The 144,179-nt window shown below is 35.3% G+C and overlaps 5 protein-coding genes across 6 annotated transcripts; 2 read left to right on the top strand and 3 right to left on the bottom strand.

Annotated features, from left to right (window-relative positions):
- Positions 1-44,388: 44,388 nt before the first annotated feature.
- LOC126821805 (beta-1,3-galactosyltransferase 1) lies at positions 44,389-68,164 on the bottom strand. Its single transcript, XM_050550305.2, has 3 exons — positions 68,070-68,164; positions 50,855-50,977; positions 44,389-50,406 (listed from the first exon to the last, which is right to left on the bottom strand). The coding sequence occupies exons 2-3, from the start codon at positions 50,884-50,886 to the stop codon at positions 49,407-49,409; spliced, it is 1,032 nt and encodes a 343-aa protein (XP_050406262.2). The 5' UTR covers positions 50,887-50,977; positions 68,070-68,164; the 3' UTR covers positions 44,389-49,406.
- Positions 58,774-60,518, bottom strand: LOC130012904 (uncharacterized; the record flags this gene model as incomplete). Its single annotated transcript, XM_056101019.1, has 1 exon — positions 58,774-60,518. A coding segment is annotated over one exon (1,614 nt), but the record flags the coding sequence as incomplete, so codon positions are not given.
- LOC126821807 (fas apoptotic inhibitory molecule 1) lies at positions 67,355-106,987 on the top strand. 2 transcript variants are annotated; one of them, XM_050550308.2, is made up of 5 exons: positions 67,355-67,406; positions 95,111-95,230; positions 96,891-97,113; positions 101,251-101,300; positions 103,743-106,987. In XM_050550308.2, exons 2-5 carry the CDS (start codon positions 95,120-95,122, stop codon positions 103,890-103,892), a joined length of 534 nt encoding a protein of 177 aa, XP_050406265.1. In that variant the 5' UTR covers positions 67,355-67,406; positions 95,111-95,119; the 3' UTR covers positions 103,893-106,987. The 2 variants fall into 2 exon arrangements, with proteins under 2 accessions (XP_050406265.1, XP_050406264.1); XM_050550307.2 differs by lacking the exon at positions 67,355-67,406 and adding an exon at positions 86,845-86,900.
- LOC130013001 (uncharacterized) lies at positions 91,243-94,376 on the top strand. The gene has a single exon (XM_056101325.1). It carries the CDS (start codon positions 91,243-91,245, stop codon positions 93,754-93,756), a length of 2,514 nt encoding a protein of 837 aa, XP_055957300.1. The 3' UTR covers positions 93,757-94,376.
- A 2,637-nt stretch (positions 106,988-109,624) lies between the features above and the next one.
- On the bottom strand, positions 109,625-142,812 carry LOC126821803 (protein enabled homolog). The gene is made up of 11 exons (XM_050550301.2): positions 142,661-142,812; positions 142,249-142,348; positions 123,185-123,350; positions 121,593-121,758; positions 119,952-120,054; positions 119,558-119,610; positions 118,796-119,064; positions 117,908-118,063; positions 116,230-116,327; positions 115,737-115,873; positions 109,625-115,130 (listed from the first exon to the last, which is right to left on the bottom strand). The coding sequence occupies exons 2-11, from the start codon at positions 142,251-142,253 to the stop codon at positions 115,102-115,104; spliced, it is 1,182 nt and encodes a 393-aa protein (XP_050406258.1). The 5' UTR covers positions 142,254-142,348; positions 142,661-142,812; the 3' UTR covers positions 109,625-115,101.
- Between the last annotated feature and the right edge of the window lie 1,367 nt (positions 142,813-144,179).

Raw genomic sequence — 144,179 nt, 5'->3', positions numbered from 1 at the left:
GCACTAATATTGTAAATCTGCTAGAAGTGATTCCGATCTACTGGCCTTTAATTCAAGGTGTTATTTTTTTTTTAAAAAAATATTTTAATTATAAATGTTTAATTAATAATTTTGTTAATGATACATGCATATTATTTTATAGGGCATATTATTATATCCATTATAGTTCATATATAGTTGTAACCATGAACATTATTAAGATAAACAAGTGGTGATTCGATTGACTATAAAGAAAACGTATCTTTCCGTGTGTCATATCATAAATTTATATTTTTCATAAACTGACGATTATTTGTAAATATTTACTAGGTTTGTTTTAATCATATTTTTCGACTAAACAATAACGCCAAGGTCTCTTGTTGTAAAGGGAAGTCACGGTGACTCAGTGGGTGAGACGTTGGCTCGTGTTCGATCCCTGCGTTTGCCGAGAAAGTTCATCGGATTTTCCGGCGTGGTTCCTCCTTGTCAGTGGTGCAGGACAGAGGGCCTGGCAATGGACAACGTAAAGTCGTTCGGATGGGAAGAAAAACCGAGGTCCCGTGTACATTGGTGCGCACATTATAGATTCCTTGGCAGTTGGAATTCGATATAACAGTAGGCCGTAGCAAAATTTCCCTCATAGCACACTGCATGGCGTATATTCTTTTCTGCAGGAGCAGAACAGTAGGACGTTAAACCCCATTTCATTTCATTTCTTGTTGTAATGTCGCTTTAATACCTCAGTAATATACTACACGTATAACATAGCTATCAACCCAACCGTCTATCTGTCCTTTTTCTTAGATAAGTATTTGAAATTTAAATTAATTTGTTCCAGAAATATTAATTTAAATTTTAAATAAAAAAAACTCAATTTAAATTCCATTACATTAAATAAGTATGAAAATTGACTAAATTCTATTTGAATTTTGTATTAGCACCCGAAAATTGAAGATGGTGATAGGTTTATCAATGCGTAATGGAATTATCCTAGTATACTCAAAGTTTGTTTGGGTATTTTTTATTTTCAATATCATATTCTAAATTTACACTACATTTCTTAATACATTTAAAAGAAAATGTTTACACTGACGATATGACTCAGTGTTTCTTAAATTTGCGCCAAATTTTCACATGTTTTATATATGTTTATTTTGTTAATTTGATAGTATTAGAGTTTAAACAGGTTTTTAACTTCAGATTTTTTTAATCATGTAATATTAGTTGGATATTAAATATGTATACTGAGCATACATGACTTTATCATATAAGATGCCTGTATTTATTTCAATAGATAAACGCATAGTGTGAAATTCTATAGCGTATTTCAGATAAAGAGCGACGGCAATAGAGTTATTCATGAGACTTCCTCGAACACGTATCCATAACAAAATGTTCATGTTTCCTGTGGGTCCCTTTGAGCTATATAATGCTGTTAGAATGAGTTAAACAAATTGGCCAAATTGGCATGGTGTATGCCCGGGGTCAGTGGTTTCTATATTGAACATTTTTCATGTCCGCAACGACCAGTTAAATGGTTTAAATACAAACCCAGCAGCAATATTGTAATTTGACCAATTGACGTGTAAAAGCGGAAATCAGATCAACATGAGCATAATCTTAACAGTAATACTTACTATAATTGAATAATCAAATGACCTTACAGTGACTTTGTAACATTAGGTCTCTCTATGGAGCGCAAAATAAGACCTTAAATCGTTATTAATCTTCAAGCGCTATATCCCGTTTTTGGTTTATTTTTACTTTATCATTCTGGAATGTGCCTTTCGTTGTTTGGGTTACAGTAAGGAATTTTTAATGTTAGTGTTATTATTCATGCAGTTAGGATTCAAACAGTTTACAGATCGCCAGATGGGAATAGGTGTAAATTACGAGCTAGTTTTTAATTGAGAAGTTGTCAGTTGAGAGTTTAACTTTCATTTTGAAATAGAAAACGAAATAAGGCGAAATATACTTGGCGAAAGACCAAACTGCATGTATATAAGGAAATTTATAAATCAGACAAACAATATTTTCTGAGACAATTCAAAATTCTGACTCCGAACAGAAAGATTTATTAAAAATAGTTAACTCCTTATTGGACAGTAATTGTGATCCTATTTGTTTCTTTCTTGATAGTGATACTGTTCTGGTTGACTCATTCTCATCATTCTTTCACGAGAATCACAAAAGAACTCAGTGAAAGAAACAATTCTATTGACTTTAATCCCAATGCGTTTATGATAATCTTGAAAATTCTATTGCGTTTCAAATTTTTTTCATGCTCCTGAGCCCCAAACCTGTAATATGATTCAAGCTTCCATGTAATCTCAAAGCAGTATATCAATAACTGAATATATTAAGGTATAAAAATAAAAGCATCCATGTCTAATCTATTCATCTTTAGCCCCTTCTTAAACCATATTTCATTTTGGGATTTAGAATTAAATATAAATAAGTTGTATTACCATTCAAATATTTTAAAGTACGACACCTTGAATCCAAGTCGCGAGATTGTCTAGTTGGTATTTTGATTTTGTTTTCTTATATTATATAATAATCAGTCTGAGTACATATTTAGCTTGTATTAAGACGTAAGAAATTTGATGTTTTAGCGAAAATGCAAATAACGCATCCGGTCTTTAAAGTGTAAGAGTGATACATTGAATCTGGATTTCTGTAGTAGAAGGTATCTTCGGGCTACCATCAGTGACAAGCCAAGTAGTTTAAATAGAAAGGTACAACATAATTCTGCTGTGAGAAACCCTCAAATGTGAAGAATACTTTTGCTCGGGTACTATGCCTGTCGAAATTATAGCTAAACGCAGCTGATAGTTTTCGAAACAAAAACAAAAATCAGAATGGGATTACCTTATTAATAAATCTTTTCTTAGATATGAAAGAAAAATACCAACCCTATTTGAGAATAGAAAGTCTACTACTAAAAGCCATTTTAAAGTCCCAACATGTCAGAACCAACTTTAACCTATATATAGCTTAAATATTAAAGAGCAATTATATTTTTTAAAGAAACAGTTTGGTTCCCAAATTTATTTGAATCGTTAATGTCCTTTTAAAGTTTACATTGGGTTTTCTTCAGTGCAATTTTTATATATCTGATAATGTAATAATCTTTTTTATTACAAACCAGTCCATTCTCCGTGAAGATTTTCGTATTCTCGAATGTGCTGAATTACATACCAAAAGTCTTCTCAGTTTGAGAAACGTGGGAACGATTTAGTTTGCTGTGTCTTTAAATAAATAAAAATGAAAATGATGAAATATATTATCAATCATGTTATTCAAGTGGTATTTTTGTGACCTGTAAACGTACTCCTACCAATTTTCTTTTTCATGCACCTTTCAGTTCAGGTTCATCAACATTTTAATTATTTTCCTCTGATGACCATTTTCTCTGTGTCATAATATTGAAAAAACTCGATCTTGTGTTTGAAATAAAAGACACGATATAGCTGCATGATCGAATGTAAAGTCTGGAGATTAAACTTTCATTCAGGAAAATAATGGTTCCGTTGCCTCCATGGCAGATCTATGAATTCCCTGTAAATTGCCTTGAAATCATCCTGAGATGTGACATTCAAATGTCAGTGGGGGAAAAGGCAGAATAATAAAAAGTGCCACATGTTCAAATTGTTATTAGCAGTGGTTCATTATTACTTCACTGGTTTTCATTTAAAACGGTTTCCAGAAACCAGTGTGTGTCTTCCATTCTACCCTCTGGGTTATCCTTAAGGTCCTAGATAAAATTAATAAAATACTCTGATATATTTTAATGATTGATAGTTGACAATCTCTCAAACTTTAGAGTGTATACTGATGTATAATTAGTTCATTAAGCGGCAAATTTGGAAACAGTTACGATCAGCCGTGACAGTATTGTAGATAGAGCAATAGTCCAATGTCAAGATTTCACAAGAAACCGGGACTATTATGAGTTTAAAAAAAAGAAAATATTGATGTATATGAAAAAAATGGATCAAAGGACCAAAGAGGCAGTAAAGCAGCGAAGATCTTTTCATCTTGGTAAAAAAAAGTTCTTTTCTCGATTACCTAGTACCTAGTATTTTCACTCGGCATTAGCGGTGTTATCATGATATCCATGTAAAGTGTACCATGTCTCGGTTTGAATTATTTTGACTTTGTACTCGCTTAAATGTCAACCTCGAGAGATTTTCTAACCAATATTTTGCGATCGTATTTTCCTATTACCGCATAAATAAAACCTATACTCCATTGTCTATAATTCAATAGTATAATTCTCACTTTAAAGGGAGATTTCAAAAAAGAAAATAAAAAAAATTAAAAAAATTGTAGCTAATATGCTTAGGAATTTCTCTAACAGCCATCCGATTTGTAATGTAAGCTACCACGTAATTTATCAAATAAATCTGACAATCGCTTTATAATGTATAATGTTCGATATTCTGTGATCATAAGATTGATGACGGCGTATTATGACAAATAACCATTTTTGTAACAAGGAAATTTATTTATGGTTGACTGTTTGTTTTTAAATAAATTTTCATTTTTATAGAATTACCCCTTTGCAATGGAGATGATAGGTGTAGAAAGGCTATTTTAAAGTGAATGGAGATTTAGGTTATTATATTCTAACTGACGCTCAGGGTAGGCATTTATTTCTTTCTAAATAAAAAAACAGAGAACACTCTGAATCATTCCAATACTTTCAATCTTAAACATGTTCCTTTGTTTATTATTTGTTATTCGGAAGTTTATTTATTTTAGGAAGATGAAGGGATAATCGCGGTAGCTCAAGTAAGGACTAGGATAATGCAGACGGACATACGCCATAAAGTGTGCTATGAGGGAAATTTTGCTCGGGCAGCAGCGCTACTGCTTACTCTTATATCGAATTCCAGCTGTCAAGAGATATTTTACGTGCACGCCAATGGGTACACGGGACCTCGGATTTTCGTCCCATCCGAATGACTAGACAACTGTCCTTGCCAGGCCCTCCGTCCTGCACCACTGACAAATGGAAATCCCGCCGAAAAATCCCGATGAACTTTTTCGGCCAACACCAGGATCGAACCCGCGACCTCCAGGCTAGCGAGCCAGCGTCTTACTCACTTAGCCACCGTGAGTAGGGCGTTGGCTGTTTAACCAGGAGGTCACGAAGTCGATCCCGGTGTACGCAGAGAAAGTTTCTTGGGATTTTGCGGGTTGGCTTTTCCTTGTCAGTTGTGCAAGACAGAAGGCATGGTAATGAACATCGTTTGGTCGTTCGGGTGGCACGAGGTCCCGTGTACATGTTGTCGTGCACGTAAAAGATCCCCGGCAGTTGGAATTGGAAACCGGCGCTGTCTGGGCAAAAGGTTCCTTATAGCACAATGCATGGCGTATGCCTTGAAGCAAAATAATAAGACGTTAAACCCCATTTCATTTCATCTTTCATTTAAAATAAAATACTAAATAAAAAACCCAGAGTGTTATACTATAATATGGGTTAGATATAGTTTCTAACTTTCTAATGTTTCTGTTAATGTCTAGTAAATTAACCATCTCTATGTACAAACATTAAATCAAACCTATATAACATCAGGCAGTGACTGATTTACTGGTACATCATGGTTGTGTACCGGGAACAATTCTCATTAATCAGATTAACACCAATATACGTTGCTGGGATGAAATCATTTTTGGTCAATACTAAGCTAAGCGAGGAAAAGTTTCTTTGACAATATTGGAAGTAATATTTTATTAGAATTTGGCAACCACTAACCTAATTGATGCGGAAAATAGTTCATAGCACTTAATTATGGTCGGTCAAATACTGTTAAGGTGACATTAATGAGCTGTGTACAAATTAATCATTAATTTAATATTCAAATCCATCACGTTACCCATTACACTGTAAAGAATACAAGATGGCGGACTGGTTTATTGCTGACATTGTTTTCCAACAAAAATCAGAAATACGCCCGTGTTTTTAACATATTAACGTCTAATTGATTTGGTTTTTAATTATAATTGTAGATATTTAATTTCAAAAGCCATAATTTGTTTTTAATTATAATTGTAGGCATTCACTTTCAAATGCCTTAATTTGTTTTAAAAATGAAGATATCGCAATTGTGAAGAACGGTATAATTAGCTGTTACAGCATTCGCAGGATTTTACAAACAGCCAAGTGCAATAAGTAAATTCATATAGGTTTCTCTATCCCATGAATATAGATATACATGTACACTGTACACTTACCTGCACTCACTGTGGTCATATGCAAAGAGACCCAGTTTGTGGTTTGGAAGTTGGATCCAACGTTTACAGAACTGATCTCGGAAAGATGCATTTTTTTATTGGGTGCTGACGAAAATTTGAAGTGAAAATCAGAGTGACTGTTTATAATTTATATATGTTTACCTCTTTTATAAAACTTAAATGCTTCAAAAAATAGTAGGCCCTCGCGGGCAACTTGAAGTAGGATTGTTATATCAACGCCGTCTAGACAGCAATAACCTTCCAGTCATTTGGATTTCAACTCGGACCTATGATTTATATCCCAGCTTTTGTCAATACAACTGATCATGGCGGTACACTGCTATGCTTACAACGTTAAGTATCATTTTCACTGATCGGATTTTTTGAAATGTCCATATTTTGTTATCTAATGATAATATTTCACGTGCTTCTGTATCATAAGGTCTATCATTGAGTCAACTGGCGTGGTTTCGAATCCCCTGTTGTACGTGACAACGAGTAGGGTCGCCTGTCCCACCTCGTGAGTTTTCTCCGGGTCCTGCGGTTTCCTCCCACTGCTAAAGACCCCTACGTGCAAGCGAATTATAGAAATGAAATTGAACCATATGTTAGCCCCGAAATGACCTAGTTTGTGTCGAGTGGACGTTAAACCCCATTTCTCTCTCTCTCTCTCTCTCTCTCTCTCTCTCTCTCTCTCTCAGAAATGTATTTTAGTCCTACTTACAAGTCGTAAAAGTTACTCAAGTTGGGTTTCTGAAACGTCTCTGCAGATGTCATTGTAGAAATTATTATATAAAACATGGCCATATAAAGTTAAGGAAAAGTTTGCTTAAATGACAGTTAATTATTAATAATGGTAAATGAGATAATGGTAGGGGAGAAATTCACAGATTATATCTTTAAACATAAAACATTTCAACTATGAAATGTGATATAAGATGTTCTTGGAAGAGTACGACTACCCTGTGTGAAACGTGTGTATGTCGTAGCCATGCAGGCTACGTCATATAGATATACGGGAGTCTTACGGTCGACAGCGATTATATTTGATGGAGCTGGTCTTGTCTTTTGAAAACATTATGAAGAAAGTGATGTCTAATTCAAGACAGACAAATATGTATTTAGAGATTGTTAACAACCCCCCCCCCCCCCCCCCCAAAAAAAAATAAAACCAAAAAACATTTTACTTCATTATAAGTAACGACATTAGAGTTTGTACATTTATTTTAAAGTTTATTAGTTCAATGATTTCGTCAGAGTAATGAAGATACATTATGACCATCTTACAAGAAAGTCGAAATTAAAATGAAACTAAACGAGAAACGACAGCGAGCGTTATAAATAAAAATAAATCATTTGTTCATTTAGCGATAACACAAATGTCTATAATTTAACGTTTTCTTTCTATGGGTGACAAAGATAAATGTGACGAAATTAACCTATTGATTATATATTGTATATTGAAAATAAATGATACAAGATTCCAACACAAGGGCAATCAGTCACATGTCAGTCGATCAATAAAAGTAATGTTAAAGAGCAGGCCTGCAGCCAAAATTTCTAGCTTGCTTAGAAACACAATTCCGCTACGTTGTCCTCCATAATAAACAAACTATACATTTTTGGAAAGCTTATAACACTAGGAACACAAATCTAGAGAGTTCCAAGCAAAAAGTCTGCACTAACTCGATTTAAGGCTAGATAAAAATTGTAATAATTGTCAAGTAAATGCTATATTTATACTAATAATTGTGAAGTTGACATAAAATTAAATATTGGCGATAACACCCGATGCCTTCATCCTATGAAAAGAATATGCCATTGGTTAAATTTTGATTTAAAGCAAAATGCAGAAAACATAATGGACAGGAAAACATACGGAAATTCTGAAATCCATTTATAGTAAAGGGAGTTATCTCCCCTTATGGAAAATATCAATAATTATTTGATAACAGTAACAGGATTTAACTACAGATAAGGGCCTATATAAGTTCAACCTTTTTTTTTCAAATAGGATTTGAGGCTAACGGTCTAACAAATATTTAACCTGAAACATACAGATATTTAGATTTCTCACTAAAATAGATATAACCAAAATTAAATAATACTGTAATGGGGGTGACAATATCGTAATAAAGAGAAAAAATATCAAATGGAGTTTAATGTCTTACTGTTCTGTACCAACCCGTATAATGAAGATGGGCGTACGTCATACATTTTCATCAGTGTGCAAGGGAGCCGAGGTAACTCAGTAAAGGGCTGGCTCACTTACCGGGCGGCCCACGGTTTGATCCCAGTCCGGCGTGGTTTCCCCTTGTCCGTGGCTCACAAATCAGGAGGTCCGGGGTTTGATCCCTGTGTTGACGTAGACAGTTCCCCAAACTTTCCCCTTGTCAGTGGTGCAGGAAGCGGGGGGGGGGGGCTGTGATGGGCAGCGTCTAGTTGACGTGCACGTAAAAGAACTTTAGATTTGAAATAAAGAGTAGACCGTAACGTTGCTCTTTGAACCAAATCCCCCAATAGCATAATGTATGGCGTACATCTTCATCATGACGGTTGATTTTTTTTCTCTTCATTACAATTGCCACTCCCTTACAGTATTATTTAGGTTTTGCCATATATCTATTTTAGAGAAAAAATTACATGTAGATGCTTTGTTTCAATTCAAATATTTGTTAGGAATTTAGCCCCAATTCTAATTTGAACTAAAAGTTTACATATATATATTAGTAGAAATACTGTTTTGGGAGAGTTTATATGCGACCGTATCTCATGGAAATATAATGGTATATTTGTGTAATTAATTCAAAATAAACAACCATCACATCTTTGTGGAAAATTCATTTTAGTTAATGATTGATTCGGCCTAATGTTTGTAATTCGGCCTAAAATGTCTAAACTAGAGGCTTACAGCTAGCTGTAGTAAAAATAACGTAGGGTCTAATTGAAAGGGTATGTAGGTGTGGGTTTATGTTTTAGAGGAAAAAATCACGTGGTTTCAATGCGATTTACAAAACTACGGACATAGTCTGGTCTCAATTACTTCATAGACATATTGCTCAACCAATGTCAAGCATATCTCCTTGCTCATTAGACTAGGCGCTCCACCCATATTTTCTGGGTAAACACCGGCTCACCAACCAATGCAGTCCCCTGTGACCCCATTAACGATATAAATATTGGGCTTGTGTGCTTTTACCAATTGCAGACATTTGACAGAAAGGGAGTTAACTCTCTATTACCGTTAATGGATTTTCAAAATTCTGTATGTTCCCTTGTCCATTATGTTTTCTGCATTTTCGTTTAAATCAAAATTTAACCAATAGCATATTCTTTGGATAGGATGAAGACATCGGGTGTTTTCGCCAATAATTAATTTTATGTCAACTTCACAATTATTAGTATAAATATAGCATTTACTTGACAATTATTACAATTTTCATCTGGCCCTAAATCGAGTTAATGCAGACTTTTTGCTTGGAACTCTCTTGATTTGTGTTCCTTGTGTTATAAGCTTTCCAAAAATGTATAGTTTGTTTACTAGGGGGACCATGTAGCGGAATTGTGTTTCTAAGCAAGCTAGAAATTTTGGCTGCAGGCCTGCACCGGTGTTGTACACGATTCAGGTACATACTTTTTCTAGAGCCTGTAGTACTATGGTCTTTGCGACCATATTGTATCTTTAATTATTGGATTGACACATTGTATAGAAGTCATATCTCACGCACTCAAATTAAATTGAGTGATAGGTTTGTATAGGTTTATATATAAAACAGAGACAACTTGGTGAAAACACTGGTTATGTCCTTTCCATTGTCAAAATATCCATCAAATACTATCTTGTTAATTACATGTGTTTAGTAGACCAAATAAGGTAATGTTTTCCTCCCGGTCTTTGTGGTATGGGGGATGTTTATTCCATATTTGGGAAGGAAATTAACAAGAAGGCCAGTCTATGACGTAGAGGAATTAGAGGGCTATAAAAGAGGGTGTTGAGTGAAATTCGTTAGAGCTCACTCAGTATGGCAATTTCCTCATATAGTGATATTGTTGGATTTTACCAACAGAATTCTGCATTTAGCTATTCGGTTGTGCTTGACTTTCATTTAATGGATGATATTCTTCTCAAGAAGAAGGGGGTCATTTCAATTTTTCCCCAAAAGGGGAGAGGCGGCGACTTTTCTAAGAGGGGGAGGGGGATGAATGCCGAACACTTGGACTTTTAAAAAAATAATTGGACAGATTTTTTTTAATTAAATTCAGTAAGAAATTAATCAGACAAAATTAAAACGGGATAATACCAAGATTAAATCTATGAGTTAAACAATATCCTACTTAACCTAAATATGGTATTAACCAAAACCAGACGTAAACCAGACTAAATCCTACTAATACGGATGCCTTGTGGTAATTGGGTCATTAAGAATGTGTCACTTATGTGTCAGTCTTTTCAATGCCGACTAGTTGGTCATACAAATAAAACTCTAAAATCTGATTGAAAAACATAATCTAATCTTCAATCTTGTAGACTATGTCACTAAATGTAGGTTACAGATAAGTACATTACATGTAAGTCCTTTCTTAATACTTAGATTAATATGTCATTCACTGAAAACTCCTCTGGTACTCGACAGAGTATCGCGATTGGTACCTGATTTCTTGATCCACAGTAATTGATAGTCATCAACAACAAGATTTATTATCTCGATCGATCCCGTGCTTGTATTAAACAGGTTTATTCGTGTAGGGATTTATTCCTGGTCAAGTTAAGTTGGGGAAATTACTAAAGACATGGTCGGACTATACTTGTCTCTGGCAATAGACGACCATCTTGATTTCAACAACCAGTGACAGTCTCTGGCTGATTGCAAATCTCTGGGTACTGTCTTAAAACAGCCATAAACTAACAAATGTCTTTTAACCAGCGGTTGCCAGGGAAGATACGCCCATATTTTGCAAGAGATGGATAGAGAACAAGCTAAAAACAAAAGCAATTTTTCATACAATCAGGGGCCATAATCCAGAAAGTTATGGTCTGAAATACACCAATATAGAAAGGGACCAAGATCTTTGGGTTATAAAGATATATTTAAAGTTTCATTCACATCGGGTAAAATTGTGACCTCTGGAGGGTCCACAATCATTTTGTCCAGCAGTTTTGGTCCGAGGGGCGGCCATTTTGTCCGTCAGTTTTGGTCCGATTTTCACAAAATTCGAACTCAACCGACATTACGGTGTAACGGTGATATGTTTGAACAGTTTTTTTTTAAATCCGATAATGACTGTGACCTCTTAGAGCAATCACAAGCTAAAACGCGATTTTTCGTACAATCAGGGACCTTAATTCAGGAAGTTACAACGATACGATATGCGCGAAAACCGAAAGGAACTAAGAGCTGTGGGTTATAAATATGCATATCAAGTTTCATCAAAATCAGATCAAAATTATTACCTCTATAGAGTGTCCGCAATTCAAAAACGTGATTTTTCGTACAATCAGGGGCCACAATCAATGAAGTTATGGTCCGATACATGACCATATCGACAGGAACGGAGATCTTTGGTAGATAGACCCATATATCAAGTTTCGTAAAAATCGGATAACAATTGTGCCCTGTAGAGTGTCCACAAATAAATTGTGGACGGACGGACGGACGTCCGGACTAACAGGGGTGACTACATAATACGTCCACATGAAAATGTGGGCGTATAAAAATAATTTGGTGAAAAGTTCAGTTTGTTACTGTAGTTTCCTTCTTTTTAGTGGTGAAATACCAAAAATAATGCATGACGTTTAACTTTCTACTTTTCTGCACCAACTGGGATAATGAAGGCGGTCATTCGCCATACAGTGTATCCTTTACCCAGATTACAATTGAATTCCGAAAGTCAAAGGTTCTTTTACGTGTTCGCCAAGGTGTACATGGGTCCTTCGTTTTTCGTCCCATCCAAACGTATAGACACTGTTCCTTTTCCTTGCCAGACCATCACTGACAAAAGGAGACCACGGACCTATTGGTTAGTGAGCCAACGCCTCATTCACTGAGCCATCGTTGCTCACTAGATATCAAACAATTAACTGGATGATTCTAATTCAGAGAAGCTTAAATTCATAGAAGTTACCCCAAAGGGACACTATATCAGAATACAGGCAAACTATACGATTTACTGATGTATAATAAATAAATATACAAGTTCATTATGAAATGTAAAATTTTATAAATTGATACGGAGGATTAACTTTATGAAAAATAATTTGAAATAAGATTTACAAAAAATATAATCCATGTTTTTCATTTCTATAAATGGGCGTTAAAATAAAATATTATCCTAATAGGAATGTCTTTTGCTTGACTAAAAAGAAAAGAATGGCTTTGTTTATTTTGGCCTGATACCTTTTAAAGTTATTATTTAATATCCATTAAACGACCATATATATATATATATATATATATATATATATATATATATATATATATATATATATATATATATATATCAATTATACAATGGATGCAGAATATCATGTAAAAATGGTCAAAATAAGTTATTTTGGTTTCTTTTATAGAATTCTAAATTATAAACAATTCAACGTCCACAATTTTCAGAAAATAAGAACATTGAAAACAGAGCAATGGTATGTCAATTCCATGTTGCAAATTGGTAGATCATCCCTGAATCAGCCCACTTAGAATTTCTGTCAAGTGGTTATAACACCATATCATTATGCATATCATAATTATGTTTGGTGTGTTTTTATTGGTGTTCAATGAAAAATTCATGGTATGGCGATATTGATGATGTGATGCGAAACTAAAACAAACAAACTTCAACTAACCCTTGTTCATCATCTTCAGGACATTAAACGAGTTTCTAATGTAATATATCCCTTGGGAAAAAAAACACAATTTCACATTTTGAAACCTTGCTAAACTGCCAGGGGCTATGTGGGAATCGGAAGACGTTTTACGCTGCGGTTGTCATCCATTACTTGGTAAATAGCCGGATTTTATGGAAACGTTTGGGAATCATTGCAGGCCTACAGCCATTCCTGCACAATTTCTATCTAATTTAAATTATAGGTTATGTTTGAGATAATCTTTTATTCTGTATAAAAGACGAGAGCTTGAAAGATTAAAGATGAACGTCATATAGTTGACAGGCATCACACGCCACTTAAAGATACCATATTGAACATCTCTTATATCATGAAATACTGTCAATCTCTAATTGTTTGGAATATATCAAATGGTATTAAAACTCTATATCATATTATGGCGATCCATAAAGATAGGTTATACTCATAACTTAACAGACAGCTCTTTATAGAATGACAAGTTCCTTATCCCTGGGGATTTCTCGGAGAAGGTTATTAGTACTCAGGACTACATTTCGTAATGAAAACCCTTTTTTTACATATAAATGAACTGCCTTAAAGGAACAGCCTAATCAGACGGGTTAATTCTGTGTGACAGACTTCAGAAACCATTTCCCGGCTAACAAAATTTAGTTTTCCGCGCATTTTCAAAACATTAGTATTTCGTTATTTAACGTTCGTTGAGAATCTATTTTCAGACGTAAGCCAGGAAAGTTTTCTTGCTGTTAGCCAACGTTATTTAGAAACGTTGCAGGATACGTTAACTGAATATTACCGTTAAAGATACTTTCCCACACATGTATTTATCGGGTGGTTATTTCCAATAACAGTATGGCAATTTTGGTCTATATGGAAAGTTGAAACATCCAGTCTTACTAGAAAATTACTGGTTCCCTGAAGACTAGGTAATATCCAGTTTAATCCTTTAGTCGTGTTTCTGGCTGCAACCTGTGACAGCACAAGCGCAAAATATTGTATATTCTTAGTCATCCCTAGTGCTGCTACTAGCGCAAGTACTATATGAGCTGTCACTCTTGCGTCCACATCTGATGACCCACATGTCAGACCCCGGAGCAAGTTCGCCGGTTGTAATGTTCTCAATTTGGTATCCTTCTCCCAGCAATACTGTTCCAGATCATGTTCCGGTGGATTACGATCTTCCAATGAACGCCACACAATAGCTTGGTGATGAGTTCTTTTTACGTTCTCTGCAAATCAATCATAAAAAAAACTTTGTATACAATTTCCAGGTTCAGCCCTGAGAACACCCCCGCCCCCCTAGTTGCTCTGAGCTAGTTACTGACTGACCGCCAAAATATGAAATAATTATAATTTCATCGCGTATAATACAACATTTTACAGTAATAAGTATTTATCATTTTAACAATAAGCTGATCTCATATCTTCTGATTTCATATCTACTTGTTAATATTATGTTCACGTATTGATGCCAGTTGGCACCGTCTTATTATTATGTTTAATAAATGACTAGTAGCATCCTGACACGAATTGCTGGTGTTACATCAGAATAAATAATCATGAAGGTCAGTTTCAGCCTGACCTCCAGTGTCTGCAGTGACTTTTAACACAATATAATTTGTAGAGAGGCGAATTTCAGTCAGATCTAAATAATTAATACCCTCACAATTAATTAATTCAGTCCGTTATTAAATGTCTAATGCGACATGCTAATCCGCACAGTTTTACTTATTTCGGCATTCCCCTTTTATTGTACCTAACTGTGTTTTATATTATTCTATAAGTCCTGTACAAGAGCATATTTAGTTCGAGGCGTATTTGAGAGTCATCTTGGATTTCACGATGGCGTTATGCACTTTATTTCTAGTTGTTGGTTTAAATGGATTGCTTGACCCCAAAAACTTAGGTAATGACACCAACAGTGTCCACTTTTAGCAAGGGTGTTATATGGAATGGTAGCTATCTTGGAAGCCATCTATGAATTTCACCGTTCCTTCCCAAGATTCCGATTGGCCACCCAGGGTTTTTTTGTTACTCTCAGAGGGGTCCTCCACATTATTCAGGAGTCAACTTGAGGGAAACGCATCACATCCCTCGGCTGATTGGTTAATGTAGCCCATGGGCGCCTGTCTCCAACATTCTTTGTTTTACACTTTTCATCTACCTTTTAAATAGTGACTAATGACGACGGATTATTTGTTTGTATAGATGATAGACTGAAAGATTAAAGCCATAGAAAACACGTCATCATATAAACCATAACGAATCAGTTTTTTGATTAGATGTGGATACGGCTTAATCCGGAATATAATTCATCTATTGTTAGCTACATGAACTCCTCAAACGAAAACTTGTAGGCCTCGTGAACACCTCAAATGAAATAAATAATGTGTTAGCTATATGATCTGTTTTTACTATGACAAAGAGAGAAGATGATCCGCCCTCTCTTCCCACGACAGCGATTTTATGAATATGTTTTAAGGTGGCTTTTAGATTTACAAGGACTTTTTGATTTTTGAATGTTTACCGATTTTCAATTCTTTTTAAGTGTAAGTAATTCAATTAAATCAACATGTCCATAATATCATATCTATTGTATTGGACGTTAAATCTGTAATAAACAACAACATCGAAGTTATAAATAAATATTATTTTATAGATCACAGAAAGGATGCAGGATTTAATAGAAAAAGTCCAGTCCTCGACTACTCCAATGTCTCAAATATATCAAGAGGAAATGAAGAGTAAACGGAACGTCGAATGGACATGTCAAATTTTCACAGTAAGAAGAGTACCCTGTATAGGGCCAGAAATAAGTTATTTCCCAAACTACCAAAACAACGACCTGATATTGTTGTACCCGACATGTACCAACGAACAGATAGCAGAGAACATTTTTTTTAATTAATCGATGATGGTGGTGATGATAAAATATCAGGATTTACCATTAAGAATGTTTAGATTATGTTGGCCACTTTATGCGTGTTAAAAGTTGAAATTTTGTTGTTATGTGTTAAAATGAATTAAAAATAATAAATGCCCCCCCCCCCCCAAATTACCAGTCTAATTAGTTTTATCCTCCAGCTAGGTCCTATTGTTCTTGGTCACGCAACCCCTAAACGCCGATCAAAATTATCCCCTAAAATCTGGCGAGTCGGCGATCTGGGAATGAACCAAAATATTATACGGCCCTATTATACATTAGTGTTTTAAACTTTCGGATCACAATAGAATTCATCAGTTGACAATACGTATTAATTAGTACTAACATTATACTAAATTCCCGTTCGGTCTTATATATCAGAACAGACGTAAAATATGTCTGGTATCAACCTAATGACACCATCTCTACTTTACCATGTAATAGCCTTAGATTTTGTTTATTATTTGTCACATTTTATGAGACAATCAGGCTGTCGCTTTTATACGTAAGCTGGGGCTATTTGTTCCCGTCTATATAGCATATTTTTTATTATGTCTACGGCGCTTGAGGACGACTGGTACATATTAAATCTGCTGGTCTGAACAAAATCGTGGAAATCAGTACAAAGTTTGCTTGTCTCAAATTATGCTTTAGTTTTTGCCTTATATTTCATAAATAATATTTCTATATTCTAGAATATATAAGGGCTTGAGGATATTACCTGGGGTGGTTGAGGGGATGTTATCTGAGGTGGCTGAGAATGTTATCAGGGGTGGTTGAGAATGTTATCAGATTGTTACCTCCAGTGGTTGAGGGTGTTACCTGAGACGGTTGAGGATGTTACCTGGGGAGGTTGGGGAATAATACCTGAGGTGGTTGAGGATGCTACCTGGGGTGGTTGAGGATGTTACCTGGGGTGGTTTAGGATGTTACCTAAGGTAGTTGAGGGTGTTACCTGGGGTAGCTGGTGTTACGTGTTAACCACTGATAACCATTAACACGAAGATACAGAGAGATTTAACACCAGTTGCTATAAACCTGCCTGATATTGGAGCACGCTTAATAAAGTACAGCAATCTTTAGAAAACATCGAGATTCTACATATTATGCATATCGGGTTTCTCCGTGGATATTCTTTTTGAAAAGATAAACTGTAGAAAACGTTTATCAGTTTATTTAAAGGAAATCTTGATTATATTTCTAAGTTTTGTTAAAGTGAGTAGATAATAAATGTTCAAAATCAATCGGATAACTATTTTCCATCTTAAGATTTATTTTAGAAATCTTGATAGAATTTAACGCCATGAATGTAGGCGGGGACGTACAATTTCAGTACTTGTAAAATTTCAGAAACAAAAACATTAAGTACACAATACTGGTGGAGATAATATCATGTCTTAATTACAGTCACACAAACTTCAAATAATTCAACTTTTGACTTTTGTAGTCTATAGCCCATAAGAATTCTATTTCCATTACATTCGTCAGTTCAAAAAAGTCATAAAAAAACATCTCTTTGGTGCCATCCATCCTCTATTTTTTTCTCTTATCTTTGGGCTTTACATCATTTGGTCAGGAAAGAGAAACCATACTCTGTCTAGTGCACGAGTAATTACAACTTCCAGCCCACATCAGTAGTATAAATGTCTTCAGAATCCAATTGACGGTCCAGGCTTAAGACAGGGGAAATGATTATCGACATCTTTTTATTATTATCCAAGCAGTTTCACTCAATTTATTCACATCCATGTGGTTTAAACGTCGATATTTTCCGTTCTGTCTGCTAAAAGCGTCATTCACTTGTCTTCATTGATCTACGATTTACATTGATTTTGTGGTTAAATGTCAATACTTGATGGCGGCCAAGACAAAATATCTTTGGACTCATTGAAACAATTCGGAAGTCGCTATGAATATGTTCTGCAGGGGTATTTGAGTCAATATTTTCAAAGAAGTGAATTACTTGTTTGGACATAATTTGTTTCAGATAGTAGGAATTTGTTAATGAATGAGGTGCAATTTTCTGTGTGTATAGCCTAGTTAACCCCTGAAATGGTTTTTAAAACGATAACGTGAATAGGGACAGTCCTCTGAGCGTAAACTTATTTATAAAATAACCTATTTAGAAAATATATCTATTGATTACAGTCTTTAGATAAGTCTGAGTAGTCTCAATCATTGGCCGTCTTCATTAGCTCAGTTTAGTACAGAAAAGTAGGACGTTAAACCAAAATTCCATTTCATTTATCAATCACTGACTTTCACTTAAAAGCTCAATGCCAACTATAAAGGTGGTAAAAGCTATCTTGATTGACTGTCCTTACCAAGAACGTTATTTTGTGCTGCATTCAGTAACGATTGTCAAGTATATTTTGTCACACACATAGGCGTAGCCCCCCCCCCCCCTCTTAGATTGGGTTAACCATCCTCAATTTTAGGGCAATGTATTTCCATTTTTCGGTCACAAACATCAGAGAGAATTAAGTTGTTTTTGTTTAACATATTGTAAATTTAATAATGTTGTGTAACAGTGGCATTAATTAAAAACAACCATCACAGATTTGTGGAAAATTTGTTTTAGTTCTGAATATTCGGGTGACAAAAATTTTTTTAGGGCAAGCAGCCTCAGCCCCCCCCCCCCCCCACAAACTGAGATTGACCCCTATGCCTATGGACACACATACCCATAGGACTAATCCATACAATTTAAAGTAATCTAATCATATTCGCGACTCAGCTTAGTTGAATTTTGCACATAATACATTTATTATTGTGAATAAAATGGCTGCCTATATTTGTAAAATCTAACCAACTTTTATTGTAGAAATAAACGTGACAATGTTATGCTACAGGATAAGGTTTATTTGTCATTCAGAGCCTTGTGACGATTCTACAATAGAAAATGTATGGTGGTAATTGCGAACGACTTCCAACAATTTTATACAGGTTAGAGTACTTTGAATTATTTGTCTATACGAGTCGATATACTATGTACCAGGTGGCGTTGTTCGTTTTGTTAAATATTTTGAATGGACCGATAACACTCAATTTTGCAGACATATCAGAATTATTCGAGGTAAATAATAACTTGGGCAAGGCTTCATATATATCATTGGCAATTATCAATTAACGAGTTACGTAAATTTGTGCGTTACCCTATATTTAGATTTTAATGGCTTCTGCCAGGCCGTTTAGCAGAAGGGGGCGTATTTTTAACAGCATGTTGTGTCGCCCATACTGGCTCAAGCTAGGTGAGCAATTTATTGTTTTCTCACTAAAATGTTCCTTTACATTGTACAGGCATTCACAGGGACTGACACGTGACCGTTTAGCAGTAAAAAGTTGCCCAGTAAAATTGATTGGCGTTCGAAAGTCTTTCGACAAGGATTCAATAGGGCGATTCCTGAACGTACAGAGCGAGTGTAATGAGACCTACGTTCAGAGCTGAACGAGTAACACGGGCATCGTGATATAAAATGGAATTCATCTTCAATCAAGTTACTATCACAGAGTTTGCATAGTCTGTCCTCAACGAGAGTTGGGCGTTTTGTATATCGACCAGTCTCTATTGCGATTGGGAAAGAACCACTTCTCAGCTGAAATATCAATCTCCTTTGATACCTGGGCATGTTTAGGTCAGTGACATAAGCCTCATGTGATAAGCATGATTTAAATTTCCTGTATGTTCGCTGCTTGTTACCGTGAACATTGTTACAATTGAAAACCTCTGATATCCACTCACTGTTATCCAATTCTCTTAGTTTACACTTTGTAACAAATGATACATATTTTACACCAATATTACCATTATGGACAATACTGTTGATATTAATAGATTTTACAAACATATAAATACTATTTATCCAACCCTTTTCTTTTTAAAACGACATAAATATGAAAAAAATCTTAAATAGTAAGCGATTGTTAATAAGACGATAGAGTTTACAGAGCTTTCTGAAACATTCTAATTTTTGTTTAGTGAAGCAACTTGTTCACCTCAACACGATAAGTTGGCAGTGGACCTACCCACACCCAAGGAAAATTTCATTGCTTTATTTTGTACCGAATTTATACATGAATAAGATCGTGTTCCCCAAATGCCAGCACAATAATACAATATTGGTTTTACTAAAGCCTCATATAGAGTCGTAAATACTTTATAGGACCTTCCACCAGAATATTTAAATTTAGTGCAAAGAACCCCTAAAGCTCTACTAGGTGATTTTGTGAGTTCTTTTGCTGTTTTTGTCATGTCATTTAACCATAAATAACGATAGGTGTCGCTACATATAATCTCATGTTTACCGCATTTAAAAACATGACAGGGTCTTGTTCATGAACTAGAGATTCGCCGCTTCACAACGATGCCAAGTATTACGTCAGGACATGACCGGTCGTCCTGCAGCGAGTGGAGAAAAATAACTAATTGCTATTTTGATAATTTCACTTGTTTTTTCTATAGCTCAATATTAGGCTTTCCGCATTCCGACTCATTTTGCCACCATTGGTCACATTTGATGAATTTTAGATTTGAAATGAACAATGTTTTTTTTAGTTCAGTGCAGAATAGGATTCCATCCGTTATGATCCATGGGTTTTGTGTATTTAAAAATAAATATTTTCTTATGAAATTGTTATTATGCTACGTCCAAATAAAATTTGCTCCAATGTTATTATTGGTGTTTTGGCGTTTTTTTCTACTAGCTAGAGGGATCGTAAATGTTTATTAAAGATACCTTTACAGGTACAAATGTAATAATATAAGGTTTATTTTAGTTCTAAGAAAGGTGTTCTTTTTAATATAGAAATTCGTTTCCTACATGATGTGTGACGAAAACTAGGGTAATGAAGTAGCTTGCATTATTCTACTACTATCTTATACTAACTCACAGACAGTTATGTCAGTATCCATTGTTAGAAGTGGGGTACTATAGTCCAGTCATCTCGTGCACGCATTAGAACAATTAACTAGAATAGTGTTGACGTAATACGGTGCTTATACGAAACACTTACCCAAAAATGGCAATTGTCCCGCACTAATAGATGACGCATTACATATATAATTTTTATATAGGAGAGAGCTGCTTTGCTTTACCCTCAGACATTATTCGGGGCTTAAGGGGAACATACCCATAGCCTACCCGGCTTAGAGGCTAGGGTGAATACATCATCCTAGCGCGAACCTTATGTAGAACTATCAACAAGTATGTGGCTCTTGCCACGTTTAAGACGTTAGGTCTGAGTTAGAAAGGATATTAAACTCAGACCATGGATATTTTAATAACTCGAAAAGTACTATCATAGATATTGTAGTTTCCTGTATTTAACCTTTGTAGTTTACTGTAGTTGTTATATAAACGGTGTTCCAGGGTCAGTAAATTGATGATTGAAATAATTGATAATTGATCCCACAACGCGAAGTCGAAGAAAGGCCTAGACGAAAGTGTCACACATCTACCCCGTAGTGTCACACAAACTGTGTGCTTTGATGACATATTTGGACTAAAATCTAATTTATATATTAAAAATATTAAAAGTTTGCTTCAAATCCTTCCCAATACATTTTAATCACAAGGGACCAAACCATAAAAATTTATTTTAAGTAGCGGACAGATTGCCAGTTAGCTATACCCTTACATTTTTGTATAGTGTGCCCTATGGGTGTTTTCGGGGCATCCAGTATTTTTCTAGTAAGATTGAGTGTCTCTACTTCCATATATAACAATTAATTTGTCATACTTTTCTTAGAAATAGCTTACCATATACCTTGGTGGTAATGTATCTTCAAATTATAGGTTAGACAGACATGTAATCAAGAAATAAATATTGTTTAAACAGAATCATAGACACCAGATAATAACCCACCGAATTTTATCTACTACTGAGTTACATTTCCGTCATTAGAGCCTTGTAAAATGTCAGTTATTCACCTTTAAGCTACCGTTTGATGTAATTTAGCCAGTGGTTTGTGATTAGAAGAACACAGAACGTGTCTCTGCATCCCATTAACCAATATTCCTACTCGCAACATTTACACGTTTCTTCGCCTTCGTCTATGTTTGGTAAAAATGTTCACCTATTTGCCAAGTCACCGCCGCAGTTAATTGTTAGTTTGTCGTGTGGCGTTGAGTTCATGTAAGATTGTGGTGGGTTTTTTTTTTAGATGTAATCACTGTCAAGTTCGTTAGTGCTAATTAAGGAAATAATTCTTTTTGTCTGCAATAACGTCTTGTCCTGCTCTACAGCTACAGCACACAGCCCAAGATATGGTGGTTGAAAGCGTCCATTTAGATCGGCGTGTTTCTAGATACAACGCGAGAGTCGCCGTTAAGCCAGCACGACGAAAAAGGCGCCGATCGGCGACTTTTACGTCGTACTACCTTATCGGCGACCCGCGACTTTCACAACACGAGAGTCGCCGTTAAGCCACGCGCCGAAAAAGTCGCCGATTTCGGCGACTTGCTTAACGGCGACTCTCTCCTCGGAAGTTTATAGTTAGTTACATGCGCAATGGCTACATTTTACGCACACAGATCACCAAATATTTCTACGCCGTAATGTAGGGCGATTATTATCTTTAGTCTTTCTCTCCCTGTCCCTTTTCCCCCTTTTGCATGGCGATTTTTGGTGTAGAATCGAAGAAAGGGGTTTGGAAATACATTTTCTGCCAGGTTTTTGGTGAATATTCATGATTTTGGGAGGTCGGTTGGGTTGAAATGTAGGGCCGAAAATTGCATGTTTACTTGTCCCTACTTCCAGCTTGTGTATTTCAAATTTTTCATGGTAAATCTCATACATGCTTTTGTGCAAGAGTTTGCCACATGTTGCTCCATCTGTGGCAGAAAGTAGGCTAGCCTACAAGTCCTAACTCATCCAAAAGCTATAGACCACAATACATTCACTTGCTGGGGTCGGGGAATATTAGAGTATAAAACATAATACATTCACTTGATTAGGGTCGGGAATATTAGCCTTGTTCGTCATCTTCGATGTGAACATTTATAAATCAAATCTGTAGCCCATTACATCTACAGGTATACTGATTTCAAAATCTCCAATCGTCGATTTGTACAATCCAGGCGTCGATTTGTACAATCCAGGTATGACATGAGTTCTGCCTCCACCAGCTCTATCATGCTGACCAGGGAAACGACCAAATCTTTGTTAAACTGTGGATGCAAGAGCATGTAATATACGAAAATACAACATGACCCCTTTGGTAGAACCTCGGACGAAGAATTTCTCTAAAACTCTTTCTCCGTCGTTACTGCTTCCACTGCACGAATTCAACATAGATCAGTTAAATTGATCAAATAAATATCTTCTGGGATATGATTTTCAGAGTAATATCTTCGCGCTGAATGGATGGAATGGGTCAGAAGAGTTTACACTTGGCGAGCAAGTTGAGGGTGGGTGCCAAGCTGTTCCGACGGCACTACGATGGGAGAAATGGAGATGCTACGACAAATTGATGGAAGCTCTCAAGAACAGATTCTTGCCTGCGAACTAAACGCAAATGCATCGAGCTGAGCTGAGAGCCAGACGGCGACAGCCTTAAGAGACCCTTCCGTAGTTAGGATAGAATATTAGGAGGTGGGTGTCGCTGGCCTAACTAACCAACAGCCACCGTAGAGCTCCATTATACTTTGACACTGAATGCCTACTGCGAAGCTAGTGTAGAGAATACAGCAAACAAGACTCCAAAATTTGGATAAAGATATTCGAGTAGCCATATAATTTGAAGCCTTCGCCTTTTCCCTGTCAAGAAATACCGATAGGAGATTTACGAAGAGTGTAGAAGGAGACTACATAGGAAGCTACATAAACTGGTGAAGGAGCTGACTCTTAAAAAAGAAAAATAAGCTTTTACGAACTAACTTAAAAATCTTAAAATTAGGCAGCAGATCCTTCATTGTGTTTGTGGATAGGTTTTCCAGGTCTAATTAACCACGATTTTCTTTTATTTGTATATTTGAATAGAGATATTTTTGGTTTGTTTTCTTAGCAATGCCGGGACGCATGGGGAGGGGGCGTGTGTTATGTATAGTGAGCGAAAAGTCCAAGTCTATGTTTTGAACCAACTTGTTGTGCTATGTTTAATTTTGGCAACTTCCGCTCGAGTAATTCTATGTTAGAAACCAGTGTCGCCTATGTATGTTGTTGGGAAGCATCCGAAGCGGTAGTATTGCTAAGGAAACGTGCCAGTGTTCCATTGAGGCCGCCGAGGACCAGGAGCTCTTGTGTGTCAGAGATGGTCGTCGTTAGTGTCGAGCTTTTTCTGTGTCAGACACGACACAGAGATAAGCAGTGTGATTGGTTGATACTTTGTGGCCTGTTAACTTTGGTTCTAATTAAATGATAGTGATGAAACTTGGTCTATAGTTTCAATATATCAATACCTTGACCTAGTTTGATAATGCGAATTTTCTGCTAAGAGTAAGGAGAGAGCGATAAGCAATTTGATTGGTCCAGACTTTGGAGCTTGATAACTTTGATTCTATTTGCGTGAGAGTGGAGAAACTTTGTGTGTAGTTTCATTACATCAATGCATTGACTAAGTTCGATGATGAGCAAGCTAACTAGATACTTCAGTCTGATTGGTCGAGAATTTGGCACACAATAACCCCCCTTCTTATTGGGGTGTAACGTTCAAACATGGTGTAGGTGTTTATTGGGCGATTACCTTGACAGTGTTCGATCATGCACATTTTCCACTAAGCCTAAGCAGAGATAAGCAATTTGGTTGGTTGAGACTTTGGAACGCGATAACTCTGGTTCTAATTGGGCGAGAGTATCGCAAAATATATAGAGTAGATATGTTCATTTTATCAAAACCTTGACTAAGTTCAATGATTTGATTTTTCTTCTGCTAAGGGAAAGTAGCGACAAGCAATTTGATTGGTCAAGACTTTGGAACATAACAACTCGGCATTTAATTGCGAAAAAATATTTAAACTTGGTGTAGATGTTCATTAGGTGAATGTCTTGACTGAGTTCAGTGATTAACATTTTCCGCTAAAGTTAAGTTGAGCTATGCTATTTCATGGGGGTATCCTTTGGGACAAGATAACTTTGATCCTAAAACTGATGAAACTTAGTGTATAGTTTCACTACCAGGTACATGTACTTCGAAACCTAGAATGAGTTCAATCGTGTACATTCTCTGCTTAGACTAAGATATTCAATTTGATTGCTCAATACTTTTGAAAAAGATAAATTAATGTGCAATTAGTATGTGTCAACTATTTATTTTGGGACTTCGGAGGGGGACATCAACCTCACTGTTGGCTTGTTTTATTTCCTGGTTCTTGTTCAGTCCAGAGCAGTTCGTGCTCATATTTCCCAAAATACCCTATAAAACTATGTGATGCCTAGGGCTCCAGAGGTTAATATATACCGTTCCGGTCAATTTTGGCATGATTTCCGTTTATTTAAACTATTTCAGCTGCTATTTCAGCTCTCTCACATTTTCAAGCGATTTCTTGTTACTAATGACGTATTATTTGGCAGATTATGTAGTCTGAGAAGATCAAACCGTGATTCAAAATCTTCTACTTTATTAAAGAGGCATTATTCAAGAGCAAAATCGACCCATGAGGCTATTGTATGTCTTTCTTAAGGCCTTAAAAGTTATATAAATTATTAATTAGACATTTATTAACATGACAAAACCATAATCAACTCTCTATGCCATTGGGTGGCTCTGATTGTAAGTAGATTAAAACGGTTCGGCCATTTAATGATTTAAATTAGAAATGGCGAAGCGAGCACACATTTTGTCAAATCTACAAACATTGATAACCTCGCTCAGAATAAAATAATTTGAATGAAATTTCCAATATATTTATTTTGCATTATCTATTTTTGAACCATTATTGCATCTTTAAGTAAACATTGACCAGTGAAGCTAGAAATTAAAGCGGAAATTGCAAATTTTCTAAGAAATTCAAAACGTAATTATTTCTATGTCTTTTGCTCAATAGGTTGTCAACTCACAATTTTACGATCATAGGTGTTATTCTCACACTTAAGATTCATTTAGACAGGAAATAATAACACAATTACCTCCCTTGTTTTCTATTCTCCACCATGGAGTAGCGATATTCAAACGTTTGAAAAAGAAGAGGAAAATGATATTTTTGCCAATTTCTCAGCTGGCAATAGTGAATTATAGGATTAATAGGATTATTCTTTAACAAGGTAGGACTGTTTATGGATACCATCTATTTTCAGGCTTTATTTTAATAAATTTTAAAAATATAACTTAAAAATTTGCAATTTCCGCTTTAAAATACTACTGTTTTATTATTTCAGGGCTGTGTTTAGTTATAAGATGAAATTTGAAAATAGTGTGATGGTCCCTTGCGCAGAATGCCTTGATTTTTTTTTGTCAATAAAGTTTTGAGTTGAGGAGTAGGCTATATGTGTTGCATACAGGCCACAATTCTTAATCGATTGTCTTGGAACTTGGCATATATATTCCTTATAGCCCTGGGGCGGTGTCACACCCACTTTGTTTGTTAATATTTAGTCTCTAAATTTGGCAAAACAAACCCAACGCCTAGCCTTGTCATATTACAAGCATTGCAGCTATTTCATATTTCATTCTTTTCATTTTATAAGTACCATATCAATGAAAGCAGGCATGTGGACGTATATTCCAGCGTTAGCGATGCTCTTGTTCAAGATCACTTGGCAAGATAAATAAAGCAGATGGGACTTGGGTAATTTGCAAAAAAAATTGCTGGTATAGTGTGGTGTTGAGGCATTGTGTTCCAATAGCTGTTCTGACTCTTGTACAGTTTTTGTATGATGCCAGTGAAATGTTTCTTTAACGTTTTACTTTTTAGTACCAACTGGGGTAATGAAGATAGGCAAATGCCATGCAGTACGGTGTATTGAATTTTGAAAAGTCTTACCAACGCAACGGCACTTCTGTCTACTCTTATCGAATTTCAACTGTTAAGAGATTCTTTGCGTCCTTTACCAGTAGACGCGTGGACGTATTTTTTGTCAGGGCATATCCAACAGAGGGGATATCCCGAACTCTCAACCAACACGAGGGTCGAACTCTGAACCCTCCTGGTTACTGAGAAACCATGCAGGATGTAAGCGTTTCGTTCATTTCTTTGTTGATTAAAGGGAGAGAACCACTGTAGATGTTGAACACAGAATGACGGTGAACACTCTTTACTGCACTCGAAAATATGACAGGATTTTAGCCATCAGTGCAAAATGATTGACAGCTGTCAGCCTTCAACTCGGAAATATCAAGGGAAATAATTTGAAAATGAAATGGGGTTTAACGTCCTACTGTTCTGCTCCTAACCTGGGCTAATGAAGACGGGCATACGCCATACAGTGTGCTATGAGGGAAATTTTGCCCGGACAGCGGCACTACGGCCTACTCTTATATCGAATTCCAACTGTCAAGGGATCTTTTACGTACACGGGACCTCGGGTTTTCGTCCCATCCGAACGACTAGACAGCTGTCCTTGTCAGCCCCTCCGTCCTGCATCACTGACAAGGGAGAACCACGCCGGAAGGGAAATAATTTGAACAACTAGAGGCAAACCACTTTGACTATTAAATAAAAGTTAAACCTGATTTTCCGGCTATTCCAGTCCATGAGTTTAAAGTAGAACAATATAGCCTTATTTTTATCGCTACGTTTGACAACCTGATTTTCAACCATAAGCCCCCCCCCCCCCCGAACACATACACAAAAATTGACGAAGTAATGTTTTAATTTTTCTATACACCTCCTCCCCTCCCGCACAACACACACATCCAAACACACACACACACACACATCATATTTATATCTTCGATTGGCTCTCACGGCAGGATTGTATTTTCATTTAGATTGACCCCAACAATAGGATTTTCTTAAGGATTACCCCCCAGCGGGATTTTTCCGCAGATTAGCTCTCACACTCACAGTGCAATTTTCTAAAGATTGCATGGTCCCGTCTATTTATATATTTTAATAATATTAGTATTTCTAGGTCGGGGCTGGGGGGCTGGGGGCCGAATGGTTAGCGCGTGCGTGTTGTATCATAAAGTCTTTTACTAAGTCAACTGCCGTGGTTTCGATTCCCCGGTTGTACATGACAAGGAATATGGTCGCCTGTCCAACCTCGTGGGTTTTCACTGGATCCTCTGATTTCCTCCCACTGCTAAAGACCCCTACGCGCAAGCAAGCGAATTATTGAAATAAATTGAACCACATGTTAGTCCCGAAATGACCTAGTCCCAATCGAATGATTTTATACAGATTGCCCCATTACTTCTGATATGACCAAGTTCTCTCTCTCTCTCTCTCTCTTTCTCTCTCTCTCTCATTTTTCCCTATAGATTGAAACCCACCCCACCCCACCATTCCTCCATCCCCAAGCAGGACTGCTTTATATTGGTTCAAATTGGCCCTTACAGCAAAGACTTTTTATAGATTAGACCAACCAAAAAGATTTTCTATAGATTATTATTACAACATATTTATTATTATTACAGCATATTTATCATTGTTACAGCATATCTATCATTATTACAGCATATTTATAGTGCGCCCTTTCATGTAACTTGTTCAGGGGCACTTTACAAAGTGACAATGTAATCATATAAAATAAAAAGAAAAGAAAATAGCACGATTATGGACATATTAACTTATGTATATTAACTGTATAATACTGAGTCAGTTAAAGCCTGTTTAAATAAACGATAGCGTTGATACGATAATAAACAATCAATGCTACATTTTGTCAAAACTTCAAACACCCATAACTTCGCACAAAATAAAGTAATTTAATTGAAATCGTCATTATCTATTTTTGAACTATTACAGCCAATCTGAATAAAATACAGATCTTTATTTCGTTTGGGGGTTTTTTTATATACTTTCGATGGCCTACACTACATGAAGATCTGACAAGTTGTTTTTGGAGGTCGCGTCAGAGGTCATACGAGTGGTTTTTGATTCTATGACGTCAGACATTCGATTAACCAATCAGCATTGATGTTTCTCGTGGATTACCCACAGTTCCATGCACTACACAACAAAAGCTCGCCGCAACAGACCATTTCATTGGCTTATCACTCACATCATTCAGAACACGTCAATGATTACAGCTCTTTCAGATGCTATTGTCGTAAAGACAAGTAAAACGAAATTTTGAACTATAAAAAACAAAACGAAATAGGATCTGTCTTTTAATCTTTATCTAATTCTTACCTAATGCGTTTTTAACAAAAAATAAACCTGATCTTAGTAAATCATTTTAAAATTGGAAAAACATTTAGTAAGTTGTTGTATCACCTTGTATATAATTGTCTATATCTGAGAAATGGAACTTTTTTGTTACATGTTATTACAATGCGTTTTTGTTATAATACATTTTGGCAGATAACATCCATTCTGCGGAAAAAATATCAACAATTTTTATACAATTTTATTTATCTATATTGGCGGGGAAAAATGAATTCAGGGGTGATCTTGTGTATGTATCTGTATTTATAAATAGAGAATCTCCTACTCGTCTTTTTTGATATCAAAAAATATCTACACAAGTCGATAAAGTAAACAAAACGAGGCTCTGCCGAGGTTTATTTTTTTACTTTATCGACGAGTAGGAGATTTTATTTATCACCCAATCCTTTCTTGCACAAATAAATAAATAAATAAATATAATTCTTTGCTATCGATGTCACTTTTACTGAACCTGATTACATGATACGGCGTAGTGATACAACATTTTTGGACAGCAATTCAACCATTGCAAAGTTACTTTTAATAAAAGAAAAATGAACTGTTCCTTGAAAATAAAAAAGTAGTTCCTTTTTGATTGACCAACCATCGCAGTAGATTATGAAATTTATCATACAACCGATATCTATTGTAGAATGTATATTTGGGTGTTATTACCGTTCTTTATCTGTATATACAGTAGAATCTGTATTAAAGATACATTAGTTAATGCTATAATAATTCAAAAATAGATGATAAAAAAAGAAAATATTGAAAATTTCATTCAAATTACTTCATTCTCAGCCAAGTTATCATTGTAGTTTTGACAAGATGCATGCACAGTGGTAATCAGGGCACGGATATAATCGGGACTTAGCCTCGCTTTCCCATTTTTAAATTAAATTTTTAAAAGGCGAACCGTTTTAATCTAGTTGAAATCTCGAGTATCCGATGCCATCGAGAGTCGATTATGGTCTTGTTTTGTTAATAAATGTCTAATTAATAGTTTATATAACATTTCAGGCCTAAAGAAGGACCTGCAATAGGCAGATTTGGCTCTTGCATAGTGTATGTTTAAGCAGCCACTCAAGGGAAATTTCATGACTGACCGCTAAACCGCTTACAAGGGGAAGTCGCTATTTAAAATTCGACATGAAGGATAATTGCACTGGTCTTGTTATATGCATCAGTTGGTTCATCTTCAAGATATTTGGGATTTTTTATGGAAATATTTATCGGAATGCTGTTTTCTTTCATTGCTTAATTATTCGCACGATAACAAGTAGTGGTATTCATAACCCGCTTCACTGTTCACGGTCCGACGCCCATCTAGACACAACAGATTTATTGTTCTAGCCCGTCTAGACACAATAGTGATATTGTTCTCTACCTCTAATATATGTATGTGATTTATTTTCACTTTTTTCTGTTTGTTGTTTATTGTTTGGAATTTCTAGTCAATTTGTTAGCATATACCGTTTGCATCTTGTTCACATATTTGATTTCAACTAGCCTTAAGCGGGGCCTATGTCGACTTTGCAACTGAAAGCAACTAGTTGTTAGACCGCTCATGTCGACTGCAACTAGTTGCAGCGAGTTGCAGAAGTTGAACATATGCAACTAGTTGCTTTGAGTTGTAAGAGGCGCTCAGGTCGACCCATTGCAGTTGAATCCAGTTGCTTTCAGTTGCCGAAAGCCCCCCTACTTTCACAATTGAAAGATTCGTGTACAGTAAAAACACTCGAAAAATGGTGATGACACTGTTCAACTCCTATCTTTTCTAGATTAAGCCTTCACAGCCCGTGGTACGTACGCGCAGTCTACGGGGAAATATAGACTTTTGGCAAGTGGAATTTTTCCCATCCGCATAACGTATCCGTGTCGTATACGTGATAGTTGCGTTAATGTAGTTGAACTGTTCAAGTGCCTAGTCTACAATTTCCCGGAGGGAGTGAAGTAGCTCAACAGTCCCTGAGCTATTAAAATAGAAATTTAATGTCGATCGAATTTTATTAAAAAATCTTCGACTTCGACTCGACAGCAATTTTTGGTTTCACTAATGTATCATTTTAGAAAGTTTGTACCTCTTTGCCATAAAAAATCACAAACAATATCTGCAAAATTTGTCATTTTCATCATCATCTTATACCTGAAAGTGCAGCCGCTGCACTGGCTCTATCGTTCGTTCTGTCCAGAATTGACTACTGCAATATGGAAGGGTATCGCTGCCAATATTAAATGCTCTGCTACAATGTCTTTTCCATTGATTATATGTAAAAAGTATAACGTACAAAGTCCTAATACCGGTAATGATAAAGTCAAAATACCTCTTAGGCAAGAGTTAAAGGTAAAACGTCAAATCTTAAGTGTTAAATGACAAATGTTTTGTGGGAAAATGCTTTTTTGACGTGTCTACATTTTACATTTCTCTCATTACATTTTACATTTGCGCTCTGCCACACCCCATTTGTCGTTGACTATTTATCATATCGCAACCTGCATAGGCATTTGCATTTCAATATCCCCTACTTTTTTTGACGAGTATATTAACATTAAATTCAGGAATGACTACACCTAATGCAATTTGGGTTGTGTTTGCATGACCATTTATCGTTCAAGAATTCCCTCGATAGCATCTGAGCGTGTTGTGGATTTTCTTTCTTCTTAACAACATTGCTAATAAAGTCCATGGGGCTTGATACGAAAATACCTTGTTAGTAATCTGATAGTGATCTAATCTTAGGTCTTTTAATAGATCATTTGCTCTGTGACCGAACGGTTAAGTCTCTTATTTAATATTTCTTTGAATTTTGACCTTAATGTTTTGTACATCTGTCCCCAAGATATCGTATCTTAGCCCAGTATCTCAATGTTAGTTCGTTGCGCCTCAACTCGAAGGACATTTCACCTACTTCTTGCAGCAGACTTTCCCTTTTTGTGCCAAATGAAACCTTCGTTGCTATCTTTATTACCTGATATTCTAAACTGTCTAGTTTAGCAAGAGCTGTTTTATTTGCACTCACAAACGCAAAATAGCCATAGTCACATATTGATCTTATCATGGACCTATATATCATTAGCAGGGTGTCAGGCATCTCATTACATTCAGAACATTCTGTCCTCTTTTAACAATATGTTCAATAATATGTGGTCTAAAAGACATTTTGCGATCAAAGGTCATCCCTAGAAGCTTTGCCTGATCTTTGAATTCAATTCGGATGTTGTTCTATTCCAGTTTCATAGACACACTTCCCTATGATCCATACAGAAGAGCATACCTACTGTTTTACTTTCAAATATTCAAATTTCCCAGTCATTAGACTATTTCGACAATTTATCTAAAGCTTCCTGCATTCTCGTTCTAACCGTACCGTAGTTATTCGCTGAATGCCAGGTTGAACTGTCATCTGCAGAGACTGCTACGTCAGTAAGTTTCTTAGTGTAATTATTAGACTGATGGTCATTAATCGTGATATTGAAAAGTGTCGGGCTTAAAACGGAACCCTGGGGTGTGCCATTTTCGAGTTCATATGTATTGCTTATTGAGAGACCGACATTAACTTGTATTTGCCTATCGTTTAGAAAATCCTTGATCCAGCGGAACATTCGTCCTGTTATCCCTAGTCCATGTACTTTTTTTTTTAAGTAGGCCATCAACCAAAACTAAGTCAAATGCCTTGGTCAGGTCCATGAATACTGCACATAGATAGTTGTTCTTTTTATACAGAGAAGTCATGATGTCACGTTGTAACCTTACAATATTATCAATAGTGGAGTGCTGCTGTCTATATCCACTTTGATTTGGACTAATTAATCCATTACTTTCACAGTAATAGCTGTTTTGCACAGCCTAGAGGTCAAACGTATCGGCCTGTAAGAACCGATTTCATCTTAATCGTTTAATGGTTTAATCAATGGGGTTATCGTTGCTGTTTTCCAGCTTGTAGGAACTATTCCTTCTGACCATGATTTATTGAATAATTCTACAAGTAAATTACGTATTACGTAATGACCCTGAGAGTTTTCTTAACATGCTATATTTTATTTGATCTTCGCCAGTCGCCCAGGTGAAATGACCTTAAGGGTAAGGGTAACTTAAGAGTAAGTTAATGGCTTTATGTTCGTCTGCTAAATTACGCGACGGTTTATTCCAATGAAATCCCGACTTTCGTTTTAAGAATTTTTCACTGTGATTTTTAGCGCTGCTGCCACCAGCAAAAGTTTTCGCTAACAACTCTGCCTTTGCGCTATTTCTCATGGCTGATTGGGATTCATAATTAAGCGTAGGAATGTTTCTAGAAAAAGATTTGCCGCTTATTGCGTGTATTTTTTCCAGACATTTGAAATTTTAGTTTTATCATTGGTACTATCACAGAATGCCATTCAATGATTTGCTTTTGCCTCTGAAATGACCTGTCTGGCGTTTGCATCGGATTGCTTATACAAAGACTGGTTCTCTGCGGACCATAATCGATATAGTTTTTTACGTGATTTTTTCCTTGCATTTACGGCTGTTTGACATTCTGGGGACCACCAAGGTTTTGGAGCGCCTTTAGTTTTCCCGCCTGTTGTTTGGGGATTGAAGCTTGTGTTACACTAAAGATCGCACGCGAAATATTTTAAGTGAATGTATTTATATCATCGTGTCCAACTACGCTTGGGTCGATTTCTCCCCAGTAGTGCTGAAAAAGAGCCCAATCTGCTTGTTCAAGTTCCCATCTTTGTTTGCACGTGACTGGTTCTTTATTTACGTTTGAGTTTATTTCAGTTAAGACTATTAGATAATCACTACCCAGCATATTATTTATTAAAAACAACTAGAACGAAACGAATTAGGATTTGTGTTTTAATCACACTGATAATGTCTGGAATTTTCAGTCATTTCACGTATTGCCTGGCACTCACAGGCTCTTCGCGAAATGACTGATTCATTTAGTAATTACGCGAAATGACTGATTACACAGATTGACTAACATATATACGTTTGATTGCTTTGATTGGATATTACAATACTCGCCAGTTTTTCAAAGCTCAATTTAGTAAAAACAGGAACTCCTCAATGAATTATTGACTCTTGAGTGTGTGCTTGACCTGACGGATACGATCATTCTTGACAAAATCTCCGATCGGTGGTGAAACTTGACTAAACGCGAAGGCTTGATGAAAATATGAGGACATAGTCATGTCTTTGTTAATTTATGTATATTCACCATAACAATATATCGAAATGGAGGTTAACGTCCTACTGATCTGCCCTAACTACAATATATCGAAGATATACGCCCATGTAGATGATGTAATTATCACTTTCATAAGTTGTCACAGATTCACAGTACTGTGTACGTTCTTGTAAAATTCTTAATAAAGAACATGAATTCCCATGCTTAGTACTCAATTTTACTCATGTTATAAGCGTTTTCTAACCACCAGAATTCTGCAAAATTCAGGAAATAACATTTCAGGGACTCTAGATTAAAACATTTCTCAGGGGGAGCATGCTCTCAGACCCCCCCCCCCCCAGAAAGCTCGCACCTGTGGTGCTCGGATCGTGGGGGGGGGGGGGGGGCGGCAAAACCCGAAATGCCCGAAAAAGCTCAGGTTTACAGACAGCGGCGCCGGTCTTCTTCGAGAGGCGAAGGCGCGGAGCTTACTATGTATGGACCCCCCCCCCCCCACCAAGAAAATTTTGGAATATTTGACGGCCGCAAACGCGTTTTCCTACTAATCCAGAGCGTGAACAAAGCAACTTCAAAGTGGTCTAATTGAGGTGGCTGACTCGAATTCCAATCAACCAATCAATCGCTTTACAGTCCTCGAATGCGGGACCGTGAGCAGAAAATTTAACTGCCGCAAACGCGTTTTCCTGCCATTCCAGGCCGTAAATACGGCAACTTCAGTGTGGTTCAATATAGCCTACCTGAATCCCAAACAACCACTCAACCATCGCGGGGTATCTGGGCCTTGTCCTCCCGGAGAATATTTTGAAAATGCGTTTTTCTGCTATTCTAGCCCGTGAGTTTAGCAAATCCAAAGTTGTCCAATGGTTTTGTAACCGAAATCCCATTCTATTCCGACCTGAATTCCAACCATCCAATCAGACTGCTGCAGCTGCATTCACAAATAATTATTGATGCCCGAAAAAATGTCGCACAAAGTAGAGTGGCTGCAAACAAAATGTTTTAATCAATAGTCATTTCAGTACAAATTCGTGATATTCAATTAAACGAAGAGTAAAATTGGTGTTTTATTAGATTTCGGGCACTCTATTTTGCCAAGTAGATGAAATAAAAAAAAAATTCACATTACCCATCTACCTGATTTTCAGTTAGTCTTAGGTCTAACGTGTCCAAAATTGGTTGATGGACGCCCGGGTCACTTTGCCAAATGTCAGTTTGGCGGCCATCTTTAAAAACGGATGCCTTTTTTTAAATTTGAAATAGTGGTTCATATAGTATCTCGGCTAATGATATATATTATGTCCTGTCTATCTATACTAATAAAATGTGCCATTATCCAACTTTGGTACGTCCCCCCCCCCCCTTTGTAACCTCGGATGTCCTTCATTTCCCGTTTTAGGTTTTAGGCTTTAGCCTTTGTGTCTCCTATATCCACAACTTTAGATTCGTTCAACTTTTTACTACTATTAACACCAACTAACCGCCATCTTACCCTATAGAGGTCATAATTTTTATCCGATTTAAAAAAAAAAACATTTTAATATATCACTGTTATACCCTAAGGATGGTTGAGTTCGATTTTCGGGAAAATCGGCCCAAAACTGACAGACAAAATGGCCGCCGCTCGTTCTCAAATAGCGTAAAAAGATGGTATATCAAAGTTGTGGACCCTCTAGAGGTCACAATTTTCTTCTGATTTTGATGGAACTTGAAATGTAAGTTTATAACCCAAAGATCTTCTCGTTTCCTTTCTATATTAGTGCATATCGGATAGTAACTTCCTGAATTATGGCCCCTGATTGTACAAAAAATCGCGTTTTAGCTTGTGGACCCTATAGCGGTCATAAATCTTATCCGATTTTAAAAAAAAAAACTTTGAATATATCACGGTTATACCCTAAGGGTGGTTGAGTTCGAATTTCGTAAAAAGTGAACCAAAACTGACAGACAAAATGGCCACGCCTCGTTGTCAAATAGCGTAAAAATATGGTATATCAATGTTATGGACCCTGTTGTTGTCACAATTTTGATCCGATTTTGATGAAACTTGAAATACGTGTTTATAACCCAAGGATCTTGCTTGATTCCGTTCAATGTTCATGCATATTGTACGAAAAATCACTTCTTTTTTTGAGCTTGTTCTCTGTCCATCTCTTGCAAAATGTGCGCGTATCTTGCATGGCAACCGCTTGTTCTCTGTCCATCTCTTGCAAAATGTGCGCGTATCTTGCATGGCAACCGCTTGTTCGCTCTGCCCTTACTATCACTGAGATAAATGAAATAATGTAACGTTAATGAGGCGATAATATCAACTTTTCATTCGCCAATAATTTTCATTCGCCGATAATATCAAATTTTCATTCGCAGACGATAAAATTTTAACACTATTTTCTAAATAGATTTGAAGCAAACATGTATACCAGTTAGTATAAAAGGTAAAACAAACTAGTACGCGAGAAATAAATGTATAAAGGAGTTACCCATTGGTGTAAAGAGTGACAATTCAGTCCGGACATGTTACGCGGATTGATATGTCATATATGTATGATGTTTACTTTAAACATATTGATTTTGTTTTCCTTTGTGTCATTATAACCTATCGTAACCTACATTGATTTCTAAAGAAAGGAGTTATTTTTAGTTAAAGGTTGTCTAAATAGTGATGATGTTGTAGTGGGCTCTGTCAAACAAAACTAGACGTGATCTCTGAGTTGCGTCATATTTCACAATGTTGAAAGAACAGGAGAGAGGAATGGGGTTTAACGTCCATTCGACTCAGACTAGGTTATTTTGGAAATAAAATGTGGTTCGAATTTATTATGTGAACATGCTGATAAGTACAAATTCTGTGTTCTTCCAACACTGTGTAGCAATACCCAGGCCACATATCTTTGTTTTGGCCTGATCGTAGTGGTTTCATTCCGTTCTATGGGGTTAATCTATGGGGGGGGGGGGGAGAGAGAGAGAGACACGTTTTCAAGTTATCCGCCCTTGATGATAGTGCTATTTTTATCGACCAATCTCACAAATCGTTAATTGAAAAGGAAGTAACTCTCATCGGACAAGGTTAGGAGTTAGTCAATTTATGCTAAATGCGTATTTATTAACAACAAATTATATAATATTATATTAATGGAAACGTAGGTAGGTTCAAGAGTTTTATTGAGAAACGTTCGTTCCCGTGGTTTTACTTCCACGTGATATCGTAGACAAGTTATTGTGAATTAAATTGCCAAGTATAAGCCCATTAATAATAAACATAACAGAATGAAACATTTCAGACAAAGAATTAGAAATATATACATTATTTACATAAATCATTCAGTAAATGGACATGAATATGGTTATCTACCCTTGTAAAAAAAACGAAGGCGATACGACTGGTTTGTAAACTGTTTTTTGATTGGCTCGTATACTTTAGCTACAATCAAGGCCAGGGCATATGATTTGAAATCCTGGAAATCCTCTGGATTAACCCAGGGTATAGTGAAGTAGAGCGGAATGAGAATACTGGGGATACCGAGGATGGCGTGGACACTGTTGTATCCCTCTCCTTCAACCCTGTGTTATCTCACGATACCGAAATCGAATATGTAACAGGAACAACACTACTTTTTGGTATAGCTTTTTATGTCAAAGCAGTTAAACAATAGTCTACATTACAACACTTAAAATTAATGTCTTTCCGTCAACCCCACTCAACTCGCAGAGCGAGTTAGCTAATGCCAACCTCTATATCCTGGCTCTCAGAATCAAATGGTCGCTCACGAATCAAATGGTTGTCTAAAGAACCTAAGCGGAGTCTGGCTAGTATGTGATCATTGAAGCCCAGGTTTTGATCTTGTATAGGTGCTAACATCCCTAATTGCTTACGTCGTGGACAGATAACAGCTAAATGACAAATATGGAATAGATATGCACCACACCCTGCATACCGCAAGGATTATTACCTAATTTGGTCCACAAATATGATATATGTTTACGACCATGAAAAATGTAAATGGTCAACACGTGTAACCGCATTAGTTGCTATATTTTCTTGATTTGGAATAAATAAATGGTTAAATTGTTACAGCTATCATATTGTTACATGCCTTTCGCCGTTGAAGACATTTCTTTAGAGAAATGGATAAAATTATTGATACTATGATAGGGTGCCCCATGTGCCGAAAATATTCCCTACTAAAAGTGGTACTCGACACGGTGAATGTGCACGCTTCAGTGGCTTGTCTCGAAGTGATTTCTGGCTAGTCACGCACTCTCTTTGAGTCTATAAATAGCCATCGCACGTGAAATTCTCAACACATCTATCAACTATTACAGCCGTAAAACATCTATTGCTGACGATTCTGAATGGCAGTTATATTTAGTTTTTTGGTTATTACAGCAGCTTTAGAAATTACGTTAGTTTTATTTTTCAAATTGCTTTATCTTTAACTACCCCGTTAGGAGCGGCCTCTTTTGGTTTAGTACAAATAATATCTCTGAAATACTCGGGTTAGACAGGAACATGATACTAGCAGTAGTTTCATTTAACTTTTATAAGGTTCTTAAAACATTTGTTGGGTTGCCTACCGTGCGTGTTTCTAAATTCAATTTCTTGTTCCAGCTTTCTGTCATGTTTCGTCAAAATGTAGTCTTGATAATCCCGGCCTGTCAATCAGACGGAGAATGGTCGGTAGACTGGTTAAGTGAGAATAATTTCAAAACAAAGGCACATAACCTATTTTTTGTTCAAAAGTGCCTGGATGTTATGGACGAGACTCAGAACCATTTTTTAGTCTATTATTTATCGATGGTTAAATGGTCATAGCTTATTAAGTACAATATGGCCGTTTATATAGTGACTATAAATGTGCCAAACACATTTAAGGATTGGTATATATAAATATTATGGTGTAATTGTCGAGCTATTTATTTATGGTGGGGCACCCTAACTATGAAAAGTAAAAGAGCCGCTGAGAGCCTCTTGAAACCCTTTCATTGGCTAAACAAATATCTATGTGATTATATAATTATTCATGCAATTGTTCAAAACACGACACAAAATAACCAAAAATCAAACATAGCATGTAATCACAGGCACTTGAAGGGATTAAAATTAAACTTCTTACTACTGCTTGACTATATATTATATTATATACTATAATATATAGTCAAGGATTAAAATTAAGCAGTAGTAAGAAGTTTTATTTTAATCCCTTCAAGTGTCTGTGCATGTAATGGTTCTCTAAAAGTTAATCACTGTACTTCCAAAGTCCTATGATATAAATTGAACGCACAACAGACAAAGCGTCTTATTTGTGTGTAAATTGTTTACATGCTTGATTGTGGATAAGTAGGTCAGCGCACGTGTTTGTATTGGATTGTAGTGAATGTCATCGGCTATGATCGGGGCAGCGCTCACACTGGCTTTCATTTTTTTTTCGCCAGAATGGATCACAATTTTCATATAAAAAAATTGATATTTTTTCCCGCCAACTTGAATATTTTGTGACAAAAATTTATGTTAAAAAAACAAATATTGTCAAAGCGTAAAATAATTTTATTTTATCATACACATTTAATTATCATACACAATTTACAAAATCCTCCTTTATATTACATTGGCCCAATTGATAAATGACTTTTAAAGATCTGGTTGACTTTTAGTTAGAGTGATGGACATTACATTTGATAAAGTATTTGGTTTTAAACAGTTCTACTGGCCGTTTTAATTATATTTTGTTTACTGAATCCTCGATTCGGGGGTTTAGACAAGTGGGTTGTGACAATGTCACTTAGTCCCATTTTTCCTTTTTCTGTTTTGTTGTTTACATGATGGGTGTAACGATTTGTATGTTTCTAGATTAGATCTTTCTTACCGCTAACCCGAGGCACACTGATGCCTTTGGTGGATTTCTTATTAATAATAATAAATAATATGTTCATTTATATAGCGCCAAATCCACAAATCGTGTCCATAGCGCATACAACTATACACAAGCCTTTTGGCTCTATTTTTTTTTTTTTTTTTTTTCAATTTATGTAGTGAATTTCGAAAAGATGAGTTTTTAATCGAGATTTGAAGATTGATAAAGAAGTCACAAAGCCGATTTCAACTGGGAGTGCATTCCATCTGTCAGCGGCAGAAACAGCAAACGCTCTTTGTCCAAAGGTAGCAAGTTTCCACTTTGGTATCACTAGCTGATTGAGTTTGATGCGCGCAACTGTCTTTTTGGAATATACCGTTGACACACTGATATGTTAGGCAGAGTACTTTAAAGTCTATCCGGGCACTGACTGGTAACAAATGAAGGGTTTGGAGAACTGGGCTTATGTGACAATGATATGGAGATCTTGTGTAGCACTATCGTCCTTGCGACATTGTTTATAGACAAGGAATAGAGAAATAAGATGGCTTTATATTTCACTAGTTAATATCTTTGCCAAGTTGGTAGGTTCCCACATATGTAGAATTGTACTAAATCAACTTAGTCTGTAATTGACAGTTGACATATAAAAAAGAGCTCTTTAACCAAAACGTGTCAATAATTTACCACCAGAATTACACGTGAGTGGAATTATTCTAATTGCATCATTTGATTTAAAGTAACCAATCATTTTGTTAATTACACAAGTTCAGGGCCATGATCACGCTTTATTGTGCATGATATTCATATACCTTTAAAAGAAACCGGGGAACCCTGTAAGTCAGGCTTCTATTAGGTTCCAGAGAGCTTACATATGAGTTCCTAGACAGCCGCGAGGCTGGCTAGGGTAGAGAAATGGTTTTAGCTAGTATTGTTATCTATTATGCTTGTATACCTGTATTCAGCTATATATATATATAAAATGTAGAAGCAAACTGTCGCATTGTTATTCCTGGTAAGACAAAGTCTTAAGAAACTGTAAGAAGTAAATACACAACGTGAAGCAGAAGTAAAGACAGCTAGAGACAAATTCTAGACGATCACAAGTCTACAGAAATATGTAGTAAGAAAAGATGCATGGGTCGTACGTAGGATGTGGCGACCGGTTTCCGACATATGCCCACTCTCCACGTCAGACAGAAGACCTATGGTGCTACACTTGTGACCAATCTTGCTGTGAGATTTTGGATTCGCTGAAGGCGATTTAGTTGATTTTGGGGTAGGCCGGTGAGAAGAATATATAAAGACTATTACATTAGTCTAGTCGCGATAGAATTAGTGATCGCGCTAGAGCTGAAGCTGAATCTTGGGTGAGAACATGGCGGATGGAACTGATGTCCATCAGATGGCAAAAGCATTTTCTACACAGATCATCAACTTGTTTTATAAAAGTCAGACCACTATCCAATAAAACGCCTAAATTTTTGACCATTGATGTTGGCGGAAACTCCATATCTCCCATGTCGAATTTTAAATTTGACAAGTCCGATAATCGAGTTTTGGAGCCAAAAAGGATAACTTCGGTTTTAATTTGTCCGATACTGGTAGCCATTTTTGTGAGCACCTCTGTTTGATCTGATCCAGGAGTAAAACATCTAAAAGTTGGGTATCGTCAGCATAAAGATGGTGACACACAGAATTTTGAATTAGAACATCTCCAGGAGACAGTATATTTTATTGCATTATTGCTTCCCAATACTTAATACTTCTGGAAGCTGGAGGAATTGACATGTTGAGGATTGATGAAGATCTTCACGTGACATTTCCGATGATGACGTAGTATGATGTATTCAATTCATTCTTCATTAAGACAGCGAGAGCCGTAGTCAGTTGTACGGGTGGACATGAGACACTATGTCCCTCTTTTTAGTCGATTTTCCCACCCACCTTTTGTGCGTATATATACCCTAAGCATTACTTTTGGACGTATATACCCTACCCATTACTTTTGTATGTACAATACCCAAACAATGACTTTTGTGCGCATATACCATACCTATTACTTTTGTGCGTCTATACCCTGCCCACTACTTTTGAACGGATTTACCTTACTTATTACTTTTAGACGTATATACCCTTCCAACATAATATTACGTTCGGACGTATTTAACCCACCTATTACTTTTCCAGATGATACCACGGAGGGACCAGGGGAGCCGAAGTCCCCTGTACCTGGCCTTGGGACCGATGGGATTCTCTTCTCCCGGTGCGAAATTTCTTTTGAAAAACTGACTGTAAATGATGTTTTTATGGTATGTCGTGGTGTTTTCAGCTTATGCACTAATTCTATGTCTGACAGTCTTATCGGAAATTAAATTTTGAACACTATATTAAATTCAGTAACTCTAGAAACATTTTTTTTTCCAGTGATATTCACAAGAACAAAAATCGCCATATTTGGATTCAATTTTCATTGTCGTTTTAAATTTACCCCATGCGGGCGATTCATAATTAGTTTTTTGGATAGAATTTGAACTCCACAACCTTAATACCCTTATATAAGACTTATTACAAGTCATATCTAACGGAAGTAAAAAACTTAATGACGATTAATTAAAATTCCGCCGTATGGGATTTCTTTGTGGTTGCCATTTTGCATATCTGCCATCATGGATTCTCAGATTTTATTTGAGATCAGAATTGAACCCAGCGACACCGAAAACCATATAAATGATATGTTACAAGTCATATCCAACGGGACAAAATGACGATTAACTTAAAATCCGTTATTTTAGATGCCATTTTGAATTTCTTCTGTATTGGATTTTCAAAATTTATCTTTAAATTCACAAACATCAAAATCCTTATAAAAGACATAGCAAAAAGTCATATCTTACGAGATTCTCGCTGGTTATATTGAGAAAATGCCATTGCATTACTAAATTTGAAAGAAATAGCTGGATGGCACCATATTTGGGGGGCTTTTTTGGGTCCAATTGTTGTTTCAGCACATTTCGCCTCTATCACCATTGTGTTTGAAGAATTTAAAAAAAAGAAGGTATTCTCCAACCTCTAAATCACCGTTATTACGAGATAAAGCTCACTGAAATATGCAAGTCAGAAAAGAAATATGAAATGAAATGGTGTTTAACGTCCTACTGTTTTGCTCCGAACTGGGCTAATGAAGACAGGCAATGCTATACAGTGTGCTATGGGGGAAATTTTGCCCGGTACTCTTATATCGAATTCCAACTATTAAGGGATCTTTTACGTGCACGCCAATGTGTACACGGGACCTCGGTTTTCCGTCTCATCCGAATGACTAGACAGCTGTCCTTGTCAGGCACTGCGTACTGCATCACTGACAAGGGGGAACCACGCCGGAAAATCTGGGTGAACTTTCTCGACCAATGCAGGGATCGAAGACCCAACCTCCAGGCTTACCCACTTAGTCACCGTGACCCCCCAAGTCAGAAAAGGGAGCGAGTCTGATGTATTGGGGTCGATTCGGAAAGTTTTAGACGATTGCGGGGAGGGATAATGTTTTACCCCAAACAAATTGCAAATGAGACCAATACAGTTTGGTTCAATTTTACCCCAAACAAATTGCAATGATATGTATGTTAATTACGAATTTGAGTATGATGTTGTCTGACATACATATCACTAAATGAAGTGCCAAAACGACCGCATGTCAAAATTAACGCACTTAATGATAGAATCATCTCGTGTAATGACAAAACTACATAATCATCTAAATTTTAGCAACACAAGGCAGTAATGGGGTTCCATACAGGGGTATTCCCTGATGAATACAATGTTTTAAGAAGGATTTGAAGCAAAATTATGATAGATTAATTAGTTTGACTATGTTTTTTTTTGTTCAAATATATCATTGCCGCTGCCCGGGCAAAATTTCCCTCATAGCACACTGTATGGCATATGCCTATCTTCATTAGCCCAGGTTAGGAGCAGAACAGTAGGACGTTAAACCCCATTTCATTTCATTTCATAAAGAACTGTTGTCTCTGTCAAGCCAACTGCTGAAGGACGGACGTTGGTGACAACATAATACTAGCCCATGGTTTTCTATAAAATTCTTAGAAAACAACACTGTTTAAAATTGAGTTTTAATTTATGTTTAATATATACATGTACATTTTAATTCATAAATACATTATATAACATATTCATCCCCAAGTACCACACTAATTAACAGAAATGACTAGGCTTCTTCCTTTTACTATCAGCATTGTCAGTTATTGCTCCAATTAACTCAATATCATCCACAGTCTTATTGGTCAATTCAAATCAAAATTGATGTTATCTTACTGTGAAAAGATGGGCTTCTGATATCTAATATTTAAGACAAAATGAAAATTTGAAAATTGGCACACAATTGTGTGCTAAGAGCTAAAACACTAATATTTGAGACCTAGAAATTGACTCAAATACGTCGCAAAGCATATAATAATGTAATATGAATGTATATAAACTGTTTTTACTGTAATTTATAATAAGTTATGTTTGACGAAATACGTCAGTAGTCTCAATCAAATGGCAATCTCTAGCGTCTAGTCTACACAGATAGTATTTATTGCGCATGCTCTCCAGATAAGAATATGCTGTCACCATTTGACCTGACTTGTGGAATACGTCCAGCCTCGTTCTTCGAGTCCCTTGTTACAAATGGCTCTGAAACGCATTATGGTACACGATTTGTGACCAATGGTAAAATGTTTATTTTGTCTTTAAGGGGCTAAATTGCTAATATTTGGGACCTAGAACACAATCGTTTGTCTTTTATTGTTATTTCTAATCAGTTATGTTTGGCGAAATTCAGCAGAAGTTTCAATCGAATGGCAATCTCTAGAAACTTGGCTACTTTAAATATTGTATATCAGAAGCCCATCTTTTCCCAGTAAGATCACAAAATCAATGTTGATTTAAATTGACAAATAATTTGTGTTTTCAATGTCAAAGACTTTATTGAATGATACTGAGTTAGAGACTTTGCTACTTAAGCACATCCAAGTATTCAAACGCCAACAGTGGGACTGGTGATCACTGCCCCAAAATGAACAGATGGCACTTATTGGTTACTGTAATTGCAAATTTATGCTTTTATAAACCATCTAACAATCAACTTACTTATAATTATCACTCTGCTTAAACTATTGAATTTACTCAAGGTATTGACATGAAAACTATACATTTCATCAGTCCCCCTTAATTGTGTTCCAAAGCAATTGCAAATCAATTTGCTCACCTCTGCTGAGCAGAAGTTGAAAATGCTCATCAATGCATCATTCAAACTCAGTCCAAAGTTCCAACTAATTAAATTTCTTATCTCTATTTAGCCTAAGTAACAAATGCTCATGATTGAATTTAGTCAAGGTATTGAAGTACCGTAATGCAAACTATATGCCAAGCTTTATCACTCTCATCCATTTAGAAAAACTTAAACTATTGTTTCCCTGATTAACCTGAACAGAATACAGCTGTTTAATTTGGTCATGCATGTTCCATTAGTTTGGCATATGTTGGTACATAGTATGTGACTCTAATTAGGGCATATTTTGGAGCCAGTTATAACTGAATAATCAGATACAAAGGAATGTTTCTTTAATGTTATATACATGTTAAAATTACAACATTCATTCTTAACTTCAGAACAACAAGTGCCGTGACAATAATTAACAATCTATGTCACATCTTGTCAAAACTTCAAACAGTGGTAACTTCACTTAAGAATAAAGTAATTTGTATAAAATTTTGGAATTATTATAGCAAGAATGGTAAAGCAGTGGACACATTAGCCAAATGATTCGGCCGAATCTATCGCCATCGGCGTCGACATTTGCCTAGCGTGTCCAGTCATTAAACCAAATTTCTCTCAGACCGAATGATTCGCCCGAATCAAACATGTTTGATATATTCGCCTGGTGTGTCTGCTTCGCCAAATCCTTCGCCGAATCCTTCGCCCGATTGTAGAATTCATTAGCCACTCACCACTAATCATCCTCTCATATAGAGAAGTCATGTGATTATTTGAAGACATAGACACTGCCATGTTTAATCATGTGACGTGAAAGATGATGCAATCGACTGGTGAATCGTGCGAAGCATTCGCCTAGTGTGTACACCAATTCAGCCGAATAAATTCAGTGCCGATTGATTTGGCCGAATAATTCGGCTAATGTGTCCACCACTTAAGCTCTTTATCTAACTTTTACATAATGCATCTTTAAATCAAACATATAGACTCTTTGCCAAAAACAAAGCTTTTCTCGAAAACTGGTTCAACTGCAAATCAAATCTATTTGAAATAAACATGAACCTTTGACATAAATTACTAAACAATCCCTGCTTCCCCCCGCACCCCACTAAATTTCCAACAGTAGCATATAATATAATATAATATAATATGTCGACTAATAACAAATCTGACTGGGAAAAGACTAGTGGTCTGCTTATATCACAGAATATTAATCCCAATGCTTTTGATCATGATCAATAGCTGTTAAATATATGTACATGTACATAAGTAAACAGATGATTACACTTCCTACCTCATATATCTTGAATATAACATTAGATAAAAATAAAATTTCTGTACCATATATACAGGTTTTTTAATATCTTGTGTGTAAAAACAATCAAAAATATATATATTAAAATTGGGATAAAGCTAAATATTATATTCTTTGAAAGACAATCTTACTGGCTGCGAAATGAAGTGGAAGTCTTGACTTCAACCTAACCTTACTTGATCAACTCAGGGACACCATTAATTACTTATGTATATCTATGTTTAGCCAGTTTAGGTATATCTTGCTAATCTGAGGTTTACTGCTTGACATAATTTTGAAGTGGAAGCACCGATTTCCATTCTAGTGGGCACCAATACATACATTTTTGACCCATGATAGCAAAATGAGTCATGGGTCGCACAAGTAGATTTCTAATTATGCGCCAATTTGTGTCCGAGTGCAAAAATTTTCAAAATTTGGTTTTGATCATTTTCGAATACTTTATCATGTTAAAATTCAGCCCGCCACACTTTACTAGCAAGAAAACGTCGATATGTAGCAATTAGTAAACAGTAGGCTAGTTTAAAACAGTAGTTTCCTCCAAGTAGGTTACTTGAAAGAAAGCCATAATTGACCAATTTTGCTGGAAAATGTAGCCATTTTGCCGAAGGAAGCCCTGCATGTAACCTATACCAAAACAGCCAGCGAAATCCTCTCTTTCTATTTATAGTACACATTATAATATTCAACACCACTACTCAGCCAATAGCAGCTTTAAAATAGTAAACAAATCCGCCTTGTTGCTATGTGACCTCCTGGAAGTCATGACCCGGTGATGTCAATGACGTGACCCGTCTATCGCAACGTCATCTCAAACAAGATGACGGCTGCCTTTCGTGTTTTCGTCAACAGACAGAAAATTATAAAGTTATGAATTAAAACTGTAGTCATTTTTTAAAAAAAATTGCATAGTTTTAGTAAACAAACCTCCCTTGTTTAAATGGTGCTTTTTTTCGAAAGAGCAAACCGTCGCGAAATATATCAACGGTTTGACAGCTTTTAATTTGTCTGCATCGGCCAGTGTTCAACAATGGAACGATCTCGTTTTGGATTATTTTTGTGACCTTTATTGAAATTACGTGTGTAATGTTGAAATCTTATGTTCTTAATAATTGTGTCAAGTTTAGTGTTAGTTTGGCATTTTTAACCATGACTTTTGACATGCATAACAGAGATTTTGAAAATAATCTTTAAACAAAGTTTTCTCAAAATAGGCGTTTCTGGACTCTCGTATCTTGACGATGGAGTAAGGTAGAGCAATGACTTTGGGTTCATTAGACAGCTATGACGTTCTCATTAAGATGACATATATAACTCAATTTTGAATTTTTGGTCATTTTGCTGTCATCAGTCACATTTTTGTTCCTTTATGTATATTATATATATATAAATATATATTTACATCTAAATCTATAGACATCAATGTTTGTTTTAAATTAACCTGTTTAAATAGAGTGAGTTAAAGATAGAATGAGTAGGTAGGTAGAACATATTATATCAGTCATGTTCAACATACAATTAATGCATCATCATCCTATATAAAAGACTTATAAGAAAGTACATGTAAAAGCGAGCTAAAGAATTGAGACACCAATTTTTTTAAAATCAAAGTGGCTTAATTTAATATTTACATAATGACCTATTGGTAAAATGAATGCTTAGACTATAGGTAAATGATTCATATAATCAGATATATCTTCGATAATAATATAAATGATATGCATGCACTCGCAAATTTAATGTCAATTTTTCTCCGTAAAATATACAAAATCCTTTAAAATAAGTAACTTCAAGAAAAATAAAATAAAATATTTAGACTAGGGAATATAAATGAACTATTTGTAAACATTTATCTTAACATGTGTTTTATCAATAAAATAAAACCAAGTACGAACAATCCAAACCATAAGACAGAATTCAAAGTCCTAAAAAACGTTACAGGCAAAATAGTGTATTCAAACAAAATAGTGTAATCAGCAAATGGACTGCTCCTCGTGTACAAAATATACGACAAACAGTGGTAACAGGTGTCTGGAAGAGTAAGCTTACCCATAAATGCCCATTTCCACAGAAAAATATAGGAAGTCCTTTAAAAATTTCCACATATAGGACTAGAGAATATACATGAACTACATGTATTTGTAAACTTTTATCTTTGCGTGTGTTTTATGACTATTATAGAACAATATGTGTACAGTAAAAGAACATGAAAAATAAAATAAATAGTCAATTTACTGCATCGATTTTTTAACACACTAGCGGATGGTCTGGTGCTGCACAGGTTGTGCCCGGTACTGAAAGTAGTATAACTCTGAAACCGGATGTGCAGCGCCACCAGGCCTATGTCAGATTTCAACCTCGGGACATCTCTAGTGTAGCCGCCAACCCTGAACAGACAAACAAACGACACTTACAAATATTTGTATAGATAATGCAGAACAGACATCCATCCACAAGTAAAAATTTATCTCAATTTAAATTTGAATGATAATTTGGTGACTATGATTTAAACGATACAACAAAACAAGAACAACCAAAATCAACATTTAAGTTTGGGGTCAAGTAATTCTTTATGAATTTTATACATTTCTTGTATGGTATTTTGATGGCCTGTAATAGTATTTCTGTAGGCACAACCAGTAGTTGCTGGCTTGGTATAATGAAAACCCCAATCATTTATTTGTGGGATTTTAGCTCTTCTTGCACACAGTCCCGTTATATAAATATCTTCCAACCAAAAGAGTTTTATCATTTGTGATGCCTTATAAAGATCAGGAACAGCTTTTACGCTCATGGAATATGCTGTTCCGGAAGTATATCTTGGATATGTTTTTTCAGAAAAATCTTTATGAGGGGTGTACCATTTTGATTTCTTATTTTGATTTGGAGGTGCATTAACAAATACATAGCCCAAAATAAATTTTTCAAGGGTCTGTTTTTTTAATGCTCTTAGTAAATTAACAACATTAACATACATATCGTCGTCTGTTTTTAAAGCGTATTTGGCTGTTAAACAAAATGAGTTAATCCATTTAAGCATAGCCTGTGATTTGATACTCAAATTCCTGTAACTGTCTGTAAAACTTTCTTGAATGATATCCTTATAATGATTGCTTTCATTGAAAATTTGTTTTTGAAGATCTTCTGAACCACCACTTCCAATCAAAAACAGTACCGTTATATTGGACTTGGTACCCCTTCCCACTGCCCCCCAGGTATTCCTGATGGCTTCACGTTCTTGCAAATTTTTCATACTTGTACAAACAATCATGATTAGTACTGTGTTTGCATGACATGCCCCTGGCTGATTTAAAATATAAGAATAATTATGTGGATTGACAATTGTCTCTATCGTATTTGCTGTGGAAATGTCTGTCCGTTCGGGTTTTCCAGTTTTTATGCCTGGGTGGTGTCTTGTCAGTGATAAAGTGTTCTGTAGGTATAAAATGCCATTTATAACCAAACACAAGATAAATACACCACTTAAACAATGCCAAACCAGCGAAAAGCGAGGCAAAGCACAGCAAACACGCTTTAACCTGAAATCCAAAGAGAAACCATTAAGGAACACCCATTAAAATTAATTACCCTACATTTATGTAAACAATCACTTAGTGTTAGATACTATACATGTACTTACAATTTTTCCAAATGAAAGAAGTGAATGAGAATTATTTTAATTTTTATGCTTTATACCTTGATAGTTTTGTTTATAATACATGTGGTAATGAAAGCTATAATAGAATTAAAAATTTCAATACTTAATAAATTTGGGTCAATTATATTTTTAATGATCAGTGAAAGTGAAAGAAATGAAATCGAAACATGTTGTCTTTAACTGTGTAAACAAAATTCATGTTTTCCAGGGAAAAACCTGGGCATACTCAATAATGACCTGGAAAGCAGGTGGGGTTTTATCCTAATTTGCATGAGGTGTTAGTTGTTATAAGCTTATTTAAAAGGAATGTAAAAAAAAAGATACATTACCAGCTGTCTTTCTGGCCAATACTGCCAATCATCTTTAATACAGGTGACAATAGGTCTTATATCAAGTGCCATCCAATATCTGTCTTTATTATGCTATCAAACTGTACCAGTCAATAGACCCACCTGAAAAGTAAACATGAAGATAATCTATAAATCATTCAGTATTTCTAGAGTTAAATTGAGACTTCACTTCAATATTTATATTTTTAGGTCAGCTCTTTTCTTCTGAATTTTACACATTCCACCATTTTCCCAGTAACTTGACACTTCCTCGTCTCCAATGTAATACTTTGATTAGTAATGGCATAGGCTATCTATATCATATTTTTGTTTTGATGGATTGAGCAGGAGTTGGCTTGTTTACTAATTTTTACAAATGATTATACTTCACACTGGCTTCCAACCAAATGAACACATAAAGAAGTTAGCCAGTGTAATTTTCATGTAGTGGACATACCTGAAACATGATTACCAGATTGACCCAAATCACAGAGGCATAGATAGGCTATTTTAAAAACAGAGATAGGCAAAACAAATTAACTGATAATGGGGCCCCGAATAGGGCTGTAAAAAAAAATATTGCTATAGGGCTGTAAAAAAAATATTGCTATATTGCTATTGCAATACGATCGTCTGTGATTCACTGTATCGATACATTTTGGTTGTATTGATATTTTTCTACTTTTATTTTATATTCAAATGTTAGCTAGACTGTTTATAAAGACTTCATAATCAATCATATTATTTAGGCTTTGCAGTAAACAATAAGCCTGCAAAAACAAGATCTAAGTTGTAAAAACACATAAAAAGAAATGTTTATTTACATAATCAGTCATATTATTTTTTATAGACATTGCAGTAAAAGTAAAAAAAATAAGTGTTTCAGACCAAATTTGTAGTAAAAACAATAAAATTATTCAAAATAAAAAAGTGCTTTGTGATAAACCCTGACTTTATCAAAGTATTGCAATACTTTTTGTCACAATATATTGCAATACGATTTTTGGCCACAATAGACAGCCATAGGGCCGAATCCACCCACTCCTAAATGCATAATTCACAATCAAACTACTCAATGTTCTTGCTCAGCTTAAGCAGAAAATGCTCATTATCGAACTTAGTTAAGTTATTGATGTACGTACATTATGTAATGAAACATCACTCTTACCAATCAGAATCAAAGTTAACGCGTTCCAAAGTCTCAATCAATCAATTTCTTTAAGTAGGCTTAGCCTTATCGGAAAAGGCTTGTCATGAAATTTGGTCAAGACATTCAGCTCATGAACATCTATCAAAAGTTTAAACAATCTACCTAAATTAGAAGTCGAGTTATTGTGTTCCAAAGTCACAACAAATCATTTTGCTTGTCTCTTTTTAGCCTAAGCAGAAAATATTCATCAATGAACTTGTGCAAGGTATTGGGTGTAATGAAATTATGCCATCATAAACCATACAACCACAGCCTCAGCAGCAGTTAACTTTTCTGAACAAAGTCAATTCTTGCATGGTGGAAGGAGGCAAACAAAATTTTTGCTTTTTTCTTAGGATTTTTTTGAGAAGAAAAACAAGGTAAGGTGGACCAAAAAGTGCAATTTGTTTGTGACATTCTTATTTCCATTTTAAATGTTTGCATAATATTAATATTGTCACTTCTCAATAGTATAGTTTTGATTTATTAGCCCCGGCAAAGAGATGCAAGAAAAGAAACGCATGGTCGTTTCAATAATTAGTTTGTACATTATTAGTGGATAATTATATGATTCAGGTGAGACAGGCAGTTAAAACTTTATTTTTTACTTAATTATTCACCACAAAACTTAAAATTATAGCTAATGTCAGTCTCTAACTCAATATCATTCAAAGTCTTCCACATTGAAAATACAAATTATTTGTCAATTTAAATCAACATTGATGTTATGATTTTACTGGGAAAAGATGGACTTCTGATATCCAATATTTAAGACAAAATAAAACTTTATATAGTTTATATACATTCATAATACATTATTATATGTGTTGTCAATTTCTAGGTCCCACATATTAGCCATTTAGTTCCTTTAACTTTTAAGACAAAATAAACATTTTACCATTGGGATTCGTGTACCATAATGTGTGTAAGACAATGGTATACCATATACAGGCAGGTGTATCAGACATCTAATAACTAAGTTGGTTAATTAGTCACTATCTCCTCATATTATTACATGTAGATAATATTATATGATTGTCCGTTAAATGAAGCCTACTAATGTATATGTATTATAACTTGTGAATACCTGTTAAATACTATAAGGTTTTTGATAACACCATGACTATTATAATTGATCTTCTCTGGTACAAGCATAACTCTGACAGAGAGAGACAGGCTTACCGAGAGGCAAGCTTATCGAGAGACTGTAGACCGGAGACTGCTTTTCAAGACAGAACAAGGGCATGTGAAAATGGAAGCAGATGTGAATTAAGAAGATGGCCATAATGAGTACAATCTTTTATATGTTATGTTCCTGTGTGATGTTTGTTCCTGCATTGCAGAAATAAAGAAGTCAAATCCACAGTCATTGTTATCGCCATTTGTAACAAGGGACTCAAAGAACGAGGCTAGACATATTCCACAAGTCATGTCAAACGGTGATGTCATATTTTTATCTGGTGAGCATGACCAGTAGACTAATATAACCAGATACTGGTGATTGCCAATTGATTGAGACTTCTGTCATATTTTGCCGAACTGATTTGAAATTAGAGTAAAAACAGAAATGATTGAATAAAAATCAGTTTATATACATTCAAATTACATTATATGCGTTGCTACTCATTTGTGTCTATTTCTAGGGACCAAATATTAGCAAATTAGCACCTTTTTAAAGTTTAAGTATTGAGACTTATTCAGGGCTATAAATTCATGCGAATCTCCGAATTTAATTCTCACAAGACCTTATGCTGCGAAGGTAAAAAATCTCAGGGAATTGTCGAGTCTGACTATTGAATGTCAGTCAACGTGTTTTGAATCAATTTTTTTTTAAATAATGCAAGTAATTATGTCAACATATCCTTTCCATAAGTTTAACCCGAACCCGAATGCCAATATTGCCTGCAGAAGGTAAATTTCAACATTAGTAATTTCCGCCGTTTTCCGTGGGTAGTCGTAACTTTCCGTCAATAAGCAATCCGTGACGTCATTTTAGTCCTTCGGCACTAAAATGACGTCACAGATTGATTATTTACAGAAAGTTACGACTGCCCACGGAGAATGGCAGAAATTACTAATGTTGAAATTTACCTGTTGCAGGTAATATTGACATTCGGGTTCATGTTATACTTATGGAAAGGATATGTTGACATAATTACTTGCATTATTTAAAAAAATTATGAACCTTTTCCGGTGACCTTTAATTTATAGAATACTACATGAAAAATATTTGTTGTGGTTTTGTTTTACTGTTAACTTCTATCTTATAATTTTGACGAGATTAGATAAAGAGCTGGTAGTTCTCACTATAATAGTTAAAGATAGGTTGCCAGGCAACAAAACATACGCCCACAGCAGCTAAATCGTCTGAGCGGTCGACAAGGGTTGTCGCATATTTATCCCTTTGTAGGTAATTGAGGGCTTTTAAAAGACAGTTCCGTACAGATCAGATTATAATTTTTGCCGTTTGAGGGTCCACAAGGTTCTACAAACTGAAACAAGGGTCTCAACTCTGGAAGTAATCTACAGAAATTGTTGAAATTTGACAGGCTTTTTTCGTTTTACTAATTTAAATAATACATATAAAATTCATACAGATTAGACGATCACTTTTGTCACAAGGTTTACAACCGCCATAACTCTAGAAAATTATTGACGGAAGTTGCTGAAATTCAATTGACCTCTGTTTCACAAATTTAAATGATGCATATAAATTTCATACATATTGGATGATAACTTTCATCAATCGAGCATTAACAAGGTTGAACAAAGTGAAATAAGGGCCATAACTCTAGAAGTAATAAATGGAAATAGCTGAAATTCAATAGGATTCTTCTCTTTACTAATTTAAATGACGCATGCAAATTTCATACAGATCGGCAGATAATTTTTGATGTTCGAGTGTTCACAATGTTCAATAAAGTGAAACAATGGCCATAACTCTTAGACGTACTAATAAACAGAAGTTATTGAAATTAAATTTGTTTTACTAATTTAAATCATGCATATAAATTTAACAAAGATTGGGTAATAACTTGTGGCATTAGAGCGTTCACAAGGTTCAATAAAGTGAAACAAGGGCCATAACTCTAGACATAATAAACGGAAATTGCTGAAATTCAATCGGTTTCTTCGTTTCACTAATTTAAATAATGCATATAAATTTCAGAAAGATAGGATGATAACTTTTGGCGTTCACAAGGTTAAACAAAGTGAAACAAGGGCCATAACTCTAGAAGTAATAACCGGAAATTGCTGAAATTCAATATGATTCTTCGTTTCCCTAATTTAATTATTGCATATAAACTTCACAAAGCTCTGATGCTAACTTTTGGCATTAGAGCATTCACAAGGTTCAACAAAGTGAAACAAGGGCCATAACTCTAGATGTAAAAGATAGGTTGCCAGGCAACAAAACATGCCCACAGCAGCTAAATCGCCCGGCAGTCGACAAGGGTCGTCACATATTTATTCTTTTGTAGGTAATTATTAGGGGAATTTAATAGACAATTTCATACAGATGACATTATAATAATTTTCGTTGTTTGAAGGTTCACAAGGTTCTAAAAACTAAAACAAGGGCAGTAACTCTAAAAGCAATCTACACAAATTGTTCAAATTCGACAGGCTTTTTTCGTTTTACTAATTCAAATAATGCATATAAATTTCATACAGATCGGATGATAACTTTTGTTGTTCGAAAGTTCACAAAGTTCAACAACGTAAATCAAGGGCCATAACTCTAGACGTAGTTGACGGAAATTGCTGACATTCAATAGGCTTGTTCGTCTTCATTTCACTAATTTAGATGATAACTGAAACTCAATAGGCTTGTTCGTTTTACTAATTTAAATGATACATATAAATTTCATACAGATCGGGTAATAACTTTTGTCATTAGACTTAGAGCATTACAAGGTACAACAAAGTGAAACAAGGGCCATAACTCACGGCGTAATTAACGGAAATTGCTGAAATTCAATAGGATTCTTCATTTCACTAATTTAAATGATGCATATTAATTTCAAACAGATCGGTTGATAACTTTTGTCATTAGAGCGTTCACAAGATTCAACAAAGTGAAACAAGGGCCATAACTCTAGATGTAATAAACGGAAATTGCTGAAATTCAATAGGCTTCTTTGTTTTACTAATTTAAATAATGCATATAAATTTCATACAGATCGGTTGATAACTTTTGTCGTTAGAGCGTTCAAAAGGTGCAACAAAGTGAAACAAGGGCCATAACTCCAGAAGAAATTAACGGAAGTTATTGAAATTAAAAAGGCTTCTTCACCTCACTAATGCAAACAACATATATTAATTTCAAAACAATCGGTTGATAAATGTAGTCTGTAGAGTGTTTACAAGAAATTGTGAAGATGGACGGACGGGAGCGACAGCAATATACGATCCACATTTCCATGTGGGCATATAAAAACGGAAATTATTGCAATTAAATAGGCTTTTTCATCTCACTAATAATGCAAACAAGATATATCAATTTTAAAACAACTGGATAATAACTTTTGGCGTTAGAGCGTTCACAAGAAATTGTGGATGATGGATGGATGGACGGACGGACGGACGGACCGACAGACGGCAATATACGTCCACATTTCTATGTGGGTGTATAAAAAGGTACTGAAAATCGAAAAAAGTCGAAAAATCAGATGAAAATTGTGACCTCCAGAGGGTCCACAACCCTGATACACAATATTTTGAACCTATTTGAGAACAAGGGGCGGCCATTTTGTTTGTCAGTTTCGGTTCCGATTTTTACGAAATTCGAACTCAACCATCCTTAGAGTGTAACAGTGATATATTGTAACGTTTTTTTTAAATCGGATAAAAATTGTGACCTCTATGGGGTTCACAAGCTAAAAACCTGATTTTTCGTACAATCAGGGGCCATAATTCAGGAAGTTATGGTCCAATATGCGCGAATATTCAAGTTTTTAAACCAAATCGGATAAAAATTGTTCACAAGCTAAAAACGTGATTTTTCGTACAATCAAGGGCCATAATCCATGAAGTTACAGTCCGATACATGCCAATATCGAAAGGAACCGAGATCTTAAGGTGATAAACAGGTGTACCTATATTTCAAGTTTCATTGAAATCGGATAAAAATTGTGACCTGTAGAGTGTTCACAAACAACTGTGGACGGACGGACAAGGGACGACGACAATATACATCCACATGAAAATGTGGGCGTACAAAACTGTTCAAAGTGAAATTCAATCAGTGACATTAAATTGTATTCAACCTGTTGTTATTGATTATAATATAATGTCACCACCAGCTGTTCTTATTGATGTTTTCATTTTGAACTAATGTTTACGTGATTGAGCTTTTAATAAGTATTATTATTTATTATTATTTAATACATTTATATAGCGCATCTTTCACCAAAGTGTTCAGATGCGCTTAACAATAACAAAGTAAAATACAATTTATAATAAAAAGAAGTTCCTAAAAATTCAATTTATAATAAAAAAGAAGTTCCTAAATAAAAAAGTAAGAAGAGAGAGACAATGTAAAAATGACATAAATTTTTTTAAAACTACCCATAAAACAGTCAAATGTGTAAAATTAGTAAAAAGCCTGTTTGAATAAATGAGTTTTCAAATGCGATTTGAATGTAATGATGGAAGGTGATTTCCGAATAAGATAAGGTAATTTATTCCAAATTAACGGTGCATAAAATGAAAAGGCCCTCTCGCCATAGGATGCTAGTCTGGCTAGAGGTTGTACTAACTGTAAATCGTCATTAGAGGATCTTGTGTTTCTCACCGAAGTGCGGATTTGTATCAATTCAGATAAGTATGGGGGTGCAAAACCATTGAGACATTTGTATGTAATTAACAATATTTTAAAATCAATTCTGAATGATACAGGAAGCCAATGAAGGGTGTAAAGAATTGGAGTTATGTGCTCATGATAACCTACACCAGTAACCAGACGTGCTGCGGAATTTTGCAGTTTTTGTAGTTTTGAAATTAGCTTATCCGGTAGACCAGTTAACAAGGAGTTCAAACAATCAAGACGTGAAATCACAAGAGATTGAATTAAAGTTCTAGTAGCATCAACAGATAAATATTTACGTATTCTGCTGATATTGCGCAGATTATAATAGCCATTCTTACAAATATTATTAACATGATTTTCCATTGTAAAATGTGAGTCAAAGATGGCTCCTATGTTTCTTGCAGTTAGTGATGGAGATATATCAGTTTTACACACACGAATTGAAGGATCAGAGTCAACTTTACTAAGCACATTTTTAGAACCAATTTGTAGATATTCAGTTTTGTCATCGTTTAATTTAAGAAAGTTTGAAGTCATCCAATTTTTAATGTCATCTATGCACTGTTCCAGTTTTGACTTTGAAAAAATGAGATGATTGTCAACAGAGGGTTTGAATGATAGATAAATCTGAGTATCGTTAGCGTATAATTGAAAACACAGCCCATGTTTACATACTATGTCTCCAAGAGGTGAAGTATAAAGACTAAACAGTATCGGTCCCAGAACTGATCCTTGCGGAACGCCACAAGAAAGAATGTTTTTGGGTGAAGCGTGATCACCAACTATAACTGTTTGATCTCGGTTTGTTAGATACGAAGTAATAAGTTCAAGAGCATTTTCTTTGATTCCAAACACATTATGTAGTCGATTTAGGAGTATAAGATGGTCAACAGTGTCGAAAGCTGCTGTTAAGTCCAGTAGTACAAGTAGAACACATTCACTCTTATCTACAGATAAGTTGATGTCATTGTGTACACGTATGAGAGCTGTTTCAGTGCTATGGTATTTTCTGTAGGCGCTTTGGAACTTTTCCAATAAATCATGATCACTTATATATGGGACACTAACTGTTTTGAAATACAACGTTCTAAAAGCTTCGATATAAAACTTAAATTAGATACTGGTCTGTAGTTTCTTTCAAGATTTATGTCAAGACTGGGCTTTTTGATTAAAGGAAAAACAATGGCATGCTTAAATACATCAGGGACACAATTTTCACTTATAGCAGAATTGATGATATCGGTAATAACCGGAGAAAACACATTAAGATTATCCACTATGAATTTGGATGGAATTGGGTCCAAAGAACAAGTGGTTTTAGAAGATTCTTTCACTAATTTTTTAATATCATTCTCACTGACAGTCTGAAACCTGCACAAAGTCGGAGGGATTTGAGAATCGCAATTGTGATTTTCACCGCCTGCTAATAGCGTTGGTTTTAATTCCGAGCGGATTCTTTGAATTTTCTCTGAAAAATAGTTTGAAAATTTACATGCAAGTTCAAATTGATTATCAGATTCTGGTAGAATTGTTTGACCATGTGTATGATCAAGAAGAGATTTTGATATTTTAAATAATTCACGTTGCTTATTTTTACTGTTTTCAATACTATTAGAAAAATATGATTTCTTGCACTCTTTTATTTTATAGTTGAGTTCATTCTTCTTAGATTTAAAGATTTCCTTATGAACATGAAGTTTGGTCTTATACCAAGTTTTCTCTGCCTTAGTTTTCGACTTTTTTAGTTCAAGTAACTCATCAGTAAACCAAGCATTATTTGGTCGGATAGTAATAGTTTTGGACTTGAGTGGTAGAATTTGATCAAGAACATCTACTATTATACTATTATAAGCACTGGCTTTTTCATTGACATCTTCGAGTTGAGAAATTGAGAAATAATTAGCATTCTGAAGTTCATTAATAAAACACCCTTTATCAAGTTTCTTGAAGTTTCTAAAAGTGAGTGTTTTAGTTTGAAGTGGAGGCTTCCGAATACTCAGATTAAAATTAACTGGAAAATGATCAGAGATGAGATTATTCGAAACACTTACGTTATGAATAAGATTTTCACAGTCTCTAGATATAACTAAATCCAAAATATTACCACGATTATGTGTGGGAACTGAAACATGCTGACAAAGGGAATATGCTCTAAGTAAGTCATTAAATCGAACAGCGTTTGTATCGGTAAGATCCTGCAGGTGAAAATTAAAATCTCCAAGAAGTAGAAGTCTATTGCCCGAACATGCAAGTTTGTCTAAAACACTGGGAAATTCACTAAAAAAGTTCGAGACAGTTTCAGCATCTCTGCTAGGTGGACGATAAATGACAATAACAGATAATCTTTCGTTCATAACAGATATTATTGTGTGAAGATATTCAAAAGTTGTAAACTTAATCGGTTTCTGAACTGTAACACCAAGACTGGACTTGAAAATCAGAGCAACCCCTCCTCCGCGTGTTGGTCTTGGCTGATGAAAGATGGAATATCCATTTGGTACAAGATCGGTGATTGAAGCAGTGTCTGCATTTGCTGATAACCATGTTTCTGTTATAGCAAAAATGTCCAAATTGTTGTCACAAACATATTGGTTAAGTTCCTGAGATTTATTCCTAACTGACCTTGCATTAAATAGACATACTTGGAATTTAATTTCACATTTGAAGGAATTATTTGTCTTCTGCCTTTCAACATAAATCAGGTTTTTCGTATTTATATTGTCGCATTTAACATTTTGAGATGACTGAAATTTCACTTGTGTCAAATTGGTCAGGTTAACTCCTCTATTGTTTCTCTGTCTTTTAGTTTTATAGGTGATTCTTACTCTTGGTGTGAGATATAAACTTTGGTTAGGTTTTAACTCAGGGAACTCACTAAACAATTCAGTCTTACTGAGGATTTGATTACAGTTCAGGGATGAAAGTTGTTGTTTTGTGTAGGTGATCATAATTAGTGTTCACTTAAAATGACATTTAAAACTAAAACTGTCTATATCACAAAAAATACTAAAAATTTTAAAACTCCAATTTCTGCTATCCAAAGTTATAGTCCTTAAGAAGTAGTATACCAAAAATAAATCCAGTACTTAAAGCACAATGTTAGAAAATCAACATATTAGTCACCACCAAGACACAGTACTACCCTCAGGCAGCCATCTTGTTATACGATTCACATGAACTAATGTTTGTACGTAGCAGATTCTATTTATCATATCGATAGGTAAAAAATACAGGTGTAAAAAATGTAGGTATTTTGTAATTAGGGTTTCACACTGCGTAGCTTGTGTGAAACACTATTGTTTTTGTTAAAATTATTCTTATTATTATTAAGCTTTCATATTACATATGAAAGCTTATTGTTTCTGTTAAGATTATTATTGTTATTTTTTTTTTGTGTTTTGTCCACAAATCGGATTTCTCAGAATCTAACCATAGGATCGTTCTGAAACTTTTACCTATCCCCCCAAAAATGGGTGGTGGCTGTTGATTAAATATATTTTCAAAACGTTTTACGAATCCGAAATCACCGAATTTTACGAAGGAATGCATTTGACCTACAATGCTGTAACTCTGTGACTATTTGACCTATTTTACTAATTCTTTTTTCTTTGAGTATCTTGAAACATTTACTTCAAATCTGCAATTTCGGATTTTGGCATTTCGAAAATTCGTCGCTGTCATTTCGAACCGGAAGTTATTACCAATTTGACAACTTCTTTAATAGTTGTGCGATTTTCGTGATATTTAGAATGTTAGTAGATCTTGCCAATGCGACTTCAATGATGTCCTTGGAAATTTTCTAAATTATCTCCCCTTGGTGAAATTAAGGATCAAAGTTTTCAAAAAAATCGACGAAATATAGGTCAGATTGCCTTGAAATTTTTTTTCTGTACTAGCTAAGACAGTACTGATGAGTACACAAAATATGGAGTTTGTCGAGCAAACCGGAAGTGCCACCATCTCAAAATGTGAAAAGTCCATACGGCTTTTGCAATATTTTACTTAAAGACATAAGAGTTACATTTTCTGAATGCTTGAAGGAAAGCCTAAAAATCTATCGGTTTAGAATTTTGATTTAGGTCAACTGATGGACGCCATTTTGAAATGAAAATGAAAATTAGTGAAAAATCCACATTTATGGGCTTGAAAACATACACAATTGGTCGTGGCTTAGAGAATCTGTCTCCTATTACCGAAATTAATACATTTGAGGATAGCCTGGATCATGGTCGAATGTTTGGTATTTGAATATTTCAAAAATTTGAATTTCTCCTTTGATGTTTTCCGTGCCGACAAGGTTGTTTTCGAGTTTAGCTGGTTTTGATTTCGCGCATGCGCTACACAGGAACCAACGGTACCATGAGTACTAAATTCCGGCGAGCAACTTTTCACGTTGGTACCTAGGCACCCTGAAAATTTCAAGGTGATACCTGCATTCGTTCAAGTCGTTTGTTCTTGTCACCTGCCTTTCGTCGTTTTTTTTTTCTAAGTCAATTTACGGCTTCCATGAGGGGAAAAAAGTGGAATTTCGCCGTGACACTGGCACCGATTGTCCGAAAACCATGAAATTTGGACACAATACGCCCATTACCACCCCGGACTCTGTGCTTTACCCTCATTTTGATCCCATTAAAAAAAAAGAGTTTTAGCAAAAAAACGATTTTCGGAATTTAATATTGGTTTTAACCCTGAAATACCCAGACATGATATATTATTATAATCCCTATGAAATATTTTAATTATTTACTGCTATAATATGAATTATCACTTATTCCCCGTTAAATAAATATCGGTCACCTGGTGCCGCTGTACAACTTAAAGGACACTGGCCTCAAGTCAATTTACGGAGAGAGAGAGAGAGAGAAATGGGGTTTAACGTCCACTCGACACAAACTAGGTCATTTCGGGACCAACATATGGTTTAATTTTATTTCAATAATTCGCTTGCGCGTAGGGGTCTTTAGCAGTGGGAGGAAACCGGAGGACCCGGAGAAAACCCACAAGGTTGGACAGGCGACCCTACTCCTTGCGTCAATTTACGGCTTCCATGAGGGGAAAAAAGTGGAATTTCGCCGTGACACCGGCACCGATTGTCCGAAAACCATGAAATTAGGACACAATACGCCCATTACCACCCCTGACTCTGTGCTTTACCCCCATTTTGATCACATTAAAAAGAAAAGAGTTTTAGCAAAAAAACGATTTTCGGAATTTAATATTGGTTTTAATTAATTTTGAAATTGGAAATGCAAAGAGATTTTATCGCCTCTTCCGTATGTGATAGGTATTGGTACTATACACATTATCCTTAAAAGACAATTTTTTAAACTGACCGTAACGATGCATCGACACTAGAAACCGAAATCGCCTATTTTGACCTATTTTGACTGCTGGGGTATCTTTCCGTACGTGACAAGGAGTAGGTCACCCGTCCAACCTGTGTATTTTTTCAGGATCACCCGGTTTCCCCCCACTGCTAGACCCCTACGCGCAAGCGAATTATTGAAATAAAATTGAACCATACGTTAGTCCTGAAATGACCTAGTTTGTGTCGAGTGGTCGATCAACCCCATTTCGCTCTCTCAATTTTAGCACTCCTAACTCTAAAACTAAATGCAAGGAACGGGCCTATTTACAGAGGTCACAATTTTAACCTACATGCACACCTACATGATATACATATTATTATAATCCCTATGGGATATTTTAATTATTTACTGTTATAATATGAATTATCACTTATTCCCCGTTAAATAAATATCGGTCACCGGGTGCAGCTGTACAACTTCAAGGACCTTGGCCTCAAGTGCATGGGACCAACTCTACATTTTCTGAAATGTCAATAAAAGCCCTGGAATGATTTCATTTAAAAAAAAATAATCAGAAAGTAAATCTAGTTTTATTTATATGCTATTTGTTGCCAGAAAATATATTTTGTTACGAGTCTAATTCAAATTTAAAAATAAACAATGGGTCTGAGGCATATTTTATTGATATATAGAAATTAATGCAGTGTTCTCATTTTGTGATAAAAGAGTGCCAGAAATGTCTCGAAATTCAGCCATTTGTGTATTTAGTATATCAAGTATATGCGTGTATTACAAAGCTCTGATTTGTGTGATTTGTGTACACCCCGCTCCCCCCCCCTCCTCGTGTCACTATCATGTACATATCAACCCTGCCAACCCACCCACGCGAACATGACTAAATTATGAAACATTGTCTAGTCGTTTGTATGTTACGACAAAACGAGGCCAGCGTGGCTCATTTGCTGCAGAACGGAAGGCCTTGCAAGGATTAGTGTCTAGTCGTTTGGATGGTACGAAAACCCGAGGTCAAAGTGGTTCCCCGTTGGCAGTGGTGAAGTATGGAAGGCCTAGCAAGGATCTGTGTCTAGTCACCGGAAATGACGAAATTTGGGTAAAAACTGTATTTATAGCCTTAGAAACAAATAATTTATTGAAATGAGTCGTATTTGTTGTTTGTTTAATATTTTGATATTTGATTCTAATCAACTAATAGAATGAACCCATACGATCATATAGGTATCACAAAATGGTTTCTAACTTGTTCAGTTGTAGAGAAATAGGTAATTTTCAACAGGTCACTTTTCAAGGTTTTTTGTCCATAAAAGTGTCAATTATTATTCGATTTTCATGAAATTTTCACTATGTGATACCTAATGCCATTTACAATTTCATACAAGCAATTTAAGATTTTCATTATCACCGGAAGTAACGTCATTTTGGCAAAAACTGTATTTTTAGCTTTCAAAACAGATATTTTATTCAAATGAGTCTGAGTTGTTATGTTTTTAAAATTATGATATTTTATTCCAATCAACAAATAGAATAAACCCATACGATCATACAGATTCCAGAAAATGGTTTCTAACTTGTATGGTTGCAGAGGAATTGACGGTTTTCTACAAGTCACTTTTTAAGGTTTTTGGTCTATAAAAGTGGCAATTATTATTCGATTTACATAAAATTTTCACCATGTGATGCCTTATGCCATTTCTGATTTCATAAAACTAATTGAATATTTTCATTATCACCGGAAGTACTGTACACTTACATGTAACAAATATATAAAATGAATTGATATTGCTGGATTTGGTTGATTCGGCGTCCATTTTATTTGATGTGTGCAATGATGAGGTGGAAACCTGTTTAATGGTTTCATTGGTACCGGAAGTGACATATGTTTAGGGTAACGTGGCACCGGTGAAACCCGTCATTACTGCATCGCAGTTCTAGTTTTTATTATTATTGCTTCTTATTTGTATTTTTCAGACAATATCTAATTTCTCACACTTAATCCATGCTAATGATGTCACCACAGAATGTCAAGACCTTATACGTAACTACCTTTCTACGGTTTAATTAATTTGGGGTTTCTATAATACTGATATGACATCTTAGAGCACAGTCCTCTTAATATGTAGTCTAATAAGAATGAGACTTAATGGGATAGTGTATGTGTTAATTGCAATAATTTAATTTATGTACAGTTTACGATTTATGTCTTCCTATGTCTATAATCTTCTTTGTATTTTAATCTACTTCTAAATTGTTATGTTTATTCTAATTGTAAAATAAGTATCTAGGGGTAACACCATCAAGAATATAAATATGAAGGTGGACCCACAAAGGAGAAAAGTTAAGTTAGAGGTACTACAGATAACAGGCTACACTTAGACTTATGCCAACTCTTGATTTTATACTTCTTTAGACAAACAGAATTCTGTGGTTATACAGTTCTGGATATTGTCTGTTATGATTGTTATTTACTGTATCTCAGTGATTCTCAACTAGTGTGCTACAGCACACAGGTGTACTGCGAGATATTCCTAGCTAAGTGTGCCGTGAAATTTTGAACAGCACACTAAAAGAAAATTTCTCACTTTAGTAAAGAACCCTGCTATTTGTCACATGGAATTCGAAACACTGCAATTAAGTAAGTTCATAGCTATGTTTTCTTTTATTTAGTTTGGATCATTCTATGTGTCTATGACTAGTCTGTGTCTACGGTTGTATGCTGTCTATGACTTGCCATGTTTTTATTTTGTAAAATGTTTTTCATATAGATTAAGCCAGGTGTGCCACTAGTATTTTTTCATGTGTTCCAGGGTGTGCTGTTGGCAAAAGAAGGTTGAGAACCACTGCTTGCTGTATCTACATACAGTTCTATAATTAGCTGAATCAAGTGTTTATAATTTTTGAATAAGAAACCAGTACGTGAGGAACTGTCAACAGCAATAAGAACCTAATCAAAACATTTTTTTGAAATTTAAAATCTAAAAATTTAAGTGATAATTATATTATTATGTGACACTGGCTTGTTTTGACCGTTTTCCAGCGTGGTTTCCCCTTGTCAGTGATGCGGGACGGAGGGCCTGACAAGGATAGCTGTCTAGTCGTTCGGATGGGATCAAAAACCGAGGTCCCGTGTACACATTGGTGTACACGTAAAAGATCCCTTGACAGTTGGAATTCGATATAAGAGTAGGCCGTAGTGCCGCTGCCCGGGCAAAATTTCCCTCATACCACACTGTATGGCGTATGCCCGTCTTCATTAGCCCAGTTTAGGAGCAGAACAGTAGGAAGTTAAACCCCATTTCATTTCATTTCTTGTTTTGACCGTATCCCGTTTATATCGTCTGCGGAGGATGCCAAACAATGACAAATTCTATATTCATCATATATCTTATACTGACTGATAATATTCCTTTTCGTGATTCAACTTTCACAGTATTGTAGTTTGCAAGACTCATTGAGGTTAAAATTCCCTCAAATGATGATAAAAGTCTTAAAAATAGGTTGCCAACCAACAAAACATACGCCCACAGCAGCTAAGTCATCCGAAAAGTCCAAAAAGGTTGTTACATTTTATGCTTTGTTGGTAATGAAGGCACTAACAAACTTAAACAGACAATGCAAGAGCTAAATCTGCCTTAGGCCTTAATAGATGTTATTTAATTATTAAAAATGGAGAAGCGATGTTACGATTATAAATAATCAACTCAATGCACACATCTTGTCAAAATTACAAACATTGATAACTTCGCACAGAATGAAATTTTCAATATTCACTTTGCATAAACTATTTTTGAACTATTATAGCAAAAACGGCCAGTCACAATGCTTAGATATAGGCTCAGGGGCGTCGGAATCTGGGTACCAGGGTATACAAATGGTACCCTGCCCTTTTCTGGGGTATACATGTATACCCTAGTTACTATACTTGTAACGTTAAACTGTGTGTTTAACGTTACAATTGATACAGTCTAAGAATCCTTACGCAAGTTCAAATAGGTTCAAACGCACAATTGTCAACACATTACAGTTTGTATTGGAATAAGTAATTCTATGACAAATATTGAAGACTGGACCACTAAAATAGTTACCGAACAGTTTTTCTTTATGGTTATGCGTTCTACATTTGCATAGCGATGTTTCTTGTAATGACGTATTACACAAGCCGCCATGACACCAGCCGGTTGAAATTTTGCGTAGCAGTTGGGTTTCATCAAATCATATAATTATGCGGTAAGGCTTCACCTTTATTTCAATAGGAATTGATTTATTATATGTTAAGCTAGGTGCAGTACTGTTTTGGGTCAGTTTATGTGTAAATTAAGGGAGCTATAGACCAGTAACCTTTTTGTAGTGATTTCACTAAAAAACTTGCGCAAAGGAACTCCTGTAGGACGAGCCACTACTGTGGCTGGAGTAAGGCGGAAGACATCAGTAGTGGAACCATCCATGCCCTAATGATGAAAGTTTTTTTTAACCTATTTACTAGTCTATTCATTTGTGAATAATCAGGCTTTTGTCTCTTTCATTATCATGTATTTTATAGGGTTTTATGTTGAAATTTGGAATGCTAGAGGCGCTCTAAACAGCATTCTCGGAATTGACAAATTTCAAAATTTTCTAGAGGCCGGGGGAAAAGACCCCTCCCCCATCCCCCTATCTTTTGGTACCCTATATGCAGTGCAAGAGACGGGGTGCAGTTTCTTTAGTCATATCCCTCCGCCTGTAACAAATAATCTTTCAAGTTATTGTCTGTCCGTGTCCGTCAAGTCGGTTACAAAAAAATTAGACGTATAGTCTATATTATATTCATTTAAAAATTATTTACAAAACAATCGGATAAACATATATCACTATCAATAATCTTACTCATAGAGTAGGACTATTATTACTCACCTATCTGAAACTGATATTTTTCTCTAGCTATTTCGCTAAAACAAACCATAACCACAGAGTACAAGGCAGACAGAAGAGTCTGGTTGATGCTATATCGCACCTAGCGAAATACCAAAAAGGGGAGGAGCTACCAATTATAGCTAGCTGAGCAGAAATTCTAACGTATTTGTAGGCGGTGTGATCATTGATCGTACAGTTCTATGGTGTGATAGTTTGAGTTGACTCCTGGTGTGTGTTTTCTCCTGGGCACTTGAGCATGTCCGAAACTGATGTTTGCCTTAACAACGAAACTATATCTACTTCCTGAGGTGTGAGTTGGTTCCTGATCACTGGTCAGTACAGGAAAAAGTATATCATGTACTTGATTAGAGTTTTGTCATTAATAAACATACTTGTTATCGTGATTAGCTGTTGTTTTAGTGATCAGTAGTTACACGATCAACGGATCTAAGTTGATTGGCTTGAAATTGATACTTCTATCGTTCGTGATTTGTTGCCGTTGGTTTTTTTTAGTGATTAGTCGTTCTACACACGTACGATCAGTGGAAACCATACAAATTGATGATTGGCTTGAAATTATCAATTAATTCACCTCCAAAGCCATGGAAGATTAAGGCCTTTGATATTTCGTGGCTTCATTTATCACAAATATAAAAGTATGTTTCGTCCTTTGCACATGTTATCCTACTGTTGTTTATTGTCCTATGTACATATATATGAAAACCTAACCATCCTAATATTTCTCACTAATCACATTGTAAATTAATGCACCTTGTACACATAACACGTCATTGTCTGCGATATCACCTCGGTGGAAGCGGACGTAAAATACAACTAACACTAACTAACTATTCCGATTTCTTTAACATAAATATAGATTATACCATCCCATACATTCAAACATGCATGTAGACAGCCCAAATACAAGAGAGAATGTTCGCATTGTGGACGGGTATATATACTAAATAATAATAATAAAGATCGTCAATTTGCATCCTCTCGTGGTGGTAATCTGTAAATATCGGTAGATAATAGTCTATGATTTGACCGTAAGAAAATCTTAGGGGAAATCCTATCACGAGGAGTCAATGCACACCGCGACTGTAACGGTGTCACACTGATCCGCAGTGAATATTTGCTTGGCCGCGACAATCACTGATAAGGATGACATTGATGCGGCTTAATGAGCTAGAAATATTAACTTTTTTCCTGCGACAAATTAAATTCTAAAACATTTTTTGTATATTTTGGAAAAATAAATAAAGGCGTTTGACGTATTTGTAGTTAAAAATTATTTCCGATTTAGTGTAAATGGGTATTAAAATGACTAAAATGCAGCATTCTCTCCGAAGCAGTTATGTCTTATGTAAACAATGCACGCGCCATTCAGCCAATGATTCACTCCGCGTACTGTGACAGCACGTGTTAAGGCAGTCATCTATGACGGAGATATTATACGAGACTCGTAATTCTCTGTCAAACAGATTGTAACGGTGTGAGTTGACTCCTACAACTGCGCATGCGCCAAACGGTAATCACACACCAGGAACCATCTGAAACTGCCACAGGCGGGATTTAAGAAGCATAACCACGCTTTGACATGATCGGTGTTCTATAGTTTTAACTATACAGTGTCTTAAAATTTCAAGTGAGTATCTCGAAATGTAAGTTATTATATAGGTAACCAGACCACTCGGAACAAAGACCACTCGGACCAAGACCAAAAAGAGACCAGTCGGACCAAAATGAAGACCACTCGGACCAACCTAAAAGACCACTCGGGCCAGCAAAAAAGACTGCTCGAACCAACCCTCAAGACCACTCGGACCAATCAAATTATATTGGAAGACCAATCGGACCAATCAATTTATATTGGAAGATCACTCGGACCAACATTTATATTTGCTACTCGGATCAACCCAAAGGGTTGCTTCTCGGACCATTATATAGCTTCACTTATATGGGGCGCCGTTTGTAAAATAATTATTTAATTTTTTTTATAGCAAAAAACATTAGATTTAACTCCGAATATATATATTTAGATAAATATTAGAACAAAAATGGCATATATGTAAAAATCAAAAAATATTGTAGCTAAAAGTCGAGTTTTTGGTCTATGAAAAACTTTAAATGTTATATCTTGATTTCACATCGCTTAGTTAAATATATAGCTAAATGTGCTGTTTTTCGTAGGTATAAATGCTAAATACTAAATCACTGAAAAATCTAAAGTTAAATATTTAGCTAAATATATAAACATTTAGCTAAATATATAAACATTTAGCTAAATATATAAACATTTAGCTAAATATATAAACATTTAGCTAAATATATAAAAATTTAGCTAAATATATAAACATTTAGCTAAATATATAAACATTTAGCTAAATATATAAACATTTAACTAAATATATAAACATTTAACTAAATATATATTTAGTTAAATATATAAACAGTTAACTAAATATATAAATATCATGCTTAATATATATAGCTAAATATATAAATGTTTAACTAAATATATAAATGTTTAACTAAATATATAAATGTTTAACTAAATATATAAATGTTTAACTAAATATTTTAACATTTAACTAAATACATTGTATATATTTAGCTAAATGTTTAAACATTTAACTAAATATTTAGCTAAATATTTATATATCATCAAATCTCTTGTTTTGGTCTTAATATTCAATGCTAAATGTTAAATATGAAAATAGAGACAAATCATAGAGATTTAACTATATAAATTTAAATTAAATCTAGTGTTTTTTGCTATATAAAAAGCTAAATAATTAATTTACAAACGGCGCCTCATACACTTATTCATTTAAGAAATAAAATACAGATTTTAAATAAATATTATTTATTATTAAATCTCAATACACGGAGGTGAATAATTTAACAATGTCTTCCTTACTATATGTGAGCTACAGGTAAGTGCATAACAGCAAATATTCATATTTATTACATCAACAATTTATTATATATTTTATAGTCAATTCTTTTACCAGTCTTCGATAACGGTGTCTAGATATATCTGAAAAATATATTAAAAACATTCTAAAAAAATTTGAAACTCTTTTACCAACTGCGATTACGTTGTCTAGATTTGTATTAAGCAACTAATAATACTATAGGTCTTATTTTAGTACTAAGAAAGGTGTTCTGTTTAATATAGAAATTCGTTACCTACATGATCTGTGACGAAAACTAGGGTAATGAAGTACCTTGCATTATTCCACTATTATCTTATACTAACTCGCCGATAGTTATTTCAGTATCCATTGCTGGAAGTAGAGTACTATAGTCCAGTCATCTCGTGCACGGATTAGTACAATTAACTAGAATAGTGTTGACGTAAAACGGCGCCTATACGAAACACTTACCCAAAAATGGTAATTGTCCCGCCCTAATAGATGACGCATTATAATATCTATATAGGAGAGATATGGTTTGATTTACCTTCAGATATCATAGAGCGGCCCGAGAAGGGAACATCGTAGCCTCGCCGGCTTAGAGGCTAGGGTGAACACACCATCCTAGCGCGAACCTTATGTAAAACTATCAAGAAGTATGTGGCTCTTGCCACGTTTAAGTCGTTCTGGTCTGAGTAGAGGATATTAAACTCAGACCGTGGATATTTTAATAACTCGAAAAGTACTATCATAACTTTGTAGTTTGCTGTATGTATTTAATTATATAAACTTAGTAACAACATAAACGGTGTTCCAGAGTCAGTTAATTGATGATTGAAATAATTGATCCCACATTGAAGTCGAAGGAACGCCTAGAAAAAAGTGTCACATCCGTCCCCATAGTGTCACAGGTAATTCCTTGTTGGTGCCGTTGACCTAAGGATGTCGACCCTGGAGAAAATCCTTGCAAGAAGAACTTTCCAGTCGTTTTTAGGTAGGTACATAATATTATTTCCTACTAAACTGACCATGGAAAGCCAAAAAGACCAAGGGGCAGATTTAATGGAATTTTAGAGGTTAGGGATTTGCTAAAAATAATCGGTAAAAAGGACGATAAAAAGTTAACATAATTAATTTAAGAAAATCTAAGTAAATAGGGAAAAAATAAGGTTTAGGTTTAAACATGGGTAATTTTCTATAAACGTAGGCATAAATAAGATTCCTAAAATTGAAACAGTAAAGCTAGGTAAAAGAAAACAAATGATGTCTCCGGTCTAGGCAGGAAGAACGTTCTGAAATGGAGGGTTTGCGCGTTTGACGCAAAACACCATAAGAATTATTCGGATGTATAGATCGTAATAACATTTCGAAAGTCTAGAGGGGTGTTTTAGACGTGAATTTTGTAAATGAATGTAACGTACTGTTCTGTTCAAGTAATGTGTATATGTGTTTAACCGGGTAAGGTTAAGATATGGACCTGTGTAAAATCACGGTAAATGCGTTTAGGTTCAGTGCAAAGTCTTGCCCAAGGTAAATTTAAAACTGAATGATGTTTTTTTAAATTCGCGGGATAGCGTGTGGGTCGGTATAAGGTTCTAATGAAGGTTTTAAAGGAAACACGAGGTCCTGCAATATTGTGAGTAGCTTAAGCAATGTACCGGTTTCCAGATTTTCATGTTGTTTTGTAATAACCTGTATAAATCGCAAGAAGGGTGTAGGTTTAGGGCAAAGGCTTGCCCCAGGAAAATTTAAAAACTGAATGGCCCTTTGTAAATTCGCGAGTTGCGTGTGGGTCGGTATTAGGTGTTAAATAAATGGTTTAAAATGAAACAGTGCACCTTGCAATATAGCGGTTAGCTTAGATTATGCAGTGGTTTAAACAGTTTCTGGATTTTTCGTGTTGTGTTGTTAAAGATGTAAACAGGAGGTAATAAGTTCAAAGTATGTGTTAAAAGCGGAAAACATACCATGGTAAGATGGGTAATTTAAATTTGGATTCGAATGTCCGGTTAGCTGTCGAATAAATTTTGAATTATCGGAAATGCCATGCGTAGTGTATACATAAAACCATACTTAATGACAACGAAAATGTCAGGAACTTATTAATAAATTGTCAAATGTTATGTGTGTTGAAAGTAGGGAATATAATAACCTACGGCTGTGTTATATTGACTATTAGAGCCATGAGTAGCGAACAATTTGGTCTTGAGATAAATATTGATCACATTTATTTCAAGATGGTGTTTTGTTTGAATTTAGAGAAGAAATAAATTCAGAAATCAAAAATATTTAAGATGTTTATTTGATGTATCTGTATGGTATTTAGAAAAAGGAGCGCATACCTGTCAAAAGTTAATTTATGGAGCAGGCCAAAAGAGACGAGAGTGCTCTACAATTTCTACACGTTGAGAGGTACAACATGCCCACCCTATATACCCAATGTTAACTGTGGGTTTATAGCACAGGTGGAATGTCTTAAACAATAACCAGATACAGTTATGGTAATTAATTGAAGATGATTTGTTAATGTGATGAAACTGTTCACTGTTAACAGGTGGTACTAATAGGTAAAGAACGTTAGTAAAGTAATGATTTTTTAAATTTATTAATGACTGTAGGTGAGACGTAATAATTAATAGTGTTAGTTTATATTAAAGTGACTCATTAAGTTGTATAGCGTCAATAGTTTGTTCAGTTAAAAGTAAATAGAATTAAGGATTAATACAGGTGTTTTCACAACGAGGAAAAAAGTTTAATTTACATAGGATTAAATTATAACCGTATACAATTAATATTAAAATAAATGTCATAAATTAACGGTAATGTTATTGAATAATTAGTGGTCTGATTAAGCAAGTACACTGGTCGGTTACGGGAAGTAAGGTACCTTGTCTTATCGACGAACCAGGCAGAGGAATTCCCGCATATAAGCAGATATGGTTCTAAAGAGGAAATGAAAGAAGTGTTAACGGATCACCAACATTTACAGTGCAGGAAACAGAACAATTCTGAACAGGACCTGAAATTATGCATAGTTAGAAACAGTGAACTTACTGACATTGAAACAGTGTGGGTTTTTTTAAGGTGTTGGAACGTATAACCGAGTATTTATATCGACAGTGAATCGGTGAACTTATATTATTGTAGCATGTTTATCGGTGTAATGATATTTTAGAATTAGGACTTGGAATTTTAATGGACATATTTAGAGCTTTTAAGTATTGATATTATATTTTACTTATTGCATGTGACATAATAAGTGTTAATTAAGCAACATTACTTATTTAACGCATTGCAGAGGACAAAGGGGCGTGTTATAATGCTATAGGTCTTATTTTAGTACTAAGAATGGTGTTCTGTTTAATATAGAAATTCGTTATCTACATGATGTGTGACGAAAACTAGGATAATGAAGTAGCTTGCATTATTCCACTACTATCTTAGACTAACTCGCCGACAGTTATGTCAGTATCCATTGCTGGAAGTAGGGTACCATAGTCCAGTCATCTTGTGCACGGATTATTACAGTTAACTAGAATAGTGTTGACGTAAAACGGTGCCTATATGAAACACTTCCCCAAAAATAGTAATTGTCCCGCCCTAATAGATGGTACATTATATATACTTCCTCTATAGGAGAGAGCGTGTTTGATTTACCCTCAGATATCATAGAGCGGCCCGAGAGGAGACCATCGTGGCCTCCTCGGCTTAGAGGCTAGGGTGAACACATCATCCTAGCGCGAACCTTATGTAGAACTATCAAGAAGTATGTGGCCCTTGCCACGTTTAAGCCGTTCTAGTCTGAGTTAGAAAGGATATTAAACTCAGACCGTAGATATTTTAATAACTCGAAAAGTACTACCATAACTTTGTAGTTTGCTGTATGTATTTAATTATATAAATTTAGTAACAACATAAACGGTGTTCCAGAGTCAGTTAATTGATGATTGAAATAATTGATCCCATCACAACATGAAGTCGAAGATACGCCTAGAAGAAAGTGTCACATCTGTCCCCATATAGTGTCACACTAAATGTAATTTCTTTTTTAGTAAAAATCTAATGTCTTAAACTGCGATTACATTGTCTAGATTTGTATTAAACAAGCATTGGCCGAGAAAGTTCATCCAGATTTTCCGGCGTGGTTCTCCCTTGTCAGTGATACAGGACGGAGGGGCTGACAAGGAAAGCTGTCTAGTCGTTCGGATGGGACGAAAAACCGAGGTCCCGTGTACACATTGGCGTGCACGTAAAAGATCCCTTGGCAGTTGGAATTCGATATAAGAGTAGGCAGTAGTGCCCCTGTCCGGGCAAAATTTCCCTAATAGCACACTGTATGGCGCATGCCCGTCTTCATTAGCCCAGGTTAGGAGCAGAACAGTAGGACGTTAAACTCCATTTCATTTCATTTTGTATTAAACAATTAAATGTAGATAATAGTATTATGCTGCCATCTTTCACAGCCGTCACACAGGACAGCCTCCTGCCTTGGTCGAACTAAAGAAAGGCAAACTTATGAAAGCCTATAACTAACATTCATAATTTCTACTTTTCGTCCCTTCAAAACACGAAAGTCGAAAAGGCGACAGCACGCTACTCAAGCCAAAATCGACTCGAAAATAGGAAATTAAGAAACAATACACCGCGATAATAGCGCCCCTCGTTTTTTCCTAATTTCTTATTTTCGACTTGCATTTTGGCTTGCAACCGTCTTGTCGACTTGGTCATATTTTTGTATTTATTGATTTCAGTAAGAAGGCGCCAACACGCATACCAAGCCATAATGCAACTCGAAAAGTTGAAATTAGGAAATAAACACACGTTCTATTAGCGACCTATCATTTTGGCTTTCTGTCGTACTGGCGACTTTTCGAGTTTCGCCTAGGAAGTGGTTGTAGTCTCAATTTGCCAGGTCGCATTTGAATACATGCAATCGCGTTAACAAAATAGTCTGTATGATGAAGTCTAGTATTGATGGCGATATTAGCGACCTATGATTTTGGCTTGCTGTTGTGCTGTCGACTTTTCGCCTAGGAAGTTGATGTAGTCTCTACTTTCAAGGTCACATTAGAATACGCGCATTGCCATTGATAATTGAATCTCATTTACTGTGACTTCATACGGCAAATAAAATATACTGGCTTTCCCGATTCTATATTATTATTTTATTTCAAATTATATTATCACCATGGGTAGGAAACGTAAGAACGAGTCGAATAGCGACTTTTCAGTACCGGCGCCAAAATTCTCTGAAGTGAACGACGAGTGTGATTGTAATTTCTATGATGGTTCAGATTCTGGATCATTACGGTACCTGCAATTAAGAATAGGCCTATTATACATGCAAAACGTTAAAAAAGGGAAATCCTTGGATGAGACTGGCGTGTAGAGGCTGAATATATACTCTTCAAAAAAAAAGTAGGGGATATTCAGAAACAATACAAAACTCCGGAAATGCACTGCTGTTTTTATTAGAGGTAACCAGTGTATGTTAATAACAGGCCAATTGCCTACACATGAACATGAACAGTCCATATGGGCGACCTATCTGACGGCCCAATTTCACTCGCAAAGAGATACACCGTCAAAAGTGGAAATGGACGTTTTTGATTTTAATTGCTCCACCAATCCTCAGACATTCAGCAATTCGCCGTGGCATGCTCTTAATCAACCGCCAAATCACGATTTGGGGCAATCTGACCCACTCCTCTTGCAGTGACACGGTCAATTCTTGTAGAGTTGTCCGTTGATCAAAATAAACGTAACACACTAAAGCAAAGATACGCTAAACAATAAATCTTATGCAAAAACGATAGGAAAGCAAAATGGATAGATAAACCAGCACGCGGCAATTTTCATCAACCCCTTCCTTGGAGTGTCAAATTTGACAATGAACCCCTCCCACGTGTATGGCGCTATTGCCTGTCGCGTGTGCAGCCCAATGGTACTGTTGGGCGATAATTTCTTCATCTGTGAACATACTCTCAAAGCATGTCAAATGTCCATGACTTTTTATCATATCGCAGCCTGCATAGGCATTTGCATTTCAATATCCCCTACTTTTTTTGAAGACATATATTGTTCAGTAGATGTGGAAATAACTATAAGACAACAAAAATAAATTCTGCTTTTAGTGGATCACCTCAAAACTGTGCTAATGTATTATGTGGAGAGAGAGACGGTGTGTGTGTGTGTGTGTGTGTGGGGGGGGGGGGGGGGTGTTAGCGTCCACTCGACACAAACTAAGAGTTATTCAGAGACTAACATGGTGCAATTTTATTTTAAAAATTTCCGAAGAGAGAGAGAGAGAGAGAGCTGAAATGAAATAAATGGGGTTTAACGTCCCACTGTTCTGCTCCGAACTGGGCTAATGAAGACGGGTATACGCCATAGTGTTTTATATAAGGGAAATTCTGCCCGGACATCGGCACTACGGCCTACTCTTATATCGAATTCCAACTGTCAAGGGATCTTTTACGTGCACGCCAATGTGTACACGGGACCTTGGATTTTAGTCCCACCCGAAGAACTAGACAGTTGTCCTTGTCAGGCTGTCCGTCCTGCATTACTGACAAGGGGGGGGGGGGGACCACGCCGTAAAATCTGGATGAACTTTCTCGGCCAATGGAGGGATCGAACACCCGACCTCCAGACTAGCGAGCCAGCGTCTTACCCACTTAGCCACCGTGACCCCTAAGAGAAAGAATTTCGTATTAAGATCCGTAATTAGACATTGAATACCCCCCCCCCCCCTCCGCATTTCATCTCTCTCTGTCATAGCCAGTTTTTAAAATAAAATTGCACCATGTTAGTCTCTGAATAACTCTTGGTTTGTGTCAAGTGGACGTTAATATCTCTCTCTCTCTCTCTCTCTATCTCTCTCAGGGGTCACGGTGGCTAAGTGGGTAAGACGCTGGCTCGCTAGTCTGGAGGTCGGGTGTTCGATCCCTGCATTGGCCGAGAAAGTTCATCCAGGTATTCCGGCGCGGACAAGGACAGCTGTCGGGTGGGACGAAAAACCGAGGTCCCGTGTACACAGTGCCGTGCCTGTAAAGCAGTGATTGTCAACCAGTGTGCCGTGTAGTGTGCCGCGAAATTTTGAACGGCACACTAAGAAAATGCGAAAAACCACGTGATCCCAATTGAGTATTTACTAGTTCATAATTGTGTTTTTCTTTATTTAGTTTCAGTCATTCTATGTGTCTATGACATTCTATGTGTCTTATCTAATGACATTCAATTACTTTATTGAATTGTCAGGTATCCTCTTACAGTCCCATATAACAACTTTTGGTGTTGGAAGGAATTATTAGTGAGCAGAAATTCGGCCGTGTATCTGTTATCACTCGTCACATCAGTCAGTTATGTAGAGGTATGACTCGTGTTTTCCTATGGCGTTCGTCACTTCCGATTCAGGAAACCTGTATTACTCAGCTATCGTAGCAATGATCTCTGTGTTAAAATTATATTTGGAATTTGGAATGTGTTTAACCAGCTCTATCACATATGTGATAATGACTGGCACCAATATTGTCCTTTAAGTTATTTACATCTAATAAGTAAAATATTTAAAACACGGTTTTAAAAATGGTTTGAAAATCGTTGTCGTGGGAAGAGAGGGCGGGTCATTTTGTCACTTTTTCACAATGAAAACAAGTTAAAATAGGAGATGCAGTTGTTTGATGCCATCGCAGCGGATCGAAAAAACCTTGTGGGAAAAAGAATCCGCTGTTTAATGTGGAAAAGCGAAGTTTTCGCAGTAAAAACCACATAGCTGGATCAGTGGAGTAGGCCTATTTACAAATAAAAATGTCCGTGTGGTTCTTATAATAATAGTTAGTTAAAACAAATCCTTTAGCACAGATCTCATATAATAAAAGTTAGTTAAAAAGTCCTTTGATACACATCACAACTTCGGTTTTTAAAATCATTTATTTTCTGCAAGCCATTAAAATATTTCTTTGTGTCTGACTCTTCCCAGATAAAAGTTACCTGAAAAGGGAAAGAAGAGCCAGCAGCAACACAGAACAGAACAATTTAAACATTTAAACATTTATAAGAATAGTGAGATATTTTATAGATAATGTATATATATCCTATGTGTAGTGCCTGTGACGTCACCAGCCAATCAACCGGATTAAGGTGGTCAGGTACAAAACTCGGAAAACTCGGAAAGCTCAGAAAACTCGGAAAATATTTTCCGACTTTCCCCCTCTGCGAGTTTTATGAATTGACTCGATTGAAAACACAAAACTCGGAAAACTCGGAAAAAATTGTCCGACTTTTTGTTCCAAACTGAAAGGTCGGAAAATATTTTCCGAGTTTTCTATTCAAATAAAAAAGTCGGACAATTTTTTCCGACCTTTCCGAGTTTTGTGTTTTCAATCGAGTCAAATCATAAAACTCGGAAAGAGAAAAAGTTGGAAAATTATCAAAAAGATGAAATGATTAAAACGAGGTGTGTATATAATTTCAATTTGACACATGGCCCCGAGGCCGAACCTGTCCCGTTCTCCCATACTATATACTTCGTGTCGAGAATAGGCCTACCTAACTTTTAGAAATAAAATTGGTGAAAGGAGTGACAGTAACACATCTATTTAATAAGTTGGACATGATCTATAACCTTTTCAGTTAGATTTTAACCAAAATACTGCAATGTGGCAGTTATAATTAAATATCCGAGTTTTCCGAGTTTTGTATTTTGGCCTATACGAAAATACAAAACTCGGAAAACTCGGAAAGTGGCAAAAAGGTAACAAAATAAAGAAGTTTTCATTCGACATGGTGTGTAAGGGTTGTAATATGTACAAAGGGACTCGCCTTAACGGGGTGAGATCGAAAACACGGACATCTCGGACTTCCCAGCTCCGCGTTTTTAAGTCCGGGTTTTCGTTTTCGTCATAATGTCAGAACGAACGGACAGGTCCGATTTTTTCAAGTCCGAGTTTTCATTCTGACATTATCACGAAAACGAAAAGTCGGACTTAAAATCTCTGAGCAGCCAGGTCCGAGTTTTCGTTCTGAAATTAGGGTGGAAACGAAAACTCGGACCTGATCTCATCCTATAACGGGGGTAACCAGGGGCTGCCCTAAAATTTTACCCCCAAAAAAGAAAAAGTAATTATCTGGAAATTACTCAAAAGTCTTAAATTTGTCTGGGAATTACCTAAAAGCCTCAAATCCGTACAGAATTAAAACGGTAGGTGGGTAGGGTGAGACTTTTGTTGCCCTTCTCATTCACAGAGTGCCCTTTTTCTTGATGGACGCGCCTACCCTGCCTCTGCCAACCCTGCCTATTCCCATCCAGCGGTGCCTCTGGGGGTAACTTGACATTTAGTGTATTCAAGTTTTTGTTGCTTCAAGATAGATATTCCAGAGTACTATACGTGTCGAGAATATCTAACTTTTAGAAATTGGCGAAAGAAAGAAGTGACAGTAACACATATTTAATACTTCAGTTAGAAGTAGAACTCGTAAAACACGGAAGGTGCCCAAAAGGTAACAAAAATAAAATATATTTTATTGGCTATGGGGTGTAAGGCTTATAAAAAGTACAACAGACTTTCGGGGTTGTGTATTACAATAGATATTAATAGGGGTGTATTGTTTTTGTTATGCCACATAATTTGCACCTCGTTTTCCAGGCGAATCAGTGTCTAGTATTGAACCAGGTGTGTGCAATTTGGATTTTGGGAGTTTTGTGTTATCGTATAGGCCAAAAATTAAAAAAAAAACCAAAAAAAACAACATAAAAACAAAAACAAACAAAAAAGTCACTTTTTAACAAATGTTGCAATGATTTTGTTTCATTTTTTGTTGATTATAAAAGGATAACACTATACACCACACTACACTATTTTAAAGGAGCTAAATCGCTAACATTTGGGACCTAGAAATTGACAAAAGTGGGTCGCAACGCATATAATACTGTAATATGAATGTGTATAAACTGATTTACATTCAATGGTTTCCGTTTTTACTCCAATTTTAAATCAGTTATGTTCGGCGAAATAAGCCAGCAGTCTCAAGCGAGTGCAAATTTCTAGCGTCTGGTTATTCCAGTCTACATACGCCGTTTGATTTGGTGCAATGTGTCTAGCCTCGTCCCTCGAGTCTCTCGATACAACTGGGGCTGAAGCGCATTATGGTACACGATTCGTGTACCAATGGTAAAATTTTTATTTTGTCTTAAATATTGGATATAAAAAGCCCATCTTTTTCCGGTAAGATCACAACATGAATGTTGATTTAATTTGACAAATAAATCGTGTTTTCAATGTTGAAGATTTTGGATGATATTGAGTTAGAAAATATGAATTTAACGATAAACATTTGATACTTATGTGTGAGCAAATTGAGCGCGATTACCATGCAGCATTAGCCGAAACGACAGCCACTGTCTAAATGACACGTCAACAACTGATGCCAATAATAATTCTGTATGAACAGGCTTATAAATTTAAGTTAATCAAATCGTCTAAAACACAACGTTTTGTGATTACACTGCCCAAAAATGGACGTAATATTTACAAGCATAAACTTAATTCTAGACAACAATTATACAAAGCATTTCTTTAGCGTATTTTTACTGTAATGTATTTTTGCTAAAATGTATTCAACGAGCGGTTGTCACACAACATACGCCCAACTATAAGCCACTGTGAATACTGTCCTAATGGCACAATATCAAGTTCTGTCAATAATCAAAAAAGTTCACTTAAAATGCTATGTTGTAGAGTTTTAAAATGTTGTTTTAAAACTGCCTTAACATAGGTGTGGAAAAAAACTATTAACCACAATCAAACATTAGAGCCAACGGTGTCCTTTCGCCCAGCATAACTAATATTCCTAATATAAATTAAACTGTTATAAAAAGGTTGAGGTGTCGCCCCAATTATTACCAAATTTAAAATGATCCACGGCCTTATCGCATTCATCAATTCTACTAAGTATCGAAACATTCCACTTAAAACTTCATCTGTAGCATGTTTAGCGTTGTAGGGGCCCTAATTGTCTGACCGATACCAAATTCCAAAGGAACCATCGTCATACCATACCCAAGCATCACACTAAATTGCAAAACATTACACTAAAAAACAGCAGCAGCATGTTTACAAACTCTCAACAACGCGTTCAATATGAAACTCACAAAAAGGGCGTGACAAGGTGCACCGATTTTCCGAGTGAAACCAAATTCGAAAGAAAGCATCTTCTTATCATATCTATCAATTCTACCAAAATATTCAACTGAAAACTTCATCCTGTAGACTATTTACAAACTTTTGATAAAGCGTTCAATATGAAACTCACAAAAAAGGGTATAGTAAGGGCCTTAATTGTCCGACTGACACCAAATTCGATAGGAACCCAAATGGGACATTATTCATGATTCTTGTTTCTACATTCCAGTTTGAACATTATAGACACGAACGCAACATTCTAAACTAATGATTCTTGTTTCTACATTCTTATGTCAACATTTCATGCACAAAATCAACATTTTAAACAAAAAACAAGAAGTGGGACAGAATGTAGGCTCCTTCTAAGCCGCGGGCATAACGGACTTTGTTTGAAAATCTATTTTCGGTTAAATCAGCCCCCACTTCCTTCCTCTATGTACGCCCATGCATGTTAATATTTCTGGTTATAGTAAAAATTTTAAAATTCCTCACGGATTGTACAGTAGATTGTACATTATTTAGATTGAAAGATAAGACAGTTTTAAGCTAGACGTCTCTATAAAAATACATAAATTATATCATGTTAACAGTGTTTATACCGTATAAATAAATTTTAAAGATTTTAAACATTCTGATAATTATGACTTATAACAAAATATAATTTTAATTAAAATACTTTATAATGGCGATTCCTTTGTACATTATAAAAGTCAGCACCTCATATCCAATAAAAATTATTATGGATTTTGGTGAAACCAAAACCATATTGTAATCGTTCGGATTATTATTATGTTTTTTCTTGTCTTTTTTTTTAGGATTGTTGAACGAAGTTTTCTCCTAATCGCGCACTATATACAACATTATAATTATCATAACTGGTCTAGTTCTTACTTGACTTAGAGAACTGGGCATTTTGAAGAAAAAATTTGACCCGTGAAAAAGTTGACCTACTGACCTTCTTTTATTAATAAATGACCTAATTTTTATCCGATTTTGATCGGGTTTCTTTTAATTAGTTTCTTATCACTTTGGACAAACAAATATTTTCGAAAAAGGGCATATTTTTTAAATTAGGTTACATTTTTTTTTAGTTTAAAATATTTTTTTTTAAATTTATGATTTTTTGGAAAATGTTTTGCTAATATCTCAGTTACTAATTATCATAATGAATTGATTTTCAGCACAGTGTATAATTATAATAGTACGTAAATTCTGACCAAATACTTTTTGGGCACCACTTCCGGTTTGGGTTATTTTATGATTTGGCTCAAAAAGCGGAAAATTGGGCCTTACCAACTGTTTATTTTTAATGTTAACGAAATTCTGATTTTACGAATCAGTCGGCCACACCACTATTATCATTAAAATGTATCACTATTTTTGACCTAAATTCAACGGTTTGGCCGCCATTTTGAATTTTTCGAAAAACAGACTTTTTGGATCTACTTTTTCAATTTGTTTCGAATTTGAATCGAACTTTTTTTATTTAATAAAGAATAAAAATTAGAAAAAATGTATGGGAGCCGATTTTTGAATTTCAATTAAATTTTTGAAAAAAAAAATTTTTTAAACTTTAATTTTTTTAATTTTTTTTAAAATAGCAATTTTTCGTTATCTAATTATCTGATAGTTAATTACAACTATTTATTTGAAAGTACTCGATGTCATCTTTCCAACGATACCAAGAAATATGACCTTGACTTTATACTTCCGGTTTTATTTTAGTTTCAACAGGTTTATTTCAGTTTTAATTCACCACCATCTGTCTTATCCCTTTCAAGAAAAAACTGAAATCGACTAAAACCTGTTTAATAAGTAAACAAACAAACAAATAAACAAACAACAATAACATTAATAGAATAAAAATAACTTTTTTTTTTTTTTTGAAGTCCACACCCTCCGTTAGCGCCTAAACTATAGGAGCTATTGCCTCTAAACTTCACATGCCGATTTATCTCACAGTCGAGATGTTTTACTGGAAAATCACAAAAATTCAACTTCCGGTTTAATTTGTATTTTTTCAAGGACAAAAGTTTATCTGAATAGGACGTTATATCTCACTTATTTTTTATTTTTTAGAAATTCTGATTTCATTTTCAGATCGATCATGCTAAAGTAATATATGAAACTTTCCCACAATTTATTGCTATCTTTTACAGTTTTGCCGCCATTTTGATTTTTTTTTAAAAGCACATGTCTTGTCATTGAGACTAACATTTTTTTTCAATTTAAATGAATTTTTTTTTATTTACTAGACAATTTGTAAGCAAAAATTTTAAATTTCGATTTTGTTTTCGAAATAATTCGATTTAAATTAAAAAAAAAATTAAATGGTCAATATCTGTTTACATATTTATTTAATGAACTTGGTCCTGCAGAAATCTGACCTTGACCTTATACTTCCGGTTTTATTTCCGTTTCAGATACAAACATGTATATAACCATTAAACTTCAGTCTTGATGACCTTGACCTTTGGTTAGTACTATTGTACTGAATACTACGTATGTCAAGATATTTGACCTTCACCCTTAACTTCCAGTTTTATATAACTTTTGATTATAAATGTCCATGTACAAAACTTTGCTAAAATTAATAATTACACCCTGAATTTGCATTATAATCTTATTACAAGTTACCGTATACATTGGCCGATGACCTAATATTAAACCGAATGCTACCTGTATCGAGATATTTGACCTTGACTCTTCACTTCCGATTTTATATCCATTTTCTAAACCCAAAATACATCAGTTCTGCTTCGCAGATCTAGTTTTATTTTGTTACCTTTTGGCCACTTTCCGAGTTTTCCGAGTTTTGTGTTTTCGTATAGGCCAAAATACAAAACTCGGAAAACTCGGATATTTAATTATAACTGCCATATTGCATTATTTTGGTTAAAATCTAACTGAAAAGGTTATAGATCATGTCCAAATTATTAAATAGATGTGTTACTATCACTTAATTATCCAATTAGATATTCTCGACACGTAGTACTGCCTGTGATGTCTGTCTCGATGCAACAAAAACTTGAGTAGGCTACACTAAATATCAAGTTATTCCCGTTAAGGAGAAATCCGCTGTATAATAATCATATCCAATGAAAAATATTTTATTTTGATATCTTTTTGCCACTTTCCGAGTTTTCCGAGTTTTGTATTTTCGTATAGCCCAAAATACAAAACTCGTAAAACTCGGATATTTAATTATAACTGCCATATTGCATTATTTTGGTTAAAATCTAACTGAAAAGGTTATAGATCATGTCCAAATTATTAAATAGATGTGTTACTATCACTTAATTATCCAATTAGGTATTCTCGACACGTAGTACTGCCTGTGATGTCTGTCTCGATGCAACAAAAACTTGAGTAGGCTACACTATAAATATCAAGTTATTCCCGTTAAGGAGAAATCCGTTGTATAATAATCATAATTATCTTTTTGCCACTTTCCGAGTTTTCCGAGATTTGTATTTTCGTATAGCCCAAAATACAAAACTCGGAAAACTCGGATATTCAGTTATAAATATCACAAAAAATAAAATATATCATGTCCAACTTGTTAAACATATGTGTTATTTTCACTTCTTTCGCTATTTTTTAAAAGTTAGCCTTCGTTGAATGTCTGTCTTTAAGCAAAAAATCAAGTTATCCCCATAAGGAGAAATGACAAATATTTTATTTTGTTATCTTTTTGTTATCCGGGTCTTTTCGTATAGGCTAAAATACAAACTTGGAAAACTCGGGTATTCGCCTATAACTAACACATTGCATTCGTTTGGTTAAATTTGAAAGAATTAGTTACATGGATCATGTCTAACTTCTCAAATAGACATCTTAGTACAACTCCTTTCGCCAATTTAAAAAAAATATATATTTTGATACTTTTCCAACTTTTCCCCTTTCCGAGTTTTATGATTTGACTCGATTGAAAACACAAAACTAGGAAAGGTCGGAAAAAATTGTCCGACTTGTTTTGTTTGAATAGAAAACTCGGAAAATATTTTCCGACCTTTCAGTTTGGAACAAAAAGTCGGACAATCTTTTCCGAGTTTTCCGAGTTTTGTGTTTTCAATCGAGTCAATTCATAAAACTCGGAGAGGGGAAATTCGGAAAATATTTTCCGAGTTTTCCGAGCTTTCCGAGTTTTCCGAGTTTGGTCGTAATTGAAAAATTGAAAAGCGTGTTGGCGTGTCGGATACTAAACGTTAACAGCCGACTTAATTTTAATCAGATTGGTGTGAACTTGCCGTAAAGTTGATATAGAACGTACCAATGATACCGTGTATTGTTTTCCTGTATAAAAATATATGATTTGCAAATATTTGGAATTTCGCATTTCGCCCAGGCATCAGATAGGTAAACTAGCACTAACTAGTTGTGTAAAATTACAATTTATTTAAATTCTAATTTAATTTGTTTAATTGAGGGGGGGGGGGCTGCCAATTTGCTATTTTATTGGTAAGACATGAATTTGGAATTTGGAATTTGGAATGAGCCTTCTGGGCTTTCGTGGATCAGCACTCTGTGGGATCAGGGTGGGCTTTCGTAGTAACCCGAACGCACCATGACATAATGGAACGCACTCGTGCAGGCTCGAGTAAGCGCGGCGCTAGTAATCGAACGCACCATTAAGGGGAAGTAACTCTTGATTTTATGACTATTTCCGGTATTAACAGTAATATTTTTGTCGCCTGAAACCTTGTTTTCGGCGAATTTTCATTCAGGTAAGCATGGTTCATTTATAAAATCGATGTGCATGGAGGGACAAAACATTGTGGATAGTTTTTGTTTGCCTGTTGACTGCGCATGCAATACATCTAAATCTATCTTATTTGGTAGTAGATCTAAATAACTAAATACATTTTAACTAAAATCAAGCAAGAATAAAATGGCGGATTAAGTACGCTGACAATGTTGGGCCCACTGTTTACGTTAACAACCAAACACAACTGAACTCCTTAATATGTAACAGGCATTGCCTGAGTAGAGCGAAGCTGATTATTGTTAAATATAAAACCTTCATAATTAATTTTCTCAAGTGATACAAAAAATGTTAAATAATTGAGATCTAAATTTTATACATTAATTTTGTTTTTAAAAAAAGAACAAAAAAGTGTGAGAATTATTTTCATTGACGTAAAAAATATGTGACGTCATTGATTAGACGCGTCATAGAAATCATTCTATGAGGCGCGTAATCTCGCTTAGGCGAGATTTGGTGGATAGAATTATTTTTGTTAGTTACGTGATCTCGCTTTGGCGAGATTTGGTAAGTTGACATGCGCATTGCCTGTTTTGCCCAGTGTATCCGGTTCCGGTCTGAATTTTTTTGTAATCAACAGTCTGTGGGTGACATTTTCAATTACGCTCCTGTGTTACCGGAAAAGAGCTTTGCTCAAGCACCGCGCTTTGCGCGGTGCTTTAGAGCTTCGCTCTATATTATACTATGATAACAAATTGAAATATGAACAATGTTATGCATGACAATGATGTCACAATGCACAGTCAAGTAAGAAATGTCTGACTTTACGAGTTTAGGATTAGGCCTACCTTTGTCTTGTCTTAAATTGCGTTTTGCCTTGATGATGATATGAACTAACTTAGTAACTAGCCCAGTAACTAATAAAAATAAGGCTTAAAGGAGCTAAATCGCTAACATTTGGGACCTAGAAATTGACACAATTGGGTCGCAACGCATATAATACTGTAATATGAATGTATATGTATACATTCAATGGTTTCCGTTTTTAATCTAATTTCAAATCAGTTATGTTCGATGAAATAAGCCAGCAGTCTCAATCGAATTTGAATGCAAATTTCTAGCGTCTGGTTATTCCAGTCTACATAGTATTTATTGTGCATGGTCTCCAGATAAGAATATGGCGACCCTGTTTGATTTGGTGCAATGTGTCTCTTGTTACAACTGGGGCTGAAACGCATTATGGTACACGATTCGTGTACCAATAGTGAAATGTTTATATTGTCTTAAATATTGAATATCACTCAGAAGCCCATCTTTTTCCGGTAAGATCACAGCATACATGTTGATTTAAATTAATTAATAATAAGTGTTTTCAATGTTGAAGATTTTGGATGATATTGAGTTATAGACTTAGCTACTTTAACATTTACATAAGGCTTAAAATTTTAAAGTTAAATAAAGGTTGGGGCAGGTTCATTTCAGTAATTCGAGTTATGTTAACATTATAGAACAGACTTTGCAACACAAACCAAATAAATTAATTTACTACTTATCCTGACATAACTATTTGCATATTCCGTTTTTCCTTCTCGGTAATCGTCGGAAGACATCAAAGTAAAACTGAAATACCGCCATGACCTCTGACCCATCTCACTATCACCACTGACCACATCACGTGTCACTACTGTCTTAAACTTCCTCTTCCGTTTTCCGTGCATGACGAGTGCACGTGTTTTTTTTTTGTAGCTCTCTGAGTTACTTGGTTTGATAATTGTTTACCTTTATTTGACTTTATTATGTCTTCTGCTGATATCCCCATTGCTTACTCGACTGGGGAAATAAGACGATCTATGTGTACGAGATGCAATTTCTCTAAATCGGCCAAGGACCCGCATCCTTTTTGTCCCGATTGTGTTGAGGGTGAAACTTGTTCGCTACTACGAAAATGTGATTGGTGTTTACCTTTAGATGAGAAAGCCTTCAAGGTGTATTTAGATGTTATTCGTAAGAGAGCCACTCAACAGGACAGGCTTGTTAGAAGTTATGTCACCGTTCCCGAGGAGAGCCAGTCTCCTGGTGCCGGCATGTTTAGTGATGCAGAGAGGCAGGTCGGTGATTTCGACAGGATGGAGTCGCCACAAGAGCGTGGTAGAGGCGTATCTGAGAGATCAAGTTCTCAGAAGGACGGCGCATATAGGAAGCCGGGAGTTTCGGCGTTGCCCAGCGCATGTCTGAAACCGAAGTCATTTAAGAAGATCAACGCATCCAAGCAGACTAGCGCACCACAGAAGGTCGGCGCTCCAAAGAAGACCGGCGCTCCAAAGAAGATCGGCGCTTCACAGACGACCAGCGCTTCACAGGCGGCCAGCGCTTCACAGGCGATCGCCGCTTCACAGATGACCAGCGCTTTACATGCGCCCGGCGCGGGCGCTTTACATGCGCCCAGCGTTTTTCAGACGTCCAGCACTTCACAGACGACCGGCGCTCCACAGACACCCGACATTTCACAGACAGTCGGCGCTTCACAGGCGCCCGGTGTTACACAGACATTCGGCGCTTCACAGACGTCCGGCGCTTCACAGACGCCCGACGCTTCACTGACACCAAACGCAGTTCAAATTTTGGATGTCTTGAAGAATTTATTGATTAACACCGGTCAAGTTACCGGAGATTCCTCATCGTCGACAGGTACGACTCGTATTCCATCATCAACGAACGCTACCACACACGATGTGGAGGCACCTGTTTATGAGCCAGCGCATGAGAGCGGCGAATCAGATCACTCGTCAGCCAACTCTGAAGCGTCCGATTCTGAACCAGGTATTTTGTCACCGAGAGATACAATTGCTTGGATTTACAGTATTTTACCTGATCTTTCGCCACAGCCTTTGCGACCAGATCGTCCAGTGGAGTCAAATGTATCAAGAAAATCAACACCAGCAGTTACTGTTGGTCGTTCCTTACCCCCTGATGGAACTGTAAAACAAGTGTCTTCATTCCTTAACTCTGCGTTCAAGAAATTGAATTGGAAGGGAAGGTTATTCAATAAGCCAGTTATTAAGGAGAGTTTATACCCAATACATGGTCTGGATTTTTCTATCGACGCATTGAAAGTAGATTCTAACATGGAGTGTCTGACTTCTAGGAGATCTATTCCTGGGGCTAAGATCGAGGATGGAATACTGTCTTGTTGGGAGGCATGTGTTAAACAATCCATGATGGCTTCGTCTCATTTAGGAACACATTTAGAGGCTTTATTAGAGAAGTTTTGTCATTCGAAGAACGGAGATGACATTTGTGTTACTTCGGCTATCGCTTCAGCGGCATCGGCGTTGAATACTATTGCCAACATTAATACATTCCTAGTTGGTAATATTATCAAGGAAAGACGGGTTGCAGCTTTAGAAGGTTCAAAGTTAGAACACCATTTGAGAGAGTCCTTGCTTAGACAACCGGTTACGGGAGAATATGTGTTTCATAACAACATTCAGGAGGCCTTAAAGGCACAAGATAGTCACAACACACAGGTGGCTATGGCGAAGTCACTCGAATCGAATATCAAGGTCGAGCGGATACTTAAAAGGAAGCATGTTTCTTTCGGACGGAATCAACCATCGTACAAGAAGCCACGATTTTCTCAACAGATGACAGCTTCAACGCCATCGGCAACGACTTCGACGTCATCTAATAGTTATAAGTTTGGACCATCTAATTCTTTTCGGAACCAAGATAATAGAAGAGGTGGAAGAGGAGGGTCTTATAGTAGATCTTCGTACAACTCGAGGACAGGCACGTCACGACGAAGTTGACTTCATGTCAGGGGGGGAATCGGGCCTTTCGTCAGACAGTTTCATCTTGTCAAATGTACAGACTTTTACCATTCCAAGGCCGGAAGTTTCGGTCGAAACGTCCCCTGTCGGATCAAGGCTCCAGAAGTATTGGAAAAATTGGGAAATTTTAGGCGATCAGTGGGTGACAGATGTGTTGAGAAACGGATATCGTCTACAACTGACGTCATCTCCGCCGTTAACGAAGACACCTGTAGAAGTGATTTATCCAGATGCGCATACGGAAATCTTAAGAGAAAACATTCTTATTCTCTTAGAGAAGGAGGCAATCGAAGAGATCCCATTGGACAATTTCACTCCGGGGTTTTATTCAAGAATATTTTTGGTTCCAAAGAAAAATTCGACCAAGCTGAGAATGATTCACAACTTGAAGTCATTCAACCAGCTTTATTTGGCTCCACCTCCGAAGTTCCAGATGACATCGCTCGCACAGTTACGGCGGGCGATTCGTCCAGCAGATTTCCTAGCATCAATCGATTTACAGGATGCCTATCTGCACATCCCGATTCATTCATCATGTCACAGGTACCTTCGGTTTTATTTCGAAGGACGTCATTACCACTGGAGGGTTTTGCCGTTCGGAATATCAGTGGCTCCTTGGTTGTTTACCCGGATTACCAAGCCGATAGTAGGATTTCTACATTCTCGAGGAGTCCGGTTCGACTCCTACATAGACGATTGTATTCTAGCCAACTCAGAGGAACTCAGTCTTTGTGCGCAACTGAAGTTCGTTCTTCAAGTATTTCGCCAACTAGGTTGGTTAGTGAACAAGGAGAAGTCAGACTTAATACCTACACAGAACCTCCAGTTCATCGGGGGACTATTCGACACGTCTCGGGGAATATTGTTGGTACCTCGGGACAGATGGGACAAGATACAACAAGTTGTTCAGTCTATCCAAGATGCTCCACAGTCGGTTCATACATGGACCAAGGCTTTAGGCCTTCTAACATCAGCCCAGTATGCTACGGCCCGAGGAAGGCTTCAATTACGACCACTGCAGATGTTCATACAGTCCAGAATGGAGTCACTGGAACTTCAGGATTTAATAGTTCTACCTTCGGAGCTACAGCGGCATGTACTTTGGTGGAAGGTTCCCGTAAATGTGATGACGGGGGTACCGTTGGTAGAGCAGGAACCCCAGTTTTATCTGCACGCAGACGCGAGTCATCAGGGATGGGGTGCTCATTTAACGGGTCACCAGAAAAACGTTTCGATCCACAATCCCTTCGTCGCCGGAACGTGGAATCACGAGGAGAAGAACCTTCACATAAACGCTCTAGAATTTATAGCAGTAATTCGAGCAGTTCAAAATTGGTCAGACCTTTTAATAAATTCGACAGTAATGATCGCAACCGACAACTCCACAGTAGCGACATATATCAACAAGCTAGGAGGAACAAGGTCGAAGGTTCTGATGTCCCTAACATTTCACTTTTATCAGACGGTAGACAGTCTTCAAATTGCAGTAAGAGCCAGACACATTCCAGGAGCGTTGAATGTTATAGCGGATGCTCTATCCCGACCGGACAGACCGAGTGCAACAGAATGGATGCTTCACCCGGATCTTTTTCGACAGGTGTGCAGACGCCTATGGACCCCATTGGTGGATTTATTCGCGACAAGTCTCAATCATCAGTTGCCAATTTATGTATCACCCGTTCCAGATCCAAGGGCATTAGATCACGATGCACTAGCGATCAGTTGGCACTTGATGGACGCGTATGCATTCCCACCAGCAATCTTGATTCCAAGGGTGCTACAGAAAGTGCGGCTCTACAAATGCAAAATTCTTTTGATCGCGCCTTGGTGGCCAACACGTCAATGGTTCCCGGATCTCGTTCAGTTGGCAGAAGTAAATCCTATAAAACTACCAGTCTGGAAAAGACTTCTAGTAAGCCCTCACACAAAGCAAGCTCATCCAAACCCGGAGTTGTTCCAACTTCACGCTTGGACTTTGTTCGGGAAGGACTGATGGAAAAAGGGTTTTCTGAGAAATCATCAGTTGCTGTATTGAAGGCTCACAGATCTTCTACTCGTGATGCCTATGATGTCAGATGGAAGACTTTTGTAGATTGGTGTAATGTAAATAAAGTCATACCCGATAGGGCTCCTGAGGAAAGAGTCGCTGATTTCATAATCTTTCTACGAGAATCTAAAAAGTTGCGAGGTGGAACTATAGCGTCGTATGTGACGTCAATTGCATCTGTTCGTGATAAAATTATGTCCGTCAAACTTGGACAGTCCAATGTTATTTCAGCGATGGTGAAGGGGTTTCGTCAGGAGGACCAATTACAGAAGTTTAAGCCTCCACCATGGGACTTAGGAATTGTACTTTCGTATTTAACAAAATCACCTTATGAACCGTTGCTGGAAGCTGACATGACACATCTTACATATAAGACAGCATTTCTACTCGCTTTTGCCACGGCTGCTAGAGTTTCCGAAATACATGCGTTGGATGTCACTCAAGTCAAATTTATACGGGCCGAGAAGGGTGCGGTGCAGCTTGGGCTTATGTTCGATTTCGTGGCCAAGAATCAACGACCAGGTCAACCTGATAGAACATTTTTAATTCGGTCACTGGATAACATTTTGGGCCCTGACGACAATGAAGATTTATCGTTGTGCCCCGTTCGCGCGTTAAATATCTATTTACAGTCTACAAGTAGTTTCAGACGTCAGCGTAAGCGGCTTTTTCTACCACTGAAAGCGAAGCACGGTGACGTGAAGAAAAATACTCTCGCCTTTTGGTTACGGGCTACGATTTTGGCAGCTTACTCAAGTGCAGGTCTTCCGCCTCCTGTGTCGGATCGACCTCATGAAATTCGTGCATACGCAGCAACTTTAGCTCTTCATAATAATATCTCTGTCAGCGACATTATGAAGGGGTGTTTTTGGTCTGGTGATACGACATTTGCAAATTTCTATTTGCGAGATTTATCGGATGAGACTTTAGATGGCGTTCATTCATTGGGTCCGTTGGTGGCAGCACAACAAGTGCTTTCAGGGCCTAGAAGAGTTCGATAATAATGGTGTGATTATTGATGTATATATGGTAGCAGTGTAATTACGTTGAAGGGTCAGAGGCCTTGACCTTTGTTATGGTGATGGTTATTTGTAATATAATGGATATATATAGACAGAAAGCAGCGCCAGAAACCAAGACAGGTGGGTTCCAGTTTTGTCTTGTTCTCCAAAAATGTGATACGGGCACTTTTCGGTGTTTTTATATGATTTATGATATCATATTAATTACTCGGAAGTATGTGCATTTGGGGTCACGGTAACCGAGATGTATCGAGTTTTACCGTTGATTTCTGAAATCTATTTTTAGTATCACCACTACTCCACGTGACAAGATGCCAGCACCGCCTTTTCTGATGAATTCTGCAAATAGTTATGTCAGGATAAGTAGTAAATTAATTTACATAAATCTAATATTTATGATATTAGATAATACTTATCCTGACATAAGATCTCGATCCCGCCGTCCTCCCCTTGGCATGTGACTATGTTATAATGGTTAGCAGGTTAACGGAAGAGGAAGTTTAAGACAGTAGTGACACGTGATGTGGTCAGTGGTGATAGTGAGATGGGTCAGAGGTCATGGCGGTATTTCAGTTTTACTTTGATGTCTTCCGACGATTACCGAGAAGGAAAAACGGAATATGCAAATAGTTATGTCAGGATAAGTATTATCTAATATCATAAATATTAGATTTATGTAAGTTCTAAAATTAAAGAGCATCATTTTTTTTTTTCAAACCTCCAACATTAATAATGCAGTTTAAAAAAGATTTTAGAATTGATAAATAGGTATACCAGAAATTGCACAGAAATGCAATTACTGGTTGAGACTTTGAAACACACTAACTTTTCTCTCAATAAGCAACTTGATTTGTCAATGCTTTATAAAACATGATAAGACTGATTATTAATCCCAAGAAGATGACGAAAAAAACTCACACACGATAGGAAAAGAGGGGTGGAAGAGTCCCCATAACAGTGCAAGCAAGTCTGGATCTCAGTGATGCATCTGAGGAAAAACAGGAACAATTCCTTGTAGATAAATCATAGTAGAAAAATCCCCGGTAACAAACTTGACAAGACTGTGTGGATATAAAAAGATTTTATCCAGGACTGATTATTATTATAGAGTGATAAAATGTGGACATTTGTGGTGTATACTGGAACCTTACCTTAACTAAGTTTGATAATGTAAGCATTTTCTGCTCAGGTTAAGCAAAGTGAATCGATAAGTAATTTGATTGCATGGTGCTTTATAAAAAGATAAATGTGCAAGTAATTTAATGTGTGTCATCCTTTTATTTTGAATTCTGATGTAGGTTTTTTTATGTTTAAATGATTAATTATATTTCAGTGCCAAATTATGTCTGATACTGTAGCACAGTGGGAAGTATCACTAAGCGATGGTGTACATAAGATAGAGTTTGAACATGGCACAACGACAGGAAAACGAGTGATCAGAGTAGATGGGCAAGTAGGTATAAATGTTTTGCCTGTAAATACAAAAAATAGATAATAAGGTTTCAGTTAAACTTTTAAAAGCTCATTTTTATGAAAATATCAAATTTTTCATGGCTTAAAACTTGCTAATATGTACTAAGAATGATTATTTAACATTTAGGTAAGAAAACAAAATTAAAATACTGCCGCTAGATAATTATGACACTAAGGGGTTACGTTGTGACTATCCTTTGTCACAATACTAGAAAGGCAATATGCCACTGTATCCAGTCAGGCCTTCTATGTTGTGTATTTCTTTTTTAAATAGATGAATTATGAATTAACTCTGGACTTCTACACTGGTATAACTATCATTATATATCTTTATAACATCCATATACAAAGGCTATTATTAACTTATTATACAGGAAACTACACACCCAGCTATGACATTAAATAATATAAGCTAAATATAAGTTCCCTATCCCTTAGCTTGTGTTTTGTGGCGTTACACTCTTCTTTCTATGTCTATATGGTGATCTCCCTCAGTCTCCAAGCTGAGGCGATTAAAGGTATGTGCCTCTAGAAACACTGCATGTTGTCTCTATCCAAGCCTCTTAACCGTGGAGGCTGTGGGTATGCCTTCTTCTAAGAACCCTGCATGCATGATGTCTGTATCCTGGCCTCAAACTAAGACATGGCAGCTAAATATCCCTCTAGGAACACCAGTGATGTCTAAAGCAAATTTGATGGTGATTTTTAATTTATATAAAATGTTTAGATACGTCAGCTATTATTATGGCGAGGCAGATACCATTTTTGGGCAAGTGTTTCATTTGAGCACCCGTTTTTATCAACATTGTTGATCTAATTGGACTAATCAGAATCTGTGCACAAGATGACTGCACACCCGTAACCTACCTCCAGAAATTGATGGTGACAGGAACTGTCAGTGAGTTAGTCTAAGAAAGTTGAATCTTGCAAAATACCTACTTAGCCCAGTTCTCATTGTCACCCATTTCTTTAACCACTTCAAGATATGAAATACTCCCTGTGGTATTACATAATCAACTGACTTGGACTTAATCAATCAGATTTGGCAAATAAAGCTGTATTGTTACATAGGGAGGAGTATAAATCAATGGAATCTTGAATTCATCATATCTTTGTTAATACTGAATGGAATTGAATCATTTTGGGATGATATTCCTATTACTACTATTAGAGATTCAATTTTCATAGTACTGTTATGAAGAGATTCTATAGTGTTATGAAGTACATGTATGTAAGATAAGACTTTACTATAATTTAAATATCGGTAATGTGATTTTGGTGCTAGAGTCAGTAGCAATAACGGTAGTAATATTTTTTATCTATGTGCCGGTTGTTGTATAAATATCTCACAGAGATGCTTTTCCAATTAATGTAGAACAGGTATAGCTAGCCTATTCAAGAGACCTTTACTGAAACCTAGAAAGGATCTAAACAGTCTGATGTATGGTACCCGTTTCAGTATTAAAATCAGACCCAGTGATAATTATGTGAATAAGCCTTTGTTTTCCAAAGGAGTCATTCTGTGAGAGCAAGTTTCATTTATTTTCTAATTCTTTAGAAGAATAGTAAGCAGATACCATAAATTCCTAAAGATGTTTTATTTTTTTTTAATTATTATAAATTTATTCTGTTTTTTAAAGGATATATACAGACAAGAGTGGATGTTTAAATTAGTGGGCAAAGAACATTTTGATCTTGGTAAAGCTAAATTAGTAATTAGTATCGATGCAGTCAGTGGATTTGCGTATGAATATACTCTGGAAGTAAATGGGAAACCATTACAAAAATTCCGCGAGAATCAGAGTAAGATTATGAAGTCATGGGTTTTAACGATAGCTGGTAATCCTATGAGAGTTGTTCTTGGTAAGTAGTGAGTTTTGATACGGTTTTCAAGAAATCACTTTTTTTTGTCCCCTGCCTTTTGAAGGAAGCAGGCGACTATTAAAATCTGTCTATCTGTCCGGTTGATGCTCTGGGACATGATAACTTTGTTTCTATTCTAATTAAGTGAGAGTGATGAAACTTGGTGTATAGTTTCATTATACCAATACCTTGACTAAGTTCGATAATGAGCATTTTCTGCTCAGGGTAAGCACAGTGATAAGCAGAGGTGGGAACTCGAGTCCTACGACTCGGACTAAGATATTATGCTAGACCACTTTGTGTTTTGAAACCCACTTTGTGTTGTATTTATCACACTACCGCACATGATTGCCATAGTGATGGCAGGAGAAACAAGGAATCAATTCAACACAGCCTTAAGTTTTTACGATGGGTTTGTTTTTATCAATTATAAAAAAACTATTAATGCCAATGTAAATGCGAAGTGTTCTGCATTAAATGGCATGTTGGGTTTGGCATAATTTATTGTCCCCCGCCTTTCGAAGAAAGCAGGGGACTATTAAAATGGGTTCGTCCGTCTGTCTGTCTGTCTGTCTGTCTGTCTGTCTGTCCGTCTGTCTGTCCGTCTGTCCGTCTGTCTGTCTGTCCGTCACACTTTTTGGGACACAATAACTCTCTTCCTAATTGAGCTAGAATGTTCAAACTTGGTGTATGTGTTTATTAGGTCAATGCCTTGATGGAGTTCGAAGATGAGCATTTTCCGCTTAGGGTAAGCAGAGATAAGCAATTTGATTGGTTGATGCTTTGGGACACGATAACTCTCTTCCTAATTGGGCTAGAATGTTCAAACTTGGTGTATGTGTTGATTAGGTCAATGCCTTGATGGAGTTCGAAGATGAACATTTTCCGCTTAGGGTAAGCAGAGATAAGCAATTTGATTGGTTGATGCTTTGGGACACGATAACTTTTAATTGAGCTAGAATGTTCAAACTTGGTGTATGTGTTTATTAGGTCAATGCCTTGATGGAGTTCGAAGATGAGCATTTTCCGCTTAGGGTAAGCAGAGATAAGCAATTTGATTGGTTGATACTTTGGGGCACGATAACTCTCTTCCTAATTGAGCTAGAATGTTCAAACTTGGTGTATGTGTTGATTAGGTCAATGCCTTGATGGAGTTCGAAGATGAACATTTTCCGCTTAGGGTAAGCAGAGATAAGCAATTTGATTGGTTGATACTTTGGGGCACGATAACTCTCTTCCTAATTGAGCTAGAATGTTCAAACTTGGTGTATGTGTTGATTAGGTCAATGCCTTGATGGAGTTCGAAGATGAGCATTTTCCGCTTAGGGTAAGCAGAGATAAGCAATTTGATTGGTTGATGCTTTGGGACACGATAACTTTAGTTCTAATTAAGTGAGATTGATGAAACTTGGTGTATAGTTTCATTACAGTAATACCTTGACTAAGTTTGATAATGAGCATTTTCTGCTCAGGGTAAGCAGAGCGATACGCAATTTGATTGGTCGAGACTTTGGAAAACAATAACTCTCCTACTTTGATTGTTAGACTATAAGTAAAGATATACTGTTTGATTGTTCAATACTTTTTAAAAGATAATTTGTGATAAATTTATATGTGTCCTCTAATTATTTTCCTATTTCGGCGGGGGACATCAGCCTCACTGTTGGCTTGTTGTTTTACCCAATGGTTTAGTTTGGCAGTTGCTGGTGGATATTATATATGTACCTCAATTTTACTGGGTTTTTATGGAATTTAAGTATAGAATAAATGTAAGGTAGTGCATCTATTTTATCATTATCTTTATCATTGCACCTGTTGAAAGTATATTGGTTATGTAAAATATTAAGTTTAGTTAAATCCGTAATACATTTATAGGTGTCATTTTTGGTGTTGGGCCAAAGTCCAACTTCAGTAAGAATATTCTTAAGATAGTATTTTTTACAGGTAAAAGCAATGTTGTTGCTAGCCTTATTTACAGCCGTTAAAACAAATCTCTCTTGAAGAGTAGCAAGGCATTCAACTGCAGATGTATTGTTGTTTAGTACTTCGGGTGGGAGGCGTCTTGGGTTTTGTTTAATATACTTGATTCTCTTAGACAAGAGATCAAAAACAGTGTTTTTCCATTCTCCAAAAGATTCTAGAGGTGCACGAAATTGATCAGACCAAGCTACTATACATTTCCTGATTTGAGATTTTAGATTATTATGTAACTTTTTGAAATTTGTTTTACTTTGTTGTTCTCGAAATTGTGGTCCAAAGTGCGAAATTTATTAGACCAAGCTACTATACATTTCCTGATTTGAGATTTTAGATTATTTTTTAACTTTTTGAAATTTGTTTTACTTGGTTGTTCTTTTATTATACGCCCACATTTTCATGTGGACATATATTGTCGTCGCCCCTGTCCGTCAGTCCACAATTATTTGTGGACACTATACAGCTTGAAATATAGCTTTATCTCCCTAAGATCTCGGTTCCTTTCGATATTGGCATGTATCGGACCGTAACTTCATGGATTATAGCCCCTGATTGTACGAAAAAAAAGCTTTTTAGCTTGTGTTCCCAATAGAGGTCACAATTTTCTTCTGATTTTGATAAAACTTGAAATATATATTTATAACCCAAAGATCTTGGTTCCTTTCGATATTCGTGCATATCGAATCGTAACTTCCGGAATTATGGCCCCTGATTGTACGAAAAATCACGTTTTTAAGCTTGTGTACCCTATAGCGGTCATAATTCTTATCCGATTTACTAAAACGTTTTGAATACATCACCGTTACACCCTAAGGATGGCTGAGTTCGAATTTCGTAAAAATCCAAACAAAACTGACCGACAAAATAGCTGCCCCTCATACTCAAATAACGTAAAAATATGTTATATCAATGTTGTGCACCCTCTAGAGGTCACAATTTTCTTCTGATTTTGATGAAACTTGAAATGTAAGTTTATTACCCATAGATCTTGGTTCCTTTCGATATTCGCGCATATCGGATAGTAACTTCCTGAATTATGCCCCCTGATTGTACGAAAAATTGCGTTTTTAGCTTGAGATCCCTCTAGATGTCACAATTAATATCTGATTTAAAAAAACGTTCAAATATATCACTGTTACACTGTAATTTTGGTTGAGTTCGAATTTTGTGAAAATCGGGCCAAAACTACCGGTTAAAATGGCCGCCCCTCGTACGCAAATAGTGTATAGCATATGGTAGTGGTATATCAAGGTTTTGGACCCTCTAGAGAGAGGACACAATTTTGATCTGATTTTGATGAAACTTGAAATACATGTTTATAACCCAGAGATCTTGGTATCTTTCAATATTCATGCATATCGGATCGTAACTTCCTGCATTATGGTCCTTGATTGTACAAAAAACACTTCTTTTTTTGAGCTTGTTCTCTGTCCATCTCTTGCAAAATGTGGGTGTATCTTGCATGGCAACCGCTTGTTTTAGTTTAGGCTAAGTAGCGATAAGCAGTTTTATTGGAACATAACAATTCTGCTTTTAATTGAGGTAGAATGTTTTAAACATGGTGTAGAAAACTGTAGATGTTCATTAAATGACTGTCTTGACTGATTAACATTATCTACTCAAGTTAAGCAGAGCGAAGCAATTTCATCGGTCAGTGCTTTAGGACAAGATTACTTTGATTCTAACTGATGGAGAGTGATGAAACTTACTGTATAATTTCATTACCAGGTACTTCAAAACCTTGACTGAATTCGATCCTTAACATTTTCTGCTTAGACTAAGAGTAGATAATCAGTTTGATTGCTTGTTATGTGCACCCGTCTTCATTAGCCCAGTTTTGAGCAGAACAGTAGGACGTTAAACCCCATTTGATTTGATTTGATTTGATATGTGCAATAATTAGTGTGTGTCATCTATTTATTTTGGAATTGTGGCTGGGGAAATGCATGAGCTTCACTATTGGCTTGTTTTATATCATATGAACATTGCACCATATCATCATATGGATGAACCATCTTGAAAGTCAAAGATCTCCACATTGTTAACAGAGTTGTCATCCATCTTTTGAAAACCTAGGAGAGACAATTTATTTCAAAAGTTCTTTTAGAACACACAAATGACCTATATTGAATGTAAAAAGTTGTCTTTACTCTGTTTCAGAAAAAGATACGTTAGATGTTTGGGTTAATGGAGATAAAAAAGATACGGCGGTAAGATTAAGAATGCATGTATTCGTCATCCTACAAGGTTTATTCTTGAAATTTTATCTGTTAACATCAAAAGGAAAAAAGGAGAGGTTAAGAAAGACTTTATTTGATGTGTGTGAAATTGGTTTATTATCCACTTTGCAGACAAGACTTTCTTAACAACTACTTCTTTTATTGAAACCTTCAGTGATGTTGTAGTGTGTTTGCATCCTCTCTTAGAAGCTTTGAGTTTAAAATTTCTGTTTATCATCCCGCACCAAATGAAGTTAAAGAGGAATATTGAAATGGAGTCTGTCCTGGTTTTCTTTGCTGATTACATCTTTGACATTTTTTATATATATCAACCTATTATAGTACCTAGCTGTGTCATTTCCATGGCAACAAAATTTCACTTTGTTGTTTGTATCCCATAAGAACATAAATCATTCAAGATATCGTTATGAAATTCTGTACACAATGTTTTGTGTCTCCATGGCAACATAATATTTCATTTAATTTTTGGTATATCTCATAAAGACATAACCGGTTCAGGACATTGTTATGAAACTCTGTACACATTTCAGCCTAATAAATTAGCTGAGCCTTTTTCTAATTAAAAATTTTGCAGGTGAATAAGTTTCCATCTTTTTTTAATACAATTATTGTTCCAGAGTATATCTCATTAACCAACTGATCAATATATTATTATGAAACCTTCTACTCTACTCTCACCAATCTATACTATTCAAAAAAAGTAGGGGATATTTGATTTTGGGGGCATAATACTAAAATATGCAAATGACTATGAAAAAAGTTACTATAGAACCTAACAGAAGAAACATTTCCAGTTACATGTGACGCCCAAACGCACCAATAGCTACCGCATGGAATGCAGGTGATGCTTGGGATCATCATGGGGGTCCAACCCAAGATTTGCACGACTCTGACTTTGAATGTTACAGTCATTGTGGCATTGAATTCCAGGGTGGAAACATCAGTTTAATTGTTTTAGTGACCAGAAAACAAATTTTGATATGCGTTGGCTTACCCAAAATGAAAGGTTACGTGCCCTTGGCATGCTACAGATCGGCACAACACAGGCGGTTGTGGCGCGGACGATGAATGTTTCTCAGTCTGTCATAAGCAGGCTATGGTTCAGATACCGTGATACACAATCTGTACAGGACAGACCACGCTCAGGTCGACCAAGGGCGACAACTCAAGACCAGGATCGATTTATCCGTACCTTGGCCTTGAGAAATCGTGTCATCACAGCAAATCAGATCAGCGCTCGTCTTCTAACAGACACTGGTGTGAGAGTGAGTGGCCAGACGATTCGGAATCGACTGCATAGGGGTCACCTTCGCGCCCGACGTCCTCGCGTGATCCCTTGTTTGAGAGATCATCACATTCAGGCAAGACGTCGTTGGTGTAACGATCGTCAACACTGGGATAATCGACGCTGGAGCAATGTGATGTTTTCAGATGAGTCAAGGTTCACTGTTGATTTTTTGGACAGACGTAGGAGGGTGTGGCGTCGTCGAAACGAGCGCTTCCAAGACGTTAACGTCATCAGACATGATCGATTTGGGGGTGGTTCTGTTATGGTGTGGGGAGGCATCACTGTTGCTGGAAGAACGGCTTTACATGTTGTTGCAGGGCGTGTTACAGGCCAGTACTACCGGGACAACATCTTGGCAGTCCATGTTGTGCCGTTCGCACGACGTCATGGCCGCCGTTTCATCTTCCAGGATGACAACGCAAGATGTCACAGAGCCAGGATCGTTACAGGTTACCTCCAACAACAGAACATCACCGCATTACCTTGGCCAGCACTGAGTCCCGACCTCTCCCCCATCGAGCATGTCTGGGACATGCTTGGACAGAGGTTACGTCAACGTCAACAACGTCCTGCCAATGTCCAAGAACTTGCTGCTGCGTTGCAACAGGAATGGGACAATCTGGACCAAAATGATCTTAGACGTCTCTTTAGGAGTATGCCATGTCGGATCAATGCTTGTTTGGCAAACAGAGGAGGATTTACCCGTTACTGACTTGGTTGTGATGCTGTGGTAACTTTGCTGTTTGACCCCGGGTATCATTTTACCCTTATAATGGTCAGTCTGTGCCTTACTTAGTCTAACGATCATTTGGAATAAATCGATGAATGTGAACTTCATTTCATTTTGTCATTTGTTTCTTCGTCAGTTTCATAAGGTGACTTTAATAACACTTAAAAATCAAATATCCCCTACTTTTTTTGAATAGTATATTATAATAGTTGTGCCTTTTACTAATTTGAACTTGCAGCATTCTCTATAAAGCAGTTATGTCCACTATAACCAGATACCTTTTACTAGACTACTAGTATTTGCCTGTTGATTAGCAATAATAGCACAGAGATTGTATATCCCTGTACCTTTCAAATCATGTCTTGTGTTCATCTATAATTATTATATTTTTCAGGGTGAATTTGTTGACGATGGAACAGAAACACATTTTGAAATAGGAGCACATTCTGCATATATAAAAGCAGTTAGCAGTGGAAAGCGAAAAAGTGGCATTATACACAAACTTTTTGTCGATGATAATGAGATTCCAGAAGCAAAGGAGTAGAAAATCATTTTAATTTATCTTCATTCTTACATCCATCCCATCAACATGTTGATCATTGATTTTATGTATTTCACATCTAAAATGCAAAATGGATTGGATATGATCTGATTTACTGTCATGTTAACAGCTGAAGTTTTCATATTTGCGACGTATTGAAATAATCAAAAGTTTTAACAATTTTAAGTATATATTGATAAGTCCCCATATTCCTTTTCTTATGGGACTAAAGTTTTTGATTTATTTATATAATTTATTTTATTATATATTTTTTTGCTACTCAATTTTTCCCCTTAATAAAAAAAACAAATGAAAATTAATAGGATTTTTCCAGAAATAAGGAATTGTATGAACTTCTGATTATCTAATTTGGAACCATTTTTGTCTTTCGATTTTTGTAATCATGTATTTTATGTAATTTTAAAGCATAAATTAAGTGGTTGCATAATCTTTATTTAATATGTGTCTGGTATTAAAGTTGTTTCCACCATGCCAAACCTGAAGTAGAACTCATTTTACCTTTAATTAACAAATGAAGTTTCTGGCTTTGAAACTGTCAATCACTGTTTATAAACAAAACCATGTGGCTTTAGATGAATGCGCTAAGAAAGGTGTTGGAACAAAGACCATTATAGAATGTTCACTGCTTTGTTTGTTTACAATGGATGACAGTTCCCTCACGACACCACAACTTTTGTGTTAATCTCTTGGAAACAAAATAATTGTATTTGGGGTTGAACATGGTTAAAATAATTTCAACACTAGATATAAGTAGAATATAAAGAATCTGCAAGTAGCAGTAGCCAAAAACCGCTTTTAATATATTTTTATGGGATGATGATGGGAAATATACCTCATAAAATATCACAAGATTAACAAATTTAGCCATCATGATGAAAATTGTGAGGTGTAGGAAAATTGTAGTTTTATAATTGCACTGTGAGATGCATAATAATGGAATTATACCCATTTATATGAGTTTCATCTTTTAAACATCATACTTAGCTGAAAATATTCTTCTAAGAAGTATACATTGTCATATTTAATGTAAAATTAACATTCCATTCTAGTGTTATCCATGTGGCTGTCCATCTGTCTGTCCATCACACTTTTTTTGGACACAATAACTCTCCTTCTAATTGGAGCTAAAATGTTCAAACTCTGTGTAGGTGTTTATTAGATGAATGCCTTGATGGAGTTCGAAGATGAGCATTTTCAGCTTAGGGTAAACAGATAAGCAATTTGAATGGTTGATACTTTGGGACATAATAACTTTAGTTCTAATTAAGTAGGGGGGGTGGATGGCCGAATGGTTAGCATGTGCACGCTGTATCATAAAGCCTGTCATTGAGTCAACTGGCGTGGTTTCGATTCCCCAGTTGTACGTGACAAGGAGTAGGGTTGTCTTTCCAACCTCGTGGGTTTTCTCCGGGTCCTCCGGTTTTCATTCTACTGCTAAAGACCCCTACGCGCAAGTGAATTATTGAAATAAAATTGAACAATGTATTAGTCCCAAAATGACCTAGTTTGCATCGAGGGGACATTAAACCCCATTTCTGTCTCTTTAGTGTGCCTGCTTATAGTGTACCAGGTTGATCTTGGCATATTGTTGTGAACATAATTGTTGCGACCAAGGGCAGATAATTTAAATATATACCCTATGGATGAACCCAGGGTATAGTGGAGTAGAACGGAATGAGACCACTGGAGATACCAAGGATGGTTGCTTATACCATGGACATAAATACTTAAGAGCTTATTATACTTTGAAAAAGTTATGTAGACAAAAACGTGGCAAAAGTACAATTTTGCTTTGTCGTGCTCTTTTTTGAAGGATTTGTATGTTAAGTTTTACTATTGTCTGTTTCAAGTGACACTACGACTGGAAAATGTCTTGCCATTTCTTCAATTTTTAATTTAAACGGCTAAAACTTAGTGACATACCTGGAATTGTCATCCCTTTGTTTTTTAACACCAGGGAACCAATTTCAGATCAAGCTATATAATCCCTCTCGCTTGAGAAATCGTGGTTTGTTTACTTCGCTAGTTATCTGGAACAGTCCAAGAGAACCAGATGTTTTGTTTGGCTTTGAGTCATTTTGTGGATGTTAAGGTGGTTGTTCAACCCAGTAGAATATAATACAAAATTGCTATTTATGACGACATGTTTCAAAACCTTACAAAGTCTGGAGGCTCAGTGCGGGTCATCAAATGGGCACAAAACCAGACCCAACTTTTCTACAGTATTTCTTTGTGTAGAATTTGATGCTGAGTGGTAATCAGTCCGCCGTTGGGGCATTATCGAGATACTCGGTGTCAAAGGTCAAATGAGGTCATTTACACTGAAAGTGAATACAAAGCCATTCTTGTATCAAAAACATGCTGAAAATGATCGAAACTAATCACTCTTTCAATAAAAATGTAAACTTGCTAAATTCACCTTTGTTCAAGGTCAAGTTTTCCGTTTTTGCACTAGCATGGATTTAGTTGTTCAAGTTATCAAAATTCATTGAAAATCAATGTACTTGTTCGTCTCAAGACCTTAAACTCTGTTTATCAATCTGAAGTCCATCGGATATTAACTTTAGCCTCAAGAGCGTCCACAATTGCTTCTGGACGCCGGACGGAAAGACAGACGGGGGCGATGACAATATAGAACCACATTTCAATGTGGGCGTATAAAAATTGAAGAAATGGAAGCAATTTTATGAGTCAGAGTACCTCCTGGAGCAGACAGTAGCCTAATTAATCTTAAGCATTTAAGAGGAACAAACATTTTTATATATTTAATACTATTTGTGACAAAAGTTTATATTCTTGCCTTGCTCAGTAATTAAAATTATCCACAGATCTTTACATGTGTTCTGAGGGTTGGAGCCATTCTCTCTCAGAAATTGTTTATTGAATGAATCCGTCCAAAGTAGCAATTGTCATACTGATTATGCCATAATATACATTTAATAAAGGAATATTTTTATCGTAGAAAATCATTAATGTATAAACATAATTTCTTTTGTTTATTTGGTTGACCAGATGGCCTTTTATTTATTGTGTTATGTTTGAGAGCATGTGTACTGTGTTTAAACCTATCAAGTGTATAAAACATTGTTTATAAAATACAAAAAATACACACATATTATTGTTGTAGTTTTTTTCCCATCAGCTAAAAAGTTTGTCATTTTCAACAAATTATTGCCTTTATTTCAAGGCAAGATTGACCGAATCTTAATTTGTAAACAAGAAAAGAAATATTTTATCTGGCAGGATAAACTAGTAATTGTAACAAAATCCCTGACACCAGTGCAACTGACAAGTGGAATAACGAGACATTCAATAATATGTACCTCAAACTGTCATTTTGGGGGTAATTTTAACCAAATATTTTTAGAATTCAGGTTCTAGCAAGCTTGATGTGAGAAAACTTGATCACAGCCTGCGATTTTACAGATCATGATAATCAAATATCAGAACTATACTGAGACGCAGTGAAAACACCCCTAAGTCGCAGCATCGCAGAGATAAGCATCTGGACATAGGCTGCTTGTGTGATTCATTTACCACTGGGGGGTTGGATGGCCGAATGGTTAGCACGCGCGCGCTGTATCATGAGGCCTGTCATTGAGTCAACTGGCGTGGTTTCGAATCCCCGGTTGTACGTGACAAGGAGTAGGGTTGCCTGTCCAACCTCGTGGGTTTTCTCCGGGTCCTCCGGTTTCCTCCCACTGCTATAGACCCCTACGCACAAGCGAGTTATTGAAATAAAATTAGACCATGCGTTAGTCCCGAAATGACCTAGTCTGTGTCGAGTGGACGTAAAACCCCATTTCTCTCTCTATCTTTCTGATAGGCTACTTATGTGCCCTTGTGAATTAACGCAATAGCTATTCTGGTGTCAAACTTGGCATTTCGTTGCCTCATCCACTGAAGGCTCTAAAAGGAAATATATGTACCGAGTATGCGAAGTATATGATGGTCTAAACTACATTTCTAATTGTTAGGGACGGAAAACCCAGGCCCTGTGTACATTTTGGCGCATAGTAAAAAAGATCTTGACAGTTTGAATTTGAAATAAGAATGGGCTATACTGCCACTATCCGGGCCAAATTACCCTCATAGCCCAGTCGGTGCAGAAAAGTAGGACACTGAACACAATTTCCAATCTCCCAAACAGAGTTGTCTTCCCATGCAGTTCACACTGACTAATCGAATGCTGGATAGCGAGACTTGTGTGGAGGACACACAATTTCACTTGGTGCTCTGCATTGGGCTGCTAATTGCTGTTGTGTTTTTTTTTGTAGTTGTTCTTAGTGTTTTAACGTTCACTTCCAGTTATATCACAGACAAATCTTATTTTTCATTTTCATTATCTCAGCCCACACACATGGCTCTTTCCTGTGGGAGGAAACCGAAGTACCCAGAGTAAACCCACGAGGTTGAGAAGACGCCCCTATCTCCAAGCCACGTAATCTCACACCAGGGATCGAAACCACAACCGCAAGCCAGAGGTGACCAGCCAACTAGATGTCTAAGCGCGACACTCTAGGCCATCCCCCCCCCCGGGTTTTTTTTATTTACAGTGTTTATTTATATAGCTCCGTGAACTTCTCGAAAGGTTAGTGCTAAATGATAAGGTCAGCTCAATTTGTGTCAAGGTCGCGGAGTTGTAAACAAGGTTAGGGCACGTGATTGTTGGCGAGATTGTAGGTAAGGGTTAGGGAGAGGGTTGGGATTAACGCTAGCCCAACTTACATCTCGTGATCTTTGACCAAACTTGAAGTTGGCCTTATCAAATAGATCTAACCTTGACAGAACAGCGAAAAGAAACAAGCCAAACATTCTTTTTGTATAGCGGTAGTTTTTGACACCGTTTTAACATTCAAGCTTTCAAATAAAAGCCATATTACTTTCTGAACAGTTTTAGTTTTATAAGAACATCATTATTTGCAGGGAGTCACTTCCCTTTACCCACCCAGCGGGCAAACACCTGTGTCCGTGATTCTCCTAAATCGCCGAATGACGAACGGCAAAAAATAGGAATAATGCGACATGATGAACGCCAAAAAATAGGAATAATGCGACATGATGATCAGGATTCATTTATTCCCCGCGCGTATTTTTTATACTGCTGTAAAATTAGAACTACTGGAAATGTCATGTGCTGATAATACGAGAAGGCGAAGGCTTATATTTTAAATGTCATTTAAAGACATGTCTTCTATTCACATAATTAATTAAATATTCGCTTATATGTGTTAATAATTCACTTAATTTTGGTCAAAAAACTGCAAAGAATAATATTTCATCTGAATAGAATTATTAACACTTAAAAGCGAATATTTAATGAATTAAGTGAATAGAAGACACCGGGATCGAAACCCGGAACTCCTTGTTAGTGATGGCTATTGTTTACTAAGCAAGATGTCCCAGGTTTGATCCCAGTGTTGGCATCTATAGAAAACTCCTCAAGATTACCCAACCCAATTTTCCCATGTGCAGGACAGGGGAAAAAGTGCCTAGTGGTTTGGATGGGAAATACAAGCCTGAAGTCCATTCTTGACATTTATGTAAAAGAACCCTAGACAGTTGAAATTCCAAAAAGAGTTTGCCGATAACGCTGCTAGCCGTCTAACACTGCATTGTACACTGCATGCATGATGTATGCCCATCTTCATTAGTTCTAAAAGTAACAAAAAGCTGGATAATTCAGTATATTGAAAAATAAAACAAACACATGCTTTCAGATATTGTAAAAATCATTTAATGAGACCAAAAAATGCAAATTTTATGTTACAGTTTGTATACAGAAAACATATATTGTTATCACATAAAAAAAGACAGAAATGAAGCTTAAATTAATTCAAAAATACCTCTTTTACAGTTGGCTATTATATTGTAATAAAGAATAACTTCTGTATGCCTTTACAAAACAAAACAAAAGAAAAATGTCTAGATCTTCATGATTGAAGGTATTCTAGAACACTTCAGATTCTAAAACATATCAATAATAACAAAAATTTGAAGGAAAAAAAAATACAGTATATAGTTGGTCCAGTTTCATTTAGAGCAAAACATAAAAAAAATTAATAAGAACACAGACATATTTTTTTTTCCATGTACTTTCTATAATATCCTCTGTATCGAAAGTTATGCCTTTAGAATAAAAGATGTTAAATGAAAATAGCCTACAGTATTATATGGCAGTATTAATCAGGAGCAATTAATATTGGTTACCAGTCAAGCCTCTGAACCCATGCATAATATACAACTTCTAGATTAAGATATTCAGCTTAGCATACAAGTAATCTGTTTAAATCAAAATTCAGGATTAGATTTAAGTTGCATGGTCATATAGAAATTTTGGTTCAAGATTGAATAAAAAAAATCTTTACTATAGCTGATTTTTTTGTGCAAGTACATGTACCTATCTAAATGTTCTCTGATGTGCAAAGACAATGTGATTTTGGGGGGTTCACAAAATTTTCAGGTTACTTTTAGGCCAAAAGATAGTGTATACAATGTGATAATATTATTAAGAGTCCAAAATTCAACACAAGAAAAACACACACACGCACAAAAAATAAGAACAACACTGACGTTAACTTTACATTTAGTATGTGACTCACTGAAGAGTTGAAATTATATTTTATAACACGACTAGACAGAGTAGAGAAGAACACAGAACATTCAACGAAACCAGAGCCATAACTCTATATTAACTGTTCTCTGAGTGATGAAGACCCTGGCTAGTGGTACTTGAATTTCTCACCATAATATTATGATAAAAGGCTTATTTTAGATTTTTGTTTTTAAATATAAATTAACACAATATAAGTTAGTCGTTGCAATGTTAATACAATATGAAATAATGTTTTCAAAACATTCTATTATACAAACTAGTGCGCAAAAAATAATGGTAACATCTTTACATTCACACAATACAGTCACTTCTACCATATTAGCGAAATGTCATTGATCAGATGTGCTTGTGTATTGAAAAATTAATCTGTTCCTCATGAACTCTTGAATCGAATCATGTCCAAGAAACATAAATTATTCAGTCAATTGACCCAAATCTAATTAAGCTAGCACTTATTTTACATATAAAATTAGCCTCACATAAAATAATAATAAATGTGTATATAATATGTATATATGCAAATATGTACATTTAGTGGAAAATTGGAGAAAATGGAAATTGTATATAAAAATGTCATTTTTGCTATCATTATTTTATATTTTATTTTTTATCAATCTAGCCCCTAATATTAATTAATTTAAATGTAAATTAATTATTGCACATAAGCATAAATAAAGAAATAAACAATAACAAGGAAATTGGTATCCAGAACTAGACTGTTTTGATGTATGATAAGATGTTGACAGGACTTCTTAAGGTATAAAAGATTTTAATACTCTTTTTTAAAATATTCTCTACAATATCCTTAAAGCACCATGTGACTTTTTGATCATATAAATGGAAGTACATAACATGCATACTCATTTGTGTGCACAAGTAGTTTTTGTTCTTACAAAATTTGTATTAAATTCTAGCAAAATCTAGATTTTCAAATATAAATATCGGACATTTAAGCCATTTCATTAACCAACAATATCAGATCTCTAATGTTATTTCTAGCAATCACTGATGTGTTGTTCACTTCTATTAAAGCTATTAGTAGTTTTAATTTGTGATAAGTGTTTGCGCCATTTTATCGTACAATCGATGTATTCAAATTTACTCCATTCAAAAAATCAGCAAATCTACATTAAATTTAATCACCTCTTAGAAATTCAAATGTACATGTTAAACAGTGTACAGTGTATTCTTTTTAAATTTCATAAAATAAAATACAAGTAAGAATATGTTCTCGCTCCTCTATTTACATTTTATTAGGGAGCATTCAAATTATAGATTCTCCTTTCCCTAACCAGAGATCAGTAGGAATGAACACTTAATAGTATTTGTAATAGAATACATCTCCCAGGCATCTCCCCATGTTTCATCAACATTAACAAGATAACTTTTATTTACCTATTCTGATGGGATCAAACAAGTTTTGCCCGTTGTAAGATACAGTACTAGGATAGATGTAATCAGCTTCAATAAAAGGAAAATCAGAGTATGTGCAACCATCTTATCAAAACTACCATTTAATTACTAGTTAAAAAAAAGATTGTTGTTTTAATTATGTTAGTCTATTTGTGCTCCTTTATTTACAAGTAGTATATTCCTATACAGTAATGCTATCTATATATAAAGCATTTATAATACTTCAAATGGTATTTAATTATTTGGCGTATATCTTCTGAAAGTAAATGATGTATTTTCTACTTCTATTATAACAATTATTATGTCCAGTAAAAATCATTATGATGGTGACAGTACTTTAAACATAAAACCATTGATAATGGACAATTTGATAACTTTACAAAACTGAAGTGAACCATCTGAGATTCAATATAAAAGAGATACTAAACAAGTAAACACATGTTGAAGGTGTTAAACATGCTCACTAAAGAACCTATTTTTTTACTCAAATTAAAATTTATTCACCTTAAACCTAAGTTATACTATAGATTTTTCATGTTAATGTAATATGACAGAAGGAAAATAATTATATCATTCTGAATTGAATTTTATCTTAGAGCTAGCAACATGACTTTAAATTAGATCAAGTTGAGCAAAAATAAGCCTCAGTATGTTCCTTAAAAGTTATTTATCACCATGTTATTTATAGCTCTGATAAAAGGTAATCTAACTTTAAAAACTTTTATAGTTTCATGCAAACGGTTCTCAATTTATTCTCAATTTATGCCGATCTATAATCTGAAAATAGATCAGGTTTTTTAAAAATATATTATTAACCTGTGTGTTTCTGAAAGTGCAAATAGAAGAAGTTTTAACAAAAGTCTAAATGGAAGCGATTTAATCTAGGGGGAATTAACACATTTATGACTTTTTTCAATTTGAGCTTTTTGGTGACCTCATATCATTGCATATCAATCTGTAGAGAAAATCCCCTTTGTCAGAACTAAATCTAAAAAAATGAACTTGGTTCTGTGTTGAAATAGGTAATTTATATGCCATGAAAGCTTTACATATCTCTCTTTTATATTAAATCTCAATTATTAACCTAAATGTCTACTAACCACATGTCCAATAATTTGGTAACATTAACACATAAATGTGAAAAAAAGCTAGAAAAATGTTTCGAAATCTTTGAACAGATTTGGTGTATATATAAATATTATATCAAATCAATGAAAGATATTGTAAGCAGTATAATTAGCATGAATACAAAATAGATCAAATAGGGACATTCTCTGAAAACTCTATAAAGTTTGACTTAAAGAATAAAAATTAATTTACATATTTTACCTATTCGGGTATAAAAACCAAATTTTCCTTTACAAAGATAGAAAATTTCTGAATGTAAATGAAATATTGTTCTTAAATCATTTTACTATAAAATAAATAAAAAATCTTTTAAAGATACATATATTTTTTGGAAATAAAAGTACAAAGTTCAAAGTACAGTTCTGAACTGAGATAAGGATATAGTATTAGTAATGAACAGGAAGAGTAAAGAAATAAATGAATTATTAGAGCTTTACTTATAATATTTATACAACAGAATATAACATAATATAGTATCTTGTTTGTTCCCTTCACTTAAACACACAATATATCATGACTTGATCAAATAATGAGTAAACAAAATCTAAGGATCCTTCAAGTACTCAACAATGGACTTGTTCCATTGCATTTTAGAAATGAAATGATCTGTATTCAAATTGAGTAAATTGATCTTGATCATTTCTTGGTATGCAAGCATTAAAAAATACCCTCTAACCTCTAAAAAATATAATATCCATACTTCACATTCTCTATATGTCTTATTTTTTCTAATAAATAAATAAAAGGAATGCTCCCATAATATCAAAACTAAGTTAACAGTAAGCAAGTTCAATTTTGTTGTGAGTAAAGTCTGTCTGCATCATGACATAATCAAATAATGAGTAAGCAAAATCTAGAGATCCTTCAAGTACTCAACAAGGGACATGCTCCAGTGCATTTTAGATAAATTAATCTGTATTCGAATTGAGTAAACTGACCTTGATCATTGCTTGGTGTTCTATCAAGGGTGTATACAAGCATTAAAAAAAATACCTTCTAACCTCTAAAAAATATAACACCCATATTTCACATTCTCTTAAATGTCTTATTTTTTCTAATAAATAAATAAAAGGAATGCTCCCAAAATATCAATATTAGGCTAAAGATGCTTTCCCACAAAAGTATTTATCGGGTGGTTATTTCCAATAAAAGTATGGCAATTTTGGTATGAAAAGTAGAGACACTCAATCTTACTAGAAATATACTGGATTCCTTGAAAAACACCCACGAAATGAGCATAGGACAAAAATGGCAGAGTGTCACTAATTGACAGCCTGATGATTAAGTCTGCTTGAGTGACTTCAAAGGTTGCATGAATAGATTGTCTGATCTGCATTAGGGATGCTTGATGTATATGGTGATAAACTTGATGGTGAGCAGACATGGAAAAAATGACAGACTTAAAACGTACAACAGTTTCTGAGATAAAAACTGTGGAAAAAAGATGTTGACAGGGGATTATCCGAGAATTTACTTAGGCTTCGATATTTATTGTAAATGGACAGCAATTAAAGACAGCATCGTCTTTTATATGCAACGGATTCTCCTCCGGCTTGCCACCCGTTGCTAGTTACCTCGACCACCAAGACACAAACATGAATTATTTTTATAGATTTTTTATAGCTTGGGGTATTTCCTTGCGAATACAATGTTTTGAAAGGGATCTGAAGCAAATTTTTGGTAGATTAATTAGTTTGAATAAGTTTTAGTCTAAATACATCATTAAATCACGCAGTTTGTACATGGGAAGGTATCTTTAACAGTAAGCAAGTTTAATTTTGTAGTGAGTAAAATCTGCTTGCATCTGGTATTAAATATATATTGAAGCTATGTCACACTAAAACAAATCATAAACATATTTTTGTGAAACTTTATAAAACAAAGCTTCAATTATTGTTTACAAAAATGTGATCAAATCCAATGACAAATTGTGTTTTTAAATCAAAAATATATATTTCTACTTCAATCCACTTCTTCTTTTGTCCTACAATTTTTCTAGTGAGCAAATCAAAATGAAAACATAATAATAATAGTTTATCTGTGTCCAAGTTCTTGGCGTATAACTGAAATAAATATAGAATATTCCATATGATAAAAAATCTCATACTATTTAACTAAAGTACTATTATTATTTCATGAAAATTTTAACTTTATTATTTTAATCTGTGTACAGATTACAATTTCATGAAAAACGATACTAGTTTTAAGTTCAACTATAACCTTCCTTGCCATACTCATGACAAATTTAAATGTTGGCAGTCGCTAATCAATCTTTTTATCAGGGCTTTCCAGGATGAAACAATGAAAAAAAATTTCATCACTCAGATAGAATATATCTTGTGCAACTATAGTCATTTATTACTATAATTTCATAACAAATATTGAATAATAATAAGCTCCTCTTGTGTGGAGAGCTTTGGATAGTTGAAGACTAGATAACCGTGTACAACTGTTTTTATCATTAAGAAGGACTGCACATCTCCATTCTCTATTATGTGGTGAAGTACTGTATTGCCAATAATGACAACTTATGAGATGATTATAAAATATAGCTAGCACCAGTAGCTGAGTACTGATTAGAGAGGGTAATCAACATGCTGTCACCCTCTAATGATATTCCTGTCATGCCAATGTACAGAGTTGACCAAGAATATGTGTAATATACATACCACTTAATATTTCTAATTTCATTTTCTGAATTTCTTGTCTCATTTCCATAATAATTTCTTGTTTCATTGTTTCTAAATCAGACGATCCACTTAGAGAACTAATATTTTCTTGTCCAGTCAGTGAAGCATTTCTTGTTCTTAAAAGTAAAAAAATCATTTGAAGTTTTAATATGTTTCATTTGTAAGTCATTTTATTTTGTAATGCATTTGCCAATAATATCTAATATTAATGTTGTCTTTGGGTGGGGGGGGGGGGGGAGATCTACCAAAAGTACATATTAATCAATCGTTTATGGCAATAAAAATAGTAATCGACAGATTTTTTAACAAGAAACTTTGTTGTCTGTGTAATCCATGACATGGATGATGAGAGGCATTACAGCACTCTATGATATAGGAACATTAACTCCATTTTATACTCATACTCCATTTCAAGTATTCAAGGTTTCAATTTCAGGGTGAAAACAAACTTTATAATTTGATGAAAACTTACATTTTTGGAGATTCTGAACCATTCATTTGTTTGGATTGAATTGCATTAGATTTATCCCAGGATTTAGTTGGTGCTGGTGCTGATGTACTATCTGGTTCCTGGAATAATTATTATTCTTTTATTGATTCAAGTATAATAAATGATGTCATTTGAAGATCATACAATCTTTTATATGGGGCCATGAGCCTACAGGCAGGGCTCACACTGGCTTTCAATTTTTTTCCGCCAAAATGGATTATAATTTTAATATAAAAAAAATGTTCATATTTTTTTCCGACAACTGGAATATTTTATCTGCCAAAAATGTGTGATAAAAAGACAACACCTAACAATTTTATGTCTCAGCTAGGCTTATTATAAAACAGTTACCGATATATACAATACAATATACAACAGCTTTAAAAATCTTTCTTTACATAATAGATTAGCAAAGTTTGGATTTAATAAGATCAGATTTTATTTTTGGTGACTTCAATCTATTTGAACACAGTACTGCACAATATATTTTCAGTATTTAAACGTCAAATCTCATCCAAGGATTGCTATTTTTCTATAAATTTATGTGTTGCGTGCACAATGGGCCTATTGTTATTTTCAGGTACCGTAAAGATATCAGAATCTGATCCCTTATAGAATGGTATAAATTTCAATTATATTTGTTAAGAGATGCTTACAATATACCCGTCGTTAACTTTTAGAGCATTTTAGCGACAGTAATATGATACAAATGGCGAACTGTTTTCTCGCTCAAGAATCGTCACTATTCAACTCGTTCTTACGTTTTCGTCCAGTGGTGATATTATAATTTGGAATAATGATATCCAATACGCATGCTTGTATTTTTATATGACTTATATGAATCCACTGTAAACGAATTCAGCTATCAAAATATTTAATTATCTTCGCAAGGAACTGTCGGCCATTTTGATTACATGTATTATCAGTTATTTTAAGACGAAACGAAACATCAATTAATCACTGCTTGGATTAATCAAGTAGGGGTAAATAATTACTTGACATAGGCTTTATATATATCATTCACAATTATCAATCAACTAATCATTAATCCAAGACAACTGATTAGTATTACTCATCGACGCGATCCGGATTAACGGCGGCCAGTTGATTAATTTATAGTATCTCGCCACGTGATTGACACTCACTAAATGGTTAATCCAGGATAAATACGATTAGAATTTTAAGATTTTTTTCCGCCAGTTCTCAAAAAGAATCACCAGTACTGCGAAACATTATCGCCAACATTATCGCCAAAATCAAATTTTAATCGCCACTTTCATAATTTTATCGCAAATTGAGACTTTGGCGATCGACAGTGTGAGCCCTGCCTACAGGTATACGATTAGAAAATACACTTTTTGAATACAAATACTATCTTTAATAAAGCCGAAATAATTTGCATTTTAAAGTTTCTGGTTAAAAATCCAGCTGGCTATCACTTTTAATTTATATTCTTATTCTATGTGGATCATCATAAACTATATTCTAGCTATAATCCTTAAGTGGTTTTTGGGCACAATAAAAAACACAACACAATTTATATATAGCACAACGTTTCAACAAGTGTTCTCATGCTATGTGTGTACAAACCAGTGAATGTTTTCCCTATAAATTTTGTTGTAGGTTTTTTTTTTATATTCTAGCTGACAATCCCAATTACCTGTCCCACATTTTCTGCCTTTAAACGTCTTTGGAGTAATTTTTTCTGCATTTCACTCATGACATCACCAATTCCTGCATTTCCACCACGTCCCATAGTACCGGATCCACTACCCCCACCACCTCCACCTATTGAATCTGAATTATTCTCTTCTGTCTGTAAAATACACAAATACTCATTACATTATTAACTATACAATGTGACTAATCTATTTATTGAAAAATGAAAATTCAAAAAATCAAATACATTAGTTTCATCATATATTTCAGTAATTTTCGACAATTTTCTTATAATTTGTTCATAAGCATGCTAGAACAAAAATAAATGTTAAATATTATTTACGACCATTCACATTGAAAAGTACTCTTACTAATATGTATATAGGTTCAAAAATATTCAAATTGATCAATTGTAACAGAAGTTCTAGCCATTTAATTTTTACGCTAGTTCCTACTGATTTCACCCTGTCATTTTTATGGTTCTTAAACAAATAAAGTAGTTAATTTTCTATCTTTTTTGTATAAGTCAGCCCATTCTTCATGAAGGTTTAATGGGGGACTTAAAAAAACATATGTGAAATATAAGCATGATTATCGTAAATATAGAAACATAAGAACTTTTATTGATGTTTTTTGTTTTATTCTTATATAATTTTACAATAAATTTTTTTATCTAAAAAAGATAAAAATTTGAAAACATGACATTATAGGAAATTAAATTTTTACAAAAATAAAAGTTGAATGTCATGAAATGGCTACACATGATATCAAGGCATGAAATGTGATCTCTCATTCAAATCCCCCTCACTTCTAAAATTCCTTTGCATGTGAAAATGACTTGCCCCTAAAAAAGTTTGTATTAAAAGATCCTTGTTTAAACCAGACTTACCTTTTGAACTTTCTTTAATTTTGCTCCTTGTAATGCAGCAGCAAGTCCACTAACAGGCGCTGATGCTTCTGAGGAATTGTGCTGACCACCTGCTGGAGGGGGAGGAGGGGGTGGTGGTGCACCAATGTTTGGAACCGGTGGAGGTTTGGGCGCACCAGGTTGAGCAGAGGGGGGTGCTGGAGCAGGTGGGGGTGCTGGTGGTGTTGGTGCCGGTGGTGCTTGAGGCACGCTAGGCGACGAATCATAATGACCCCCATCATTTAATTTTTCTGCAATCAAAATTAAATAGTTTAACTAAGCTTACTCATAAAAAGTAAACATCAACAGATTTTTCCCTTGTGTTTATTTGTTGTGAACAGTGTCAATATTTGTGTGCCCTTAGGTCTGTCAATAGTTATCACCATTACACCATAGACGTTAAACTTTATACAGTACTTCGGTGTTAAAATAGGTTCAGTCAGTCTTCGCTTAATTTCACACACACCAAAATACAATCCAAACATATGGTTAAAATATTTGATAATATTCAAATTCCCAAAATATTTCTATTTCCACATTCTTCACATTTTCTTATTATGGAGACTCTTACTATCTGGAATCCCAGAAACTAAAAATCTGTCTTATACTCAATTATATCACTAATTGTGTATTCTAATTAATGTTCAACAATTGGCGAAATAATTGACAGATCAGAGATTAATCTAGTCATTTATGACATTCTGACGCTAGTAAATTAGCAATGGAAACTGAAATGGTACCTACCATCTCCACCTGAAATCTGTCTTTTATGGATCTGATAATCATCTCTTTGATGTCTGTGAATAATGAAGTAAATTTATTAAACATATGAATGGAACAAACTTAATTTGATCTGATCTCTGAAATAGTAACTAGTATACTGCAGGAATATTTACCATGTATGTAAGGAAGTCAAATATGAATAAAAATTACTGCTTAAATTTAATGAATCATATTCATAAATCTTATACAACTCAGAGTGGTAAATAAAAGAAAATAATTGTGGTCCATATTGGTATAAGGTATAAGGGCCAATTATTAGCTGATTTCGATATAAGCCACATAGGTTGCTTGCGTAACCAATGAATGGCTGATTACTATTTGGACTGGTTGTTAGATTAAATTAAACTTGACCTACCTGTCACTGTCGGTGTCTATTGGTCCAACAACATTTATTTGTGAATATATAGTCTGTGGAGGAGGAGGTGCAGGAGTAACTGGGGGAGGTGTACGATACATATCTGAAACAACAAAATGACGTGTCATGTATTTGACAAATTTAATAAGATATAATGGAATGGGATTTAATTTTTCGTTCAGACAATACTTTTGACATCTTTTTTCAATGGTTATGTTTTACCCAACATCAGAGTTTTTGGTTACTCTGCTTTCGTTTACAACTGTCAAGGGTTTTTCTACATGCATGTCAATGTCTACAAGAGGGGACCTTGATTTTCCGCACATTTTCTTTGTCAGTCCTGATGAATAAAGGCAGGGCTTGATAAATTTTCAAGGTTTATCTTGACCAAAACCGGGATTCAAACCAGGGACAGTCTGTATTTTTCAGAAATCCACTTAATTCCCATGTTATAAATATGATGTATATATGATGTATATATGATGTACATGGTTTGGCCTAAAAGTCCATCAACCAACCATATATATTTATCATGGTTGTACTTTTATGGAGAGGGGGTCTATAGGCTTCTGCCCGTTCTCCAATCCAGTTTCTGTGAATAAATATTGTTTAGAAAAAAAGAACAAAAATAGTGTTACCTGGATTAATGACTTTTTAAATTTTAAATACCATCAGTCAAATAATTACACAATTCATTCATTATTTGGACATTGATTGCCAACTCATTAGTTTTTATTAGTTTATTAATATTGACTTTACATATATGTATATCAAACTTTAATGTGACAACAGCAATATGTTGCATTTAACTCATTAATTTCTTGTTTGCAATATTTAAGAAATAGACCGAACCTTATATATAATGTCACAGTTATTTATGAGTCATAATATATGAAAAGTAATAGGAAGCAGGTCTTTCATCACAGTTATTGAAACTACCTAGTACTCATTATATTCTTAATAAACTTGTATACAAATTTATTGTATATTTCAAACATAAATATAAAATAATAAGAACATCCTGGATAATTAATCAGATCAAATTGATTTTCTGACAGGTATTTATCACATCTATATAATGCACTTACAGCAGACTTACCCCACAAATGTAATAAGATTCTGTATTAGTTAGAGAATACAATTACGTGCAATGCAAAGACTTTCAACCAGTCATACGAACTAAACAAAAATCTTCTAAGTAATTGTTTCTCAAATCTATTTGCTTAGTTAAAGAGGATTGGCTCAGATGTACATGCAGTGTTTCTTAATACAACATTTTAAAGTTAATTTGAATGACTTTGAGACTTCAAAAGTTATTTTAAAGAGACAATGATCCCCTTGCTCTATTCTCACAAGATCTAACTAATCTGTATCAGTAAGCCACTGTGATCAGCTAAAATAATTATTGCCAAAGGAAAGGTTTCTTTTTATTGGCTAAATAAGGTGGTCGAGCCAGTTCCTTATGAAAATGCTGATAGACCTTCCTGTATTGTAAATATAAACAACATAGTCCAATATTATTATTAATATGACCAAGAGGATTAACTGCATGGATTATCCAACTAATTCCTTCACTTTTCTTAAATCAGAAAATAATTAATATTATAATCCTACATAAATCATTACAGGCAACACACTTACTATTTAATGTATCCAAAGCTGTCAACATCGTCTGAGCAAATTGTTCTGCTTCTTCCTTACTAGCAAAATTTAATCCATACACATTACGATTGTCTCTCCATTGATGAAATGTTGGCGTTGCTTGATTGTATTTCAAACCTTTTAATACTGCACAATTAATGACAACCTGCAAATTGAATGTAAAGCAAAGGTTGTTTTTTTTTAGTTCATCATCAGAATCTGGAAGAGAATTTTCCATGTACACACCACAACTAAGTAATGACACATTATGACCTTTATGGGCACAAAGATGTTAACAAACAAAGTTTACTTAGAAATGCTGAAAGTTTTAACAAATAGTATGATGTCTTGTAACATTTTCCAATCTACTCATGGCCTTTTAAAGCATCTTCCCCAACACACCCTTTACGTCATAGATGTAAAATGTCAATTAGATTTATCAATTTTCATATCATATGCCAATACTGATATCTGAATTCATTGTGATTCTTTACGAATCAGTTCTAAAACTACATGTACTAGCAATGTTGTTTTTTTAAATACCAGTAAGTTTGATAAATTTATCAAAATACATGATACAGATAAATTCTTATGTAAAAATCAGATATTGGCGTATTGCAAACAGTTACCATCTCAAATTATGGCTAGACCAACATTAATGAGATTTTTAATAATATAATTGCTGAACATGGTAGACAACCCATGATGTACAAGGGGTTCTGTTCATCAATTATTAATAAAATACTAGCAAGGCAACCAGTGAATCTGTAAATATGTTCATTAAGTAAGCGAAAATGAAAATGAAAATGTGTTATCACAAGCTTAAAGATGCTGAGTGTCATATTTGCATTTTTGTGAAAATATGTCATTTTTCACGGCTTAATCCACATTAAAATGTACACTAATTGATTACTATTTAAAATTTAATTATGAAAAAACATTTCAATTATCTGTACGCTAGATAATCTCAATCAGATTAAAAAGAGGTCCATTAAAAGATTTTTGCAATTAATTTCACATGTAGGTGGCACTGGCAGGTCTTCACCATATTCCGATTATATCATCCGCAGTATCTTTGTAAATACTGAACTGATTTGAACCATTTTTGGCCTGATATTTCTTTTCTTTTATCAGTTAAAATATTTCTCCGCGACTTTACGACTATACCTTCTTTTCCAACAAACTGATCTATCTATATACATAAAATCAAAGATGTATGTTCACCCATCACGCTTTGTCGCCGTGATCCACCCCCACATGTGGTAACAAATTAACTAGAATGACCCTGTGATTGTGATTATTCCATCGAATTTGGGTCCCAGGCGAATTTGGGCCATCAGCAAATTTGGGCCCTGGGCAAATTTGGCCTCCGGCTTCGCCCACTATCCTGCTAGTTCAGAATAAAAAAATACGATAACTACATTTTTTCAATCTCTGAAATCAGGTTTAATAATTTTGAGTGTAAATTGTTCAATGAACATAACTATGTGGATGAAAACAGATGCTTATTTTTCTCTGTCTGCTTCCAGGCAATACGTAACATGCCTGATAATTAATTACATTACGATCCTATTTATTTATTGCCTACTTACTTCGTGATCCTGTATTTTCCTTCCAACCACACGGAATGTATTATTTGTGGTATGATGGTAAATCTGTACTTTAGATAAACCTTGTGTTTGACCACTAGGCATCCATTTTCTATTGGCATCATCGTATATCATTACAGATGCCCTTGCGGCAATTATAGCCATCTCACTGAAATTATAGAGATAAACATGTATAATCGAAACTTTATCAATACATTTTCTTACAAACAAGTCTAGATATTTATTATAACAACAGTTAAGATATATTATTATTACAACAGTATCAAGATATTTGTTATTACAACAGTATCAAGATATTCATTATTACAACACTATCAATATATACATGTACATTATCTATTATTATATGAGTTTATTCCAAAATATGATAAATGCAATTCAAACCTTCCTTCTTTTTTTTAAAAAAAAATTATATTTTCATCATATTCTGTACATCAACTTCACACAAGTAATATATTTATTGGTGAAATAATCATTAATACTGTTTAAACATATATTATGTAAGAGCTAAATCTGCCAATTGTAGGCCTTTCTTTAGGCCTGAAATTTTATCTAAATTATTAATTAGGCATTACTAATTAACTAATCCAGACCATAACCAACTATTTATTGGATTGGAATCCGATTTGCTGCTCAACGCTAATCGATGATTAAATAATAAAAACGGATAATCGAGAATATGTTTTTCAAATTTCATCTTTCCGACTTTAGTAATGATGATCGAGACTAGGCAAAATTCAATCGCTAAATTCTTGGTTCAGAGTGGATCAATTTCACTGAAATTTTCAACAAATTCCCTTTACATTATCTTGTTTTTAACTATTATTATAGTGAGAACTGCCAGCTCTTTATCTAATCTCTCATAATGTATCTTTAAGCTTAGTCACAGTTAGTGTTTCAATATCAATCATTTTGTCTTGGGTATTCCCCAATATCTGGCATAGCTCTTGTCTATTACTTTAACTCCTGATAAATTTCATCAGTACAACTTACAAATCAATATATATTTATTGTAACAACTCAAGATTTTATTGTAATAACTATGTAATTCTTATTACAACTCTATATGTATCCATTGTTACAACTCCAGATATTATTGATAGTTATATCTCTAGCTAAGATATATTATATTTCTGTAGGTCACATTGACAGTATACATCAACTTGACTTACTTCCATAGTTACATAAACATTTGACACAAATCACAATCAAATACATCAAGTACATTATGTGGTCAATATTTGATACTATATAATATGTAATTGTACATTGGTTGTACAAATATCTACACTACTGAATACATGTATAAAAGTGGCTACCGCAAAAATATACTGGTTTCGACTTAAAGTCATGATCAATGCATGATTTACATTGTTCAGAAAATATCAAACTTCTAACAGCTTAATCCATGTTAACGATTATTTAACATTTAATTAAGAAAAAAAATAAAACAAAAATACCAACACTTGATAATCTCCTGGCTTGGATTCAATCTGATTTAAAACAAGCCTATCAATTTGGGTCACGGCAAATAAAGATGGCAGTCATTTGTTACATACTCTGCTGTATAGATCTACATGTATGGAATGTTCAATTCGTTAGACTGATATTCCCATTAGTACTATTAAAGATTCAACTTCAGACAAGATTGTAGTTTGCAAGGGATTCCATAGTGCTAAAATCATGCACAAAATCTTTAAACAACTCAAAACTGGATTAATTTAGAAGATTAAAAGAAACTTGGTGTTTAGGCTTGGTTAAAAAAAAATAAAGTTTGATTTTCAGATCAGTACTGTAAGTATGCAAAATTTTCAAGAGGTTGGGGAAATGGCCAAATGTAGTTCCCTTTCAATCAATATGCGATTGGTTTAGATCTACATGTAGTTTATCGGAAATAAATTCCTAGTAGTACTAGATCTCGTTTAACACATTATCTTTTACAACTACAGATGTATGTTAATAAAAGTTAATGTTTATGCACGGTGTCCGGTTGATAACAGGCCTGTGGTTGCTTTATATCATTACTTTCTTCCTGGTTACTATTTGAAATAATTCCTTCATTAAAACCAGTCACAGCTGTATAATATTATTACTCTAGTACTACTCTGATAACAAATAGTTAAAACAATTTATGGAAGGTGATAACTATTTGTTAGTCTGTTAGAACTAAAATTGTGACCTGAATATTATATTTAATGGGCATAAATCATAGTACTTTTCCTTAGTCGAAACATTATCCTTATATAATGATTATTAATCAACTTAGGCCTACAATAATCAGGTCTTGGTTGAAGTTTAAATGCATTAATGAATCACTGGCTGATTTCGATTTAGCAGACAGGCCCAACCACTGTCAAAATCAAACTAATGTTGTTTTGTGGGGAATTTAACAATCTGTTTCACTATACTGGTACTCATTTTTTAAAGTTCATGTAATTTTCAATTTTTGTGAATCTGCCTTTTCGAAAACCTGCATATAATGCTATTTTACAGTAGCGAATTATAAAAGAGGCACCAGAGACGCCAGCCTCCGACGTGGAAAAAAATTGAAAATCTCAATAACGAAAACTGAAAAAACCCCACTGAATCCGGGGAGAAAATGAAATGAACTACCTGGGGTAGGGCCCATCAGTCCAGTGGAAGGACCCACCAGTCCAGTAGGACGTTAAACCCAATTTCATTTCTTTTCAATGCATTCTACTATCAGATCCAGATTAAGATTTGGTTGGCCTCTGGGCTACAGGTAATATTTTCATAACTTTTTATTTTTACAACAACTAAAATTTGCTTTCAGTAATTTCTTTCAAACAAATTTCCCCAAATACTTTAATTTAGCATTTACAATTGAAATAACTTTTCACTTGTCAATTTTGTTTTCGTGGAGTGTTTGATTAACCATTGCAGAACCACTGTCCAAGTAGAATCCACCATTGTTATTGAAACCACTTTTTTTAGTGCAAAAAATGCTTAAAAATTTCTATCAGTAATGAGTTCAGGAAAGCTGTGACAAATAAATGTATGGTTTGAATAAGCTTTCTAAAATTTGAGTTTCATCTCTGCTGTTTACTTTCGATCATTTTGAGCATGTTTTCATGATACAAGAATGGCTGGACATTCACTTTCAGTGCAAATGAACTCATTTGACCTTTGACCCCAAATATCTAGAAAACTGCCCAACGGTATACTGATTACCACTCAGCATCATATTCTACGCAAAATTTAGTCTAGAAAAGTTGGGTCTGGTTTTGTGCCCTGGCGACAAATCCTTTAGTCTGCCCCTGTTCTGTTATCAAATAAAGCATGGTATAAACTAACATTTTAACAATTTGTGAACCATAAAACAACATAATAATTAAGTTGGTAGGCTGCATCATTGCAAATTAGAGTCCAACACGTTATTTTGGCTTCAAATGTTCTTTAAATTATCAATTAGACATATATTCACATGTCAAGTCCATAATCAACTCTCTAGATCATTGAATGGCTGTGATTTTTAATGGATTAAAGCCTAATCTCCACTTAATAATTTAATTTAAAGTCAGGTTTCCAGGCAACGAAACATACACCCACAGCAGCTTAGTCATCCGGGCAGTCAACAAGGGTTGTCGCACATTTTTTCTTTTGCCAGTAATGAAAACCTTTACAAAACACTAAAATCCATGAACAACCCATTAAGTAATATTCTGAAATCATTAGAATTTGTTTCGATTGTTTGTCTCATGACCTTAACTCTCACTCTGTGTATAAATTTATATTAACTTTAGCATCTAGAGCGTCTACAAGATTTCTCAAGTCATCAAGGCCAATAACTCTGGCATTAATTATCGGAAATCGTTGAAGAGCAATAGGCTTCTCCGTCTCATGACCTTAAACACTGTATAAATTTATAGTCGATCGGATATTACCTTTTCTAGAGTTTCCACAAGATTTTTCAAAGTGATCACGGGCCATAACCCTGGCAGTAATTATCGGAAATTGTTGTAAATCAATATGATTCTTTATTTCATGACCATAAACACTATATAAATTTATTGATAGAATGTTAACTTTAGCCTTTAGAACATCCACAAGATTTTTAAAAGTGATCAAGGAGCCTAACTCTTGTAGTAATTATCAGAAATTGTTGAAAATCAAAAGGATTCTTTGTCTTATGAATGTAAACATTGTGTATCATCAATCAGATATTAACTTTAGCCACTAGAGCGTCCACAAACAATTGTGGATGCCGGACCGATGGAGTCTACGGCAATGTACCACTATTTTTATTATCATAGCAATGGTACTTGACAATCAAGGCTATATCGCCAACCCTTCAAAGACTTGTTACTTCGCTCAGAAGAAAGTAATTTGAAATGTTTAATATACTCATTTTTCATTATGATCAGCTCTTAGTCTTACATAAATCTTACATAATGCATCTTTAATATCAGGATCATATACTACTATAAGTTTAAATGCACATGTCTATTTAAATTTACTCCCTCCTTGAAACAATCGATGCCACATGTTAACTAAAAGTTCTTAATGGCATTGTGTCAAAAATAGATTAGTGCTGAATGCTTTGTATAGTAGGCATTATCTGCATAGTTTAATATGATTTACTTCGAAATCTGGCATCCATAACAGGAACCATGCAAGAAATCACATTGTTTGGATCATTCAGAATGTATTTATTGTTTATCAATTGAATTACAGGCAAGTGTAAATGTAATATTGAATAGCTAATTCAATGTACAAATTGCAGTACGGCTGGTAATAGTCATGCTATCTTTTATCAAAACAATTCATTTCAAATAAAGAGGCAATCAGGAACATAAATCTTGGAAGTTATGTTGATTTTATAAAACCTAATTTAAAATAAAATCATCCAAGGTGGTTCAACACAATTGAAACAATGAGCTTGTACTAACATTCTTCCCACATGTTCAATGAAATCGTCATTATTCTAACATTTTTAGTTGAGTGCATAATTGGTCAAAATTATTTGTTGTATTTTTCAAAAGGACCCAACAGCATCAATCTCTTTTTGTATTTCATAGAATCACTAAATTGCTAAAGAATCTAAAAAAAACAAGTGAAGTAAAATGATTTAGTGTTTGCCACTGTTTGCTGAGAAAATGCATTTTTTACTGTTGTGATCATTATCACTACATGTAGATTAATAAAGAGCAAAAGGCATGTCGTGGGTCTCCCGCTGGAAACCTTGTATAACCGATTTTTGACCAAAAACACTTTTTGATACCATTGTAAAGCTCGTAAAAGCGCGCTTCTGAATATTAAAACCTCGTTTAGCTACGACAGTTTTAAATGTCTGAAAATGTCTAAATAAATATCACGTATAAAATGGCATACCATCAAAACCCCGTATGATACTATACGTGGTTTTGAATTGCAAATATTATCAACTGTAATATATAAACCTCGTATAAACCGATATACGAGGTTTTCATACAACAGAATTCTGTCACGTTGCATCTATTTACTATAATACGAGGTCATTTTAGCCAAGTAAGACATCGACGTATCAAGATAAAACGTAAGTTTCGTTTAAACTTTACTAGAATTATGAAAGTTTCGTTGTTTTTGTGCCATTCAGTATCACACTGTTTAATTCTGGCAAAGCAAAATAAGTAAATTTAGTGTGTAATGTTCGTGTTTTACTGAATGTGTCACTATGACGAAATGTCACATGGTCTAGATTTTACATGTGGTCCAGATTTTACATTAGACAAAGCCTTTAAGCCTACAAACACGAACAATAACTACGCTGTTTACTTACGCCGTACCAAAAGATGTCATAATAATAGAAAAATAGCCCAATTAAACGCCTTTGTTCTTGCTTTTACGGAGAGAATTGCCATGAACATCCTTGGACCTTTGCCGCTCCCCAATATAGGTAATCGATATATAATAGTAATCAGCGACTGCTTTACCAAATGGACAGAAGCTTCGGCTCTACCCATCCCTAAAAGCCCAGCTTAGGCATGGGCCTTAGGGGCCCAGGCCGCTGTTCATGGCAAAAAGAGAAAAAATTCAAATTTCACGGTAATCGATCTAGCGGCGCGAGGGCGGAGACTGAGCTATCCCTCAACTTTCTCTGTGAAGTTCCACTCGGTGATAGGTCTAGGCTTCCCCGACGTTATATGCCATTTCTGCGCATATATGCCATTCGGAACTGAAATGATTTCTTATGTGATCAGCTATTATGTAATTATTCTTCTATTACAGACCGTTTAATCGTGTGTTGCGCATGTGTGCCATTCAAAACCATATGAAATAATCTTTTAGTCGCGTTAGGGGCCCTGCGATTCTTGTCAGGCCCGGGGCTTAGCCATCCCTGAAGCCAAGACTGTAGCTATGACATTAAAGTGCCGACCAGGGAACAAACTAGCAAAGTCTGTTCTCTAAAAGACATACATTATACTAGAACGACTAGTTTCCGACCCCAATCAAATGGAAGTGTAGAAAGATTCAACCGGACTTTGATCACTATGTATTGTGAAAAAGACCAGAAATTGTAGGATGAATATTTACCACAAGTCATGATTGCCTATCGATCATCTGTTCATTCAAGTACAGGCAAAACACCGAATATGATGGGTTTTTTGGCAGAGAGATAACTTTACCAATGCAGGCAATGATTGGGCAACCAGCAAAGGAAGTAACTGAACAAGATGTAGACAACTATTTGTCATGTCTTCAACACAAAAACAAACAATGTCACGAGATCAGTCGGAAGTTCCTTGCTACAGGAAGAAGTACTATGACTTAAAGGCCAAGAAGAGGAACTGAAAGAACGACAGGCAGTATCGTTACACTATCCTGTGAGAAAAGTCGATGTGCAGCAAGTTCACTTCTTTATGGAAAGGGCCATATCTTGTTAGGAAAATCTATGATGTAACGTACCAAATAAAACAGTCCATGAAGAAAGCACAACGCGTTTTTCACTTAGATAGGCTTCTACAATACAAAGGAAGAAACCTTCCCACCTGGATGGGAAAACTTAAGGATTCCAACGTCAATTTTTTGTAGATTGCGTCGATGTCCTATTGTCTGTATATATGTTGTTGTTAGTCGTTAGAGATTCATTATTTCTTAAATGTTAGAAGTTAAACAGATGGTAAACGAATAAAGTAATCCGGTCATCTTATGCTATGTAGTTGTCCATGTTAGAAGTTTTTAAGTGAGAGAAATGGTATTGCTGTTAGTCAGCATCCTTGAAAAAGGTAAAAAGAAGTCTAAAGTTTGAGATGCAGTGATTCCGTTACGGAAATTGATATTGGATAATTAAAGACTGACAGTGTGGATAGGAAGTATACCCATTGAAGTAATTTGTCAGTAGAGATTTGGCCTGATCAACCAGAAACCTACTGACACAGGATCTTTCCAAATGAATTCGGGGCTGCATTGAAAGTACCGAACTCAAAGGAAGAATTAATGGATGTTGGGAGCAATAGCCTATTATAGAGCAACTGTAAGGACACGGTATACGTGGATGATGGCTGTTTGATTATAATATGACCTATGCCCGAAAATAGTTACGTTCTTAGATACACATGATGGTATTATTGATAACGTTTTATAGTCCGCAAAACTTAAGGTTTTCACATTATTATACATTTTAGGCTTTCTAAGATGTCTAAATAGAATTGCGGGATTGGGTCTTGCCTTGAGTCGTTGCAACGAAGAAACAACTAAAGAACCACTTGGCTGCTGCTCCCCATAAACGAATGAAGTTTGTGTGCTTATTCTGTCGAGACTTACGATCCTTCAGTCGTATAACGCCATCACCCCCAAGTCTACAAACGAGTTGCCACGGTACCAAAGTAAGCTTGACCACTATCCCAGCTTACAAGACAGATGATGCTGGACTGGACCCGTAAGTTTTCAGATCCTTTCGAGTCAGAAGAAGAATGGACAGGAGAATGGAGAACCCTCAAAGGTGACCGCGAGAGTGTCAGTGATGTGTTGCCTATCTGTGCCGAAGGGGAGATAACGCTAACACCAATTCCTTCACTGGAGAAGTATTATCCTCATCAACCATCGTTCAACCTTGCCGATCTGGTTACTCTTACAGACCTCACTATTAGAAGGATTGCAGAGTTGCGCTGTTCGCGACTGATGAAAATAAGGTGTGGTACAGGGTCACCCCAAAGAAAACCGCCGTACAAGCCCCTCGGACCTTGGGTTCTTTAACCCGAAAGTTAACTCTTCTACCAAACTCCAACAACATGACACCACCTGGTGTTGACATAACCCTTAAAGGATTCCATTTGGAAACGAGGAAGTTGACCTTGGCCGAATTTCTTGGAGTATATTCTGACTCGCTAGATAGGAGAATGGTATGGAACAAACCTTTTGTCTGCACCCGTAAGCTGAAGACCACAGTATCTCTTCAAGATGTCTCAACGGTTACCGTAGAGATGGAAGCCGCCAGACAACCTGTATTGCTAGATACTCCACCAAGTTCTCCCCTAAATAATCCGATCAAGAGAAGCCTCAATCCGGCACCACTTCCTGCTCAGAAGCGACCATGTCCAGATAGAACACCAGCACAGAAAGCAGCAGACCTTCCCAGTCGTGGACGCATGCCACTGTTGCCACCAGCCAGACGCGATTGGGAAGACAGTCAGGTTCCATTCGCAATTAGACAAAAGACTGTGGTGTGGCCCCACATAGACTTGCAGAAGATGGAGCTGGAATATGCGGCCATGACTTTGGAAGAAGGATTTCAGTCTAGGACACCAGTAATATCCCGCCACTACGTCCTAGACAACATGCTGACACTACTGGGTACCCCTTTACCACCTCCAGGAAAGGGCGTCCAGCACAATGCCTGTAAGTCATGAGTATGAGTACCCGAGTCTTGGACACGGATGCGACTCGAAGCTCCTGAGGTATATAATGGTAAATAGCAGCATGGGTAGTATGGTATTGGTATGGTTTGGTATCTCTATAGCATGAATCTGGTTGGTATTGGTGTGGCGATGAAAGAATTGGTATCTCTATAGTATGTATCCGATTGGTATGATGATGGGAAGACTGGTCCTGCCCTGCCACAGTATGATGATGGGAAGAATGGTCCTGCCCTACCACAGTTGACGTTACAGATCCCGGGTATCTGATGTTTTACTTTTAGGTGGGGGTGGGGGTCCCATACGAACGACTAGACGCCGTTCCTTGCCAGACCCTCTCCGACCTGCACAACTGACAGCTGGAAAATCCCGAGGAACTGTCTAGGTCAACACCGGGAACGAATCCGGGACGCCGTAGTTTGCGAACCAGTGCCTTACTCACTGAGCCACAGCGGATCCCGGTGTCCTACTCATATTAGCCCTTTGGCATTGTATCGGGAACTGTACTTTTCAGTTTTCCAAAATCACGACCCATCTGAAAATTCTCGTTATTACAAAATTAAATAATTGTCATATGAAATATATCAGACACGTGAAATTATTATATTATTCCATTTTTATAAAATTTCAAAAGCTCCAAACTAATTATTTTTGTTAAACTTGTATTTAAATTTTCGTTGATCAAAAAACACGTACCCGAAGAATTGGTCATCTTTCTAGAATCAAAAACACGTATATAACATTTTTCGATTATATTTTAGAATAAATAAATATTTTCACTTGAAAATGTTCATGAATCAAAACGTACACATATTTTCACCAAATTGATACCCGATGTTATTAAGAAAAATGCGGCAGTATTATGTAAAACAAATTTTATCGGTTAACTCCTTTACTAATTTTCCGCATTTTGTTCGTTATACGAGGTTTCAAGCGGAGACCCACGATATATAGTTGCCGGTTAGGGAAACCCTTATATTTTTGCCCTATATGCACTCAATGGGTGTTTTTCATGGAATCCAGTATTTTTCTAGTAAGATTGGATGTTTCTACTTTCCAAATATACCAAAATTGCCATACTTTTATTGGGAATAAACACCTGATAAATACTTTTCTGGGAAAGTTTCTTTAAAGGTCTCCCTTTCTTTTTTTGTAAAAATCTCTGATGTATTTCACTATTTGTCATTTTCTAAAAAAAACTGGTCTGTAATAGAGCTGATAGAGCTGATGCTAGCACATTTTAATATGATAAAATGCTTTATTACATTTCATTTCATTTCTATTTAATATTACACTAATCTGATAAAAAAAAAAACAATAAATAACTACTTTCAATGAACTCAACTGTATGTACATGTAGCTTTTTTTTTGTTGGAGGTCATTGAAAATATAGTTAATGTCTTGATTCAAATAGAATTATTTCTTATGACATGTCAAAAAAAAAAAATAATGATAATGGGGTAAATTGTTTTTGAGAAAAATGATCTAAGCCATGGTCACATTCTGAGTGGATTCCCCTATCTATGAAGCTGGTATTAAACATACTCCAAAATATAGCAATATAGTTGGAAGAAATCTCAATAAGTATCACTATCAGCCAGGTGTCATAATTCACTTGGATGAATTCTCAGGGTAATATGTGGTCTAGTACATGTACACATACTTCTCTTGGGGTACACTCATAACAAAGAACTTAAAATAGTTTCAACCATTTGCAAATTTTAACCAATTAACACACCAAAACTGTGACATCATGAGGTGAGCTGTAAGTCATCATAAAAAAAAAACCCAGCAGCACATGCAAAATTTCTTTTTAAGCTGTCAAAATACAAGTAAATATGTGCTGTAGATGAATACAGAATAAGAAAGTAGTTAGGCTAAAGACTCTAAATTACAGTTTGTTTATTTGTAGTGACTAACAGTTCTTGTCAGTTAATTTGTTGAAATTAATCGTGAAATGAGTAAAGCATTTGGAAATAACCAAGTATCCTATGAATAACCAAGTCACATGCATCATTTAGGCCTATGCCCTTAATATGGTGGTCCTTTTTTTTAATAAAAATTTATGTTGGAATTGTTTAGCTACATACACTTCATGTAAACCACTTGATCTCATAGTAAGACATCATTCATTATTATTTCATCTATATGCAGATGACACACAGTTGTTCATTTCTTTCAAACCCAATAAAAGTGACTTTCAATTTAAAGCTGAATATTGAAACTTGTATTGCAGTGATAAAAATCTGGATGAACAACAATTTTTTTAAACTTAATGCAAGAATATTTGGTTATTGGGTCTTCTTTAAACAGGAAAAAGTTAAACTTTGATATATCAATATGAAAGTTAAACTTTGATATATCGATACAAAACTTTGATCAAACGATAAAAGCAGAAAATGGTCGCATTGTCACTTCTCAGTCAGCCAAAAATAATGGTGTAATTTTTAATTCAAATTTATCCTTGGAAAATCACATATAAACAATATCTGTAAAATAAGTTATCTTAATCCGCGAGAAGAATTTTGAGGCTGGTGTCCCAAAACTGTGGAAAAGATTTCCTTATAGTATATTAACTTTAGCCTAAGAGCCATAACTCTGGTAGTAATTATCCACATCATTGAAAATCACTGGGCTTCTTCGTCTCATGGCCGTAAACAGTGTATAAATTTAAAGTCAATCGGATATTAACTTTAGCCTCTAGAGCGTCCACAAGATATTTCAAAGAGATCAAGAGTCATAACTCAGAAATCACTGAAAACCAATAGGCTTCTTCGTCTCATGACCTTAAACACTGTGTATAAATTTAAAGTTAATCAGATTTTATCTTTAGGCTCAAGAGCATCAACAAGATATTTCAAAGATATCAAGGGCCATAACTCTGGCAGTAACTACTGGAAATCACTGAAAATCAATAGACTTCTTTGTCTCATGACCTTATACACTGTGTATAAATCTAAAGTCAAACGGATATGAACTTTAGCCTCTAGAGAATCCACAATTAATTGCGGAGGGACAGGGGTATAAAAACTAAAACTAAAATGTTATATTCAATTCTAAAAATTACAGGAAACCAGTGTAGTTGATATGGAATAGGTGTAATATGATCCCTATATAATGTTCTAGAAATAAGGTGAGCAACTGAGTTTTGTACCTTTTTCAGTTTTTCAAGTTGTTTGAGGGGTACCCCATACAGGACAGAATTAAAAGAATCTATGTGAGAAATAACTAATGAATTTATCAGTGTATTAATATTGATATATTTCACCTATGTTTCTTAAATTAAAATAACTTTTTCGAACATAATCCATGAAGTTATGGTCAGATACATGACAATATCGAAAAGAACCGACATCTTTGGGAAAAATACTTAAATTTCAAGTTTCATCAAAATCGTATCAAAATTGTGGCCTGTAGTGTGTCCACAAACAAATTGTGGACAGATGTCCGGACGGACAGACAGGAGCAGCGCCATAATACGTCCACATGAAAATGTGGGCGTATAAAAATTGCAACACCTAAACGATTCTGCAAAAAGGCTCAAACACTTTACAGTAACAACCCATTAACTGGTGATTAGCCAAAGAATCTGAATTAATTTCCAATAAATCAATTTGTTGAATACTAAAACATGAAGGGAACCAAAGAAACCGGGATTCCAATATTGCTCAGAAAGTCTCCCAAGGGCTGTAAATTTTACATAAACTGGGTATCTACAAATCTATACTAATATTTGTGACTGTCGTTTGTCTGTCTGTCTGTTCGGGGTTGGCAGCTACACTAGGTCTGCCCCGAGTCTGAAATTTGGGGCATAGGGGTAGCTCGGACCGGGGAGTAACATAGGCCAGGTGGCGTTAGTCTACCACTTCTGGTTTCGGAGTTATGACCCCCGAGCGAAGCCGGGTATCCTGCTAGTACAATATAAATTTGGCAAACTAATGTTAAACTAGAACTGCCGTGCAGTAATGACAGGTTTCACTGGTGCCACGTCACCCTTGAACTTATAGTCATTTCCGGTGCCACGGTTCCCTCCCTTGAACATAAATCACTTCCGGAAACAACGAAACCGTTTAACAGATTTCCACATAAGCATTGCACATGTGTTATAAAATGGACACAGAATCAACTAAATCCAGCGATATCAATTCCATTTACACAGTTGTAACCATGTGTTACATGTCAAAAAAGTGATCCTGACAAAATTTGTTACTAACTTACCACTAAGTTAGTTGACTTTTTAATGGGAAATTAAATGCAAAAAAAATCTTACAAAGTGTTTCTGACAAAATGGGCTATTTCTCGACAAGGGAAGATGCCAGAAGCAATTTTTGGACATCTGTATGATCGTATTGATCCAATCTATATGTCCATTGGATTCAAATATCATAATTTTAAACGAATAATTAATATAACTCACTTAAAAAAAAATATTTTGCCAAATGACATTATTATTTCAGGTGATAATGAAAATACTAAATTAGTTCTATGAAATCATAAATGGCATAAGACATCACATGGTGAAAAGTTTATGAAAATCGAATAATAATTGACACTTTTATAGACCAAAAATCCTTGAAAAGTGTTTTGTAGAAAATTATCTATATCCTAGCAACCGTACAAGATAGAAACCATTTTGTGGTATCTGTATGATTGTATGGGTTTATTCTATTTGTTGGATGGAATCAAATATCATAATTTTAAAAACATTACAAATGAGACTCATTTGAATAAAATATCTGTTTTGAAGGCTAAAAATACAGTTTTTGTCCAAATGACATCATTTCTGTTGACAGTGAAAATGTTAAATTGATCTGACCTGGTCAGAATTGGCATTAGACATAAAATTGTAAAATAAAAATGAAAATCGAATGATAAATGACTCTTTTACAGGCAAAAAAGCATGAAAAGTGACGCATGCAAAAATGCCTATTTCTCAGCAACTGCGCACATTACAAATTAAATTCCACATGCATTCTCTTCATATGGATTATTGCTACGAGTTTATGAAAGTTACGAAGAAATATTTTAAAATATGAAGACGCTGAATGGATTGTAAATAGCTTAATTTTACACCTTTGTTTACCTTTTAATCGAAATAGCCCGAAAACGAACTGACGTCACTTCCCTAACAATGAAAACGTTAAACAGATTTCCACATTTGCATTGTACAGGTGTTTTAAAATGAAATGGACGCAGAATAAGCCACTAAATCCAACAATATCAGTTCCATCTATACAACGAAGACTCGACACGATGACATCACTTCCATTTTTAACAAAATATTTAAATTGGATTACAGAAAAAACCACTCTGATTCTCCTTTGCATGACAGACAATTGATTAAAATTTGAACAGAATTAATCCTTTTTAACTGACAAAATTGGTTATTTCTTGGAGCGAGAATATGTAAGAATCACTTTTTTTGACTTGTATGATCTTATTTGTTCATGTTATTTGTCCATTGAAATCAAATATCATAATTTTATACGATTAATGAATATCACTTACTTGAAACAAATATTTGTTTTGAGGCTAAAAATACAGTTTTTGCCAAAAAGACATTACTTCCGGTGATAATGAAAATGTTATATCAGTTTTAGGAAATCGTAAATGGCATTAGGCATCACATGCTGAAAAATTTATTAATAATTGACACTTTTATTGACCAAAAACCTTGAAAATTGACTTGTAGAAAATCGTTTATTTCTCCACAACTGAAGAAGTTAGAAACCATTTTTTGATATCTATATCATCGCATGGGTTCAATCTATTTGTTGATTGGAAGCACATAACTTAATTATAAAAAAATTACAAATACGACAAATGAAATGAAATGGGGTTTAACGTCCTACTGTTCTGCTCCTATACCGGGCTAATGAAGACGGGCATACGCCATACAGTGTGCCATGAGGGAAATTTTGCAAGGGCAGCGGCATTATCGCCTACTCTTATATCGAATTCCAACTGCCAAGGGATCTTACGTGCATTCTAATGTATACACGGGCCCTCCATTATGCACCACTGACAAGGGGAAACCACGTCGGAAAATCCAGATGAACTTTCTCGGCCAATGCAGGGATCGAACACCCGACCTCCAGGCTAGCGAGCCAGCGTCTTAACCACCTAGCCACCGTCTCTCCTACAAATACGACGCAGTTAAATAAAATATTTGTTTTGAAGGCTAAAAATACAGTTTTTGCCCATTTGACGCCATTTCCGGTGACAGTGAAAATGTAAAATTGGATCCGCCCAGTCAAAAATAGTATTTTGCATCACATGGTGAAAAAAAAAATAGAAAATCAGATAATAATTAACTCGTTTACAGGCAAAATAACGTGAAAAGTAACTCATGTAAAACTGCCTATTTCTCGGCAACAGCCAATATTACAAACTAATTTTGACATAAGTTGTCATCGTATGGATTAATGCTACAGGTTCATGAAAGTTGTCAAGAAATACATCAAAATATGAAAAGCCTGAATTAATGGTAAATACCTCATTTGTACAGCCCTTTTCACCCTTAAAGGACAATATTGGTGTCAGTCATTATCACATATGTGATAGAACTAATTAAATACGTTCCAAATATAATTTTATCACAGAGATCATTGCTGCGATAGCTGAGTAATACAGGTTTCCTGAATCGGAAGTGAAGAACGCCAAAGGAAAACACGAGCCATCCCCCTATTTAACTGACTGAAGTGACGAGTGATAACAGATACATGAGCAATTTCTGCTCACTAATAATTCCTTCCAAGACCAAAAGTTGTTGTGTTTTTGGTAAAATTGCGTCATTTCCGGTGCCGATAGTAAACTTTACCGGTAATAAACAAATCGAGAATTTGCACAGTGGAGCATATGAACTTTGTTTTATAACAATCGGGCAATAAATAATTAACCTTGAGCCGATAAACTGAAATAGCCAATAGAGGCCATGAAAAATTATAAAGACAAAAAATAAAATGCCATAAAATGCCATAAAAAAATATTCATTAATAAAAAAGTTTTTTGTCAAAATTTCAAATTTTAGCGCCTAATATCTCCAAAGATTCGTTGAAAATCAAAAATATAAAGAACCGTAGCTATCTGCCTTATCTATGGCTATGTCAAAATGTTAAAATCAAACGATTATTGTTAATATTACAGCAATATTTCAAAAGATAGGTTGCCAGGCAACGAAACATACGCCCACAGCAGCTATATCGTCCGGGCAGTCAACAAGAGTTGTCGCATGTTTTTACTTTTTTCGGTAATGAAACATTTATAATACATTAAAATCTGATTAAGAGTAACAACTCATTGAGTAATTATCAGAAAACCATTAGAATTTGTTCGTTTTTTATAAAGTTCTGCGCCATGCTAACGTTTAGCATATGAAACTTTTAACATCATGGATTTAGCTGTTCAAGTCATAAAGATTCATTGAAAATTAATATACTTGTTCGTCTCAAGACCTTAAACACTGTGTATAAATTTAAAGTCAATCGGATATTAACTTTAGCCTCTAGAGCTTCCACAAGATTTTTCAAAGTGATCAAGGGCCATAACTCTGGCAAAAATTATCGGAAATCGCTGAAAATTGAAAATCAATAGGATTCTTCGTCTCATGACCTTAAACACTGTGTATAAATTTAAAGTCAATCGGATATTAACTTTAGCCTCTAGAGCGTCCACAAGATTTTTCAAAGTGATCAAGGGCTATAACTCTAACTGTAATTATCAGAAATTGCTGAAAATCAATAGGCTTCTTCGTCTCATGACCTTAAACACTGTGTATAAATCTAAAGTCAATCGGATATTAACTTTGACCTCTAGAGTTTCCACAAGATTTTTCAAAGTGATCAAGGGCCATAACTCTGGCAGTAATTATCAAAAATTGTTGAAAATCAATAGGCTTCTTCGTCTCATGACCTTAAACACTGTGTATAAATTTAAAGTCGATCGGATATTAACTTTGACCTTTAAAGCGTCCACAAGATTTTTCAAAGTAATCAAGAGCCATAACTCTGGAAGTAATTATCGAAAATCGCTGAAAATGATTAGACTTCTTCGTCTCATGACCTTAAACACTGTGTATAAATTTAAAGTCAATCGGATATTAACTTTACCCTCTAGAGCGTCCACAAGATTTTTTGAAGTGATCAAGGGCCATTACTCTGGCAATAATTATCGGAAATCGCTGAAAATCAATAGGCTTCTTCATCTCATGACCTTAAACACTGTGTATAAATTTAAAGTCAATCGGATATTAACTTTAGCCTCTAGCGTGTCCACAAGATTTTTTGAAGTGATCAAGGGCCATAACTCTGGCAGTTATTATCGGAAATCGCTGAAAATCAATAGGCTTCTTCGCCTCATGACATTAAACACTGTGTATAAATTTAAAGTCAACCGGATATTAACTTTAGCCTCTAGAGCGTCCACAAGATTTTTTGAAGTGATCAAGGGCCATTACTCTGGCAGTAATTATCGGAAATCGCTGAAAATCAATACGCTTCTTCGTCTCATGGCCTTAAACACTGTATATAAATTTAAAGTCAATCGGATATTAACTTTAGCCTCTAGGAAAACCGAAGACATCGAATTGATCTGACAATTAGTTTCTGAGATATGCTCAAGTGGAAAAAAAAAAAATAATAATAACAACAACAATCCGAACAAAAAAAATAGTGTGAAACTCTAATAAGCGCAAGCTTATTATCTTTAATATGGAAAAACTAACTGACAATTGATAAAAGAATAAACGTTGAACAGATTAAACTGTACTAAAGAAGTTGGGTCAAAGGTGTGGCTGTTGTTAAGTTGAGTCATTAATCTTAGATACATGTACATAGATGTATGGGATTAATACAACCCAACAAATACAATGTTTATGTTCAGGTAAAACATGTCTGTTGTGTTAATGGATTCTAGGACACAATTTATGATGGGAATATACAGTAACAACACTCTACAGTCCATGTTGAAATTGAAAACTGATCTAAATCATTATTTAGGAAACATAATGTACTAATTATGTAATAAATCCATGCAATAAATCCTAACATCAATGAATATGACCATTTATAACTTCTGAAATAGTTACAGGTGAAGTTTTCAATCGCTATATAAGTATATAATTATCCGAAATTGTTGAAAATCAATAGGAATCTTCATCTCATGACCTTAAACACTGTGTATAAATTTAAAGTCAATTATATACATTAACTTTAGCCTCTAGAACAGACAGACGGGAGTGACAGCAATATACAACCACATTTCAATGGCGGCATAAAAAATAAAATTATTTGCAATCTAATTCAGAATACCTATAATAATAGATGTTAATTAAAATGTCAAATTGTGCAAGAGGTCAACTCCCCGAAATTTTTAGAGAATAAAAATATTTAGCTTTTTTACATTACCGGTAATAAACTTATTTATGACACCTCTGTGCCCCCCCCCCCCCTTTAATGTGCATTTTTGTTTCAATATAGTTTAAAGGAGCTAAATCGCTAACATTTGGGACCTAGAAATTGACAAAAGTGGGTCGCAACGCATATAATACTGTAATATGAATGTATATAAACTGATTTACATTCAATGGTTTCCGTTTTTACTCCAATTTCAAATCAGTTATGTTCGGCGAAATAAGCCAGCAGACTCAAGCGAGTGCAAATTTCTAGCGTCTGGTTATTCCAGTCTACTATACGCCGTTTGATTTGGTGCAATGTGTCTAGCCTTGTCCCTCGAGTCTCTTGATACAACTGGGGCTGAAGCGCATTATGGTACACGATTCGTGTACCAATGGTAAAATGTTTATTTTGTCTTAAATATTGGATATCAAAAGCCCATCTTTTTCCGGTAAGATCACAACATCAATGTTGATTTAATTTGACAAATAAATCGTGTTTTCAATGTTGAAGATTTTGGATGATATTGAGTTAGAGACTTAGCTACTTTAAGTAATCATTAGACTTTGGAAGTTAATTGGATTATAAAACGGGGTGATATTATTGATGTTACGTATGTATTGATTATTTTTAATCAAATTTATTAGAGTAATACCTTTAGAATCATTTATTCCCAAAGAATTAGCTACAAGACATTTTTTATCTAATTTTTTTACAATTATTAAATAAACAGATCTAAGTATTAGTCTATTTTTAACCTAAATAAAGAGAGGAAATGAAACGTAAACCCCATACTTACCTCATGGTTAAATAATTTAATAGTCAACTTCACGCTCCAGTGAATCTAATGATGATAAAATGATGAGGTGTAGTAGTTTTGACACGGAGTAACAAATTAGCTGGAATAAAAAGAGTAAGGTTATTTTCGCCCTCAACCAACTAGCCGCACAAAAATGTCAAATTATTATTCGCTTGAAAACACATCAAATCAAATCTATCTCAAAGTATAAATAAGAAATAAATCAAGGCATTGCATTATAGTTTGATTTTACATTGACTTTGTCATTAAATAAGAGTTATTACCAGACCGATGATTAATTTCGATTATCAAACACCACCCGTAACGAGATATAAAATTATAATTTGGCTATCAAAAACGGAAGGTTGGAACTGTCGCTTGTTGTGAATGAATGTAGATAAAGTCCTCTTACATAAATTTCTGAATTAGATGAACATTCGATTTAGCGAAAATATGTTTGCATGTGTGCAAAACTACTAAAAATTAACAGTCTGTAATTCATTGGTAAATAGTATTTCCATAGATCGACTGTAAAATTATCATCTTCCCTGTCGCCATTTTGGTTTAGGCTATCGTCCTAATTTTGACACGATTAACCAGAGCATATTGGAAGACGTTTCGCAGCACAACATTCAAATAAAGAGTAGTTTCGCACACAATTTGTGCTAGCGCGGTTTCTAAAACGAGAGAGAGAGAAAAATGGGGTTTAACGTCCACTCGACACAAACTAGGTCGTTTCGGGACTAACATATATGGTTAAATTTTATTTCACCAATTCGCTTGCGCGTATGGGATTTTAGCAGTGGGAGGAAACTGGAGTATCCAGAGAAAACACACGAGGTTGGACAGGCCCTTCTCCTTGTCACGTACAAATGGGGAATCAGAACCACGCCAGTTGACTTAATGACAGTCCGTATGATACTGCGCGCACGTGCTAACCATTCGGCCACCCAACCTCCCGATATGCGCGAATGTAAAGAAATCAAAATCTCTGGGATATAAACATAATCATTATCATATATTTTAAGTTTCATACATACTTATACACTATTTGCGTACAAGGAGCGGCTATTTTGTCAGTCAGTTTCGGTCTAGTTTTTACGAAATCCGAACTCAACCGTCATTATAGGTTGTAACACTGATATATTTAAACGGTTTTTAACATCGGTTAAAAATTATGACCTCTAGAGGGCCCACGAGCTAAAAACTGGATTTTTTGAACAATCAGAGGTCATAATCCAGGAAGTTACGATCCGATATCAGGGCTCTCACAAGCCTATGTGGCGCCCCAGGGCAAAAGTTTCAATGACGCCCCCGCCCCTGCATACTGTAACTGCTTTGTCCAGTGCCTGCCCTCAGTTGACTTCTTATGATTAAAGAAAATTTAATATACTATTTTTTATACTTGTAATACTTTATCTAAATAACTATTTATTAAATCAATTTATCTGTAAACAGTTTATGTTTATTTCCCCTTTACCCCTCTATTTGATCGAAAAAAAAACTTATAATATATCTTGGAAAAATCACCCCTCTACCCTCTCTAGTTGCTGAATATATGAACTGGTTTACATAGGTTTAGAGGAAGCGAAGGCCAGTGATTTGCTATCTCACCCTCCATGATTCTAGTCCATAAATATTCAAAGGGGATTTCTGGTATGCACTTAGATAATTTGCCGTCCCCCCGCCCCCCCCCCCACACACACCTATGTGAAGGGGCCCTGTCCGCGTGAATATCGAAAGTCGAAAGTAACCAAGATCTTTGAGATATAACCATATTTTAAGTTTGATCTCGATCGGACAAAAATTGTGACCTCCAGCGGGTCCACAATCTTGGTATTACATACTTTAAAACTATTTGCGTTTAAGGAGCGGTCATTTTGACGGGCAGTGTCGGTCCGATTTTTTACGAAATTCGAAAAAATCATCAT

This window comes from Patella vulgata, chromosome 5 (assembly GCF_932274485.2).
Source record: "Patella vulgata chromosome 5, xgPatVulg1.2, whole genome shotgun sequence".
In the NCBI taxonomy this organism is placed as follows: Eukaryota; Metazoa; Mollusca; class Gastropoda; family Patellidae; genus Patella; species Patella vulgata.
The sequence above is the reverse complement of the archived record's forward strand: the minus strand, read 5'-3'. Positions and strand labels throughout refer to the sequence as shown.

Bases quoted from the DNA above. Each gene is read 5' to 3' on its own strand.
- LOC126821805 (XM_050550305.2), bottom strand. From the start codon at position 50,886: ATGATTGGCAGTATTGGCCAGAAAGACAGCTG. The intron at 50,407-50,854 runs GTAATGTATCTT...TTTGGATTTCAG, and splicing joins ATTGGCCAGAAAGACAGCTG to GTTAAAGCGTGTTTGCTGTG.
- LOC130013001 (XM_056101325.1), top strand. From the start codon at position 91,243: ATGTCACAGGTACCTTCGGTTTTATTTCGAAGGACGTCATTACCACTG.
- LOC126821807 (XM_050550308.2), top strand. From the start codon at position 95,120: ATGTCTGATACTGTAGCACAGTGGGAAGTATCACTAAGCGATGGTGTA. The intron at 95,231-96,890 runs GTAGGTATAAAT...TGTTTTTTAAAG, and splicing joins TGATCAGAGTAGATGGGCAA to GATATATACAGACAAGAGTG. The intron at 101,301-103,742 runs GTAAGATTAAGA...TATATTTTTCAG, and splicing joins GAGATAAAAAAGATACGGCG to GGTGAATTTGTTGACGATGG.
- LOC126821803 (XM_050550301.2), bottom strand. The intron at 118,064-118,795 runs GTAAGTCTGGTT...TGTATTTTACAG, and splicing joins AATTAAAGAAAGTTCAAAAG to ACAGAAGAGAATAATTCAGA. The intron at 116,328-117,907 runs GTAATTGGGATT...TAATTATTCCAG, and splicing joins AGGCAGAAAATGTGGGACAG to GAACCAGATAGTACATCAGC.